This window comes from Panthera leo, chromosome A2 (assembly GCF_018350215.1).
Source record: "Panthera leo isolate Ple1 chromosome A2, P.leo_Ple1_pat1.1, whole genome shotgun sequence".
Lineage (NCBI taxonomy): Eukaryota > Metazoa > Chordata > Mammalia > Carnivora > Felidae > Panthera > Panthera leo.
In genome coordinates, this window is record NC_056680.1 from 26,151,549 (window position 1) to 26,282,412 (window position 130,864).

The 130,864-nt window shown below is 46.7% G+C and overlaps 3 protein-coding genes and 1 long non-coding RNA gene across 9 annotated transcripts; 2 read left to right on the plus strand and 2 right to left on the minus strand.

Moving 5' to 3' along the window:
* Window positions 1-4,772: 4,772 nt before the first annotated feature.
* LOC122213391 lies at window positions 4,773-13,629 on the plus strand. Its single transcript, XR_006199490.1, has 3 exons — window positions 4,773-5,081; window positions 10,277-10,420; window positions 13,346-13,629. It is a non-coding gene; the product is annotated as an uncharacterized LOC122213391 (long non-coding RNA).
* Window positions 13,630-16,014: 2,385 nt separating this feature from the next.
* On the plus strand, window positions 16,015-26,781 carry KCTD6 (potassium channel tetramerization domain containing 6). 4 transcript variants are annotated; one of them, XM_042929814.1, is made up of 3 exons: window positions 16,015-16,169; window positions 23,987-24,056; window positions 25,323-26,781. In XM_042929814.1, exons 2-3 carry the CDS (start codon window positions 24,030-24,032, stop codon window positions 26,007-26,009), a joined length of 714 nt encoding a protein of 237 aa, XP_042785748.1. In that variant the 5' UTR covers window positions 16,015-16,169; window positions 23,987-24,029; the 3' UTR covers window positions 26,010-26,781. The 4 variants fall into 4 exon arrangements, with proteins under 4 accessions (XP_042785748.1, XP_042785745.1, XP_042785749.1 ...); XM_042929811.1 differs by lacking the exon at window positions 16,015-16,169 and adding an exon at window positions 17,164-17,253; XM_042929815.1 differs by lacking the exon at window positions 16,015-16,169 and adding an exon at window positions 17,954-18,298.
* Window positions 26,782-29,101: 2,320 nt separating this feature from the next.
* On the minus strand, window positions 29,102-59,224 carry ACOX2 (acyl-CoA oxidase 2). The gene is made up of 15 exons (XM_042929816.1): window positions 59,200-59,224; window positions 56,633-56,815; window positions 56,072-56,234; window positions 55,706-55,857; window positions 55,184-55,291; window positions 53,032-53,151; window positions 52,603-52,718; window positions 51,761-51,933; window positions 49,369-49,531; window positions 48,022-48,212; window positions 46,403-46,582; window positions 44,813-44,918; window positions 40,012-40,229; window positions 32,475-32,607; window positions 29,102-29,311 (listed from the first exon to the last, which is right to left on the minus strand). The coding sequence occupies exons 2-15, from the start codon at window positions 56,790-56,792 to the stop codon at window positions 29,249-29,251; spliced, it is 2,046 nt and encodes a 681-aa protein (XP_042785750.1). The 5' UTR covers window positions 56,793-56,815; window positions 59,200-59,224; the 3' UTR covers window positions 29,102-29,248.
* Window positions 59,225-69,872: 10,648 nt separating this feature from the next.
* FAM107A (family with sequence similarity 107 member A) lies at window positions 69,873-91,658 on the minus strand. 3 transcript variants are annotated; one of them, XM_042929819.1, is made up of 4 exons: window positions 91,579-91,658; window positions 74,677-74,851; window positions 72,974-73,130; window positions 69,873-72,453 (listed from the first exon to the last, which is right to left on the minus strand). In XM_042929819.1, exons 1-4 carry the CDS (start codon window positions 91,655-91,657, stop codon window positions 72,346-72,348), a joined length of 519 nt encoding a protein of 172 aa, XP_042785753.1. In that variant the 5' UTR covers window position 91,658; the 3' UTR covers window positions 69,873-72,345. The 3 variants fall into 3 exon arrangements, with proteins under 3 accessions (XP_042785753.1, XP_042785752.1, XP_042785751.1); XM_042929818.1 differs by lacking the exon at window positions 91,579-91,658 and adding an exon at window positions 91,107-91,226; XM_042929817.1 differs by lacking the exon at window positions 91,579-91,658 and adding an exon at window positions 83,155-83,334.
* Between the last annotated feature and the right edge of the window lie 39,206 nt (window positions 91,659-130,864).

Sequence of the window (130,864 nt, forward strand, 5' to 3'; positions counted from 1 at the left end):
ATTTTATTTAATACGTTAGAACCTGTTTATAACGCTGGGGTTGGAAGATGTCTCTGAATTAATAACACCAGTCTTATTCTATGTGTAGTTGTTATATTTAGGTAGACAAGATTTCACATTTTCTCCGGATCTGTGTAAAAACGAGCTGTATTGTAATAGTGGGTGTATAGCTTTAAAAACGTATTTAAGTCGACACCAATGGATAAATGACTAGCTTAAGTTAGTCAGATAGAAATGTTTTATTATTAATGTTGAATATGTACAGCAACTTGAAGTAGACTAAAAACTTTTGCCATTAAGAATGTGTACATAAATATCTGTTTTCAGAAATGAGTCTCTTTGGAAAATTTATATTTTTCTTAAAATACAGACTAAATATAGCAATACAGCATAGTTGTTAGGAAAACCAGCTTTGCTACTTCAAAGAATTTGAGCTGCAAACATAGTCATAAAAGAAATGGGTGAAATGATTTATGTATAAGGTGATTTGTGGTAACTATTTATAATAATATTTATAATGACTATTGACAATAGCAAAAAATGGAAATAAATATTCAGGTTTTAGATGAAAAAATATGTGGCACAGACATGAAATGGAATATTATGAAGATACAAAAGGAGTAAAGAAGACTTTTGTATATGAGAGGCATATCCATCTTTCCACTTGACTAAAATTTCTTCAGAGTGGTGTTAAAGGGAAATTTGAGAAATCAGGTGATGTTTCAACCACAATTTTCTTTTCTTTTTTTGAACTTTCTATTTTGAAATAATTATATATCCCCAGAAAGTTGCAAAGATAGTACAGAGAGGTCCTTGTACCCTTCATCTAGTTTCCCCCAATGGTTATGGCTCAGGGAACATAATACAATATCAAAACCAGGAAATTAATATCACTACAATGTGCATGTATTTTATCTATTTTATGCTATTTTATCACCTAGGTAGTATTGACTAACCACCAGAACTGTTCTGTCACCGCAGAGATCTCCCTGGTGCTACCTTGTTAGTACCTACCCTTCCCTACCCCTGGTAACTACTAGTTAGGTTTCCATTTCTAAAATGTCATTTTGAGAACTTTATATAAATAGAATCACATAGCAGGAGATTGTGGGGTTTTTTTCCACTTAGCACAATGCCCTTGAGATCCATCCAAGTTGCTTCCTGTATCAGTGGTTTGTTCTTTTTATAGTTTAATATTATTCCATGTAGTATGAGTGTACCACGGTTTTGTTTAATCATTCACCTGTTGTAGGACATTTTGACTGTTTCCAGTTGGGGGTTATTACAAATAAAGCTACTGTGAACAATCATGTACAGGTTTTTGTGTGAACATAAGTTTTCACTCCTCTGGGATAAATGCCCAGGACTGCAACTGCTGGGTTGTAGGATAAGTGTATGCTTAGTTTTCTAGAAACTGCCAAATTATTTTCCAGAGTGCTGTACCATTTTACATTCCCAAACACAGTTTTCTTTTTATATAAAATGTTATTGACTACTGTTAGCACATGGCACTAGGCCAAAGGCACATGAGAATCGAAGATACTTTTAGTTTCTAGAAAAAATGAATTTTATATATATTAAGTGAAGAGAAAAATACAGGTCAAAAGTAATCTCTGCTGGGCCATAGTCCTATGTTTATTGTGTCAGGTTTTCAAAATGAGTCTTCCCTTACCATCAAGCTAAGCTTTTGTTGGAAAGCTACAACACTTTGCACAGGCCACCTGGGTTTTCCCCGGATCTCTGACCCTTGCTTATATTCTGCCCCAAGGCTCCCCATGAAGCTTAGGCTTATTCTGGAATGTTCTACCCCCAATAATAGTCATGTAGAGACCTTAGAGAGTCATTTCAGAACCATACCCTGTCAGAGACCTCTGTATCTATACAACCTATCTCCGGTTCCCCAGCACTAAACATCATTAAAACTCTATTGAATAGTCTGTCTACCCTCACCCCACCCTTTAAGCTTTAGTTGTTAGAATACACAGGTGAGGTCACATTCCTCTGTGTTAGGAGCGCAGGCTCCAGGGTCATGCTGCCCTTCCTGGTGTCCTTGGACAAGTAACAACTCCTGAGCCTGAATTTCCTCACCTTTACATTTGAGGGGATAAAAACGGTACCAGCTAACAGGGCCATTGTGTTATCTACAGATAGTCACAGAGTGTCTGCTATGGGCTGGGTGAGGATACAGTTAACAAAGGGAAGCCCTGACCTCAAGGATCATAACTAAAAGAGCAAATACAAGTACAGTGTTCAGGTATCAGTTAGGAAGGATGTTGGATGTCACTACCATGACTTCTAGTGCTTTGATTAAACCTCAGAGGTGAGGCTTTCTGGCCAAGTGTCTGCGATTTCATATTGTTAGAACATTCACTGTATCCCTGGGGGTTGCAGCTTTCTATATGTTTGGTATGGCCGAACCAAGAAAGAGGGCATATGCAGACTTCTACAGAAATTATGATTCCACAAAAGATTTTGAGGAGATGAAGAAGGCTGGTATCTTTCAGAGTGCAAGGTGATTTTTGGAATGTAAAGAATTTCTTTGGGTTGAGTTCCATGGAAGTTTGTTACTGACCTGTGTTCCTGAACTATGAAACATGAATACTGGGTTATGGAATAGTTTCTCTTGATTAATAAACAACTAATAAATACTGTGGACAGTAAAAAAAAAAAAGAAAGAAAGAAAAACTACAGTGTTCAGCCTGGCTTTTGGCCTGTTGTTGGCCTCTGAGAAATGTTAGTTGTTTTATTATCATAGCCAAACTTAACACTTATTTATGTATTAAATAAGTATTTAATGGACTTGAATGGAATATGAACCCAGTATTACACATTTGCTCTAGTATATTTGTATTCATTGTAGTCAGACATTAATCACCTTTAATTGTAGGAGCTGTGCTTGTCTCATGCCCTTGCTAACGTCAAATCAATTGCTGATCAAGGGACTCCATTTTGTGCTTAAAACTTAGGATTATTCTGAATTTAATACCTGGAATATCAGATTCAATAAGGGTCTCTTGCTGAGCACACAACTTTGAAGGAAGAGTCTTTTTTTTTTTTTTTTTTTTTTTAATTCAAGTTAGTTAACATGAAGGAAGAGTCTTTATACAAACTTGTAAAAAAGTCCCTTACAGTGTGTTTGGAAGGTTCATACACTATTAAAAGACTCCAACAACAATAAAGAACACTTTTATTGTTTATAAAAGGTGGCCCATTTCATAAATACTTAATCAGAAATACAAACTTTATGGAGTGCCTGGCTGGCTCAGCCGGTAGAGCATGTGACTCAATCTTGGGGTCGTGAGTTCAAGCCCCACATTGGGTGTAGAGCTCACACACACACACAAAATTTAGCAGAGGAAAAAGAAACACTTAGAGGAAATTTTCATTTTTAAATCTGTAAAAATGCCAAATAATGTGGCCAAAAAAACCTCCAAAAACATGGCAGCCAATTGAATGCAAAAATAGTCCAAAGAGCCTTGAATTTTAGGTAAACTGCATAATGCAAATTGGTAAATGAGTGAACTGGTCACCAGGTAAGTTTATCAATAAAACACATGGCTCTGCTCAGTCTGTTCCTAGGGCAGAACCAACATGGTGGCCACAGGCAGGTTGAACATTATGATGTGCTGGATGAGAGTGTCCTGTTGGCTGAGCTTAGGTTATATCCCTGCTTCCAGGAAGTGGAAAGAGGGATTTGGGGCCTCTCTGACTTATAGGGAAAGTTGAGGCCCTGTTCCCCACTGTGACCCACACAACCACAGCAGTCTCCAAATACAGTTGACCCTTGAACAACATGAGTATGAACTACACGCACAGGTTCCGTGTTGCTTATACACGGATTTTTTTTTATAAATGTGGTACAATGCTGTAAATGTAACTTCTTTTATAATTTTCTTAACATTTTCTTTTCTGTAGCTTACTTTATTATAAGAATACAGTTATATATATAAATATATTATAAAATATGTATTATATATTTATAATGTGTTGATTTACTTTATGTTACCAGTAATGCTTCTGTCAACAGTAGGCTATTGTAGTTAAATTTAGGGAGAGGCAAAAGTTATACTCAATTGTGCAGGAGTCAGCACCCCCAACCGCTGCATTGTTCAAGGGTCAAATATAGTAACCAATAGATGTTCATTATAGTGAATGAATAGTCAGGTAACATGAATTCCAGCCACAGTTCAATGACCATCCGGTAATGTGACTTTGCAAAAGTTCTGTAACCTCTCCTCAGCTTGAGTTTACTCATGCATAAAGTGCCAGAGTGAACTTAAGATGGTCACTACCGTCCTGTAAGCGCTAAGATTTCCTGAGATTTCCTGCTGTTAGAGCTCCCCTCATGTTGTGACCTTTCCAGTAGACTCGAGGCTAGGATGGAGATAAGGAGTACCATTTTTTGTTAGAGGCTTAAGACAGCCAAGACTTCCTATAGCAAAGGTTAATGTTCTGTCTCAAAGATCCATTTCCCCAGGCTCTCTGAATGTAAATGTCAAGGCAATGAAAACAGTGAAATCTAGGCTCTGGTTCCTGTAGAGTCAGAGGCACTCACCTCACACGGTGCAGCCCTAGAGCGAAGGGCTGCCTCTGTGGCCTAAAGCTTCGTAAACTCAGGTTTAGGCTGTCAGCCCTGATTTAGAGATTTGGTGGTTCAATTTGCTTCTGGGAGAGAACTGACATTCACAGCAGGGCTTGGGCAGGGGGCTAATAGTGAAACCTGAGCTGGCTTCTTCCCTCTCTGGAGGGGCGGGCAGAGTGAGTCACCTGTTTGCACAGAAGGCTGTGGTAATCAAATCCACAAATTCACAGGCCTTATGCCTTCACCACTTTAAACCATAAAGGTGTCGCAACATAACAGTTTTAATTGCTAAACCGTAGCTGCAAACCCAAATTTCTGGATTTAATCAGAGCTGGGTGTGAAAGGCTGTGTGAATGGTGCCGTTTTTCTGCCAGGTGCATTTATTTGTTCCTCCTCTCCTTTGCTTCCTTGTTTGTCCTCAAGCTCAGACCAAAGGCCTCTGGACATTTGCCATCAGCCTGCTTTCCAACAGATGACGGGCCTATAGTGGCGATGACAGGTTTGCCTTCTTTCTATTCCTTGCTGGAATCTGTGGACCTTGTATCTACCCCAACCTCCTGGGAACAAGCAACTCTGAATTCTTCTTGCCATAGCGGGTATGAATCTCAGTCTACAACTTGGGTGGAAAAGAAATAAGGCTTTCTTTCCTAGAACTCCATTCAATGCATGCCTTCCCCCTCCTTAGCTGGTATAAAACCTCTATCTGCAGTCTTTTCTAGGCGTATATTCCCCACTTCTCAGCAATACAACCATACTGAGCATCACACTGCGCTGAGGGTTTAAGGAAGGCCAAGATAAGGGAGAGGGATGACTCTGGCTCTGAGTCATCAGTCACATGGTTGATGGAGGGATCTGTTGGCCCTGCCCACGTGGTCCCTTTGGCAGGATCCTCTGCTCCTTTCTTGACATTATCAGTCTCCGGGAATCGTTCTGAGGTTGTCCCAGTGGCTGGCTGTACTACCTTCCACAGGCTTTCAGGTTCAGTCAGTATTCCTAGAATCCATTCCTTTCTTGAATAGGAGGAAGGGAGAAAGGAAAATATAGGAAGAACCAACAGTGTGGTTTAACACCCTCCTGCATAATCCAGGCTGGCAGCCAGCTCTCCCTTTGTTCCAGCTCTGTGTTTGTACATGGGGTTGTACAAAATATAGATAGTTTTTCAAAAGGATTAGTAAAATGATAAAAAGTTAATATTCTGTAACCTCAACTGAGTAAGTTCTGAACCCAGCACCATCTGATTTAATCAGCATACTTGCCTTTTGAACGAAGTACTATTATTATTTCCATTTGACAGATCAGAAAACTGAGGCTCAATGAGATAGGAAACTTGTTCAAGGTCACACAGCAAGTTATAGGAGAGCTGGCATTTGAATTTCAGTCTTTTGACACTAGAATCCAAATCCTTATTTATAAGCAGTGCATATTAGATGGGGTTATTTTTAATGTCTATTTTTGAGAGAGAGGGAGAGAGAGAGAGCAAACAGGGGAGGGCAGAGAGAGAGGGGGAGACAGAGGATCCATAGCCGGCTTCATGCTGACAGCAGACAGCAGACAGCAGACAGCCCTATGTGGGGCTCAAACTCACGAACCATGCGATTATGCCCTGAGCAGAAGTCAGATGCATAACCAACTGAGCCAGCCAGGTGCCCCATCTTAGATGCTTTAAAAGAAAATGTCAGACCTGTGACCCTAGTGTGGCATTAGAAAAATCTGTTTTCATGCAGTTTGTACCATAGTCCAGCCCTTCTCTCAGTGGGACTATAAAACAGTACCCAGCAGTTATTGTAGCTCAATAAATACTTGCTTGAATTGTATATCTCATAAGCATTTGCATTTTCAAATACTTTTGTGTTTGGTTCAGATGTGGCAAAAAAAATTGAGAGGTCACTGGCAGCATTGTCGTATCTAAAAAAATAAGAAAAACCCTTCTGGGGCAGGCATCTGGCTGGCTTGGTTGGTATAAAGCATGTGACTCTTGATCTTGGGGTGGTGAGTTCAAGCCCCATGTTAGGGGTAGAGTTTACTAATAAAAAAACAGAAAAGAAAAGAGAAAAAAAACCCTTCTAGTTCTGCTTAAATTTTTGTTTGCCTACTGAGACTTCTTCAACTCTTCCTTTGACTTCCCAGCTCCCATCCAAACTCACTGAGGGTAGGATGCCCTGTAGGGTTTTGGCATGTCTGACCTGGCTTTTAAATCCTGGCTCAGACACTTGCTGTTTGTGTGACCTGACCTGGTTTTCATGCCTCTCTGAGTCTCCACAAAATGTCCATAAAATGAGAGCAATAATATAAGTCTATGAAACAGTAGGCATTCAATGTCTACTTCCTATCTCTGTTAATTATATCAACCACATCAGAGTATTCTATCAATTTAAAGTTATACTTAAGGTCCTTCTGAAAACTCTTAAAGGATGCCATTCCTTTATTTATTATTTATTATTATTATTATTATTATTATCATTATTTATTTTAGAGAGTGTAAGCAGGGGAGAGGGACAGAGGCAAAGAGAGAGAGAATCCTAAGTGAGTTCTATGCTTAGTGTAGAGCCCAACATGGGGCTTGATCCTATGATCCTGGGATCATGACCTGAGCCAAAACTAAGAGTGGGATGCCCCATCAGACGCCCCTATCATTATTATTTTTTTTTTAATGTTTGTTTTTGAGAGAGAGAGAAAGAGACACAGAGCACGAGTGGGGGAGGGGCAGAGAGAAAGGGAGACAGAATCCAAAGAAGGCTTCAGGCTCTGAGCTGACAGCACAAAGCCCCATGCAGGGCTCAAACCCACCAACTGTGAGATCATGACCTGAGCTGAAGTCAGATGCTTAACTGATTGAGCCACCCAGGAGCCCACGATTTGTCTTAGTCTAGGTCACAATTTTACTGGCTTTAATCATCTGCATATACCTTTACAATTTTTGTGTTTTCTATTTAATATCTGTGTTCTTACTAGTATGGTTCCTTAAATTGATTAGTTTTTAACTCTGTTCTAGACCTAAGGAATAGTATCTGTGACATCAGTGGCTTGATGTGTTAGGTGTTTTCATATATCTTAGAAAAAATACATAATTAAGATATCAAATAGTTGTCTATGTGCCACCTAAAGTTATTTCATGGGGCACACTTAAGAAACACTAATTTTGTCATATTTACATCTATATTTTAGGATGAAAAACCAGTAATAACACACAAAAAAACTGTGATGGCATATTTACTATTGTATGCTTCTACTTATATGAACATTTAGGAAAGGCAAAACTCTAGAGACAGAAAGCAGATCAGTGGTTGCCTGGGGCTAGATATGGAAGTGGGGACTGACCTTGAACAGGAACCAGGGAAGTTTTCAGAGTGATGGAAGAATTCTAAGATGACGGTGGTGATGGTTGCACATCTGTATGAATTTAGACAAATTCATCAAGCTGTGTGTTTCAAATGAATACATCCTATGGTTTATAAATTATATCCCCAAGAAGAAAGAGAAAGAGAAAAAGAAAAGAAATGATCAACCAGAAGGGGGCCTGAGGAGGCTCCTGGAGTCCAGGTCATGTTTCGTTTCTTGATCTGGATATTAGTTACAAGAATATGTTCACTTTGTGAAAATTCATCAAGCCATTCATTTATACTTCGTGCACATTCCTACATGAACATTATATCCCAGTAACAGGATTTACTAAAAGAGAGAGAGAGAGAGAGAGAGAGAAGAAAAAATCAGCTAAGATGGGGGGGGGGGGGCGGGGGGCGTACCGTAACTTCCCAATAAAAAGTTGCTACTTTCTTATTATTTTTTGTAATGACATCATCCTGCCAACTTAGGTTTATGATGTGAAGGGTTTAGGTTTTATGTGTCTTAGTTCAGAAAGGGTTATGAAAAGATATATTTAGCTAATCACACCAGTGCTATAAGAATGTCAGCGGAATTCATTGTTTCTTAATTATTCATAGCAATTATCAATGTGGACAATATTCAACTTGCAACCAAAACAAATGGATGTTTGAAGAGGCCTTGGTGGAACAATCAAATCATCAGTCTCAAAATGTCCCCTCTCTCAGCCCAGTCCTGCTGCCTGCCAGTGTTTCAATTCTATATTTATCTTTTCAAATCAGCAGTGTAGCAATTAGTTATTATAATAGGAGCTACCAGTTTATTGTGTGCCAACTTCATGCCAGGCACTGCATTATCAGAGTTTTTCATACTTTAATTGCCTCATTTCACTGTCACAACAACCCTGCCAAGAAGTTTTTTTATACCATTTACAGATGAGGAAACTGAGGCTGGGGGCTCCTGAGTGGGTCCAAGCCCATATTGCTGGTGAGTGACAGAGCCAGAGGGCAAGCTGGAGTCCCACCCGTGTGCTTTGCTATGTCTTGGGACCTGACGTCAGTGACAGGAAATAAGTGACATGTGTAACAGAATTCTGAAGCCCGAATCATGGCTCTTCACGCGGTTACTATAGTTACTTCTCTACATGATGCTCTCGTTTTTGCTGGGATAACAATGGATCCACTGTTAGCCATTGAGGTGTTTGAACCCCTACCTTCATCATGAAACCCGAGGGACATTTTAATAGGTTTAAAATAGCATTCCTGCCTTTTAATCATACGCTTTTATTTCAGAAGCTCCTGGAACGTTAACAGATCTCGTACTATGGCAGCTTTACCAATATTATTTTTTTCCACTTTGTGTAAAACATAAGAGCTCTCTAAAGGTAATACAACCATATTTAGACAGAGACCTGAAAAACTCCATGACAAAAGTGATGCATTTGGCTGGGTGGGAGGTGCATGGATGCCCCCTCACTAGGTTGAGGGAGGGTGTGGGCATCTGGGCAGGAAGATGTATGGAAAGAGAGGCCTTGGATATGGTAGGAAGGAGAGGCCATAGGGCCTTGGGAGAGACAGCAGAAGAGGCAAGAGCTGTGTCTTACAAGTGGATATGGCTCTTGCTAAGCTAATAAACACATGCAGAGGAGGTGGTTTGGATTAGGAATGAGGTGGGGGGGGTGTTAGATGGGCTAAATGGGTGATAAACATTAAGGAGGGCACTTGTTGGGATGAGCACTGGGTGTTATATGTAAGTGATGAATCACTAAATTATTACACTATATCTTAACTAACTTGGATTTATTTTATTTTATTTATTTTTTAATGTTTATTTTTGAGAGAGAGACAGAGACAGAGAGACAGAGCATGAGTCGGGGAGAGGCAGAGAGACACAGAGACACAGAATCTGAAGCAGGCTCCAGGCTCTGAGCTGTCAGTACAGAGCCCAACGCAGGGCTTGAACCCATGAACTGTGAGATCATGACCTGAGCCAAAGTTGGACGCTTAACCAACTGAGCCACCCAGGTGCCCCTTAACTAACTTGGATTTAAGTTAAAAATAAAATAAAATAATCATAATATCTAAAAAAAAACAAAAAAGAATGAGGTGGGAAGACAACCAAGGCCTGAAATGTGTTATTGACAGGCATTCAGAGCACTGAGCTGTCAGGGAGAATGAGGACTCAGAATCTGGGGTTTTCTTGCCTCCTGCATGCCAGCTGCCCAGGCTATGGTCAGGCAGCTTTATTCCCTTTGGACTCGTAAGGCCCATGAAATTCTCAGATGTGGCACATTGAGACACTCATGGGACTAAAGACAAAAGCCAGAGCTTCTGATTCCTGGTCTAATGTCAGATCCATTCTCTCTAATTACAGAGTCATAATGGTGAAGAGGATGGGGACATCCAAGGACCACAGGGCCTCTCTCTCAACACTGGTGAGAACCAGTTTCCTTCCCCTGGTTCTGTAGCTCCTGGCAGAGTTCTGGAAGCTGATTAAAGAGAAGATCAGAAATAATAGGTAATTAGAAACCTTATAAAAAGGAAAAATGCTCTCATCAAACTTACCAAAGCGTCTCCATGGCTGGAAGTGGGGGAGGCATTGTAAAGTACTGGCTTCAAGGGTCACTTGTGCCAAAGGGGTGGCCTAGAGGCTGCGGCAAGTGTTCAGAGGGACTAGGGCTTGTCCCCAGGGGCTGAGTGGGGAGAAGGTTTAGAAATGTATTTCTCAACTGGCCAGCCAGTGAGTAAAAGGCTAAGGAATGCCTTTTAGCAGCCTCAAGAGAACCTCAGCCCAGTGAAACCAGTGGTACAAGGACCAGAGGGGACTGAGGGCAAGAAAGGGAGACACACACACACACACACACACACACACACACACACACACACACACACACACACGAGACTGGATTCTGTCAGCAAAACAGGCAGAAGGAGTGGACTTCTCCATTTGCCAGTTCCTCGGGTGTTCGGAATACTCTAGGAGGGGTAGTTGGAAGGAGCTCAGCAATGTTTAGGGTCCAGATGATCTATGCAATTAGCTGTGATAGGGTTCCTTACCTCTGGGGGTCCCTAGGGACCATCCCCAGCTTGGGAGGGGTGTGGGAGGTATACGGAATGCAACAGGTGGGCTGAGTGTAGGTTTGGCCCCCAGGTGGTCTGGTTGGACTTCAATAGCTCTCTGAGCAATGGAGCAGAACCCCTCAACTTTTGGGGGTAACTCTCTACCCAGGGGATCCTCACAGCCTCTTCCCAATTTAAGGTTGATGTATACACTCCCTCCTACCCCTTTTCCTATACCTTGCTGGCCCTCCCATTTGAAAGTTCAAGAGACTGTTTTGGAAAAACCCCTAAAGGGACACAGACTGTTTATTTTTGTATTTCTGCTCCCCCAATCCTAAGGCTCCCTTTAAAGCTGGGGGTGGGTGAGTAGGGGCTCTAAGTGACAGAGACAAGGCAGGGGTGGAGGAGGGGTGAGAAGACGAACTCCCCACTGTGGGTAATCATCCCAGAGATTCATCCTGCATTTTGGGCTCAGTTTCATTTGCTGGTTCCTTTTTTCCTCCCATCTTCTTTACCTTTATCTCCTCTGTGCCCTTTCATTTCTCCACTCAGTAAACCTTACTAGCCATTTCCTGTGGCAGGGCTGAAACTGAGAAAACTCACTTTGGATGAAGACTGAGACACAGTCTTCTCTGTCAAGGAGGTCACATTCGAAGTCAGTTTCAAAACAGAGTGAGCTTTATGCTTAGTGGGGGCAAACAGGAGGGTGGTTTGGGAGCCCAGTTTGTTGGGGGGTGAGCGGACCTGAGACGGTAGGGGTAGAGACCAGGGAGACCTCCCAGAGGAGGGTGGAACTGGTGCTGGTTCCTGCTGGGGCACTTGTATTTAATGCAATATTCACAACATACTTTTCCTAAAACAATTCTTTGTTATTTATCTGAGATCCAGATTTAACTGGGCATCCTGCATTTTCATTTGCTGAATCTGACAACCCTAGTTTCCTCATGAACATATAGGAGTTAGCTGAATAAATAGAGGGACAGGAGAGAAGGGCACTCCTGCAGAGGGAACGGCATGAGCAAAGACTTGGAGGTGAGGGACCCCATGCTTCATTGAAGGGACTGAACATTGTCCAGTGGCTGGCGTGCAAGGGGGAAGAGAGGGTGTGGAGGGAATGCACCAAACCAGCACATAGTTGTTGAGTGTGTGCTAAGTACCAGGTACGCATTGTACTCACAGGGTGCCCTTCTGAGCCAGATGGACACAGCTTCTGCTCTCAGGGAGCTCACGGTTCAGCTGAGAGGCAGTGAGGTGGGGAGAGAGGACAGGCACTGTGGAAGTTACAGCTGGGGGAAATCAGCTTGGCCAGGAGGTCAGAAAAGGCCTCTCTCAGGAGATGACAATATGCTGAAGGGTGAGGAGACAGGCATGCTGAGGGCTGGGGGAAAAATGTTCTGGTCTAAGGGAATAGCATAATGGAGGGCCCAAATTAAAAAAAAAAAAAAAAAAAAAAAAAAGCAAAAAAAAGCACAGTGGGGTCCTGGATACTCAAATGTGACCAGAGGGGCAGAGGAAGAGACTGGATAAGTGAGCAGGGGCCCGATCACACTGGAGGGAATTTGGGCTGGATCCTGAAAGCAATGGGAGCCACTGAAGGAGTTTAAGGCAGGCAGGGTGACATAACCAGCTTTGTGTTCTTAAAGGTGACTCATGCTGGAAAGAAGAGGACGGATGGGTAGTGTGGAGGCAGAGATGAGGGTGATGAGGGAGGGGGCTCCTGCAGATGTCCAGGGCAGACAAGTCAGTGGCTTGGCCCAGCGTGATCGTGGTGGCGATGAAGAAAGAGAGAAGGAGAGGTGGATCCAGGCTGCTCTGAGGAGGAAGACTTGGCAGGGCTGGGTTATCTGGCACTGGGAAGTGAGTGGGTGGGAGGAGCAGGCGTGACTCAAAGCTTCTGGTTTGGACAGATGGGAGGACGGTGGCACCACTTGCTTAGCAGAGCTGGGGACTTGAGAGGTTTGGGGGTGGCAAATTGACAGAGTTGGGGTTTTCACAAGGAGAAGGTGAAAAAACTGGTGGTGGGCCATCAGAGAAGGGTGTGCAGAAGGAGACAACCAGGGGGGAGCCAAGCAGAGTTGTGTTCAAATCTCTTCTCTCACACTCGGCTGTGTGGCCTTGATCAATGACTTTACCTCTCCTTGCCTTAGTTTTCTCATCTGTATGCCAGGATGATGCGGGTAGTCTGTCCTCAGAGTTGTGAGAGTGTGGTGAGCAGCCTTGGAGGGGGGGAACCCAATGATCCCCACCTCCTGGTACTCACATCCTTGTGTGGTACCCTCCCACACTGTCCTAGAGTTGGTCTGTGAGACCAAGGGACTACATGTATGTCATTTTCAAGGCTATATTATAAAAGGCTTTGTGGCTTCTGTCTTTCCTCTCTTAGATCACTCATGCTGGGGATACCCCAAGCTGCCATGTTGTCAGGAGAGGTTCAGGTGAGGAGGAACTAGTGCTTCCTGCTAAAAAGTACCTGAGTGATCTTGGAAGTGGACTCACCAGCCCTGGCCGAGCCTCCAGCTGACTGCAGCTCCAGCTGACATCTAGATTGTAAGAGGGCTATCTACCTAATCTGCTTCCAAATTCTTGACCCATAGAAACTCTGAGATAAGAAATGCTTATGGTTTGGGGCGCCTGGGTGGCTCAGTCAGCTGAGTGTCCAACTCTTGATTTCAGCTAAGGTCATGATCTCACAGTTCGTGGGTTTGAGGTCTGTGTTGGGCTCTATGCTGGTGGTGCAGAGCCTGCTTGGGATTCTCTCTCTCCCTTTGTCTCTGTTCCTCTTCCCCTCTCCCCTGCTCGTGTTCTCTCTCTCTCTCTCTCTCTCTCTCTCTCTCTCAAAATAAATAAATAAACATTAAAAAGAAAAAGAAATGTTTAAGTTTGGGGATGATTTATTATGTGGCAACAGAGAACTGACCTGGAGAGTAAAAACACTTAGCACTGTACCTGGCACACAGTAGGCCATAGAATATGCAGCATCTGTAGGTCAAGTTCAGGAGAGAGGCCTGGGCTGGATATATGGATCTGAGAATCTTTTGGCTTAGAGACAAGGCTTAGAGACAATAATGGAATCATTGGAGGTGGCTGAGCCAGTCTACACAGATGGGTAGACAGGAGAGGATGGCCTAAGCAAGACACCTGGGCAGAGAGGGGCCGTAAAGCAAGAGGAGGAGCATCTTCATGAGAGAAGGAGGATCTGCAGAGAAAGGAGGGAAACTAGAACAGGAAGTGGGAAGAGGCTGTCTCCTGACGGGGGTGGTCAACAGCATCACTACAGGGGTGCTGAGGGAGGGGGTGGGGGGCGGAGATCTGAGGAGGTTCTTTTGGATTCAGCAACAAAGAGATTCCTGCTGGTCCCACAAGAGCTATTTAGGTGGAGAGAGTGAGGCCAGATTGAATATTGTGGGTTGGGGTGTCAGTATAAACACTTTCCACCCCCAAGTCCCAAACCGAGATGGTTTACAGGAGAATCCTATAGAAAATCCAAACTACAGAAAATCCCAGTCTTATAGGAGCTGTAGAGTGAATAGGCACCCACTCCTTAATTTATTTTATGAACTCATGTAACTTTGATAACAAAACCAGACAAGGAGAGAATAAGGGAGGAAATTAATAGGCATATCTCATTCTTATGAGATACGGATGCAAAAACCCTAAATAAAACCCTAAACAAAAACCCTAAATAAAATATTAGCAAATGCAATCCAGCGCTATATTGAAAAAATCATCACAAAATCATCACACATCATCAAAGGTATGTTTATTCCAAGAATGTATGGACAGTTTAATATAATAAAATCCACGACTAGATTTGGGGGAAAAGGTCCCACCTTAGATAAGATTCAACAACCATTCATCATAAAGCAGAATAGTGCTTCCTTACCCTCATAAAAGGTATCTATCAAAAATCTACAACAATCACTATTTCGAAGGGTAATATATTAGAAACAGTCAACAACAAGATAGAAATGCCCACTGTCATCATTGCTATCCAACATTGTACTGAAGATTTTAGTGCAGTAATACAAGGAACAGGAAATAAAGACTGGATGGGGAGATACCAAATGTCATTACTTGCAGACTCTATGATTATTCAACAGAAAATTCAAGAGAGGCTATAAACTTATTAGAACTAAAAAAGAGTTCAAGTTTGCTGAATACAAGCTTATTATATAAAAATGAATCATATTTCAATAAATCACCAATATATTATAAAATACATATTTGAAAATGTAATTTATAATAGCAATAAAAATTTTAAGAGATAAATAGGAATGTTCTGAGAAAACATCTGACACAATTAGTTCCTCTGTTTTTAGTTGAGGAAATAGAAACCCTAAGAAGGGAAATGATTCCTCTAAGGATACCAGTAAGCCAGGGGCAGTTCTGGATTTTTAGCTGCATCGCATCCTAAAGAGCTGAGTGTTGGTTAATTTTGGCATTGTCTTTCTTTTTGTAAAAAAAATAAAATTCATTGTATTTTCTGATTATAAATTCAGTGTCTGTATATTCTAGAAAATACAGAAAATTCAGAAGTACATTAAGAAGTAATAAACCACTGGGGCAGCTGGGGGGCTCAGTCGGTTAAGTGTCCGACTTCTGCTCAGATCATGATCTTGGCATTCATGGATTGAGCCCTGCATTGAGCTCTGTGCTGACAGCTCAGAGCCTGAAACCTGCTTCAGATTCTGTCTCCCTCTCTCTCTGTTTCTACCCTGCTCATGCTCTCTCTCTCTCAAAAATAAACATAAAAAAAGAATAAACTACTAGCATTCCCATCTTACCACGGAGAGAACTATAATCAATGTATTTTCTTCAAAATTTTTGTCTATGTATCTTTGTGTTTTTAAACATAAAATTAGGATTATACCACGTATACCATTTTGTGCATGCCTTATTTCATACACATTTCCCTGTATCCTCATCTAGTCTTTTTGAATATAATATAGCACGGAATCATATTGATTAGGCATATGCCATTTATTTAACCTATCGATTTGAATTTTCAGAGAAAAATGAAATCATGAGATATGACTGTGATGATCATGCTGATAAAAGTTAAACCCTAGAGCCAACTCAGGCACATGCAGACATGAAAGCAGGTGCGTTTCTAAGGCCAGAGGTTATCCCGCTGGAGAAGAGGAAAGGACAAAACCAACATTTACCTGGCAGGGGACATCCTGCCTGGCAGGAGACAGAGATCTCTGGTAATTACGCAGGAAGAGAATGGGATTTGGAAGGAGTCTATCAATTAGCTCTGAGCCTTTAGGCAATTCCCTACCCTCAGAAGCCTTGACTTCCTTAGTGGTGAACTGAGGACAATATGGGTGCCAGGCTCACTTAGGGCCAGCTCCTTCGCGCCTCAGAGCCTTTGCACCAGTCATTTTCTTTGCTAAAGTCAGCTCTGTCCTTCTCCTCGTCTGACTGCCCATGTCGACCCTTGGGGCCTGGCTGCCCTTCTCCACTCTGCCCAGCAGGCCGGTTGGGTGAACTTATCATCAGGTGGTTTCTCCCTCCCCACCCCACCTCCATGGAGGGCAAGGCCAGAAGGTGCTCTGGCCTCAGGCCCAGCGTCCAGCCACTACGGAGTCTGAGGCAGAGACCCCCTTCCTTATTCTGCCATTCCTCTAATCCTATACCTCTTAACACTTAGACTCACAGCTTGTCATTTTTTTGTCTACTGGCTGTTTCCTTGGGTCTTGTCTGTTTTCTCCTCTCATTAGGACCCCCTTCTGTCTTGGTGGCCGCTGTACACGGTCCGGGCCCCATACACGTTCGTGAAACAAGAGAAACAGCTGTAGGGATCCTAGGTCGGAGGACACAGTGAAAACCGCCGGGGGCTGGGCTGATTCCAAACTGCGGGCGGAGGCGGGACGAAGAGGCGGGTTCTGGGCGGGGCCCAGGGTTTCAGAGGCGGAGCCTCGGGGGCGGGACTGAGGCTTCGGGGCGGGTTCTCGGGACTGCGGCGGAGCCAGCCTGACCGCGCGGCCCGGGCTGAGTTCCTCCGGCCTCTTGGTCCTCTGACCTCCCGCCCGCGCCGCCGGTAGGGGGCGCCCGCGCTCGTGGCGCCGCGGCTCTGCTGGGAAGGCGCCGCCCGCGCCGGGCGGCAGGAGCCGCAACTCCGGGCGCGGGCTCAGTCGTCCGCTCTGCCACCGCCGCCGCCACTGCCGCCGCCGCCGCCGCCGCCGCCGCCGCCGCCTCCGCCGCCGGGCGCAGGCTCGCTTGTCCTCAGGCTCCCGCTCTCCGGCCGCCGGCGTCTCCCGGCCCGGCCGCCGCCGCCGCTGCCGCGCAGTGAGTGGGGGCGGGCCCAGAGCTTGGGGGCCCGGGGCTCGGGAGGGCCAGGCACAAGGAGAAGCCGGCGCGGAGCGGCCGGGGGAGTGGGGTTGAGGAGAATCCGGGCGGTGGCGGGGAGCCGGGCCGGCGCGCTCCGGGGCTGGCACGAGCCCGCGGCGGGCTACCCGCGGCCGAGCGGCCGTGCTGGGCGCAGATTCCCGGGCCCGCCCCGCGGGGACGTGCGGCTTCAGCGGACCCGCGTTCGCGACCTCGGGGCGCGCCCCCCCCCGCCAGGGCCCCGAGCATTTTGTGTCCCACACCGGGTTGGGGTGGGGGGACTTTGCCTGTGGGGCAGCAGCGAAGCACGGCCCGGACGGGGACACCTCGAGTTTTGCGTGAAAATGATTGGTTTTTGGGGGGAGGGGGGTGGTGGCGCTTATTGGCCACCGTTTGCCCTAATTTAAAGGCTATGACAGGGCTTCTGAGCCCTGCCTTAGGGGGGTTTTCCGCCCCCAAAGACCCACTCTGCAGCTGAGTTCTTTATGCTCAGATTTGTGTGTCTTGGTATTTTTAATGCTTGATGTCAGAGGTGATAAATGACTCTGGTAATGGGGAGCCCCTGAAGCACCTGCTGGGCTGACGGTGGTGGAGGTTGTGTCTAAGGGTGGGACGGGAGAAACGAAACAGAGATCCTCTTTGGATATTCTGCTGAAGTTATCATGTTTCTGTTCAAGTATAGCTGTTCTAGAACAAGTTGATAAATCCAATTTTAGGACTTTGTGGTCGAAGAGGTTTGAGCGGCAAACAGACCCGGGGTGACCTGGCTTGGCCAGGAATGTTGGGGTAGCCCGACTATCTCCTCCCGTTTCCCCTTGGCTTGCTTATTTATTTATTTATTTATTTATTTATTTATTTATTTATTTACTGTCACAAATGCTCAAGTGTGATCACAGAATAGGAAAGAACCTAGGGGACAGCATTTAGCACAGGCCCGAGCCCAAGATTGATGTTTTCAAAGGAACAAATATGTAACGAGGAAAAGGAAAATCTTTTTATCTGCAAGGTTGGTAGTTTGAGACAACTTGCTCTCTGGTTGGGAACTACCAGCCCATACTAATAGTTCATTTTACGTAATGCCATAGATATTAAGGATTGAGTGGGGAGGACTGCCATATCTAAGATTTGTGTGATTGAAATTTTCACAAGTCATACTTTACCCATAGCATTACTAAATAAAGGAACCCTAGGGTGAATCCTTCTACAGATCCCTCAGTGTGTCTTGAATTTTGATATTGAGAGTCTGTTTAAAACGGAATGCACATATTTATTTGGTTTTGGCTCTATCTTGGAGATAATCCTGAGTCATGCTTTAGAGAAGTTCCTTCTGTGATCAACAGCTCGGATGTCTGGTGGTCTCTATAAAAGCCAGACGCTCCTCTTTACCTGTAATTTTGTCTTCTGGAGCTCCGGAGAAAGGAGGACCCGGGGAGGTGGGAAGCAGATTAAGAGGCCTTCTCTTCCATGTTTGCCTTGTTTCCACACCAGGGCTCTAAATTACTTGTGTTCACACACTCAAGTTTCTCAATTTACCACAGAAATCTTGTTTATGCTACTGCCACTAGTATTTTCACATTTGTTTAATACTTGCCAGTTTACAAATGGTGTTCTATTCATGCTCTTGCTTATTTTCTCCTTTTCTGCAAAGAAGCAGCTGGGTTTAAAGAGGGATTTATTCAGGGTCTCATAATTAGTAATGGAGCAGAAGTGGGATACATATCCTCTCTGGGGAGCAGTTCTCTTTCCTCTGCACTGGCCTGCGTGTGACTTCAGAACCCCTAGTCCTGATCTGTTACCCGGCAGGTCGGTTGTTGCCTTTGTGTTACGACTTGGTGGTAAAACTGTTTTGTGGAAGGCGGTATTATCCCATTTTATTTTGTAGAAACTGAGGGTAAGAGGTGTCTTCTGATTTTGTGACTATTTGTGATAGCTCTTTAGCTTTAAGGTCATGTTTTCAACGTAGAGCGCCTTTCCTGTAGACTGCATGGAGAGAGGAGAGAGAAGAAACAATTCGTTTTAGGAAAAAACCATCTATTTCTGTGTTGGTATGGTTAAGGATAACCTAACACCATAATCACATTCTCCTTGTGTGCCTGGCTACTTGTGTCAGCCTGTATGTGAACATCAACCCAAAAGACTCCTTTAGATGTTGCTGAACTAGTTACTATAAAAAGTATTTCACTTTCAAACACCCATGTTTCAAGAACAGAGGAATTCCGTACAAAGGTAATTTTGAAGGTATGTGTAGATGGAATTTATTGGGTCTTTTCTGAATGCCAGACACAGAGATTTCAGTAGAAAGGCATTTTATAAGGGCTACCTGGGAACTTTGGGTAGGCAGTAGTTATAGGTTTTTATTATTTATTCAAGTTTGGAGGTGTGTGTTCTGATGTGTAAGTTGTAATATAGGAGTAGGACTTTTGCCTGGGAGAATTCTTAGTTGTAGTCTGTAGCAGAAATGATAAACTCAGAATGTTTATGTAAATTTAGTTCATCATGACCAAAAGCTTGATTGGAATTCTGCAGTGAGGAGGAGAATGGCTTTCAGGAGTTCTTAGGTTATTCTTTAAGTTATTAACTTGTTGAATTGTGCATTTTTCAGATTTGCAACTTTAGAAAATTCTTAGCAATTTCTTTTAAGGCCTTTAAAAATTCTTCAGTATGTATTTTCCGTAGTTTAATTATCTGCTAGCATTACACCTTCAGAATTTACACATTAGTCATGATTAACCTTTGAAGCTTAAATGTGGGTGAATTTCCAGTACTGCTTCCCCCTCGCCCACTCACTCTCTCTCAAAATAAATAAATACACTTAAAAAAAAAAAAGTCCCTGAGGATAATCTTAAAAAAAAAAAAAAAAGAATTTTGTTTGCACCTACGGTCAGATATTTTCAGGTGGGACTGATTTTTAAGGGTCAGAAACCTTTTTTTGAACTTTACAATTGTTTGGGCTTGGTTGCATTCATTGTTGTTTAAAATGATCTTTAGTAAGGAGAGTCACTTTAAAGGAAAATTTTTTTCATTGTTACCCTCATAATCTCCATTCGTGGCAAGTATTCTGGAATATTAGATTTTTCTTTGTCTTCATCAAGTAAAACAGGCCCATTTGATGCCCATTTTAAGATCTTCCTTCTGCTGCCTGTCTTGTGGTCATTTAACTTCTCATTAAGCCCTCCACTGGAGATTGTGCCAGAAGGGGGAGAAGATGAAAAGCAAATGAATCATTTTCTAATAGTTAGCAGCTCTGAAAAAATGATTTAGTAGAAGGAATTGCCGCTATTCCAGAAATTCTTTCGGATTATGTTTTATTTCATTCATGTGTACTATATCTGAGATGTTCCTAATAGTCATCGATTTAGAGGCTGATTGTGCAGCTATTGGGTGACCAGGAATCTAACTGCTTGTTTTGGTTTGTTTCTTGCTGTATCTAAGCATCTCCACAGAGAATGTTTAGAAGTAAGGAGTAGGGATAAAATTTAAACTTTATCAATACTATTTTTTTTTTTTTCCCTTAGAGCTCTTTAGTGAACAGTGTGATTTTTTTGGACAGTTTAGTCATTGTTTTTGGAAGTGACTAATGATAACTTCATTTTATTTTGATGTATCTGCATCTTATACACAAATGTAGGGAGACTTTTGGGTGCTTTTTAAGAAACATGGGCTTATATAGGTTCCCATAATTGCTTTCTTGAATAATTAGGCTTGAGGTTTCATTACTTCTTTGTATTGGAACAGAACCTTGGCTTTTGCTGTGGAACAGATTCAAAGGCATCATCTAATTTTCTTTTTATGATTGCTAAAGAGTTACCTTGTTTTGGTTTAGCGGTAAAAAGGGGAAAGGGTTAGTAGTGGACAGACCTTGCACAACAGTTGTAACGTTGATGATATCTGATTTTTTCCTTTGTCTTTGGTCTCCCATTTCTCATTTAACCATTCGGATATTCCTGGTTTAAAGTTCTTTACTTCACTTAAGACAGAGGACACCAGTCTTCAGTCATGATAGTGAGTAGGTTCTTGTTATTTTTCCTCGGGAATTTTTACAAACCCATTGTGACTGCTCACTTAGACTCAGTTCCTATTAAATTTGTAAATAAAATCTACCTGTGAGGGTGTCTAAAATTAATCCTTTCAGCTTTTTGTTTCTTGGATTCAGTTCTTTCAAATTTCACCCAAAGAGGCGATTGATAGAAAGATCTAGACTAGGAGACAGAAAATCTAAGTTTTTAGTTACTTTCCAACTGTGGAAACTTGAGAAAGTCATTTAATCTGTTTCTCTATTTTGCATCTCTAAAATAGGTACAGTAATTCATGCACTACTTAATTGTATCAAGAATGTTGTGGGAGAAAAAGTTCTACCTCTTTTTATTTAAATTGTTTCTTCACATTGGAATCCCTTCTCTAAGGTTGTCCAAATATTCCTGCAGAGTTCTACTGAGTGAGCTCTTCCTGAAGTCCTCCCATTTGGAAGTGTTCTTGCTCTTTCTTCCCAAAGGCCTCTGCTAGTCCATCCATTATGTAGCACTTCTGAATTCTGTACAGTTGTTGCATGTTGCCTTTCTTCACAGATAGAAAGCTCCATGAAGGCAAGGATTGTATCTTCCCTATTTCTGTGTATCCGCATTGCACACTCCCTCCCCCCCCCCCCCCCCCCCCCCCCCCCGCCCCGCAGGGAACCTATAATAAATGTCTCAGTTGACTGAATTATTTTTTAAAATGTTTATTTATTTCGAGAGAGAGCAACAATAGAGGAGGGGCAGAGAGAGAGAGAGAGAGAGAGAGAGAGAGAGAGAGAGAATGAGAGAATATCCCAAGCAGGCTCTGTGCTGTCAGTGCAGTGCAGAGCCTTATGTGGGGCTCGAACCCACAAACTATGAGATCGTGACCTGAGTTGTATGCTTAACCAGCTGAGCCACCCAGGTGCTCTGACTCATCTATTTTTGAGGCTGTCAGGAATAAATACTCTGGGTGATGGGAAGATGCCAGAGATGAGCCTGTTATCAGAACTTTTGGATGACTGGCCTTTTAAATCACTTCATTACTGGAGGGCCTGGATGGCTTAGTCAGTTGAGTGTCTGGCTCAAGTCATGATATCATGGTTCCTGAGATCAAGCCCCGATTGGGCTCTGGGTTGCATAGTGCAGAGCCTGCTTGGGATTCTCTCTACCCCTAACTTACTACTCCTGCCTGCCCCCCCCCCCCCCCCCCCCCCGGACTCTTTCTCTCTCTCTCTCTCAAAATAAATAAACATTAAAAAAAAAATCAGTTATTGCTCTGTCCACTGTATCATGTACTGAATCGGATGCACATAATGTAAATTGGTAAAGCCTGTTTTCTTGTTTCTATTTACTTCAAGTGCTATGAAGCAAGTCAGAGGAATGAAAAGTTGTCACAACAGCCCTGAATTTGACATTTGTTCCATTTCTCACCCTGTAGCATGTGGAGGCCTATCTATATCCAACTGCTGAGTATGGAGAATAAAACCTGACTGCACGTTGTCTGGTCCACATTTTAGCTTGTTTTCTTTGAAGAATGTGCAAGGTGGAAAAATAGATGCTTCAGGCTCTGATTTCAGCCCATGCTGTGCTATGCAAATGTTCTCTACATGCCTGAGTGACCTTTTTGAGAAAGAGCCTTTGTGATCTTCTGCAGCCAGGGCCTGTTCTGGGAATAGTGTGCCAGATTTCTCTAAAAGTGGGAAAAGTGAATCTGTTCAAAGACCATATTAAAAAGCCAGTGCTTTTCCTGGATAAATAACCGATAAGTTCGTGTTTCTGACTGTGTCTTGCCAGAGCTTTTGAAATTTGCTCTGCAGTTTGTTTTGCTGGTTGATTTGGAGAATGATGTGTGTGAGAGGGGACTGACTGAACCAATTCCATAGCTGGGAAAGTGTTTAAGTGCTTTTGAATTGTAGATAAAAATAAATTCAAACAGGCATCATTAGTGTCTGGGTGTTTATCAATGTCTTCAGGCTGCCTCTCCGTAAGTGCCGGCTGAGTAACTCGCAACCAGATTTGTGAGGTTCTTTTTGTCCCAAATTGTGCTCTAATGATTTGGCATTTACATTGGCTTCTGTTTGTTTTATTATTGTACCGAATGAAATATATCATTATTAAAAGTATAATTAATTTTTTTAATGTTGTAAAAGAAATACCATTCTGATATATTTCTCTTGGAAAGCGATACTGGTGTCACTTGAAGTCTTGGAGGTTCATGACTTTTAATACTTTTACTGAGATGTTTACTTTGTATAGCTGGGTAGTTTGTATAGTTTGCCTAATGGATGAAAAAGAATTTTCTCTTTCTCCCTTTCTCTTAAACCAGCTTTTTGATAAGGATCATTATAGGTTTGCACCAGAATAAGGCTGTAGAGTTAATCGTAATATTCTCCTGTAGAAATTCTAAAAATTGAATTTTCAGAGAGCGTAGGTAGAATTTGAATGACTGGTTTACTAACTAGGCTCTTCCTCCTTCCCTAAGCATAGGATAATTTTTTTCTCTAAAGACGGTCAATCTCTTAGGTATGAGTAGAAGTTCCAAAGGAATGCTTTCTTCTCCAGATCTTTGCCCTATAGCTAGTTTTGGTTGAGCAAAGATGAATAGTTCTCTGGTGGTTGGCCTGCTCTGTTGGGTGGAAAAATCCTTCGCTGTTTTCATGGTTAAATGCTCTATCATATGTCTTTTTCTCTTCCCCAAGTTTCCCTGGAACCTGGGCTCCCTGAGACGCAGCGCTGGAGCAGATGGATAATGGAGACTGGGGCTATATGGTGAGAGGCTTTTGCAGATGCATTTTGAAGGCTGGCAAATAATTTTTGTGTATCTTTTCCTTCGTCTGTATTCTTAGGTATAACACATCTTATAAGAATGAAAATTGTAAATTAGTGCAACACCCCCTCCCCCCTTAATTAGTTTGGATTATTTTGGGGGTGTTTTTGTTTAGTGTGGTGTTTTTATGTAGGCAAAGTCAGTATGAACTCTCCAGGTCACTTTTTATAATCACTTGAGAAAGCTCATCATCATGAGCTTAGTTTAAGGACCTTTTGGTCTTTAAAGTGTGTTGTTCTTAAAACTCTTCCTTTGTAGAGTAGTGACTATTAAAATAGTCAAGTAGGTAATGGTGTAGAGGATATTTTCTTGTGTTAGGGAAGTTAAAGGTGGAGAATGTGCCACTTCTCCTATCTGTACTTTCTTGATGTGCATGTCTTCCAATTTTTGTTTTCCTTTGGTAAGAAATATTTCACTTGCCTGGTACCTGAAGTCTCTCTGTCTTTATTTTTATTTTATTTTTTTCTTAAATATAATTTCTAAAATGGAAGGTATGTATTATTTAGAAAAGCTGGTAAAGGTCAGATTGCAACGTTAATGTGCAAAAGTGAATATGCTATCAGGTTATAAAATTTGAAAGCTGCCTTTGAATATATGAGATTGTGTTGACTAAACTGTATTCTAATTTAGTATTTGGCACTGTTCTTTCCATGGCTAAATTATAAAGATTAGGACTGCACAAATTTTTATTTTTAAAATAAATGTTACAATTTCTTCTTTGAGTGGGAAAAACAAAGTAAATATTTAAAGTAGGTATCTTTATATTGTCAAATCATTTTTATTATGTGTTAAATTGAGTTAAAATAAAGAAAGTCTCTTTTTTTTTTAATCAGAAAAAAATGAGTATATTTCAGTTTGGCCTTTCTCTTCCCATAGTCTGGTTTGACCTAAAAACTTCTCTGTAGATACTGGGCCTAAAATTAAATGGCTTTGGAAGTCATTTTTAGGGTAAGGCTTCATTACCGTCCATTTTTAGGGTAAGGCTTTAATGAATTAGATTTAGCCTTTTCCTACTGAAAAAAAATGTTAGATCCCTTTATCTGGGTAGGTTTATCATTAACAGTAAAGCTGTTTTGCCTTATAGGATTGGTAAGTACATTATAGCCTGAAGGAATCTTTTGCTTTGCTTGTTACCATTAATTTTCTTAATTTGTCAAAGTTAAGATTTAAGAAATTTCAGATGACTGATCATTTTTTAAAAATTTCAGATGACTGACCCAGTCACGTTAAATGTAGGTGGACACTTGTATACAACGTCTCTCACTACATTGACGCGTTACCCGGATTCTATGCTTGGAGCTATGTTTGGGGGGGACTTCCCCACAGCTCGGGACCCTCAAGGCAATTACTTCATTGACCGAGACGGACCTCTTTTCCGATATGTCCTCAATTTCTTAAGAACTTCAGAGTTGACCTTACCCCTGGATTTTAAGGAATTTGATCTGCTTCGGAAAGAAGCAGATTTTTATCAGATTGAGCCCCTGATTCAGTGTCTCAATGACCCTAAGCCTTTGTATCCTATGGATACTTTTGAAGAAGTTGTGGAGTTATCTAGTACTCGGAAGCTTTCTAAGTACTCCAATCCAGTAGCTGTCATCATAACTCAATTAACCATCACCACCAAGGTCCATTCCTTACTAGAAGGTATCTCAAACTATTTTACGAAGTGGAATAAGCACATGATGGACACCAGAGATTGCCAGGTTTCCTTTACTTTTGGACCCTGTGATTATCACCAGGAAGTTTCTCTCCGGGTCCATCTGATGGAATACATCACAAAACAAGGTTTCACGATCCGCAACACCCGAGTGCATCACATGAGTGAGCGGGCCAATGAGAACACAGTGGAGCACAACTGGACTTTCTGTCGGCTGGCCCGGAAGACCGATGACTGATCTCTAAGCCTGGGAGAAGTTCCTGGAAACTGACTCTCCAGGACATGGAAGAGACTGATTTTTTTTTTTTTTTTTTTTTTAATCACAGTGTGGGAATTTTTTTTTAATATTTGTATTTATTTGAAGGCATTGAGGACCAGAAGGAAGTTTTGTGCTTTAGCAGACTCCTCTACGTTTTGTTCCCTTTACCTTGAGTATGCATGTGCCTGTTCAGAGCCTCCAGATACCTTTTTTATAAAAAGAAGTATGAAAATCATTATGGTATATAATCTACTCTTAACAGAGCTTTTTTTTTTATTACAGTGCTACAATGATTTCTGATTAAATGGTCCCTAACTTAACTAGAAGGCTAAAAATGCAGGCATGAAAGAATAAACAGAGTACTCATGATGCCTTTGAGAAAAATCAAAACATCATGTAGGGTGACCTAGTTTCCAAACCAATAAGCAGTATTGTAATATTAAAGGAAAACTGTTCCAATCATTTAAAAGTACTTGTTAAGTACTGCTTTTTACAGTTATGACAACTGTTTCTTTCTATGCATATAAATCAAGCAACCAAATATCTGTAGCCATGGAAATGTCTGACTAGAAATATTTATATTGGATTCTGAATACAAAATGTCCCTGTGGTAGAACTCTTAATTCTATGCCTGGTGCAGTATAATTCCCAAGTGTACTGTCTATACCAGGAAAAAAAAAAAAAAAAAAAAACCTAATAAAAAATGAAATATGAAAATTAGGTTTGTATTTGTTGATTATTGTTACTTAAGGGGGGAATATTATATTCCTTGTGTAAAGTACACATTATTTGGTTTATGTCCCAGTGTATATACTGCCTGTAGCACATTTGTATTTGACTCAAGAGGATTCTGTAGAACCTTAGGATGCAGTCTACAGAACCGTACTGTGTTACTGGAGCAGGAATGGATGGAATTAGTAGTTTTATCTAAAATAATGCATACTTGAACAGTGAGCATAATAGGTTGATAAATTTTCTCAAATAGGACTTAGGTTGAAGATTATAGATTTTTCTTCAGTAAGCCACCAATTGTCAGCACTGAATATGACCCTTATTCTAGCTTCGTACTGAGCACAGGGACAGATTGCCTCTTTAGCCACTTTATTCTCATAGCGTTATGGTGGCCCACAAATATATTTTATTATTACAGTTAAGTCCGTTTCTGAGGAGAAAAACTGCAGTGAGTGGAGACTCTGGAGCAGTTGGAGATATGTATGTACTTTTATTTATTTCACTGTAGTTTTATTTTGAATAGTTGATTTGATTGTCTTTCTTGGAGGTTACAGGAAGGATTAGTTTAGCTACAGTGTGACTTCCTAGTTTACCAGAACACCTTATAAGAGAAATCCTGTAATTTCTTTCCTGTTTTCCTTTTTTTTTTTTTTAATTTTTTAAATTATTATTTTAGAGAGAGAGGGAGAGCGTGAGCAGAGGAGGGAGGCAGAGGGGGGGAGAGAGAGAGAGAGAGAAATCTCAAGCAGGAATGTGGAGCCCAATGCGGGGCTTGATCCCACAACCACAGGATTGTGACCTGAGCTGAAATCAAGAGTCAGATGCTCAACTGACTGAGCCACCCAGGCACCCCTTTCCTATTTTCTAGGGGAAGTATGGAGTTCTGAGGCTGTGTGCCCTCGAGTAGGGTCCTCCTTATGTCCTCTTTATGAGAACATTCTGAGATTCTGTCCCTAAGAGGATGAGAATACTTACCTATATCCATTTTTGCCCGTGTCTCTCTGAAAATTTATTTTAAGATTTGACAAATGACCAACATCCAGAAACCTATAATTACCCCTTTTTCACCATCTTCAACTAAACTGTCTTCAGTCTGATATCTCTTCATGTTATTGGCAGGTTGCTGTGGTTCCAGTAAATGTGCTAGGATGAGGTTATCTTTTTAGAAAATTGTCTCATACTTCAAGCTGATTAGAGGTTACCTAAAAAAACATATTCAGCCACTTATGTGTTGTTGAGTTAGCTGAGGTAAATGCAAGACAATGATTTGAATTGAAAATAGATATAGAAATGGGAATAATATTAGTTGTTCCAGGATTTCAAAAGTTTAAAACTTACGAGGTTTCTTCCGTGACCATTTTACTGGGGAGAAGTTTGTTTTTGATAAAATTTCTCAGATTTGTTAATTATTAACAACTGAATGATTATTTTTATGAATAAATTAGAGAAAGTAGCCAGCTGAGATTTTTTGCAATTTTATGTGTCTGGTGGCATTTAATTTTGATTGTTTTATTTACTTGGGCAACATGAAAAATGTAGTTTGATTATATTTGGGTAATTTGAGACAATTATATCTTCTTTTGGGAAATTAAAAATTTTTTCTAATGTTTATTTTTGAGAGAGACAGAGTGTGAGTGGGGGAGGGGCAGAGAGAGAGGGAGACACAGAATCCTAAGCAGGCTCCAGGCTCAGCTGTCAGCACAGCCTGACATGGGGCTCGAACTCATGAACTGTGAGATCATGACCTGAGCCAAAGTCAGAAGCTTAACTGACTGAGCCACCCAGGCTCCCCTGAGGAAAATTTAAGTTGTTTTCACTGTGAAAGAGTTGATTTTCAAAAACTGATATTTAGTTGTATTCTCAGGACTCTACATTTTATTTAGAGTATTAGGCACTTTCGGAGGATTGTGTGTGCACACATTGTGTATGTGCTTTTAAGCCTCAGATAAATGTGTGCTATAGACGTGATAACTAATAAGTTCATTGAGTTTTTTTAAAGACCTAAAACGCTGGTGTTTAACAAAATAGAAGCTACCAATGGATAGCGCTACTATTTTTTATTTCAAACATATTCAGAAGTAAAGAGAATAGTGCAAACATTCATGTACCCATTGATCATCTTCAACTATTTGCTCTTTTTTCCCCTCCCATGGATTATCTTAAAGTAAATCACAGATGTTTCATTCATTTCAGACTATGTCTCTAAAAGATAATGATTCTCTTTAAAAAAATACATACTTTATTGGGCGCCTAGCTGGCTGAGACGGCAGACTCTTGATCTTGGGGTCGTGATTTCAAGCCCTGTGTTGGGCGTAGAGCTTACTTGAAAAAATCAAAAAGATATGAATGTATATATACTTGAAAATATATAAAGTGTATATGAAGTGTACTTTAAAATTTAATGCTATATATGCCATTAATGCTATATATGCCATTAAATAGTGCCGTTATCACATGGTGGTGCCTCTTGAATGCTGCTGATTATTTCACAGCTTGGCTCTCGAACTTTGTAATAGTGGTCTTAAATACTTCTCATAGGCAGGGTTCCCCTGTTTGTAGAAAAAAGTGCATTGTTAGGATATATCTGTCAGGATTAATGACTTTTACCTTCAAATTAAGTTTTTCATTTCAAAAAAGTATCATTACATAAGATGCTTAATTTTAAAAATTATTTTTTAAACCTATTTTGTGTGAACATATGGGGAACATTTTTTCCAAAGGGCATCCTTCCTTTTCTCATGCAGATTTTAAATTGTATGCAGGTGGCCAATTAAGAAACAGCTTATCATTTGCTTTTGGAATTTAATACAAATAAAATGCTTGACTTTTTGAGGTTCTTTGAAATTGAACATTTACCCACAAAGCAAGGGGCCAGAAGGCGGAGCCAGGTGGGCAAGGTACTCTCAGATCACATTATCGCCCATTGTCCTCTAATGTATGTCTTGATTCTTTCCTGCCCAGCTCTAGCTTCATCTTTTATATTGTTTATTTACTTTTTTGCTTGTCTAGGCTAAAAACTTTAAGCTCCTCATTGAAGACGGTGTTTGTGACTTTTTTGGCTCCCCTGTAGCCTTAGTACCAAGAATAGTTTCTGTCATGTGGCATATGCTCAACAAATATTTGTTGAATGACTGAATGAATGAATTGGTAAGTATGTTTAATGCATCTAGCAATTACTTGGACACATTTTTACAATAGAATAATTGGGGGAAATAGGATTCTTGTTTTGAAAATATCCCCAGTGATTCCTGCACTGTTTGTATCTATAGGGAATCACTTAAATACGAGTTCATGTACGGAGCAGGAACAACCTTTTGTAGCTCACTTTGGAGAACCTGGCTTGAAATAGCGTCCAGATTAGGGGGGGAAAAAAAAGCCAAAGAACACACCATGGCTAGAGTGAACCATGAGAGAGCGCATCATTCTGTCTAGGGATAAAGCTCAACACTCAACCTGCCCCAGCTAGAAGAGAGACTGTCTTATGGTTCTAAGACATTTAACTTAGCATAGCACTTTTCTTTTGGTAGAAAATATCAGTGAAATATAGTCCTGTTTGTACTTTTGTGTCTCCAAGGCAGGTTCAACGTAGTTGTTGTTTTAATGTATTTGAAATACCTGCAGTGTGCCATTTTCTACTAGTGCAGATGAGGAAAAATGTCTCTTACTGCAGCTTCAAAATTATAGCAGATTAGAAAAATATACCTTAAAGTGCTATTTTGGTGGACTCTTGAGGAGCCAGTAACATAAGATTTTATATATATATATATATATATATATATATATATATTAGCAGTCAACTGACTGTCATTTTAAATAACTGGAGACATTTCCCCAAGGTCATTTGTAATCTCACATTCCTAAATTGCTGTGCATGGAAGAGCCATGTTGCTGTACCTGTCACCTTTGTAGCAAGGTGATGTAAGCCAAGATGGTCAGAGTCTGCAGCAATGTGTGTGCAGCAGGTTCCTTCATCTTACTGTGTGGGTCATAAAACTATGTTCATTTATTCCATAATTGCAAAGTGTCTACTCTGAGCTAGATCCTGGAGTTAGGGAGAGGAAGAGTCCATTCTGTTCACAGTCCAGTAGCAGGAGGTAGGGAAAAGAGAAAAGTGAATGGGATGAAGTGCATAATGTTTTATCTGTTGGTGCTGTGGGCCAGTCATGCCCCTCATTTACTTAAGCCTGCCCTCATATAGTATCCAGATTAAATGCTTTTAAAATAAAGGTTAGAAAGGAAGTAAAACAAATAAGAACGCTCCCTATGTTCTTTAGTGAAGATGAGGAATCAGAAGAAGTGGCATATTTCCTTGTGTTGCTAGTTAAGCAGGTTTGAGCTAGATACGTCAGCATTTGCTGACAAGTGTTACAGCAGTCAGTTTTTCTCCGGAGCACCAAAGAGCATACACTTATCCTTAGACCACAGGAGCTAATCTGGAGTAGGAGGACTGCTGTCATTTTATGACAGGATTTAAATATTAGAAAGTAGGGAGATGTAATTATTAGAAAAAGTAACACAGCACAAGTAGATTAACTGTATTAAGAAGTAAATGTATCATACGTTCTTTAGGTAAGTTCTTTATATTGTTGAGTTAAAAGGATGCCTTTTTGGAGACAGGGAATGACCAAAATGGATTGATTGGCCTTCTATCTGACAAGCCTCTTGGAGGTAACCAGTTCTGTTATAACTTTAGATAATTGTGTTAAATTAAGCCATGAGGTATGACAGGATGCAAAATGCAAAGAGCAAGTCTAACACCATGCTAAGTGTGAATGAAAGCCTGAGAGTTGCCAATTTTATAAGGTGTTAAGTAAGACACCTTTTCTGAAATTTGACCTAAGGGGTAAAAAAGTAAGCCTCACTATCTGAAAACATATTTGCACCATAGAGCTTAAAATAATCTGTTGTGTACCTATAGACTATTGTTTTGATCATCTGTATCAAATCTATTAAGTATTAGTTACTGAATTCTGAATATAGGGTTGATTTCTTTACTCTGCTTATTGTAGTCATTGACATTCATAACCTTTCCCAGTGAGGCTTACAGCAGAGAGTCTGGGACGCAGGCCCCAGACTGTTAGGATTTTATGAGTCCTCCCCTTCTGTTAATGACCTAGAGTTCTGGTATTCTCTCTTAGACAGCTGGGGATCTTCTTGCCATAACCCTTGTAATTGTTTATATGGCTTTCCTGGGCTGCTGATGGCAGTACAGCAGCCTTCTTTGTTCCTGGGATTGTGTTCCTCAGAATGGATAGGAAGGAGGCATCTCTAGCAGACAGATGTGAGAGTGATCTCCCCACCCCAAGTTTCCTATCACCCATTTTTATCACCACAAAACAGAGTTAAAGGCTGAAAATAAGACGGCTAAATCACTGCAATGATTTTTCTTATTTTTGTGACTTAAAAGCTAGTTTGCCACTATGTGTATATGCTCTTGAGTATGTCAAGCCACGATTTAGATCTTGGGCCTTCCTCCTAATTCCCTTTACCAAATTCTGAGCAATGCATTTTGCTGATTGCAGTCCAGACTCAGAGTTCCTGCCAGACCACATCCCTACTCCTGGTTTCTTTTATGTATTCTCTTTTAAACATGTGCTATGCCAAGCAATTTCCAACCTAATGGGAATCAATTAAAATGAGAAAACATGGAAGTGTATTCACTGCTTGTTCTCCGCTCTCTTACATAATTTATAATGTGTTCTACTCAACTACCTGAGTATTGGTCGGTGACCTCTGAGCCCATTCGAATAGACGTTCATAGACATTGCCATCGTAACAGCCAAGTGCTGAGTTTAAGCTCTGATCCGTGAAGTCAAAAGCATCAGTTAACAAGATGGCATCCTTCCTGTGAGAGAAAACAAGAGTTTGTGAGTATTTTAGATTGCTCTTATGAATCTAATTAATCAGGGATGGTGAATAACAACACCTAATTAGAGGTTGCATCATTATTCACTTTTGAACAACTCAGCTTTAATTTTTTAAACGTTTTAATTTTTGATCAGTTATATATACCATAGTATAAAGAGTCTAGTAGTCTTCAAGGCTTGTTAGTTAAAATCAGTATATCCCTGTCCCACCTCTACTTCCTCCACCCTGCAATCAGTCTTGGTCTTTTAGCGGCTATTTTTGGTATTTACTTGAATATCTCTAAATGTCTTGTTTGGATTGCTACTTCTTGATTGTTCAGTTTTAGATATTGTCTGTTGAGTCTGCATTACAAAAGATGTTTTTAGTCCCCTCCCTTCACCCCTATCTCATCCCCGCTCTCTCCTGCTTCTTCCCCTTGGCCTTCCCGCTCCCAATATATAGTTTAAATACTGGTCAGACTTGCATTTGGTACTTACATGGTTATGACTATATGTCTGCATATTATTGTGACTTTATGTATCCTGCTCACAGTTGAGCTGTGTCCCCACCATGTCTCCTATTAAGAGGGATCTACTTCCTGGCCTGCTATTTCTCTCTCCAACACACATCATCCTTAGTGATTTCATTGTCTACCTGAATGTTCCTCTAAAACGTGGCTTCTCAGTTCATGGATCTTCTCCTTTGACCTTGTTCTACAGCCCCGCCTTGTGATTCTCCACCAGGATCCCACCCCAAGACTTGACGGCAACATCTGTACTTTCTCCGCGATGCAGATGGCATTCCTTTCACCATCCCTGCTCTTTTAGCTTACTCCCTCTAGTCTTTTGACTCTGATAACCCTTTTTTTAATTTTCTGGGTTTTTTAAAGGTTTTATTATTTATTTATTTATTCATTCATTTATTTATTTATTTATTTATTTTTGAGAGAGAGAGAGAGAGTGAGAGTGAGCAGGGGAGGGGCAGAGGAGAGGGCGAGAAGATCCCACGCAACTCTACACTCAGCTTGGAGCCCCATTTGGGGCTTGATCTCACCACTGTGGGATGATGACCTGAGCCGAATTCAAGAGTCAGATGCTTAACTGACTTAACTGACTGAGTCTTCCAGGCAACCCCCTTTTTTTTCTTTTTTCAAGCAACAAAATGTGCTTTATTTTAGCCTATTGAATGAAATATTTTTTAACCTTTTTTTTTTTTTTTAAGTTTATTTACTTATTTTTTAGAGAGCATGCACGCGTGCAGGGGAGGGGCAGAGAGAAGGAGAGAGGGAATCCCAAGCAGGCTCCGCCCCGGCAGCGCTGAGGCCAATACAGGGCTCCATCTCACCCATGGTGAGATCACGGCCTGAGCTGAAATCAAGAGTCCAGTTGCCCAACGGATTGAGCCACCCAGGTGCCCCTGAATGAAATATTTTAAAAAATTGTTCACATACTTCTCTTTCTTTTTTAACAAAGGGTAGAAAGCATAACATGCGATTTTTTATACTCTTCCCTAGCCCTCCTTTTGCAAGGCATTTGAGATGACTGGGATACTGTACCTACCTATTTTAATCCTCTCTGGATGACCCTCCATCATCGCTGTGAGGTGATTTTCATTTAGGGCTGTTTATACTTCCTTGACCTTCCTGGCACCTGCCACTTACGTAATGTCCCTCATCCTCCTGGTGGTCTCCCTTCCTTTCTTATTCAGCTGAAATTCCATGGTCTTTTATATTCACTTCCTCAAAAATATATTCCACATTTTTCACTGACTGTGTGACATCACCTTTGTGGCTCTATATGGCCGACCGGAAACCAGTACCGAGCGGTGTAACAGGCTCAAGTGGGCCCTTCCGGCTGCCTAGCAATCCTATGACATTGCTCTCATTCCTGTACTCTTTTATTCTCTTCGGGGATTATTTCACACCTTCTCTCTAATCCTTAAATCCATGCCACCTGCCTCCCTATCTCTCTCTCTTCGATGACTCTTCGTCCCATTTCACTGATAAAATGGAAGCAGTAAGAGCACATCCACAAGTTCTCACCTGTGCACCTATAGGTATGGTGCTTTCTCTATTTTTAGCACAGGTATGCAGTTCTGGCTCCCAGCTCTCGCCAGTCCCTCTCTGTCCAGTAGATGCCTTCTGCTCTTGCCTACCAGAAAACGATGTTCTAGAAATTCTCTTGCCTTTGCCTTACAATGTCAAAGTCCCCATCTCTACTGAATCGTTTTCGCACGTGAACATGGTGTGCTATCCCCCATCTTAACAATAAGCTTTGAGTCTGTTTCCTTCTCCATCATCTATTCCAGATCTTGACTCCCCTTTATGATAAAGCTCCTTAAAAGTGTTGTACTTGTTTATGCTTTGCTATTTCTTCTTCTCCACCTGTTCTTGTAGACTGGATCTGTTCAGGTTTTAACTTCTGCCACTCCACTGAAATAGTTCTTGTCAAGGCCTCCTCTTCTTCATCTTTGGAGGGTCCCAAGACTCAGTATTCCAGCCTCTTCTCTTTATCCAGTCACTCCATGGGATATCCTCATGGCTTTAAATACCAGCCATATGCTAATGACTTCCAAATTGATCTCTCCAGTCTCACTTAACCTGCATTTTAACATCTTCCTTAATTTCTAACAGGCTCTTCAAACTTAACATGTTCAAAACCAAGCCCCTGGGGCACCTGGCTGTCTCAGTCAATAGAGTGTGTGATTCTTGATCTCAGCGTTGTGAGTTTGAACCCCATGTTTGGTGTAAAGATTATTTAAATAAATAAAACTTAAAAAAATAAAGTGCCAAACTCCTGATCTTCTACAGCTTTTCCTGTGCATCCTGCCCAAGCCTGGCACATTTATAGTAAATAGCTACTCTGGCCAAAAACCTGAGCTCCTCTCTGTCACATACATCCTGTACCTAATCTGTCAGCAAATCCTATTCTATCTTCCAAATATATCCAAACTTTAGTCACCTCCCACCACCTCCAGTGCTGGCACCCAGTCTAACCCATCGTCATCTTTCACTTGGATTATTGAGGTAGCCTCCTAGCTGGGCTCCCTGCTTTTTATTTGTCCCCTGCCCAGTTCCTTACTGTCGCAACTGGAGTGATCCTTTAGAAAAATACATCAGATGACTTCAGACTGTGTCTTATGCTATGTTGAAAACCGTCCCCTTCTCACACAAAGTAAAAGCCAAAGTCTTAAGTCTTTGTGATGATCCCTACCCCCATCGTACCTCCCACCCCCCGCCCCAGTATACCCTTACCTCTCTGCCCTCTGCCCTCACTCTCCACCTAGTCACATGGCTGTAGCCTCTGTGGCCTCTTCTGTGTTCTCTGGATGGATGTGCCAGGCATGCTCTGGCCTTCAACATTTGTACTTCTCTGCCTGGAGTGTTTCCTCCCTGCCCGCCCCCAGCCCATGGCTCCTCTCACCTCCCCTCCACTTGAGATCTTTCCTCCAACATCACCCTCTCTGGGAGGCCTTCTCTGACTTACTTAAAACCACTGTCCCTCCCACTGCACCCCCAGCATTCCTGATCCCCTTCCCTGCTTTCCTTTTCTTAGCAGTACCATTTTGCATACTGTTTGACTTATTTTTTCTGTCTGTGTTTGTCTCCTCTAGTCTGCAAGCATTTGTGGCCTTTTCAGTCTGAAACTTCATTTGAAGAGTATTTTCTTGAATTATTTAATCAATGGCTTGTTCCCTTCTGTTTTCTCTGTCTGCTCTTTCTAGATCTGTTTTTTAGATGATGGACAGTTAGGATCAGTCTTCTTACTACTTTAATGTTTTTTCTTAATTTCTATCTTTTTGTCTTTTTGCTTTCTTTTCTGTGCAATTTATGCAACTTTATCTTCCAATCCTTCAATTGATTTTTTTCATTTCCACTATCATTTAAAATTTTGTGTGTGTGTGTTTTATATATTTTTGATAGAGAGAGAGAGACAGAGTGTGAGCGGGGCTGGGGCAGAGAGAGAGGGAGACGCAGAATCTGAAGCAGGCTCCAGGCTCTGAGCTGTCAGCACAGAGCCCAACGTGGGGCTCAAACTCACAAACCGTGAGATCATGACTTGAGCCAAAGTCAGACAGTCAACCGACTGAACCACCCAGGCGCCCCCCTGAATATTACTTTTTAAGAAATGACATTCTTGGCTTGTGGTTGGAATATTCCCTCTTAACTCTTTGAGGATATTACTTATCTTTTAAAAAAGAGTCCTTCTCCCAGAAGATTCTCTTCTACCCTCCAAGTTATTTCGTTCTTGCTTGTTTGGGCTCTGTTTTATGTCAGGGGCTTCCTGCAGGTGTCTGGTGATCCCTGAGTGTCTGACCATAGCTAAGAGTGGGGCATTAGCTAGCTGCTTAGAAGTCGGTGTGCTTGTACATATGTGGGATTCACTATGGGGTGAATTGGGGGACCGTGGGGTCAGTGTCTTTGGCTCTCTCTCCTTTGGGCTTGTCAGATTCTCCAGAGAAGGAGTGTGCTATCATCTTCCTGTAGGCCACAAGCCTGGCTGCCAGCTTTCTGGGAACCAGGGAAAAGAGGGCTGGGGGAGGGGGCTGTTAGCACGGGGCCTACAAACATTTGTTCAGGCTGCTGTTTTCTGAAGGGTGGTCTCATTCTCACCTATGCCTAATGTTCCCTGGCCCACAGACCCTCTATGTACCCTTCTGCCAGGGTGAGGTCAAGGAAAAGGCTCAAATCACTCACAGAGGAGGGGAACTGAGGGTTCAGATCCTTCTGAAACAGACTTCCAGCCCATCCTGTGGGTCTTACCTTCATCCCCATTGCCAGAGGTACACAGCACTACTAGTTCTTGGGGTTCTTTGGTATAACTTGTTTCCCACTTCTGATTTATGATCCAGTTTCCCCAGGTCTGCTAAATCACTGTCCATTTACTTTCTTATATTTAGGTTTCCTTTCCTGTTTTCTTTCTTTTTGTGGGTCTATACCTTTTTAAAAGTTTTAATCCCTTTGCTGGTGTTTTGTTGGGTTTCAGGAGAACAAAAGTAAATGCATATGTTCAACGTGCCATCTTCACCTGAACGTCCCCCAACTGAGATTTTACGACCTTACGACCCCTTAAACAACTATAAACTGGGTCAGCTAAGTACCATTGCACACAGAGCTGGTTCTTAGCATCACATGGAATAGCGTGCCATCCTTTATTTGTCATCTCAGAAATCAGGTTGATACCAAGTAATCAGGCAGAGAATTGTGACACAGAACTTTTGTAAGCATGGAGTCTGTAACATACCTGACAACCTTGCAATAATAGGAAGATTACTTAAGTACATATGTGAGTAAGTCAGTTTGTGGGTTCAGTGCATGTGTAAGTTGCCTATTTGTGTCAGTGCTGCTGGTCTTGTCCTAAGTTGTAAGTCTTTGGCACCAAGGCAAGCACTTAGAAATGCCGTTGCAGGTTAAGAACAATCATGCTTATGAAGTGTTAAGGTGATCTTTTGTGTTTCATCATCACTGCCAATCAGGGCTAGAATATTATTGTCTTCATGTACTTTAAATGCTGAGCATTTCCAGGGCTCCTGGGCGGTTCAGTTGTTTTAGCATCCAACTCTCGATTTTGGCTCAGGCCATGATCTCATGGTTGGGTTCTAGCCCCTCGTCGGGCTCTGAGCTGAGTGTGGAGTCTGCTTGGGATTCTCTCTTTTCCTCTCTCTCTGCCCCTGCCCCACTCATGCTTTCTCTCACAAAATAAGTAAACTATTAAAAAAAATGCCAAGCATTTCCAGATTAGATACACTTGGGCTGAACTGTGCAATACTCAGTTCTGCTATTAGTGGTTCCCACCACTGGAGTCTGTACATTAGGGAAAGCTTAATACCTGGGGCATAATTCTATAAAATGTATTTTTGACAGTTTTGATGATTTAATTGAGCATTTACCGACTGCCAAGTATCTGTTAGGTGCTTATGTGAAGCCATAAATGGTTTATAACATGTTGCATGTTGTTAGAAATAAAACTAATTTGATCTAGTCTTTTTTTTTTTTAAACTTTGTCATGAGTAGCTTTTTTTTTTTTTTTTTTAATTTTTTTTTTTCAACGTTTTTTTAAATTTATTTTTGGGACAGAGAGAGACAGAGCATGAACAGGGGAGGGGCAGAGAGAGAGGGAGACACAGAATCGGAAACAGGCTCCAGGCTCTGAGCCATCAGCCCAGAGCCTGACGCAGGGCTCGAACTCACGGACCACGAGATCGTGACCTGGCTGAAGTCGGACGCTTAACCGACTGTGCCACCCAGGCGCCCCGAGTAGCTTATTTTTTAAATTTCAAATCTTTTTCCTTTTTATTATCTTAGTCTTGTAGATTATGTGAGCTATTGGAGGTCGTAGGGTAAGACACACACACACACACACACACACACACACACACACACACCATACCACCCCATATAAAACGGCATCATATTTCCTCAGAAAAGGTTGCGTTCTCAAGGCAGCCCATTTTTCACTTATGGACAGTGGTGACTGCTCTGTATTATTTTAATTTCTTTCTTCCAGTGCTCTGTTCAGGTTGGGGCTTTGGTTTCAATGTGTTTAAAGTGATCATTTACATTATATATAATGTAACAGAATGAAAGTATTGCATTAATATGTCATGACCCTAAACTACACTGCATTATGTTGCATTTAAGAACTATTTGTATTATTGTTTTATGAATCAGTGTATGAATTGCTGAGTTAAAAAAAAAAAAAATCTCACCTTGGAGATGAGGAAGGATTAAAATAAGTTTAGTCAACTTAGTAGGAACTCACTTAAACACATTCAACAAAGACTAGGATGCGTTTGAAATAAACAGTAGCCCCACCTTAACTTTCATACAGTTGAAAGCGCATACTCTGGGGTCAGACAGGCCCCAGATTGTATCTGGCTCCTCCCTGGCTGACTGTGAGACCCTGGGCAAGTTACCTAACTCCCCTCAGCCTGAATTTCCTCCCCAGTGAAATGGGGAGATTAACAGTATTTGTTTCAAAAGGCTATAAGGACTAAATGAGATGAGGTATGTGAAAGCTTTTGGCATAATGCCTGGCACACATAAATGTTCCTTAAATGTTAGTCATGATTCAGACTCATTAAAGTTTACATATTATGAATATGTGGTATGCTTCCTTTAGGTACTATTCCTATTTCCTTTACAATGTTGAAGAGTTCAATTGAGATAGTGAGATAATTTGTTTTTAAGCATTTTTATTCCTAATTTTTTTTCTTTCACTAATCCATAATGCCTTATGTTGATGTAATCATGCTAGAGTGTAAACCTCTCCAGAGTGGTTTGCTGCTTTTGCCAGACCCTACTTAGCAAGATTTTGGAGCTGAAGGTTTTGGAGTTTGAAGTGAACAAAGGGTCTAGGGCTAGTCTCTGAAGATCACCATGGTTTGAGGGCCAGCCACTTACCGGATGAGGGGGAGCAGATCCAGGTAGGCTGTTCTCACCGCATCCACTTGGGCCCCAGATAGGAAGCCATCGTGAAGAAAGTCACCCGAGTTTGTCAGGATGCCATGTAAAGCATAGAGGTCACAGAGGCGTTTGAGCACCTGCTGAATTGCTGGTTCATTTTCTAGTTTGTCCAGAGTTTCTGTAAAATTCTTTACACTGACATAATGGCAGTGTGCCTAAAAGACACAAAGATACATTAGCTTCTGATTTCTGACCTCAGAAGTCCTGGAAGCTTAGGAAGACTGCTGGAATAAGCCCCCTGTGGCCATGTGTTTCCCAGTGGGCTGGCAGCTGCCTTTTCTCCTGGCTGTGGGTCTGACTGAGCCTTTTTGATGGTGTGTGTGTGTGTGTGTGTGCGCGCACGCAGGCGTGTGCTTATGTTGGGGGCTTGTGGGCTCTGGAGCTTGGCCCTTAGCTTCCTTATTTTATTTGGGGGAAATTTCAAATAGATTTGAAAAGTAGAAAGAATACAGGGGTATTGGAGGCTGGCCTGGAGACAGTGGAGGACAGTACCACTCTTCTTAAGAAAACAGCTATTTATTGTTTGCCATGTTCAAGGCAGTGGTGTGTGTGTGTGTATATATGTGCTTGTGTACGTTGTGGAGGAGAGAAAGTAGAGGCTCAAGATAGACACAAAATTTATCCCAGCTAGAGAGTAAACTCTGTGAGGTAAGCAGGGCTGTTATTTAGCCCATATCCAACAATCTTGCTTTGTCACTGGTTAAAATAAAACTTTCAGGCTCCTGGCTGGCTCAGTCGGTGGAGCATATGACTCTTGATCTCAGGGTCATAGTTTCAAGCCCCACATTGGGCACAGAGCTTACATAAAAAGCATAAAACTTTTGGTACAAGTTGGTAAGTGACCACTGCCCTCAACCCTGTGAGAGCCCCTTGGGTCAGCCAGGATCCTTCCCTGGGACTTCCTCCTCCCCACAGCTCAGCAAATAAAGGATGAATGCCTGACCCAGCAGGAGACTTTCAGGCCTCTGCCTCCATTAGGCCTGAAGTGCTTTCTGACTGGCCCTTGCCCCTGCCCTACCAGTTGTTAGGTATTTTGAATATTCCACTTCTCTCCAAGACAAATCACACTATAGTTATCAGGTAAGGTATATGAATTCCATGGGGGCAGGTGGGTAGGGAGGAAAGGAGAGCATATTAAATTCTTCTCAAATCTTTATGTATAGACAGATTAGCTGGTGATCTTGTCAAAATGCAGATATCCGGATAGCTTCCCAGTAAGGCCTTAAGTAGCTAGGCTTAGACTGTCTTGAGGGTTCAAAGAAATTTACTCAGGGGGACGAAGAATGGGAAAGGCCATTTGAGGCAGGGGGGATTTCCTGTGCACATGGCTGTACTTGCAGGAGGCTGCAAGCAGTCTACTGAGGGGAGGACAGACTGTACACATTAGGGCAGGTGGGCCACCCGGGACCTGGGTCAGTAAAGGGCTGTGAATGACATGGTTGGTGATGTGGAGAACAAATGCAAAAGAAATGTAGATGAAATTAAATTTCCTTATAAGTTGCAGCCCATTGACAAGTACTTGAGACAGGCCGAATGTGACATTCCTCCAGGAACTTCCAACTGCCTTAATGTTAATACCTTACTAGAGGAAAAAGCCTTAGCTTGACAACAGCCGGGTCTTCAGGATCCTGTAACTTACGAAAATCCTTTCGGAAACTTCCTTTGTGTCTACCCCTCCCAGTTTAAAAGTATATAATCACTCGCTCCTTACAACCCCCACGGCAGCTCTTTCAACACGTGGGTCCTGTCCCCGTGCTTTAATAAAACTACCTTTTTTTGCATCGAAAACGTCTCAAGAAAGAATTCCTTCTTGACCGTTTGCTCTTTAAGCCTGCTTCAAATCACATCAGTCAGGGTTTCATTTTGTGGGGGTCAGAGAACCACCAAAGTCTTCCACAGGGAAGTGACCCCATCAGGTTTCTCACTTTGGGAGGGATCTGGCTTTCCCACGGAGCCTCTGCACGCGTGTGAACACCACCACTTTGCCACCTGGACCTGGTGTCGTCACAGGCACGCAGAGTTTGCAATATTTGGAGGTAGAAGAGGGACAGATGTGCTCTGCTGCCTCTGTGGAGTCAGACAGCCCTCCGTGCTCAAACTGGATAGACCCTGCTCCCCTGTTCTAAGCTGAGGGCCACATCCTTAATTTCTCAGGACCATGGGTTGTGGAGTGCAGTGATCAAAAAAGAACTGCCTGAGGGCCCTGGCCTCTGCTTCTGTGACAGGGTGAACCCCACTTTGGCACCATGCTCTGAACACAGTGAACTTTATTTACTTTTTGTATATGTTGGTTTAAATCTTGCATCGTGCCTAATTTGGGTGAGGGGGTGGGATGTGTTGCATTGCCAGGTGCATCTTTAATTTTACATGTATTAACTCATTTAATCTTCATAATCATCATAAAAGGTAGGTACTGTTATGAGCTCCATTTTGCAGATGAGGAGACTGAGGCACTGAAAGATTAAATTCCTTGCCCAAGGTCACATGGCTAGTAAGTGGTAGCAACGAGATCCATATCAGAATAGTCCACCTCCCGGTTAAGAGTCTGTGCTCTTAACTACTACGCTGTGTTGCCAAAGCCATTAGAGACCGAGGCTGGATTATAGTGGGTACCAGCATTTGCTCCAGTGGTGCTAGGGACTGACATCTCTCCGAGGCAGGGTCTCAGATTATAGGGTGAGAGCCCATCCATCAGAGCTTAAAGTTCCTGTCGATGCCCCTTTGTTTTACATACTGGGAAGTTACAGGCCAGAAAAGGAAGGACAACCAGGGGTCAGTCACATAGAGAGGAAAGTCATACAGAACTTAGGCCAGGGCTTGTTCCTTGTCCACCACTCTGCCACTGTCCCCAGTCCCCTTGTGTTGTTGTCACTCTCTACCTGCATATTTCTGGTTTCTAGATGGGACCCGGTGGGTGCTTAATGTTCCTGCAGAGTACGTGGTTCTTCCAAAGCACGAAGCTCAGACATTGCAGATTTCTCTGCCCATTATGACTTTGGAGACTTATCTTGGGCACCATCTCCCCAGGAAGCCACTTTTCTTCAGCTTACAATGGCTGGGGGAGAAGGGACTTGCTCTTCTCCTCTAGACTGGCTGAGCTTGGTGCCCCTAGAACTTGGGGATCACCTCCCTCCCTCACACACAGTGGCTCTCTGGGGACACGGCTTGCATCCATGAGGGAAAAGAAAGCAAAGCAAAGCGTCATAACTATTTCCTACCTCTGGGACTTCATTCCTTTTAGTTCTGTTTCCTCATCCTTAAAATGGAGATTATGCTACTCTCACCCCCAGGGTTGTATGTGTTAAATGAGGTAACCCTGGCACGCATTGTCTGGTTCTTTGGAAGGCAGGGCATAGGTTTGGAAAATGGATGAATAATGGGTAGCTGTGGTTCCTTTTTTGGTAGTCTGATGAGAGCACAGCCTCGGCTCACCCTCCTCTGTGTTAATAGGACATTTAGCATAGCAGGGAGTGCCCCTGCGGTGGACACAGCCCAGTGGATGGTGGCAGAGTTAATACCAGCACCAGCTGATGTGGGAGGGGTGGTGGGTCACCAGGTGGCGCTCATGCCCAGCCTGCCGAGTGAGGGCTGCTACCAAACACTTCTTTGGGCTTTCCTGCCATTTCCTGGGCCTGATGCCTGAGGATTGAAGTGTTCACCATGGGTTTTCCAGCTGTAGGTAGGGTCAGAGTGCCAGCTGCCTAAGCTCGAGCTCTTTCTCACCCCGTTACTCTCTGAGACTTGTTCCTTACTTCTGCGCTCTTAATATGTCTGCATCCACTCACTTTTCTCCATGCCCTCTGCCAGGTTCATGGTTGGGACCACCCTCAGTCCTTGCCCAGACTGCTGCTGCCTGCTCCTGACTGGCCCCCATTGCTCCCTAGGCAGCCTGCATGTCTCTTCTACAATGAAACTCTCATCACCTCACTCCCCTGATACAAAGTCTGCAAAGATGTCCCATTGCAATGAAAACAAAACCAAACTTCTCGCAGTGATGCAGAAGGTCCCAGGCCTAGCCTATCTTTTCTCCTCCCCAACCTGCCTTCCTCTTCTGCTTTCAGGCTTCCTCCTGTAGCTCCTCCTTGAGGATCTGTATTTTCTCAAGCACCATGCCTTTTCTTGCCTCTTCCTTCTTCACCTGCTGTTCCCTTTGCCAGGAAATCTTCGTTTCCAAAACCACAGCCTCTACCCTTTGGCTGGCTAATTTCAGCTCATCCTGGAAGTCTTGGCCTACATGCCACTTCTGGGAAGACTTTGTGGTCCTCAAGCTGGGTAGAGACGTACATCTCTGGGATCCTGTGGCAGCCTGTGTCTCACAGTGCCCAGCCCGATGCCTGGTGTTGAGGGGGTGGTCAAATATTTGCTGACTGAATGTGAATTATGCACAAACACAAAACATAGTAGAAATTGAAACAGACATCTAGGGATTGCCTGTGGGGCTAAGGGGAGACTTAACCTGCTTTTCTATCTGGGAGGAAATATTTGAACAACCTGAAGCAAATCCAATAACACTGCCTCATTACATTTTTTTTTTCCCTAAGAGCTGTCAGCAAGATTGCTTTGGAGTTAAGTCCTTTAATTAAAATACCCTGCACAAAAGCCTTGGAAGTGAAATGAGGGCAGCCACTGAGCAGGGCTGGGGAATAATGGCAGAGCTCAGATTTTCTCAGCATGGTGGCCTGCTGGGGAAACCAAATAGGCCCCTTTCAGTTGGAGCTTCAGCTGATGGGCAGCTCACCTTAGCAGCCTGGACGTACATGACAGTGGTCTGGTTCCATGCCTCATACCTGTCAGCCCCGGACTGCATCAGAGTCTGCAAGTGATGCACTGAGTCCTTTATGAGCCTGAAGGCCAAAGAAAAAAAGGTTCAGCTTCCTGACTGAGTGGGAAAGGGACTGGTGGAGTTTGGTCTCAGGCTGCCTGGGGTCCCTCAGAAATAGAAATACAGTAATTCCCATTTATTGACTATTTGTGTTATAAGGCTAAATGCTACACATTATCTCTTTAACTCTTAAAAATTTTTTTTGAATATTTATTTGGAGAGAGAGAGCTTGAGCAGGGGAGGGGCAGAGAAAGGAAGAGAGAGAGAATCCCAAATAGGCTCCAGCTCGTGAATCATGAGATAATGACCCGAGCCTGAGCTGAAACCGAGAGACGCTTAGCCAACTGAGCCATCCAGGTGCCCCTTTCTTGAACCCTTTTAAGGGTAGGCATTCCCAATTTACAATGGGGAAAACTGAGTCCCAAACTGGTTAACTAACTGGTCCAGGGTCACATAACTAGTAACTAACTGGTCCAGAGTCACATAACTAGCAGCTTAACCTCTGACCTGTAAAGCCTGAGCACTCTAGGGCAGGCACTGACCCTCCTTTCTAATGCAGACACCATCCTGATACCAGTAACTTCTGTGGCTGAGCAAAGACAGTGGTTTTCCTGTAAAGGCTATTGAGGCCTGTCAGTCACCCAGTCTGTTTCAGGTTCTTCCTAAGGAAACTTAAAAGGCAAGAAAAGAAAACCAAACAAACCCTTGTTCTCCAAACCACTAAATTGGTCATTTGCCATTTACTTAACCTTTTCCTTTTATTTTCTATTTCCTGACCATCCGCTCATGATCCTTGGAATTTGTATGCAAAGCAAACTGTTTATTAAGCGATATTTATTTTTTTTCTTGTCAGGGAATAGATAAACAGATGTCACATTGAGGTCCAAGCAAAAGTCAGTATAATGGCATTTTAATTACCCTGAACAGCCTTATTTTGCACTCTCTACCTCCCCTAACTAAAATATTAGATCTGTGAGGCTTAGGCTTTTCTTGACTGGTTTACTAATAGATCTGTAGTACCTAGAATAGTGCCTAGCACATTGTAGGAATTTAATATTTGTGGAATAAATAAATGAATGTCCAGAGTTGCTCATGATTTTGAAACAATTATTAACTATCCTGGGAACCACAGGTTGGGGTATTAGGGCCTCTATGAATATTGGTGTTTACTTTTATTTATTTGTTGGTATTTACATACTGATGTGGTACTTACACATGGTACATTCGTTGCATTGTAAATCACAGTAAAAACCTATAGATATAAAAAGTTCCTTGCACTGGCCAGAGGGGTGATCTCCCACTAGCTCAACGAGGATGGGGAAGTGATGGTGGCTGATGGATGTGACTTCCCCTTCTCTGCCCACGGTGACAGGAACTGAGAGGACTGAGGTTGGGGAAGGGGGTGCTTTTTAGAGGAGTATGCATGAATGCTCACCCATCCCATCCCAAAGGCCCTAGTGTAGGAAGGAGCCCGTCCCCAAGTGGAATGGCCAATTTCTTGCTCACCTGGCTGCCACGTGTGCCCAGGCCGTGGTGTAGAGTTGTGGGTGGAGGAAGTCAGCTGCTTTCTGGGCTGGGCACCTGGCCAGGTCAGGTGCAGTCAGGTACGCAACAGACTGAGGGAGAGACCTCTGCGATGTGGAGTCTTGGGATGCCTGAGCTAGCAGGTAGTTTTTCTCCAGAAACCTGGGGGTGGGGGGTGGGGGTGGGAGCCAGTGAGCAGCGGGAGCCCTGTGGGATAGACCAGCGCCCCTATCTCCAAAAACACACACTCTTAGACTCCCTATAGGAGAACCAGGACCATGCAGTTTCTTGCCTGGTCCCTCCTGATGGTTATCCTCACCCCAAAGCCCTCCCCCCCCCACCTCCCCAGCTGTGAGGCCCTCAGGGCCATGCACCCTGAGACTGTGGTTTCTTCCACAGTGAAAGGAGGCTGGAACTGCAGAGCTGGGTAGACACTCAGATCCTGAACCGAAACCTTTCTGGTATCTGAGCAAACAGAATTTATTCTTCTGGTTAGGATCTTGTGATTTGGGGATTTATGCTGAATTGTACAGTGGCAGCAGAGATTAAATTTTCTTACTTGAGAAAGGATAGGTGTAAGAAGGCTAACACGAGTGGGAGAATTACAGGTGACTCTCGGCTTCTTTCCTGTGATGATCCAGTGCTTATAGGCTCTGGGCTCAGCCAATCCTGGATTCCCAGGCAGCTCTGTTGAGACCTCTGTGATGCTTGTGGAAGTTACTTCACCTCCCTTGGCCTCAGTGTCTCCATATTTAGATGGGGATAATAATACTCACCTGATAGAAGGTTTGTGAAAACTGAGAAAATATTTGTATTGCTTTTATAATGTGGGACACAGAATTTCTAATACATGATACTGTATCCCCCTTATAATTAAAAAAAAAAAGCACCATAATACTACATATTATAAATTTTTTCAAGAATATTATATAGCCTGTTTGCTAGCAAGCCCTTTCTCCTTGCATGGGGAAACATGTGCCCTGTTGAGTCACCCGAGGATAGATAAATGTGAAAGGCCTGGTCAGTCCGAGCCCCCACAGACAGAAGAGAATGAACAGAAGCCACCACTTGTCGGTCGTGAATCCTGGGTCCCTTCCTGCCTCTCAGGTGGGAGCTTCCGTGAGCAGGCCCTGTGCTAATCCTGAGGACAGTTGGTGGGCAAGGCCCCAGGAGATCTGGCTCACCGAGAAGAGACACTCGGATGGTGTTGAGTGGGAGGGCCAGGGTGGGCATCTAAGCAGCGCCCCGCAGAATGAGCCGCTTACAGCAGCAGGCCCAGCAGGCCAGGCCAGAGTATTCGGGGGAGGGAAGGGAGCCTTCGTGAAGCCCGTGCTGGGAAAGAGGAAACTTGGCCAGCTGGGGAAGGGAGGTGGGGGGAGTGGGGATGGGGGCGGGCAGTGTAGCATTTTCCCACTAGCAGTGGGGAGCCACCGAAGAATGTGAAGCAAGGGAAAGCTGCACTCTTCTCCAGCCTTCCTAAAGCTCAGGATGGGCGGGATCCAGACTGTGTGGGTTGGTTGGGTGGTCTCCGCATGGCCCTGCCCAGCATCCGTTCCCACCATGGACATCGGCTGCCGCTTCAACCCACGCAGGGGCCTTACCTGGCCATCTGCAGGTAGAGCACAGTGTTGTCACCCTCATAGGTGCAGGCGGCTGTCACTCTGGCGACCAGTGAGGGCAGGCCACTCAGCTTCGAGTAGCCATGGCCACCGCAGGCTTTGCGGCACAGCTCAGTCCCCCAGCTGCACAAGTCTGACACCATGGCCTTGATTCCTGAGCTCAGTGCATGAAGCTGTGAGAACAGGGGGTCAGGGCAAGTAAGGGGGCCCTCCGGTAACAACCATGCTTACCGCTCATACAACCTGCTATATGTCCATGACAACCCCGTGACATAAGATTGTTTCCTCAGCTCTCAACTTTATGACTGAGAAGGCTGAGACTCAGAGATGTTATGTGACTTGCCCAAGATCACACAATGACGCAATGTAGCTGTAGTAAAGACAAAGGAAAACTGTCCAGGCCAGTGTCTCCAGGATCCCTGGAAGAGGGTGCTTCCAGGACTGGGCTCACCATCATCCAGGAGTTGCAGATTTTGCTGGTCAAGTGGGGTTGTTGGAGAGCTGTCCTGTGAGAGTGGAGGTCCACCACCAGCCCACTGGCCTGGGTTGTACGAGGAGCTTCCAGGCTGCAGACCTGGTTTGAGCTTTTGGTTCTTGAAAGCCTTTAACCTATCTTTCAGACTTTTAAGTCCTTGGGAGGAAGGTTATGTTCCTTAACCTCTCTGTGCTTCACTTTCCTAATCTGTAAAATGGGAATATAAAATGCTGCCTGCTCTACAATTGAGAATTAATGAAGCTATGCTTATGAAGCCCAGGGTCTGGTGGACTAAATGTTACAGTATATCTAAGTCCTTGGTCCTTTATCTGAGACCCTTGGGGCCGGATGTATTTTGGAATCAATGTTTTTTGAATTTTAGAAAGCTAAAGCAGGGCATTTAAGGTAGATTATATATAATACTCAGAAGAGTCTGGGGCAGCCTTAGTGATCAAACTCATTAATATTTCTGCTGCAAAATGTATATACGTCCAGTGGGATAAATCAGATCAATTCAGGTCAAATTGTGCCACCAAATGTGTTCTCAATGACTGTAATTTTGGGGGGCTTTTTAGATTTCAAATACACACCAGGGATTGTGCTCCTGTGTTGTATGTATTATGTGTGATTATTCCCTCTAACATTTTTGGAGCTTTCTGGAGGCCAGATGTAGGTGGATTTATATGTCAAGGTACAGTTCACCCTGGGTGCCCTGGGATGTTGGAAGGCTGAGAGGAGATAGTAGAAGGAGCCTGTGGGAACAGGGCTGTGGCTGCATCCCAGTGATGAGAACAATTTCAGCCATTTCCCAGCTCCTGCACCCCACCCCTCCACCCCCAGCAGACAGCAGGTACCTCAGGCAGGACGCTGAAGTCTCTGTTCAGAATGGCATCATAGGAGCTGTGGAAGAATTCCAAGAGGTTTTTTGTCAGGAAATGGAATGCATAGACTGTGGCCAGCTGAGGAAAGAGTTTCTGCTGCTGTGTCTGGTGGTCCAGGACTTTTGCCTCTGGGTCACTGAGTGGAAGAAAAGAAGAAGGTTTAGAAGATTGCTACATGCCACCTCCCCACTTCCCATATCCCCAGTCCCATAAAATACTTAAAAACTGATAGCTTTTGTGGGGGGGCACCTGTTGGTTAAACATCTGATTCTTGATTTCAGCTCAGGTCATGATCTCATGGTTCAAGCCCCACATGTGGCTGACAGTGCAGAGCCTGCTTGAGGTTTTCTCTCTCCTACTCCCTCCCTGCCTCTCTCCCTCGCTCGCTTTTGCTCTCTCAAATAAATTTTAAAAACCTGATAGTTTTTTATAACTCACTGCAAAACTTGACCTGAACTAACATGAAGTTATTAATGATCTTAAAATTCTATCTAACATGAATATCCACAAAATTCTCTGCAGAAATATTGACATGTTTGCTTATGGATGTTGCCCCTTATGGGGGAAGTTTACAAAATTACAGCATATGCACCATATTATCCTGCTAAAATCTGAAAGTTATGAATTCCAACATATTTGGTCCCAAGGATTTCAAGTAAAGCGTTGTGGTCTTGTACCCCTGATGATTTGAAACTTGACCTTTCAAAGTCCAGGTACACATTGTATGTGCTGGGAGGTACATCGAGCCTAATCAGTAACTCTGAGGATGTGAACTTGGGTCTGATGGAATCCTAAGGTAGGGACTGTATTTGCCTTGTCTGTTGCTGTGTCTTCAGTGCCCAAGACTGTATCCAGCATGAAGGGGCCTGGAATAACTATTTTGTGGATTAAAAGAAAGCATGAATGTGAGGAGCCTCCCATGGCTCTCTGGGAGGAACCCAGGTCAGCAACCCCTCACTTAGACACATACTATTATAACCATACTTGGGACACTTCTGCAACCCAGAAAACTGAAGTCTGGATGGGACGGCAGCAGCACCTTTCCCTGGCACCCCTGTCCTCCAGAGAAGACTCCCTAACCCCAGGAATCTGAAGCCCGGGCCAGCACAGGGACCCTGGGTTTGCCAGAGGAAAGGGTCCTGGGCTACAGGCCTGGCATGCTTTGTTGCTTTTTACTCTTAGCACTGCCCTGAAAGATTGCTCTTGTCACCCTGTGTCGTAGGTGAGGAAGTTGAGGGACAAAGAGGTGGGGTGACTAGCATAAGCTCCCACAGCTGGCAAGTGGCCTAGCTGTGGTCCACCCAGGTCTGCCTGGCATCTGACCTGCAGTGCATTTTGCTTAGACTGCTGGATCCTTCAGTCCATGGCATGAAACATCGCCAGGTTCTTGGGCTGGAAGTTCTCTCATCTTCACATTACAGGTGAAAAAAATGAGGCCCAGAGAGGGCAAAGGACTTGCCCAGGGTCACTTGGCAGAGTTGGGACAAGAACTGGCAGGTTGAAGCCCATCCCTCAGCACCACTAGTTGAATCAGTTATGGCTGTACCTCCCCTGCCATGCTCACTGGGGCACCATATGCTCAGCTCCATGTTGCCACATCCTGGGTGCATGTCCCCATGTGGGACATAGTGGTTGTATATTATTTTCTGTTTACAGCAAAATTATTTGCCGTTTACAGGCAGTCCTGTATTTTCTTTTGCTGAATCTGGCAATTGTGTGCATTTCCACAGGCATGCATATGCATGGGTACACATACACATGTTAAAAAACAGAGAGTAGTTGGCTATTTGGTCCCATAGGGCAGAGGGAGGATTAGCTTGACACAGTCACATACAACAAAATGGATCCAGACTTGGACATACCACAGGATGCTGACAGTTCCAGCCAGACAGAACCGACTTCAGCCGTATACTGTCTGGTATGACAGTTGGGCTTTTCCAGACACAATCACTCACATCCTGACAGAACAAACTCAGGAGCCACAGTCACCTGCAGTTTGGCAAGCGGCTGACCCAGACACATTCAGCTGGTCATAGCCGGGTAGGACCCAGTTGGACTTGGACAGACAGACTGAGTTAGATCTGATGGTCCAGGCCAAAGACAAATGATCTCACAGAAACCCCATGGGGTCAGACACTGACAGACACAGGATGGGCAGCCAATCAGCCAGGGGTTAGAGGGAGCCAACAGAGACCCTACAGACATGGCCAGATGGGCTAGGTCTGGGCAGGTGTTGCGTGTGTGTTACGGGGGTGATGTGTATTCCCAGCACCCCACTCTGGCAGAGGGGTGGCAGCAGGGGGCAGGTGCTGTGGGAATCAGAGCTAGTTCTGTCTGTAGTGGTCAGCCTGTGGGTGCATCTTGCCTGGGCCGGAGGCGGGACTGCCGGCGGATGACCGAGTAGCGAATGGCGATGACACAGGCCTTCTGCAGAATGGGTAGTACCTCGCCCCAGAGCAGATTCACCCGTGTTATCACCATGGAAAGGTAGTTGATCTGCAATTTTCCGAGCTTGAGGTAGGTGCCATCTGGCAAGACCTGGTGGGCCAAAGGCAGGTGTTGAGTCTGAGCCAAGACTCCCCAGACTGTCCTATACCCATAACTATGGGCTTCATGCCCTGCAGGCACCACAGTCCTCAAACCGCTCACCTGGGACAGATGGCCGACTACCAGCCAGAGCGTGCTGGTGTGGCCACGCTGATTGTTAAACACACCCGTGCTTTTTGCGAAACAGCCACTGCCCTAAGTGCCTTGGTTCACAGCTCCTCACCTTGGACACCTAGGACCTCCCCCACATCCACAGCTTAAAGGTAATGCCTGGCAAGATGGGGACATCCAGAACTTCCTCTAACACCTGGCCAGTGTCCGGTCTGTGATTGGCTGTGTCTAGGCCTCACTGCAGGTAAATACGCTTTCACTCTCAGCCCTTCCCTCTTCTCACATTGCTTTGCCACCCTACCCCATGACTGCTCTACCTTCCCATTTACCCGTGGTAACTCTGAGGCTCAGGTAGGCCAAGTGACTTGCCCAATATCACACTGCTTCTAAACTGGGTTTTTACACAGATCTGTGGGATACCAGAGCCTCTCTGAGGTGGGGTCTGCTTCTCTGCCCTATGGGGGAGGACCCAGAGACAGCAGCAATCTGCAGGGGGCCACCATCCCCTCTCCAGGCAGCATAAGTTTGCAGCATCTCCAGGACCCCCACCTGTGTAAAGCGACTCAGCATGTTGTCTCTGGGGATCCGCACATGGTCCAGTCGCAAGAAGCCATGGTCTGTATAGTCAAAGCCCATCTTGGGCCCGATGTCTCCAACAGTGATTCCTAGAAGGAGATGGAGACGGGAACATCTATCAGCCAAGTACTTTGTGTGGGGTACCACACACACGTTCCAGTTCCTCTGAGCCTCACGGCAGCCTGTGACATTGGGGTTTTATACCTGTTTTGCAGGGGACCAGGCTGAGGTCAGATTGGGTGCTGATTCTTGCTTAAGTTCACCCAGCCAGTTAGCATGAGGGCTGTCCAACCGGACTCCTCCCTGACCAAGGGAGACATGTTCTAGCTTCTCCCATGACCTCTGGGGCCTTAGGACAGGGAGGCCGTCCTGGCAGGGGTCCTGGGAGTCACATGGGCTTACCTGGCAGTGGGGTGTGGTCCTCAAGGCTCCGGATGGGCACAATAAAGGCGTGCATTCCCTGCCGGGCTCCTGAGCAGATCAGCTGGGCCTGGACCAAGGCGTGGGTGGCTGACCGTCCCACTGAGGGCAGAAACACGAGAGGCCCAGCATGATCTCTGGTGTAGGAGGACTTGGTGTACAGAGCAGGCAGGCTGACTCTCCTCATCAGGAGCCTGGATGTGGGTCCAGTCTGTAATGGGTTAGGAGGACCAGTGTGGTGGCATGGGGCAGGGCAGGGCACTCTATGAGGCCAGGATAGGGTTTGTTTGATCTGCCTTCACAAATGGTGTGGGTCAGAGGAGGATGCACAAGGAGCCTGAAGGGTAAGGGGTATTTTCCAGGGGAGGAGGGCACACAGGGCAGGGAGGGCAAGGCAAAGGGAGCGGTGTGCTCAGAAGCTTGAGGGCTGGCTTGGCTTTGTGGGGCCAGGAAGAGGAAGAGATAGCATCTAGGGTAGCAAAGCAATGCTTTTTCAGGATATCCCTTGACTCACCCTGACTCCTCCTTGGAAGTGACTGGAACAGTCCAGAGCACTTTAATGGGATTGTCTGGCTCTAGAGTGCACTGGGTTGGAGGGCTTTATGACAGCCATTCGGTGGCTGGAGGTTCAGGGGTTCTAAGTGTCAGGTTTGTGGAGCAACCACCCCACAGTACACAGGCACAGTACACAGGGTCGGGAGGCTCAAGGAGGCTGCTGGAGATATTGAGTCATTTTCTTGGGAATCTGGGAGATAGGGTCTATACATCAGAGCTGCAGGAGTGCGCATGTCAGGATCCGTGGTGAGAAAACTGGTCCCTTACCACAGGGAGAGGTGTGCTCTGTTTCCCTCTCCCCATCCCAGCCGATGGGCGCCTTTGTGGCCTCAAAAAGTCACTGATCCCAGAGAGGGGGAACTGCCCCCCAAAGAGCCAGATAAATCCAGCAGTGTTTTGCAAAAGGCACTGTGGAATGAGCAAGCTGTTTGTTTTTTCTGTCCTCAAAAGTCTATAAATGAATCTATCATCCACCTAATAATAATGAATACAGATAATTGCCATTTCTCAATATCCAGGTGGTGCCGGACCCTGTGCTGATGCTTTCCAGTTCTTGCAGGGCAGGTATTACCGATGAGCCCCATTTTCCAGGTCAGGAAACTGAAGCTCAGAGAGGAGAGTGATGTGCTCAAGGTCACTGGCCAGGAGGGGGCAGAATTGGGATTTCAACCTAGCCTGATTGCAAATGTGGTTTCTTTTTTTCTGTGGCTCTGACATCAGACATCTGACATCCATTCCCTCCCTCTCTCTCATTGCGCTCTCCTGTAGCTCCCTTATTTCTCGGAATTCTCTCTGTCTCAATCTTTCTCCCTCTCTGCTGATCTCTCGCCTGTCTCTTTGTGTTTAGTTGTATTCCTCATATTCATTGTGTTTTCTTCCCCATGTAAGTGTTCATCAAATGGGTCTGGAAGTGCCATCGGAGGTGTGTTGTCACATCTGGGGAAGAGGGCTTTGGTGGTGCCCCCTCTCAGGAAATCAGAGCTTCAGGGAAGCAAGGTGTGGTCGCCACCTGGTGGCCACCGGGGGCAGTGTGGTGCCAGTGACCCGGCTCTGAGCCTGCCTTCCTCCGTGTCTGGAGCAGCGGCAGGGAGCGATGTTTTTCTAACTGTGTGATCGAATGGAAGCCTAATCATTAACCTGGGCGATGAGAGGACCTGGGGTTGTGGAGAGTGCCTGGGACTAGGCTGTGGTTCTGTGATGTGTGTGTGTATGTGTGTGTGTGTGTGTGTGTGTGTGTGTGTGTGTGTGTGCGTGCGCATGCGTGGCGTCTGTGTGGGGGCAGCATGCTTGTGAGAGAGGCCTTGGCCCTCATTCCCCACAGTTGAGTTGGTTTCCTCAGCTACTTCAAAGTTCCCTTGGAGGCCTCTCAGCTGCTCGCTGATGAAATTATTCACATCCCACCTGTTTAAAGTGAGACCCTGAAGTTCAAGAAAGTGAATTGATTTGCTCAAGGTCACTAGTCTAGACCAGGGCGTCAATCCAAGGTGCACTGGAATCAGAGCCAGTGCTATTCTGCTGTCCAACTTTGTTCTCACTGGGGACAGATAGGGCTGGCGGGGGGGGGGCGATGGATACTCACGGTCCCCAGGCCACCATTTGGTGGCAGTCATCGTGGGGCTGTGTATCACAAACTCCTGGGTGGCTGCATCATAGGTGGCTTCAGTCTCCAGGCCCTGAAGATATGTCCCTTGGAATCAAGGAGGGGAGTTAGACATGGGGCCAGGGTAGGCATCTCACCTGGGGAGGAGTGTCCTGGTGGGCCTGGAACTGCCAGGCACCCGCCTAGTCTGGGGTGGGGGGAGCTTCCTGCTGTACCCTCAGGCATCTCTCCTCTTTCACCTGTGGGCTGTGAGGGGGACACAAGGCCAGCCCATGACAAGGGATGGTCGCTGACATTTCCAGAAGGAATGACTTGCCCATTGCTAGCTCATACAACCTGTTTGTGTAAATTAGAAAAAGGTACCTCCTCCTTCAAGACCCTTGCCTGCCACCCGCTGGAATGTTTTCACATGAAATCTGTACAATGTCTGACCACTGAGATGTGAATGGGCTCTCCGGAACCTTGCACAACCTGTACACAGCGTCAGGAGCCCTGGCTCACCGTGTCCCAGTTCTGTCTGGGCGTATGTTGTGATAATCTGTAAATTATTGCAGAGTGGGGCCCATTTGGCAATCTGCTCCTCTGAGCCCAGGCTCCTGAGGGCTTTCAGGAAAAGGCTGTGTATATTTAAGGCCACTTCTCCAGAAACGGCTCTGTTGGGGAGAGATGCAGTGGTTGAGTAGTGCCTTGGAGACAGGGACCCGGTACCATCAGCCTGGCAGCATGCAGGAGGGAAGGGGCACCTGCCATCCTGCTTTCCCGACAGCCACTGCCTTTAAAGTAGGGGAAAATCACTCATGGGGTTAAGGGCTTCCAGGTGATCCCAGGTAGATTCCTCTCTGGTGGGGCTACCCTGGGAGTGAGTACCTGTAAACGTAAAATAATTCAGGACTGTTTTCCGACCAGCCCAGGCACTTTGCTATTGTCTGGATGTGGAATTTCCTCTGAACGGCGGCCTCATAACATTCATTCTGGGTCATGAAATAATTATCCTTCAGGCTGCATTTTGGATCACTGTGGATGATGCTCTCTTCCAAAAAACAAAGAACAGAAGGCTTAGAGATCTGGGTGAGGTTCCTGGCACCTTCAGATCTTCCCACCCGCTTGCCTCATGGACGTGGAAAGGAAGTCAGACATTACTATCATTTTACAGACACAATGACCAAGCACCCGAGGAGGGAAAGTGACTTGCCCAAGATTACAAAGCTATGCAGTGGCAGAATAAGGACCAGCACCCAGGTCTTCTGCTGCCTAGGACTCTTCTATCCTTCAGGTGGGCTCAGGGAATACGAACAGGTTTAAGACGTCTTTAGAGCCCAAAGGAATGAATCTCTAACGGTGAGATTTTGAGATCAAATTTGTTATTTGAAGTTGGGACTGCTAGCGAAGGGCTCTTCTTCCAAGAAAAGCATCCCAGCCTCTTCTTACCAACTTTCCTCCGGAGTGCAGTGTTCTCGGCTCCGCCATCAAGGATGTTGGTGAGCCGTTCCACGTTGAAAGACTGTATGTTCCTCTCACACTCTATGTCGGGGTGCACTTGCCTGCTCCAGGTATCCCCCAGGGACACTCGATGCACTGGGCTGCCCATCCTAGCTGGGATCTGCTTGGTGCCTGAGGAGAGATACTTCTGGCCTCGCTGCTCTGAGCCTTGGTGGTTGTGGAGGCCGTGGGGGGTGGGGGGGTTGCTAAGAATGTGTGCAGGGTTTGCTGCGAAGAATACAGGTTCAGCCTGGCTGTGGGGGATGCACAGGGGTCCCAGGGGGAACACAGGAAGTGTCCAGAGCTTAGTGTCCGTCAGGGGCTGCTCAGCATAGGGAACTAACCCCCCTTAAGTATTTGAGTGCCACCGTACCCTACCGTGCTGCCTGCGAGCACTTGGCTGGAATTGCATGCAATAATTGCTCAGTAAATGGTAGTTCAGTACCTGTTTGTCGAGATTTGGGCAAGATCTGATCACAGAGCTCATGCTCTATCCACTGCAATGTGTGTTCACAAGAATTGCCTGGGGGAGTTCTCACAAAAAGTCAGTTAACTTCACACACGTAAAAAATATTTTGGTGAGCTTGAGCGTGTGGCCTCTAGCCACACAGTGGGAGGTGGCCAAGAGTTGGACAGGGTCTGACCACAGAGCACATGCTCTATCTGTGCTATGGCCCTGCCAAGGGGACTCACTGTAGGGAGGGACCTGTGGTCGTATAAGTCTTGGGCTCATTTGGCCCATTTCTGTGAGCTTTGAGGGGAGGAAGCTTGCCTCTGACCTGGGAAGTGTTCCCCCTGGGACCCTGTGCGTCCCCCACAGCCAGGCTGAACCTGTATTCTTTGCAGCAAACCCTCAGACTCTCAGAAGCTCCTCTCACCCCACTGTAAGACAACCACCGGATATGGTCCATTCTGCTTCTTAGGTATCTCAAATCCATTTGTTCCATCCCCATGTCTATCCCCCAGGCCGCTATCACCTCTCACCTGGCCTCAGTGTCTTGACTGTCTGTTCTCCTGGCTGCCAGGCTGAGCTCTTAAACTGTAGTCACGTTGTTTCCCTCTGCTGCTTGGAATTTGTCCCTTAGTGTCCACTGCTTGTAGAAGAGAGTCCATGCTCCCTGCACTGCCCTTTGTCCTGTTTCAGCTTACCTCCACACCTGGGTGGGGACTACCCCTCTCCTCCTGCCCTGTGCCTCTGCTATTTCCCCCAGTGTTTTTTTTTTTTTAAAGGACTATTTTGTTTTTTAAATAATTTTTAATGTTTATTTAGTTTTGAGAGAGAGACAGAGTGTGAACAGGGGAGGGCAGAGAGAGAGCGAGATAAAGAATCTGAATCAGGCTCCAGGCTCTGAGCTGTGAGCACAGAGCCCAATGGGGGCCTCAAACTCACAAACTGAACCCTGAGATCATGACCTGAGCCAAAGTTGGTGGCTTAACGGACTGAGCCACCCAGGCATCCTCCCCCTGGTGTTCCTGGTGAGACCCAGCCTCTAAGGACCCTTCCTCTAAGAAGTCTTCCTGGTGACAGCAGCACCCCTGGAAGAACTGAGTGCCCCTTTGCTGTCCCCTGGGGGCTATTAGAGTAGACAATATGGCTTATTTACTCGAATGTCCCCCTTCCAAGGCAGGGAGTGCCTGGGTGACCACTTCTGCTTTTCCTTGGATCCCATGAGCTTAGCTCTCATGTGACTTGCTGTAACTCTTTCCTGCAGGCAGCCACTATTTTGATTCCCTTTCTTCTTCACCACAACCCTACAGATAAGGTATTGTTTTTACCATTTTACAGAGAGGTCAGGAAGGGAAGGAAGGAGACCCTGTAAGGTCACGCAGCACATACGGCAAATGGGATTCGTATGCAGGCTTCCAAATCAAAACTCCTGAGTAGATGGCAGGGCCATGGGGGGTCTGACAGGGGGCCTGGAGGGTTCAAGGAGCCCCTATCATCTGCCCCCACAGAACCCCTGCAAGGTTGCCTCAATGGTCTCCTGTCTTCCTGCTCTACACTCTAACGGCTGCTGTCTCTTCGCTGTGCTTGAACAGCCCAGGCCTCCCCAAAACCAGCCTCTGCCAGGCTGTATCCTCTGCCTGGAACTCTTCTTCTGGAACACTCTTTCCACAAATGTCCTCTTGGCTCTCTCATTACATCCTTCAAGTCTTTGCTCAATATCACCTTCTCAGTGGGGCCCACCTGACTGCCCTCTTTAAAATCCCATGCCTCCTCTCCCTGCTCTACTTTTTCTTCTAACATACAAGGTAATTTACTCACTTATGTTCTTGTTTATTGCTGCCTTCCCTATTATAGGGTCAAGTCCAAGGGGGCAGGGGCCATTGTCGCATTACCCTAGCATCCTAGGGCCTGGCCTACAGGCAGGGTCTAGGAAATAGGGGTAGAAATGAAATGAAAGCAGTGCTCAGAGTCATTAGGAGTGCGGGAAGGGTCATTACTCAGGTGGGACAGTCCTTAGTCCCCAGTACTCAGGCTCCCAGTCCCTCCCCTGTCTCTCGGCCCAGCTCACCTGTGTCCTGTGTCTGTCCTTCAGGCTTGACCTGGCCTCTCTAGCGAAAGGCCTAGGTTTCCTATGGGTGGCCCAGCCCCTTTCTCCTCCCCTAGGATGAGCTGGAACAGGAAACACTGAAGGCAACACTTGGCAGAATGTCCACTCTCAGTTGCCCCTGGTTCACTGTTGCCAAGCTCAAGTTTTTCCCCTGCCCCTCTGTCTTCAAGTGGGTGTGACCATGCTGTGCCAGAGCCAGAGCTGTCCAGGAGGATTTCTCCATGGAGCATCAGCCGCTGAGCCTCATCTTCCTCTTCCTCTCTCCACCTGCCTGGCCCTATGTCTCAGAGCCAGTTCCCAGGAACATGCAGAGATTTGCATTCTGTGCAAGGAAACACCACCGCCCTCCGCTGGAGTCCAGAGGCCTGGGTTCAAATCCTGAAGATTTGACTCTGAGTTACTTCACCTCTCTGAGCTTCCCTTCCCTCGTCTATAATTCACGGGGTATAAAGGAAAGCTCTTGGTAAACTGTGAAGCACCAGGATTTGTAACTTGAGACTATTACTGTTTTCTTGGTTCCCCAGGAGAGAATTTCTTAATTTCCAGGAGTGATGTTGAATGGTGGAACTTCTGATTCGCTGGCAGTCTGCTGGTGAGATATTCCATGGGCAGGCGTGTGAGCGCTTGGGTTGTACCAGAAGCATTGAGTTGATTTGTTATCTATACATCTTTTTAAGTGCCCACAGTGATCTAAGCACTGGAGCACGGCAGGAAGCAAAAACAAAACAAAACAAACCTGTACCCGTCCCCTGACCTTGTGAAAATTTGGGACTAGGGGGCTGTTGGGGAGACAGTAATCACAGTAGGAATGAGCAGGAAAACCTACATGGGATGCACACAGTCACTTCTAATGAGTTTATAACTTTTTTGAACTTAAAGCTTTATCGCCCTCTCCTCCTGCTCCCGCTGTTCCCCAGGCCTCTCCAGCACTACCTGTCTGGCTCCTCTTTATCTTTTCATCTCACCACACTGTTTTAGGAAGTCACCCTGGTCTGGATTAGAAGTTCCTGGACCTGCTTTCTTAGCTCCAAGTTTTGGGTCTTTGTGATATATGTATATATTCGGTCTTTGTCCCCAGTTCCTGGCACAGAGCCCCCCAAACCCTTGCAGTCTCCTGAGTGATAAGGACTGTCTTTTGTGTCTATGGATGGGGGCCCATAGGCAGCTTCAGGGTGGGGCCTGGTTGCTGGAAAGAGCAAATCTTAAAATTACAGCATTGGAATTTTTAGTCCTCCCCAGCACACCCTCCCCACCCAAACTCCAGGGAGGGGAGAGGATGCAGATTGAGCTAATCGCCAGTGGCCAATGACCCAATCGATTATGCCTGTGTAATGAAACCTTGGTAAAAATCCCTAAGCAACATGGTTTGGGGAGAGTTGGTGGACACGGAGGTGTTGGGAGGTGGCCCAGAAAGCTCTGTGCTGCCTCCCTTCCAAGACCTCGTCCTCTGCATCCCTTCCAATAGGCTGTTCCCAAGTTGCATCCTTTATAACCAACCAATAACCATAAGTAAAGTGCTTCCCTGAGTTCTGTGAGTCATTCTAGCAAATTACTGAACCCGGGGTGGGGGGTTGTGGGAACCCCTGAATTTATAGCCAGCAGGTCAAAAGTACAGGTGGCCCCTGGGATTTGCACTTGTTGTCTGACATGGGAGCAGTCTTGTGGGACTGATCCTTAAACCTGTGGGGCCTACACTAACCCCAGGAGTTGGTGTCAGAATTGAACTGAATTGTCGAACACACAATTGTGTTGGAGGATTGGTTGTTGGTGTGGAAAAACCACATGTTGGTGTTAGAAAAAGACACCACACCCTTGGTACACCCACTACAGTGGTGGGTATTTTGTCTTTAGCTATTGGTTTTTGTGTAAATCACTAATGAAAGCAAGCACTGTGTTGTTCTTGGTCACCAATACAGTCCCAGCCCCAGGGACCCAGACCAGGTCTAGCCCAGGGTAGGTGCTCAACAAATATTTGGTAGGTGAATGAATGAACAAAAGTTGACAGAAGCCATCCAGATTCTCTACCCCAAAGGCACAGCCAAACTTAGTGAAGGACTTTGGAGCTTTGACGTTTTTGGTTTTTTTTAAGGTGGAAATGGGTGTGTGTGTGTGTGTGTGTGTGTCCACCCTATTTGTACACAGTTGTACACTTTGACCTGAGATCCAGCCCTGCAACCTCAAAGCTGGGGATTCTTCTGGGACTACTTATACCAAAAAATCTGTGTACCCAGCTGGGTTCCCAAGGTGATCCTGGTCTTTCTGCAGCCTTTCCTGATCTTTCCTGATGGACCTTTATCCTATGTGCTTCAGGAGCATAGTTGTTAATATCCAAGGAGCTCCCCACAGGTGGTCCTTATGTGAAAGGGTAGCTCTGCAAGGTGAATGATTTTTCTCTTTCCCTACGTTTCTGCCCTAAAATTTGGCTTCTCTTATGCTTAGCATTAATATTAGTATTCATTAGTATTCATACACCTCTGACCATCATTCCCTGAACGAATATTTTTGGAGCATGGGGCACTGCTTGTGGTGGGACCCAGAGTGGAGCCAGGTCTCTGTGAGTGGGGTGGGATGTTTACAGGTTCCCTCACTTCCACTGCATAGACAACCCTGGAAAGTGAGATGACTCTTTTCATTTTGCAGAAGTGGAGACAAGCCCAGAGAGGTGTTGTCATTTGACCAGGTTTGCATAGTAAGTAGGATGCAGAACTGGAATTTGGACCAGCTTTGCTGGCTCTTTATATTTTCACAAGGTTGGGAAAGAAGTCAAGAGACCCAAGTACCTGTTCTGGCAGGACTTCTGAGGTGTAGTGACTCTGGACAGGTGCCCTCTTCTTCTGGATCTTGGCTTCCCCCCCTGTGGTGTGCGGTATCTTCTCTTTGAGGGGTCTCATCCCTCCCCACCATGTACTCGAGGTAGTGTCAAGCTTGTGTCTTGAGGAAGAGACTGACCCCAAGCTTTGAGATGTTACTCAGCAGATCCTGCTGGGACTGGGAGGCCTGGACGCTGGATTCCCTGTTGCTGTTAGCAGTGGCTTTACACAAGGTAGTGGCTCCAGGGAAGGTGGCCTTGACCCTACTATTTGGAGGTGAAAGTTCTGGGTCCCAAACTGGCCTCTGCCAAGAACTTGTGCTGGCTCTTTTTTTTTTTTTTTTTTTAATGTTGATTTATTTATTTTTGAGAGTGGGGAGGGGCAGAAAGAGGGAGAGAGAGAATCTCAAGCAGGCTCTGTGCCGACACAAACAGTGAGATCATGACCCGAAATCAAGAGGTGGATGCTTAACTGACTTAAGCCACCCAGGTGCCCCTGGGCTGCCTCTTATGATGGGCAGTTACTTATTTTTTCTTGGCCATAGTTTCCACATCTTGATTGTTTTGAGATTAAACTCAATGTTCTTTTAAGATTTGATAAATTCCATGTTTAAAAAGTTTCTTCATCAACCTTGGAGCTGACCCTGCTCTAAATGTTTTGGATGTGATTATTTTATTTTATTTTTTAAAGTTTTAAAATTTATTTTGACAAAGAGAGAGAGAGCACACGCACAGCAAGCTGGAGAGGGGCAGCGAGAGAGAGAGAGAGAGAGAGAGAGAGAGAGAGAGAGATCGGAATCCCAAGCAGGCTCTGTGCTGTCAGCATAGATGGGCCCAACTTGGGCCTTGAAGCAGTGCTCTAGGGAGGACTTGAACTCACAAACTGTGAGATCATAACCTGAGCTGAAATCAAGAGTCTGACACTTAATTGACTAAGCCACCCAGGTGCCCCATGATGTGATTATTTTAATTTGTTGCACCAAACTATTCAATTCTCTAGCTAAAATTTTTTTATTTTGAAAAATTTCAAACCCATATAAAACAATATAACGAATCCATATGTACTTAACACCCAGCTTTAACAATTATCATCTCATCTTTCCCTATTCTTTGTGTTTTAACTTTTATTTTGAAATAACTTTAAGCGTGCCTGGGTGGCTCAATTGGTTAAGCATCCAACACTTGATATCAGCTCAGGTCATGATCTCATGGTTGGTGAGTTTAAGCCCTGCATCAGGCTCTGTGCTGAAAGTGTGGAGTCTGCTTGGGATTCTGTCTTTTCCCTCTCAAAATAAATAAACTTACTTTTTTTTTTTTAAAAAGAAATAACTTTAGACTTTCAGAAAGTTGCAAAAAAATAGTAGTTTCCATATAACTTCCCTCAGCCTCCTCCAGTGTTAAATCTTACATAACCATAGTGTAGTTATTGAACCCAATAAATTAACACTGATCCAATACTATTAACTAATCTTCAAAAGTTATTTGAGTGTATTGGAGGGTCCCCAAGATCAATCTCAGGTTCAATGCTTTGCAAGAAGGACTCTCAGAACTCAGGAAAACTTTTATACTCGTGGTTATGGCTTAGTACAGCAAAATGATACAGATTAAAATCAGCAAAGGAAAAAAAATATGTAAGGTAGAGTCCAGGAGGGACCAGACATGAGGTCCCAGTTATCCTCTCCCAGTGGTGTTGTAGGGATAGTTTTTAATTCTCCCTCCATGAGAGCACACATGAAATGCTGATAACCAGGGAAGCTCATGCCAGACTCAATGTCCATGGTTATGGGCATCGGTCACAGAGGAATGGAATGCTGGTTACTCAGTCACTTAGTTACTTAGTACCTCAGTTACTCAACCCCTAGCCCTCCAGAGGTCAGACTGACATAGCGTGGCCCCATGAATCACATTGTTAGTGTAAACTGCCTGGCAAGGCCCAAGGCCCTGGGTAGACAGAGACACTGTTCAGACAGGCCATTCCAAGAGCATAGAGCTTATCTCACGGGGGCTGTGAAGGGTCAGTCCCTTCTTTGGAATGTGCGGGGTTTGAAGTCCTGCTGAGCTAGCCATTTACTGTACATTGAGTTTTGCCACTTTTGCCACTAATGTCCTTTTTCTGGTTCAGGATCCAGTCCAAGATCTTTCATTGCCTTTAATTGTCTTATCTTCTCCAACTTGTACAGCTCCTCAATCTTTGTCTTTTATGACCTTGACATTTGATGAGTACTGGTCAGGTCTTTTCTTAGAATGTCCCTCAATTTGGACTGGGGTGTGAGAAGGTATGGGGTGACACCTCCCCAAAAAGGGGGGTACTGGGAGAAGCAATGGCACTTTGGTTAGCCAGCCACGAGGGAGGGATGGATGCTAGACACGCTTAGGGACTAAGAGAAATGAATGAGTGGAGACATGGCTCGAAGATCAGTGACAGATATGACCAAGTAAGCTAGCAGGGAAATGGAAGATGAAAATGAACTTTTATTTTTCATTTTATTTTATTTTATTTCATTTTATTTTATTTTATTTTATTTTATTTTTACCAATGGAATTTATTGTTATTTTTGTTATTTTCAGCAATATAAGTAGCTTTGATATTTTCTGACAAACAGATCACACTTCAAGTGTCTCCTTTTGATAAAGCTCTTCTGTATCTTTCTTTTTTTTTCTTTTTAATATAACTTATGGTCAAATTGGTTTACATACAACACCCAGTGCTCATCCCAACAAGTGCCCTCCTCCATGCCCATCACCCATTTTCCCCTCTCCCCCACCCTCTCATCAACCCTCAGTTTGTTCTCTGTATTTAAGAGTCTCCTATGGTTTGCCTCCTTCTCTGTTTGTAACTATTTATTTCCCTTCCCTTCCCCCGTGGTCTTCTGAAGTTTCTCAAGATCCACATATGAGTGAAAACATATGGTATCTGTCTTTCTCTGACTGTCTTATTTCACTTAGCATGATACCCTCCAGTTCCATCCATGAATACCTTCCAGTATTCCATTGTATATATAAACCACATCTTCTTTATCCATTCATCAGTTGATGGACAGAAAATGAACTTTTATTGAGTGCTGGCCATGTGCCTGCACTTGCCAAACATTTTTAAAAATTTTTATTTATTTGTTTACTCATTCATACAGTCATTCATTCATTCATTTAGTAATCTCCGCACTCAATGTGGGGCTCAAACTCATGACTGTAAGATCAAGAGTCACATGCTCTATCGACTGAGGCAGCCAGGTGCCCCGTCAGACATCTTATATTTGTTAACCCAGTCCTGTCAGCGACCCAGGAGGCTGGCACTATTGGAACCCTTGTTTAACAGACAAGAAACTCAGAGATGTTAAATAACTTGTCCAAGGTCACCCATCTGGCAAGTGGCAGACATGGATCCCCCACGTGCCAATTTGAAGTCTGACTTTGTAGCTTGGACTCTTAACCAGTCATGCTGTGCCACCTGTCAAGATATCCTTAACGGGGAGAGTGAGAGAGAGGAAGAAGGAACTTCCATCCCTTGACATGAGCCAGGCCCTGGGCTAGGCACTTTGTGTCTGGTCTCTCACATTTTAGGACCTGTCGGGCATACGGTCAATGCTCAATGCGTGTTTCTCTCTTTCCTGCTCCTTCACTGAACTTCTTGGGCCAAAGGCAGGCATGTGAGCCCCTGTATCCCATTGGCCACTGTCTTTTCTCTGAGCTGTGAGTGGGGTAGGCCTGGATTCTTGTTCCTGGGGCCCTGTCTGCCAGATTGGTGCGGGCTGGGCTACCTGCTGTCAGGGAAGGAGAAGGAGGAAGGCCACAGGGCCTCAGCATGCTTGCAGAATGTTTCTAGCGACAGATGGGAAAACTTGAACGTGGGTGCTTTGCAAAACATCCTCTGCAGCCTCCACCAGCAAATGCTGCCAAGATAAATGTGCAGACTCTGGTCAGGCAGACGTGGGTTCACATCTCGCTTCCACCACCCGCTGATTGTGCGCCTTTGGGAGGTGGTTTTGCCTCTCTAAATTGTGGGATTCTTCACCTGTAAAATGGAGTAATGACAGTCCTGGGGGATTAAATGAGAGAATTTATATGAAGTACTTATCCTACTCCCTGGCACAGACACTGAGTATTCAAGAAGTGTAGATACCATTACCTTTGTCACAGATGTGGAAAATGTGGTCCAGCAAGTTGTCCAGGCTTGTGACAAGTAGGGATTGTCACAGCTGGGGCTTGAATATGGGTCTGGGCACAGGATTAACCTTTTTTTTTTTTTTTTTTTAATTTTTTTTAGTGTTTATTTTTGAAACAGAGAGACAGAGCATGTGTGGGGAAGGGCAGAGAGAGAGGGAGACACAGGATCTGAAGCAGGCTCCAGGCTCTGAGCTGTCAGCAGAGAGCCCGATGCGGGGCTTAAACCCACAGATCATGAGATCATCAGCTGAGCCAAAGTTGGACGCTTAACTGACTGAGCCACCCAGGTGCCCCAGGATTAACCTTCTTTACAGGGCAAGCCTGGGTCCATCCTGGGAGGGGGAGCCCTAGCTCGCTTGACTGTTGCTAGGCAGCCCAGGAGAGTTATCAGGGTCCTTCATTAGGAAATCCTGCTCATCTCTCTATGAGTCCTTTCTGAGAAGCAGGTGGGCACTCAGTGACCTTTCTGGGTAAATGCCCCCTAATCGTCAACTCAGATCATCATTTGACAGCTGAGATGAGGGCAAGTAGCCATTGGGAGGTACAGGCTTCTGTTCTTACAATGCCAGCAAAAGGGGCACTGTGAGGCAAGGTCCAGGTGGGAGCAGGGCAGCTGGGGGTTAATGGGTCTGGGGTCCGGTCAGGGACACTGAAATTGGCTACTCCTCAACCATTGGTCCGGTCCTGCAAGGGGGCAGGACTCCCATCACAATGGTAGGTTCTAGCATGTTGGTTGGCCACTGAGACCGGTTGGCTTTGGAGGTGGGGGCATGACATGTAGGCATTCCTCACCTCAGAACTCACATCAGTCTATGTTAGCCTGAGTCTGTTTTTATTTTATTTATTTTTGAGAGAGTGCAAGTTGGGGGGTGCACAGAGAGCGGGACAGAGGATCCAAAGTGGGCTCTGCTCTGATAGCAGAGAGCCCGATGTGGGGCTTGAACTCACGAACAGTGAGATCATAACCTGAGCTGAAGTCGGATGCTCAAGCGACTGAACCACCCAGGGTCTGTTTTTATAGGTGGAGATCAGATCCCTCAAGTTCAGACAGAAAGTCTGAAAGTGAAGGTGAAAATAGGTCCTTGTATCTCATGGCAAAATGTCAGAATGGCATAGGGGCTCTTTCTAAGAGCAAAGTCTAGCTATATTGGAGAAAAGGCAGACTTTGCTGACAGACAGCTCTGTGGGAATCTCATCTTTCCCCAGGTATTGTTTTGTGACTTCTGGCAAGTCTTTTAATTTACCCTTTTAATTTACCTAAACCTTGGTTCGTTAGTCTGCAAAATAGAATGATACTGAATTGTCATGGGCGGTAACACTGCTGGCCTTCCATAAATGCAGATATCGTAACTGACACCCATTCACAACTTTTTTGTTCTAAGTTTATTTTTGAGAGAGAGAGAGAGAGAGCGTGTGTGTGGATGTGTGCATACCAGCAAGGAAGGGGCAGAGAGAGAGGGAGAGAGAGAGAATCCCAAGCAGGCTCTGCACTGTCAGCGCAGAGTTCGACATGGGGCTCAATCTCATGAACCGTGAGATCATGACCTGAGCCAAAGTCAAGAGTCGGACACTTAGCTGACTGAGCCACCCAGGCGTCCCAGCATTCACAATTTGGTTGGTACTGTACTGTAAAGGTACTGTAAAGGTAAGCACAGACAGGGTCCTGCCCTCATGGAGCTTAGAGTGAATATAATCTCAAGTGTGGTGAGGCTGCCCAGTGAAAACTCCTGGGTTCTTAGTGCTCCCCTGGAGTACATAATCAGGGAAGAATCAGGGAAGGAGAATCAGGGAAGGAGGGTCCCTTCACCTCCTGAGGTCTTCTGTCTGTCCCCCAGGTTCTGTATTTAGCACTGGTCTGCCACTGCAGAGGGCTCTTTCCAAACCCAGACTGGGACTTGTGATCTGGCGGGCGTGGGAGAGGGCGGCCTCCTGTGAGAATGGGTTTGCTGCTCTTGGCTCTCCATTTAGGGCAGGGTCTGATGTCAGAGCTACTGCAGCAGTGCTTTCCTTCTCCAGGGTCCCCAGGACTGGGTGATGGCCTGATCTCGGCCTTCAGGGATGATCTAACCCTCTGGAAGTCCAGTGGAAGTCCAGAAAGTCGTGTGTCCGGGCCACACAGCTCCAGTGTTGGTCTTGTAGGCACAAAGGCGAGTAAGGCCCAGGAGTACTGTCAAAAGCCCCAGAGGCCAAAGGAAAGCTTCTGGACTGAACTGACATCTCTGGGCCAGGGTCAAAACTGTGGAGGAAGGCGGCAGGCAGGTGATGGGGGGTGGGGTGCTGAACCTGGGAGGAGGCTGGATGTATCGCTGTGGGAGAAGGGGTTTCCCACTTATTCATTCATTCAACAAACCTTTATTGAGCACCTACTCTGTGCCCTATGCTCCATGCCCTATTTTTTAAAAAAATGTTTATTTATTCTGAGAGAGGGAACACGAGCATGAGCAGGAGAGGGAGAGAGAGAATCTCAAGCAGGCTGTGCACAGTCAGTGCAGAGCCTGATGCGGGGCTTGAACTTAGGAACCGTGAGATCATGACCTGAGCTGAAATCAAGAGTCGGATGCTTAATCCACTGAGCCACCCAGGAGCCCCACCCCATACCCTATTTGGCCACGGCCTTTTCTCAAAGCCATAAGTGGGATGGGGCTGGATTCTTGTCTGTGGGGCCCGTTCTGCCAGATTGTCACAGGCCGGGCCACCTTCTGTCAGGGAGAGAGGAGGAAGGATGGCCATTTGGGATGCAGCAGTAAACAAGACAGAAAAAATCTGTGTCCTCATGGAGCTGACGTTATTGCTAGGAGAGACACATAAGCTAAACAAGTAAAATATGTGTTTGATGGTGACAAATGGTGAGGAGGAAAACTCAGGCAGGGAAGGAAGGGATAGGAGGGGTGTAGGAGATGTTGAAATTCAAATGGGTTGACCAAGGAGGACCTCATTTAGAAAGAGCATTAAAAAAAAAAAAAAAAAAAAAAAAAAAAAAAAGACCTGAAGACAGGGAGAAGACTGTATGACTCTCTGAGGAAAGAACACTCCTGGCTGGGGAACAGGAGGTGAAAAGGCACTGTGGTGGGGTGTGTGTGGTGGGTGTGAGGAGGCCAGGCAGGCCGGGGCAACATGAGTGAGGTGGAGGGCAGAGGGAAGTAGGTCAGAGGTCACAAGGAGCTGGACAGGCAGGGCCTTCTAGATGGCAGGAGGAACTCTACTGAGGGCCAAGGGAGGGCTCTGTGCAGAGGCGTGGTAAGACCTGCCTTAGATTTTAGCAGGATCATTTTGGCTGCTCTCTCGAGACTAGGCTGTAGGGGAAGGGCAGAAGCAGGGAGACCAGTAAGGAGGAGGCCACTGCAGTAATCCAAACGTTTTGTTTCCCACCGTGCTCCTGGCACACAGCATACTTCCTGGCACAGAGCAGGCACTCAGCAAATCCTTACTGAATGATGTGTGAATTAATGATGCCCAAATGGTGCGTGGGCTATGTGGAGAAGATATAGAAAAACAGATCTCAGGCATTGATTGCTGCTGGAGATCCTAATCTAATTGGTTTCTAATGGGAAAGAGGAATCTGGATTTTCAGTACAGTCTGTTGGTAATGCTGGGCATCGGGGCTGGCCTTCTGTGTCAGGAATATTCTAGCTGCAAGTAACAGAGACTGACCAACAATGGCTCAAACCAAGAGTTTTCTTTTTATTTACAGTTATATTCTGGAGGAGGATGGCTGCTGGCATCGGCTTGGTCAAATGATAGGGTCAGTGTCTCTGACATTGTCTTGGCTTTTCTCTCATTGTAGCAAGATGGCTGTTGTGGCTCCAGGCATCACATCCTCAATCAAGGCAGGAAGAATGGAGGGGCGGGGAGGTGTTACCCATGTCTGCCTCTTTTATCAGAGAAACATAAGCTTTCCCAGAAGCTCCTGTAGACTTCCTCTTAAATTTCACTGGCGCACCTGGTCACATGTCACCCCCAGCTGCAAAGGAGGCTGGAACAGTGGGAATTGGGATTTACAACCTCTACAGTGGGAGGAAGCTAGGGAGAAGGGGTTGGGACTGACCACTGGGGAGTGGACGAGGGTGTCTGCCATGGCTCCGCCGGATGACGTGGTGCTCGAGGTCCTTCTACTTCCGGGACTTTGTCTCCATGCAGCACCTCTGGGGACCAGTGAGTGGTCTCTCAGTGGACCACTGAGAGAATCCAAGCATTATCCCCAGAGGGGCCTACTCCATCCTAGATGCTCTGTCTTTTCTTCATATGTCTGAACGGCACATAGACCACTGGTGGAGACTTCTTTGGGGAAAATGGTGGTCTTTATTTGGGGGTTTTGCTTTAGCATAGCTCTCACCTGGCAGGCATCTAAAATAGCATCACCATGTTCTCACTAAGACACTCACATTCAAGACCCTTTTAGAGCCCAGCTTACACACACGCAGACAGCATGTCTGTATTTACACTGGCCCTGGCACCCCACCCAGGAAGAAGGCTGCATCTTTGGTCATCCTTAAACTACTCAGGTAGGAGTAAGACCAGGATGACCCCTTTCCCCCCAAATGTCCCACTTTTGGTCCAAGAATGAAATAGCATTCCTGTGGCAGCTTTTTCTGGCAGTTTTGGGGGGGGGGGAGGTGAAAGGAAATGCTTTTTTAGCACTGCCCTAGCACCTTAAATGATAGGTCTGCAAAGCCAGAGGCAGGGAAAAGCAGGGCTGGTTTATTCTATAAATCTTTCAGAATGGGATAGAGGCAAAAGGTTAAAACATTTGGTCTCGTGTGGGGAGGGATTTTTAGGAAGAACGGGTGAGTTCACTGAGGGTGGTTTGGGTGGTAGAGACCACGTAGAGAGTGGGTGCAGAGGCTGGAAATGGGGACTCAAAGGAGCCAGTCTGTAAGGGTAGCAGTGGGGTCTTCAAACCACGGTTTGTATTTCCAGAAGCCCACTGGAAATCACTGTATATTTGCTCTCCATAGGCTTCAGGAAAAGGTAAAACAGAAACAATCTTTTTTTTTTTTTTTTTTTTTGGCCAGAATTACATCAAAACAATGTGGTAAGAAAATGCAGATTGGCAATTATATACATCTCCAGTGACGACAGTTATACCGACACAATTTGCTAGGCAAATGTCTTCCCAGGCCTGGGGTCCCTGGAATGGGGTGGGCAATAAGGAGCCCTTGGGGCTCCACAGTCAGGGTAGGGAACCCCCAGGGCAAAGGTTCATGGCAATTGGGGGGGCAGAGGTGGCTTCAGGGATGATGTTTCCAGTATTTACCAGCCCCTGGCTGCTCGAGCCTGCAGCCTAGGGGTCAGACCAGCAGCCTCGGAGCTTGTGAGACATGCAGAGTCCCAGCCCCCACCCCAGATCTACTGAGTCGGAAGCCGTATTGTAACAAGATCCCCAGTGATTTGTAGGCACAATAAAGTTTGAGAAGCACTGTTCTAGACTTCTGGGAGCAGGAAGGCTGCAGCCCTGGTTAGATGTGGTTACAAGGCCCAGGCAGGGAGGCTGCGGAGAGGAGAAAACAAAAGCATGGGTGTGGGGGAAGCTGGCAGACTCTAAGAAGCTGTCCTGGTTAGTACTCTTGCAACCTGGCATCACATGACCCCCAAGGCCACCTTGTGGGTTACCCTGCCCTTCATCACCGAGGACAGCTACCCTTGAACCATATTCCCCTCAGCTGGCTTTCAAGGCAGGTGTTCTGAGATGCTCTACTTAGCTGCCCCACACCTGGCTAGGACGTTTTCTGAGACCTGGGAGCTGGGCTGCCCAGAGAAGCAGGGCCCCATGGGGCCTGGGCAAAATGGAGGGATGGTCAGGCCAAAGAGGTGCCTGTCTCTCCTTATTCAATTCTGCCAGAAAGATCTCCCTAGAGCTCAGAAGCCCCTTCAAGGAGAAGTGCCTTGGGAAAGTTTCCCCCGCAGTAGCTTCCTCTTGGAGCAGAAGCAGTGAGTGCTGAGAAGGAAAAGCCTGGGTCCCAGCTTTTGGTGGGCGGGAAGGAGGGCCCAGGCTCTCTGGGGCATTTTTACAAGAGCAAGCATGAACATCGCAGAAGTCCCCAGGCTTGGGGCCAGGAATGCTAGATACAGAAGGGCTGGAGGAGGGTGTGGGGGCCAGGGGTGGGCGGCGCGGGCTGGAGTTTCAACAGCCTGCTCTACAGCGCTCTCTCTTCACTGGTCAGCGTGGCGATTCTCCGCAGGTTTTCCCTGACTTTGATAAATTCGGGGGCGTGTTCCTCTTCCTTTTCCGGTGGTTTTTCCAGCTGAAGGAGAGAAGAAGCAGACGTGTGAAGTGAGTGGGGCTAGGGGAATTTCTGTTCCCCAAAACCAGTGTTTGGGCCAAGGATCCTCTCTGGGGAAACAGAACCCGGGGATCAGTCTTGCCACCAGCCTAGTAGCTGGAGCGACAGAGCCTGAGACTGCATTCTCCCTGTGAAGCCCAGTGCAAACTATTTGCCTCACCTGGGCCTCAGGATGCTCATCTCTAAAATGGGAATGCTACCTGGCTCACAGGCCGGTATGAGAGTGAAATCAGGATCCGGCATGCACTAGATTGGGCTGATCAAGAAACTGAGGTTCAGAGAAGGGAAGCCACTGGCTCAAAGCCACACAGCAAAGTGCATGGCAGAGTGAGGACTCAGGCCAGCGGTGGACTGCTGGTTTAGTCCTCATTTTGTTTCATCTCCTCTCTCTCGCCAGCGGTGGCCACATGCAGACGTCCTCCCTGGGCCAGGAGACAGTCTTGTAGGAGGCTTGGGCCAGGGCTGGGTGCTCCCCACCCACCTGGTTCAGCCTCTGCTGCCGTCTCAGCAACTCCTGCTCAAAGGGGCACTGCAGCCGCTTGGCTTCTAGCTCTTCCTTCTTCTTCTTGATGAGCTGGTTCCGCCTGCGGTGCTCCAGGACTCGCTGCAGCTCCGGCTTGCTGTCCACGCCCAGGCCCCTGGTGCGGAGCAGGGGACCTGTCAGGAGACCTCAACTCCACACGCCCCCTGCCCCCAACCAGTCTCAGGGTTGCACCCGCTAATGACACCAACCTATACCCTCCTGGCAGCCTGGGAGGTGGAACCATTCCTGGCCCATTATACAGAGATGGGAAATGAGGCTCCTAGAACTTAAGACACCTGTCCAAGTCACAGCCACAAAGGGGCACCCAGGCCTGTCTGACTGCAGAGACCAAGTTTTATATTATTTCTGGTTATGTTCTCAGGATAAGTGTTCTAGAGGTGGAATTGCTGGGTCAGACCCTTTTAAAAGATTTTTAAATCTTTTCCATCTGCCCGTTAGGAAAGGTTATTCAATTTGTACTCTGTCATCAGTGTCCGAGAGCATCTATCTCTCCCCACCATCACTATCCAGTCTTTTTGTATTTGAGAATCTGGTAGGCAAGAAATAATATCTGGTTTTCATTTGTGTGTCTCTGATTATTAGTTCTTTTGTGAACTAACTATACCTATATTTTGTTCATTTTACCCTTATGGATTTTTAAGTAATATGTACATATTAATTTTTTATCTGTATTTATATTGCAGGTGTTTCCTTGATCTGTCTTTAGGCTTTTAAAAAATTGTGGTGGTGTTTGTTGACATTAAAAGGGATGACTCTAAGAAAAACATCTGGAGAAAATGCACAAGATATACTAAGGAGGAAAAAAAGAATCCACGGAGGATACACACAGCTGTAAATAGAATGAAAATCATAGCCCTAGCCAATCCCATAACAGGCCAGTAGAGGGAGCTGCAGAGACGCCGCTGCCTTCCTCCTGGTGCTAGTGAGCTGGGAGGTATTTCCCAGGCCGCCTCCGCGTTCCCTCAGTTACTGAGTCCTGGCCCTGCCACCTCGAGCCTGTCTGTTTCATTGCATCCCTGGCCTCCCTGCTCCACTCATGCCCCCTCTGTGGTTGTGACACCCCTGCTTGAGACCCTTTCCAGGTCAACACATCTCCTCTGACCAACCTCAAAATCTATGCTCCAAACACCCTGAGCTACTTGTGTTTCCTGTCTATTTGCACATGCCCTTCCCTTTCCTAGGAACAGACTTCCTTCCACTAGCAGATTCCCACCTCCTAGTCTGGCTGACTCCTGCCCACCCTTCAGGCTTTAGCTGAGGCATCCTCTCCTCTCTGGGGCCACCCTGGACCTCTCCTAGTTGCCTCCTCTGAGGTTCCGGGCCCATTTATGCCCCCCTCATACCACCTGGTTATGCATAAGGGCAGGACTGGGCTCTGGATGCAGTGTCTGGCACATAGTAGGTGCTCAGTAAATATAGGTGGAGGGCAGGCATGAAGTGGGTAGCTGGGAGGGAAAGCAGGGCTTTTGGGGATTACTGGGGACTAGAACTTCACGGTTTCTGCAGTGACTGTGGGGTACCCTCTGCCCTCCTCAGCCTCCAGGAGACCCAGCACTACCATTAGCCATGCCTTCCACAAGGGGCACCTCCTCAAGCCGCAGCAGGCCCACTGGGCTGAGGCAGCCGAGCTCCGTTCCTACCTTCTGTGGTTCATGAGCAGCTCTCGGTGCAGCTCCTGGTGGCTCCGGGATGCCTTCACAGGGTTCAGCAGCTTCTTGGGCTTGATGAGCTCTGGGTTCCACTCTCTGTACTCGGGCCGGGCCATCAGGCCCCCGATGTCTGCCCGCTCCCTCTGGATCTCCGAGTACATTGACGCTGTAGAGACAGGCAAGGGGGCTGGTCAGAAGGGGGTCCCCAGTCTCACGCATCCCCGTGGGGCACAGTTGGAGGGCAAAGGTTTCCATGTTAGATGGACTTCAGTCATCTGCTGCTATACCGTCACGGGCAGACTACCTGACCTTCTGAGCCTTGGTGTCCTCATTTTCAAGATGGAAATAATTGAACCTAGGCACAGGGTTGTTGGAAGGATTGGAGGTGATGTTTGCAAAGCGGGCTGTAGGGGTAAAATGATACTGGGTTACAAAATACAGGTTGACACATGCATATGTTTTTAGCCTGACTTTGGAGAAAACAATATCCTATAAAAAGAATTAGGAGTTTCTGTTTTTCAGGGAGCTTTTATCAGAAAAAGAAAAAATATTTAAAAAGAGCAGTATATATTTGTTAAATTTCGATAAAGGGTAGTGATCAAAAGAACACATCGCCCCTTATTGTCCAGTTTCCCTATTCCTACTTCCAAATTCTCTGTGGAAGTGTCCATCTGTGCACGTTCTCCAGATCAAAGAGGAGAGTATGAAATCCCAGGATGGCTGTGTCTCTAATTACAAAGTGATGGTTGTCACCTTCAATGCAGGTATCTGGTTTCTTGATGGCCTTACTTCTACCACAGCAGCTTAAAATTTGTCAGTTTACCTGAAATTCAGGCAGAGGGGCTCCCTCCTCTACAAGCTGGCTCTGTATCCTTGAAATGCCCAAAACCAAGCAAGCATGTGTGCATGTGTGTGCGTGTGTGTGCATGTGAGGGGGGGGGGGACAGAGACAGAGACAGAGAGACAGAGAAATACTTCATAAGGAAAAGTCTCAACAGGGGGCACCTGGGTGGCTCAGTTGGTTAAGCGACCAACTCTTGGTTTCAGCTCAGGTCATTCATTACCTCACAGTTCATGAGTTTGAGCCTCTCATCGGGCTCTGTGCTGTTAGCACAGATCCCGCTTGGGATTCTCTCTCTCTTTCTCTCTCTGCCCCTCCCCGGCTTGTTATCCCCTCCACCACCAAATAAATAAACTTTAAAAAGCTTAAAAAAATGTCTCAATGGGATGACACATCCTGGCATGGACATCAGCTTCTTGTAGTAATTAAAGTGAAAATTGAGGCATTGGCTCTGCTCCCTTCATGAATCCTGCTTTCCTGAGGTTGGGCCTCTACTATATGCCAAGCCCTAGTAGTGTCTGGTCTGGTACGTACTAGGTACTCAGTAAATATGTTGGTAATTGACAATTAAACTTTTGAGATTGTACAGATGAGGAAACTGAGTCTCAGAGACATTGGTCCTGGGGACCCAGTGCCTTAAGTCATGTGGTTTTCATGTGGCAATTAAGGGGAGTGTGTTCCCTCTTCACGCACAAGGCTCAGTCCCCTCTCTTGAGGACCACCATGTTGCTTAGGGATAGACCCTCAGTTCTCTCTCACTGTCCCTCCCACTGGGAAGTGGATGAAAGCCATTCTCTGGTGAGTGGGGTTTTATGGACAAACAGGAGTTCTCCAAGTGAATTAGATAGCAATGGTGGTTTGTGCATATTACCTACCTGGAAGTAGGTAATAGCTCAGTGGGGTTGGAAAATACAGGAGGAGGGGGTTTTATAGGGTGCAAATTGCAAGGCGACATGTCTGGGAACATAGGCATCAAAGGGGAAATTATGTTTTGCGAATGGTGGCTCGCCAGACACATGTTTGGCATTTCTATTATTACCCATTTCAGGGTGCTATTCAGAGGATTAAGTGAGACCACGTTTGTTAAGGTGCCGTGTAAACTGGAAAAAGTGTTAATTGTTACAAGATATTTTGGAAGTAGCCAGATGAAGTGTCAGAGCATAAAAACATATCTGCTAATTTTTTTTCTTGGATTCACATTCTCAGAACTGTTTCTAAAATGAGAATGCTAATTAATTCCCCTTCTTCTCTTTTTTTCATAAGGCTGTTTGTTTTCAGGTTATATCCTTCCCAACTCTTTGGTTTTTGAAAGTTGTGGTAGTATTGAAAGTTAGTTAAAAATAGATACTTGACAAAATAAACAGTTGGCTGTATTAACTCCCTCATCTTTTAAAAATGTGGATGTTTTCCTTTTTTTTTTTTAAGTAAACTCTGTGCCCAATGTGGGGCTTGAGCTCACGACCCCAAGATCAAGAATCGTATGCTGTACAGACTGAGCCAGCCAGACACCCCTAAAAGACGTGGATATTTTCTCAGTCTGTGAGTTTCAGTTGTCTGGGAGCTGATGCTTTAGAACACCTTGCTCCAGATTGCAATTTGAGGAATTTTTTCCCCTTCTGCTGCCACTCCTGTTCCCAAGTCCCACCAATCCTTTATCTGAGCGGTTTTCAGCTTTACTCTTTACTTCCTGTGTCCTCAGCTCTCAGCCTATACAGTAGGCTGTTATCACACCACACTGCTGTAGGTCCTTGACTATTCATCCTGCCTCTGTCCCTTTGTGTGCCAAGCCTTCCAGAACTCCACAATTTTCATCAGTCACACCATCTCTAAAATAACGAACTCTATTGTCTGTTACCAAAGCCATAAAGCAGGAAACAAATAAGTTGTATAACTTTAGGAAAGGAGAGGGCAAATTAATTTGCTTAAGATATCACTATTGACCCGGAATTCCCAAGTGGATTAACAGAAAAGCATTTGGAACCAATGAGAGCATTCAATAATGTGGCCAGATACAAAGTAAGTACACAAAACCAAGAGCTCCTGCATAACAGGAATGACCAGGGAGAAAGGACACAATAAAAGCATTCATTTATTCTACAATATATTTTGAGTTCCTACAATTTTCCAGGTATGGTGATAGACACTGGACACACAGAGGTGAACTAAGCAAACACCAGTTCCTGCTTTCCCAGAGTGGACATTCTATTAGGGAGGCACACAGTAAACACATACACAAACCAGTAAAAATAAATGATTGCAAATTGCCAGGAGCCCACTGAAGGAACCAGGGGGCCTGGATAGAGACGTACAGGAAAACCCATCTTCAGTCAGGTGCACAGGGAGGGTCTCTCTGAGGAGGTGACATTTAAGATCTGAGGGTTGAGAAGAAGGAGGGGGGCTGTTTGGGGCAGAGGGAACAGCATGTGTGACTCATGTACCTTGAACAAGCTTGGTCTGTTCGGGGAACAAAAAAGCATAGTGTGTATGGAGTGGTGTGAGTGAGCGACAGGGAGAGTGTTTGGTGTGAGGGTGGACGGGTGGGTTCAAGTCAGGGAAAGATCGCATCTCATTCGATTTTTGAAAAGGTCATTCTCTCTGGTGTCGGGGCGGGGGGAAACTGTCAGCAGGTTTTGGGAAATTTTTGTACGACTTTGGTTTATTTCACTTCCAACAGGCACTCTCTGCCTTTCCCTCCTGTTAAATTCCAGAGGAAAAACATCTTATTAGCTAGGCTGAGAATCTTCACCCCATAGGTCATCAGCCAGCCAATGGGCTGGCTGCCCCCGGCTAGGCCCTACCGCAACAGCAAGGCTCTTTTAGGTTGAGTCTTGCTTAGAAGAGGGGGTCCTGCATATTTTTATAGCCAGTCTTGCACCCAGGTCCAACCAGTGACCAGCCCTGGCTCCAGGCTTTTTTTTTTTTTTTTTTTTTTTTAAGTGAAATAAGCATTTAGCTGTGGGGGATGGTGTCTTCCTGAGGCTAGAGTAGTGTGGTGGTTCAGGCAGGGGATCCTGAAGGATGTGGCTGGTTCTTCAGACGGGAATGCAGGCTGGGAAAACAGCTGCCTTTTCCAGTTAGTGTGCCCAGCTCCAGAAATGACACGTGTGAGATCTGTGGACACACGTGTGGGGGCCCTCCAGGGCTTAGAGAGCTGCTGGGATAGCCTGCCTGCCTTTTAGTTTAATTAAAAGAGGTACCCCGTGCAGAAGAGCTTCACATAGGTGCTGGAACAACAGAGGCTGCTTGACAAAGCCCAGATGCTAGGCCAAGAAAGTACTGGCCGCCCTGGGGGTCAGGTGGGCCTCCGGAGCAGAGGTGGGGGTCCAATCCCACGGCTGCTCTGGCCAGGTCTCTCAGGTAGCTGGGATCCTGAGAGATCAGAGACTTTCAGGGAAGTGGCCATGATGGGGCAGAGTGTTAGGTGGTCTCTGAAAAGACAGAGATGAATGCCCAAAGGAAGAGGAACAGGCTAATGGAGAAGAAAGTTAAATGGCTAGTGAATATCTTTCAGTGGTTGTCAAAGAAATGCAGAATGAAGCTTAGGTGTATGGACACTGAAGCGTTGTGGACCTGGATTTGGATGTTGGCTCTACCTCTTCTTAGCCTTGGACGAGTTTACCTCTCCTCTGCAGCAGGAGTCCACAAACTAAGCGTTTGGACCAAATTCAACCGCTGGAACACAGCCATGCCCACTCGATACTTACTGTCTATATGGCTGCTTTCTGCGACAAGAGCAGAGTCCAGAAGGTGCAACAGCTGCTCTTGTTTAGCACCCTTCTTCATGACGTTGTTGCAAGATAAATGAGGGGACACATGCATGGTGCTTGGCGAGTGCCTAGCACAGAGTTGAAGACTCAGTACGTGCTGCTTATCTGGGCAGCCAAATACAGCAAGGCAGGTTGTGCACTGTGCGACTCTAGGGCCTCACTCCTGTAAATTAAACTAGGAATGGAGCCCCCAGAATTGCACAGGGTGGCCATCCCATTAGTTGTTATCAACGATTACTACTAATAAATCCCAGTCCAAGTCTTGGATGGAGCTTTCTCATCCTCTTTAAAATCTGTACTGATTCAATCAGTGGCTCTTACCCCTGGCTGCATATGGGCATCACTAGAGGAAGTTATATATATAGTGATGAAGTTTATATATATATATATATATATATATATATATATATATATATATATATATAAACAATAAACTTAAGTATATATATTTATTTTGTTTTATTTATTATATTATAATATATATAATATAAAAAATATTATATTTTTGTATTTATTATAAGTTTATTTATTTTGAAACAGAGAGAAGGGGGAGAGAGAATTCCAAGCAGGCCCCACGCTGTCAGTGCAGAGCCTGATGCAGGGCTCATCTCACAAACCGTGAGATCATGATCTGAGCCAAAAATCAAGAGTTGGACGCTTAACCAACTGAGCCACCCAGGCACCCTCATCAGGGGAAGTTTTAAAGATACCAATGCCTGGGGGCACCTGGGTGGCTTAGTTGGGTTAAACATCTGACTTCGGCTCAGGTCATGATCTCACAGTTTGTGAGTTCAAGCCCCGCATCGGGCTCTGTGCTATCATTTCAGAGCCTGGAGCCAGCTTCAGATTCTGTGTCTCCTTCTCTCTCTTCCCCTTCCCCACTCATGCTCTGTCTCTCTCTGTCTCCCCAAAAATGAATAAATGTTAAAAAAAAAAAGATACCAATGCGTGAGTTGCACCCCAGGGATTCCAATTTAATTGGCCTGGGAGGCAGCTTGGCCTGTGGTATTATAAAAAGCTCCCCAAGTGATTCCAGTAGTCAACCATCTTTGTAAACTGTGGAGTTAAAAAAAAAAAAAAAATCAATGTTTGCTTTGGAGTGAATGATTTCAGCTGACTGACTGACCTGGTTATCAAGGGTAGGTCTGGTTAAGGTCATAGTTCTTAGCAGCTGTGTGACCTTGGATGGGTCTTTAAACTCGAGGACCCTCCTCCTCTGTAAAATCATGATGCTGTGAAGACTGGCTGAGCTGGGCAGGGGCAGATGCACCCAGTAGGTGACAGTTAAATTGAGTGTCTTGCATGACCACAAGATGGGCAAGTAATTCTTGCTTACTCCTCAGACTATGGGACTGACTTCATCCCTGGGGGCAGGGTGGAGCGGGTAGTAATAGGTCAGGGGAGAGATGGGGAGCTTCTCCCTGGTTCTTCCCTGGTTCTGCTGATAACCCAAGAGGTCCCACAGCTTTCCCCCAGGGGCTCTGTGGACACCAGCCCCACACCAGGCAAGGCTCAACTGGCATCACTCACTACTCCCAGGGTGAGCTCAGCAACCGCTGGGGCGTGCCTGGCTAATGTTAGCGTGGTGGCTTTGAAATCAAGCAATGGTGCCCACCCTGACCACGGAAGAGCAATGAGGAGAGACTGAAGGGAAGTGACAGCGATGGAGACTCAGTTCCTAGGTCATCCTGAGACCTGCAGCACACTAAACTGTTGAAGGCTTTAATGTCCTCTTCTTCTGCCTCTCTGCCCTGGTGGCTCTGGTTCTGTCTCTGATGGCATCAGTTATAACAAATGACATGTGAGCCACTAAAGCAGCATGGTTAAGGCAATGTTTTGGTGGAGACAGACTGGGTTTGAATCACGGAGGCTCCCCTTACTTGCTGTGTGACCTTGGGAAAATACCTTAACCTCTCTGAGCCTCTGTTCAGTGGGGGAGAATGGCAATACCTACTCGTGGGGCTGTTTGGAGGGTGAAGTGATGTCATGTGCATGATGTGGTTGGCCCACGTCTGGCAGAGGGATGCTCACAGAAGGCAAACTGTGGCTCTCCTTTCCTGAGGGGAGCTGTGATCAGCAAACATTTGGTGAGGGCTCATTCATCTGCATCTGGACCACATCATTGCCCCGGGAGGCAGTCAGCGGTACTGTGCTATTGTTCCCATTTTGTAGATAGGAAAACTGAGGCTGAAAGAGGCCAAGCTACTTGTCTCAAGATACACAGAATAAATGGCAAAGATGGGACCTTTAGACTCCAAATTCAGTGCTTTTTCTCCCATGCTCTTGTGTTGTCATCCAGGTACAAAGTGTCTTTCAGTTAACAAAGCAGGTTTACATCCCTTTTCCCTTTCTGGATACTCAAGAAACCCAATGAAGAGGCAGTGTGAGCCCACTTTATAGATGAGAAAATGGAGGCCTGCTAACTGGAGAACTCCTAGCCCAAATGGAATACAAACTTACTGGGGGAGCCCCAGCCCAGTCCTAGCAGCTTTGAGCTGGAGCCAGAATGCACAGGTCTGTCTGCCCAGGGGCTGGTCTTTGTTTAGGAGGGGACTAGGGGTGTTGGTCAGTCTTCACTCCTCCACCCGCCCTCCCCGCACTCTGGTTCCTCATTACCATTCAGAACACACCTGGGGCCTTCTTGGTTCAACATTTCAAGAGGTTTGAAGGACAGAGGAGAACTTTTTAAATAACCACTGGCAAAGGAGAAAGAGGCATTCAGTGAGAATGATAAGCCTGGCCACTAGATTTCCCAGCCCTTCTTGCTCTTTTCCCTCCCAAGAGGGAAAGTGCCCATTTGTATTTCACCAGTCAGCGACCAAAGAACAGTGTTTATGGGAGCCACCTCCAGATCCACCAGAAGCCTGTGGCCGATGCCTAGAATCAGAGCTACTTGTCCATTCGGATGCAATCTCCCCACCCCACGGAAAAATGGCTCAAAAGTCCTAAACATTTTGCCTTGGGTCCACTGTGACCTCCTAGTTTGCGAGAAGATCTGGGTGGGCATTCAGGGTTTTGAGTCAATTCCATAGTGGAGTCTAGAGCTGGCCATGGGAGGTCCTTAGCAAGGTTGGTGCAGTGTGTTATGCAAGGAAAAAGTATCAGCAGACCAGATATTCCTGCTAGCCCATCAGTGCACGACACCAGCCATTCCACTTGGAATACGCCTCCAGGGGGACGATCCGGCAGGTACTTACCATCAGCGGAGCTAAGAGTCACTCAGGATCCAAGCCACTGAAGACACAGGTACCCCGTGCTGCCTCACAGCAGCCGTGTGGGGCGGGGGGACCAGCCGGGTTTGGCAGCATTTCCAAAAACTGATACACTGTAGCCCCTGATTTCCAGCAATCTCAGACTTGCCTCTTTTGCAAAGTGCTAAAGCCAAGTTCCCCGGAAAGGCAGGCAGTTCACATGTTAACGTGCACCATGTGTCACATACCCTGCTAAGCCCCTCACAGCCATATCTCATAACATTCTCACCACAGACTGAGGAGGTGGGTACTATTGTTACCCCTTTTCATAGATGAAGAAATTGAGGCTGGGAGGGGCCATCTAATTTCCCCAAATCACACAGCCAGTAAACGAAGGAGCTAGAATCTAAGCCTAGAGTGTCTGATGCCAAGACGTGTCTTCTCTCACTTGTGCCCTGCAGCACTCTGGCCTTTTGTCTTTCAGTAATGAGGAGGATTAAAACCGCTCTACCAAGTGGTAGTGGACTTGGGTGGGGGACACAGGCCGGGACCCAAGCTCAGACAGCTCAGCTCCCCTGACAGGCTGCTCCACAGCTCTCCTTCCCTTGCACCTCCTCCCACAACTGCACCCAGCTCGACAGCCCGTGAAACAGAAGAGAGATGGTCTTACTTCTCAGTTGCGTCTTCAGGAAGGGACCTCGGGAGCAGTGTGGCTGGGTCCCTCGCTCCACTGGGAAGTCCCAGGCTAGCACGGAGGGCCGCCTCTGAAGGGCGGTTCTTAAACCCCTGGGGATCGCAGGCGACTGCAACGTGCCAACGAGAGTGAGGCAGCTTTGCATTCCTGTTTATTCTGGTATCAATAAAAAGGAACTGTTACTATAGTAACAGATATTTCACTTGGTGCGTGGCCACTTCCACAATGCGGAACACCGTGGCCAAGCCACACGCTCCGGAGGCACAAATAAATACCTATTTTGTCAGACTGCTGAGGAGTAAGGGACATGCCAAGCTTTGTCTGAGCTAGGCGGCTCTCAGAGAGGCATTTCCCTTGTTCCTGATGGGAGGGTCAGCAAGAATGCATTCCAGCACTTGGCCCCGGGAGGGAGGGAGGGAGGGCCAAGCTTCCTGCTGCAGTGGCCAGAGAGCACAGGCTCTGAGGTGTGAAGGGAGGGGGAGACTACACTGGGTCAGCTCGGGGTCTTTCACTGATGGGTCAGAATCTCCAGACGCGTCCTGTACTCCTTACTCTGAGCTCCATCTGAGCCTCAGAGAGGAGCAACAGGGCCACCGTGCACAGTTGCGAGTGTGTGGATAACGGACGTTGATGGGCTCTGGGCCGGAGCAGCCCCTTCTGTCAGCCCCGCTGGGCTCAGGCACCAGCCCTGTCGGCAGCCACTCAGTGGACCTCATTCATTTCTGTGTTTGTCAGATGTGGAGAATAGCCTGGTGGTTGGGAGATAAGGTAGTGAAATAACATTAGTGAAACCATGTAGTCAGCGCTCAGGAGACAGGACTTTTCCTGCAGAGATGGCTGGGCCCTATGTGACCCGAGGCCAGGGCCCCAGCATGTGGCATCATGCCTGGCCGAAGCTGTGCTCCGTAGATCCTGGCTCAGTGTGTGAACGTGGGAATGTTCTGCCCACCTAGAACACACGGAAATGCTGAAGGCTGCCCCGGGTGCATACAGATAATGGAAACATTCTCCTGATTTCAGAACTGGTGTTCACTTGAACATTTGGAAGTGTTTTCTAGTTTTATCATCATCCTTAGTCCCCTAGTGAGGAAGCTGGCACGTGCCAGTTAAACTCGGCTCTCTTCCCACATTTACCTCCTCGGGAAGGGTCTTGGTTGGCTGGAAGGCCATAAGGCCCAGGACGTACATCAACCACGGACAGGAACATTCAGAAGACAACCTGTGTCTTTTTTGGCCTATGTTAGTAATTTAACCAACATTTATTGAGTGCCTACTGTGTTCCTGGCAGTGTTCCAAGTGCTGGAGCTATGGTGTGAATGATATCCTAGGGCTTAGGTAACCTGCATTCACGGGTGTGGGGAGCCAGACAAAAAATAAGGAGACAAACAAGAAACCTTGACCTGTAATGAATGCCAGGCTGAAAGTAAGACTGGGTGAAGTGAAAGGGAGGGGCTGAGCTGGGGAAGGGTGGACACTGAGGAGGTGACCTTTTAGGGAGGCTGGGTGATGAGAAGGAGTCAGCAACATGATGTCTGTTCCCATACAAGAGCATTCCAGGGAGTGGGAAGAGCCAGTGGAAAGGCCCCAGGGTGGGAATGAACCCGATATGGTGGAGGAAGGCCGTTGGGGATGGAGTGTTGGCATGAGGGGGGACATGGGGCTGGACAGGGAGGCAGGGGGTGGGCCGTGCCTGGCCTGGGAGCCTTGAGCAAGCCGGCCATCCTGGAGCCTCTTCAACTTGGAGGGTCACCAATTCTTGGGTGTAAAACAATTTTCTAGAAACAACATGTGTTCCTTTTTGTTCCTTCTTCCTAAATTCTGCTTCTCTTGAAGTACTTTGAATGGTAGCCTCCCCCAGCTTCCCATCCTGCCTCGGCTTAATTTCACTAAATTCTGATGGGTGAAAGACTACCACTAAATTCTTGCCAAACCACTCTTGGCTGCCACATGGTGTTCTGCTGTGCAAAAGACTCTTCTGGGCATTTCCCAGGGCCCACAGTGGATTATTTGAACCAATCTCAGTGCCCTCTGACAGTGGGGAAATAGGAGGGATCCTGGGGAGCTGACAGCTTCTGTTTACCCCTTGGAGAAGACAGAACCCCCTCATCCAGCTTACTCCAGAGGAGCAGACTCTGAGAGTCCCCGTGCCAGTAATGACCTTCATCTCCACTTTCTTTCCCCTTTATTGGAAGACTCTGATGGCAGCCCCAGAGCAATGGAAAGCCAAGGAGAGCTGGGCAGGCATTGGCTGAGGTTGGGCACTATTTTCCCCAGGCCACTTTCCGCCATTCTTATACATCTTCCAGTAAAGCTCTTCTCACAATCCAGCCTGTGTAAAAACCCATCAGGCTCACCCACCAGACTGCCAGGCTGATGGCTGAGGCCTCACCTTATCCTTCTTAGTATTCCTGTCTTAGTACCAAGGTGCTCAATAACTATTGTTGACTTATAGATACCAAAGACATTGATACTTCTGAGTTTGTTGTAGTACGATCTTGATGTGTGTGTGTGTGTGTGTGTGTGTGTGTGTGTTACTGTTTATGAGATCAACAGCTACCATTTCCCAAGCCACACCCATCCGTAAGAAATGATGCTATACTGCATAACAGGATGCAGTCAATAGCATGTCTATTTATTGACTTAAAAAGATGTCTGGTACATGTTTGGCGAAAAATCAAACTTCAAAATCACATATAGAATGATTCTTCCCCTCCCTTTTTTTTTTTTCAAGATAAAAAAGTTAGTATAGTACCTTTTAGTAGAGGACCAATCTGGAGGCATATATCCTGAACTGTTAAAAGTGGTCAGTTCTAGGGGCGCCAGGGTGGCTCAGTCGGTTAAGCGGCCGACTTTGGCTCAGGTCATGATCTCGCAGTCCGTGAGTTCGAGCCCCACGTCGGGCTCTGTGCTGACCACTCAGAGCCTGGAGCCTGTTTCAGATTCTGTGTCTCCCTCTCTCTGACCCTCCCCTGTTCATGCTCTGTCTCTTTCTGTCTCAAAAATAAATAAACGTTAAAAAAAAATTAAAAAAAAAAGTGGTCAGTTCTAGATCAATGTATCTCAAATGTCATTACTAGCCATTATTTGTCAAATGAGTGTTAAAATGGAATCAAAATGGGCCACACTCCTGGATTGATGTATTAGAACCTATGAGAGAGGGGCCCACTAAAATCTGGATTTTTAACATGTCCCCCTGGGGATTTGTTTATAGCTGGGAGTTTGAGAACCATTATCCTACAGCATAATATTACAGGCCCTTCTCCTTTAGTCACAATATTTCTGTGATGTTTGTGGCTTAAAAACAAAACTAAACTTGGGGTGCCTGAGTGGCTCAGTCGGTTAAGCGCCTGCCTCTTGGCTGTGGCTCAGGTCATGATCTCACGGTTTGACAGCCGCACTAACAGCATGGAGCCTACTTGAGATTCTCTCTCTCTCGCCCTCTCTCTCTGCCCCTCCCCCTCTTGCTCTCTATCTCTCTCTCAAAATAAATAAAAATGAACTTAAAAATAAAAACAAAAACAAAGCAGGCATTGCATTTGCTATCAGAAAACAATAAAGATTAAAAATTTGAGAAAGAGCAACCTTTGCCAACCAACTATAGTTACGGTTCCCATCTGGTTCAATCATGTCCATTGCGCATATTGGAAAACAGAGGCCTTCTGGGCAAATGAGCCTTTTAGGAGTTTACTCCAGGTAATGCCCAAATTCAGTCCCACTTGCTGCCTCCTGCCTTGGTTGGTGGAGCTTTCCCTGGGGACCTTCCCATTCTCCCAAAAGGATGGACTCTGGAACGCCAGGGGCCTGGAGGTCAGAGTTCTTGCTTGGCCCCACTAGAGCTGAAGGGGGATCCCAGAGGTTGAACACACCCCTCCCACACTCCCTTCTTGTCCCTTTGAAGTTTGTCTTCTTGGGAACTTAGAGGAGCCAAAAGGAAGGGAGATGGTGAAGACCTGGAGAGGCAGTCAGGAGTGGGAGCTGGGGAATGTTCCTGCATCCATAGTGGGCTACGGCTGCAGCTTGCATTAAAAAAAAAAGAAGAAGAAGCCGCCTCCAAAAACATCTTTCATTTCATTTTTTCTCCCCTTTCTCCAAGCTCACAGGCGCCTGGAGCAGCTTATCTGGGCGCACAAACATCAGACAAGAAGTTCCCATGGCAACTCAAAACTTCCTCCTCGGCCCTGTATTCAGTCTAAATCTCCAGGGTCCCTTTTCAAGGCCTCAATGAGGTTTCTGAGAAGCCACCCACAAAACAACCTTAGGATCCAACCTCTTCCCCACCCCAACGCTCGGCTGAAAGGACACAGAGTGGGGGGAGAGACTGTATTGGCAGAAAAACTTGTCATGGGATCCACGGAGAGATTATAAAAGGAATGAGAGTTGCCTTTACAACAAGTTTAAACCAGGAAGAATTTACCCGGTGGAGGGATTTCAAGTGTGCAAACAGGAAAGCACCAGGGAGTGGGGAAAAACTAAGTTTTGTTTCAAAAAGCTGGCTCTCCACTCAGCTGCGGTTAGGCATGGCGAATCTGGTCTCTTAGCTGCAGAGGGGTCCTGGGGTGCCCCCCATCTCCATTTTCACTCACTTGTAGCCAGATAAAAGAAGGACAGCATATCTAGGGATGGGGAGAGGAGAGTGTGTGTGTGTGTGTGTGTGTGTGTGTGTGTGTGTGTGGAGAGAGAGGTCCTTGGGCAGACGATAGCTTGTCAAGCCAAGCAAACTTCTATGACTGCTGGTTTGGGGTTCCCAGATGTAGCAAATAAAAATGCAGTATGCTCAGTGAGATTTGAATTTCAGATAAGCAACGAATAAGGTTTTGTATAAGCATATCCATACAATCGTTGGATTATATTTACACTAAAATATTATTCATTGGGTATGTGAGGTTTAAATGTAACTGGGAATCCTGTATTTTAGTTTGCAACCCTGCCTGGCAGGCAGGGACGGAGGCTATGGCTGCCCTCTCTGGCTGCAGGGAAGAAGCACAGTGGCTGATGTCCATAGGCACCTGGAGTAGTGTCCCTCTGTCCCTGCTGCAGAGAGATGCCTCCCTTCCTGCTAGGAACCTGGCCTGAGCTCCAGGTAGGATGTAGGTAATGAACCTCAAGTGGGCCTTTACTACAGCACTGCGCAGCTTACCAGGTATGGCCAAGCGTGAGTTATTCCCCAAAGGTGACTCTTCCAGCTCAGTGGTTAAGAGCATGGGCTGTGGTGTCGATACAGACACTGTTCCTCGCTCTACTGTTGGGACAGCTAGGTGATCTTCAGCTTCTTGTTTCCTCATCTCTGATATGGGGCAGACAGTCTTGTGAGGAATAAAGGAGCTACAACATGGGAAGCCCTTCACACTGACTGTCACAGAGTCTGGGCTCCAAAGTGATAGCTGTTACTTTGATAATCCATTTAGAAGCAAAAAGATTTTGGGTGCCTGGGTGGCTCAGTCGGTTAAGTGTAGACTCTTGATTTTGGCTCAGGTCCTGATCTCATGGTTCAGTTCATGAGATGGAGTCCCACAATGGGTTTGCATGGACGGCGCAGAGCCTCCTTGGGATTCTCTCTCTCTCCCTCTCTCTCTGCTCCTCCCCCCCACCCCCAAATAAATAAACATTAAAAAATAAAAACAAAAGGATTTTAATCCACGTGAAAAAAGTGGGATTGAAGACTAGAGTTGGCAGGGGTGCCTGGGTGGCTCAGTTGGTTAAGCGACCAATTTCAGTCATGATCTCATGGTTTGTGAGTTCGAGTCCCGCATCGGGCTCTGTGCTGACAGCTCAGAGCCTGGAGCCTGCTTCGGATTCTGTGTCTCCCTCTTTCTCCGCCCCTCCCCCACTCACTCTCTGTCTCTCTCTCTCTAAAAATAAATAACCATCAAAAAATAAGAAAAAAAAAAGACTATAGTTGGTACAACCTCAGTGATGTAAAACAATGTAAGACAGGCACAAACTATACATAGCAAAGATAGGAAGGAGACATCTCCAAATGTTATCAGTAGCTGCTTATGGTTAGTGGGATTGTGGATAAAACTTCCCCTTTGTTATTCTCAATTTCTCAAAATATTAATGGTGAACATGTATTACTTTACCATTAAAAATTATTTTAAATAATTTGTGATGAAAAATTTTCTAAAAGCGTTATATTACTTGGTGCATAGGACTTGAGGCTACTGTAAACAAAGATGGCTACCATCTTGGGTTTGACTCTATGATCCCATCCGTGGGGACGTCTAAAGGAGGGGAGCTCTTCTTGCCTATCACTAAATGCTCCAGTTAGATCCTCACCCCAACTCTTACTTCTTACTTTTCCTTGTATGAGACAACCAGAGTAGTGCTTCTACAGGCACATGGCCCTGGGGTTGAATCTCAGCTCCACCCCTGATTGGCTGTGTGACTTCAGACAAGTCATGATATCTTCTGAGCCTAAGTTTCCTCACGTTTAAAACAGGAGTTAATACTATGTACCTCCCTGAGAGGAGGGACATATCTGTTGCATTTATGAGTACATCCCTGTGCCTTGCATAGGGCTGGTGCGTAATAGTGGTCAGTAAATATTGGTTGGAGGAATAAATGAATCAAGTTGACGAGATGACAGATATACAGCATTTGGCAAAGAGAGTGGCAATAACAAGTGGCCAACATCATTTGCTATCATTGTTACTAGTCTCAGGAGGTGTGCAAACTGTGGCATAGATGGGACTAGGTTCGCATGTGTTTTCTACCCCGTAGTGGGACGGAAAAGTTCTCTTAGGACCGTGGGCAAGCTGCTTAACCTCTTTGAGGCTCAGTCTCCTCATCTGTTAAGTGGGGATGACAATCAGCAGTGACCTTATAGGGTTTATTAAGACGGAATGAGCCAGCAGTGTTTAGCACAAAATAAATGCTCCCTCCATGAGGCCCCAGTCCAAGGCCTTGCTCCCTCCCTGGCTTGTAGCTGTGTGTGGCTTGGGCAAGCATGTGGCCCCTGAAATGACTCTGATATGCCTGCTATTCTGAATAGGTTGCAGGTGAAAGATGCTGCTTTTGGAATGAGGCTAATGGCTGCTGCTCCAGGTTAGAGGGAACACAGGGTCTTCAGATTAGACAGCCCCTCCTCATCTTTGTGAGAAGACAGGAACTGGCTGGGAACACTTAGGAGGAGTGCTCTGATTTGCAATCAGATTGATCTCTTCACAGAGCTCCTCCCTTTCCGCCTGCCCCAGCTCAGCCAGATTTAAGACGCTCCCCCCAGGAAGGCGCCGCTAGTCCTGAAGTCTTGGCCAGTTCTTGCTTTTGGACTTAAGAGAACCGTCGTTTCAGTGTCCCCAGCAGTAGCTCCTCAGTGGGGAACTCCCGGGGGCGGAGCCAGGCTGAGTAAGAAAGGCAGTCAGTCCCAGAACGGACGTCGGGCTGGGGCAGAAGCTCCCGCCAACGGCTCGCCTCGCACCTTCGGCTCCAGGGGTCTGCGGGCAGGACTGCTGGGTGGGGGCGTGCTCCTTGCCCATGGCCCATCGTGGCTGTCCCGTGGGCCCGAGTCCCTTGACACTTTCTATTCCCGTACCCCCAGCTGGCAGGGACCACGTTCGGGCCCGATTTTCACCTTCCCTAAAACTCTTTCCAAGCACAAATCTGGAAGGAAACGCTCCGAACGCTCACTGCAGGCATTGCTTTTCTTTTTTCTACATCTGTGGTTTTCCAAATTATTTTTACAATGACCGTATACCACGTTTGTTTCATTTTCCTAAATAACAAAAATCTCTTATCGTCCTGGGCAGGAAAGTAGTATGTGCTTATTGCAAATAAGTAAACAAAAAGACAAATAGGAGAAAGAGGAAAAAAAACCCAAAACAACCCAAAGCCTTGTCATCCAACGTTTATCCTTGAAAATAACCACCCGTGTGTTTCCTTCTACATGTTTTTCTCTTTATGCGCATATATAGAGAAAACCGCTTTCTCACCTTCCCCTCCCTTGGCTCTCTCCTGCCCTTCGCCCGCCAGCGGGATACCTCGCTGGACGTCACCAGCGGCTATGCCTCTGTGCTTCTTCATGCGGGGCGGCGGGCCACCCGGGTCTCACTCATTTTCCACTCTCCCACGCCTCCACACCCTTCGCGCGCTTAAGAGACCCGCCAGGGGGTGGAACGTTGCGGGACTTAAACAGTTGGGAAAACGAGTGAGTGTGTATGGGCGGGCGCGCGCGCGTGCTCACACATAGGAATGAATCTACGCGTAGGTCCCCAAAGGGAAGAATGTGGGAGGGAATGAAGGACTGAAAGGAAAACAAAAGTAATTTAAACGAATGAAACAAGGGAGGAAGGCAGAGAAGTGAAGAAGGACGGAGGTGCCCGGCGGCGGGATGGCCAGGCTGGGCGCCCGACTGTCCTCGCTGAGTGCACGAGGTGGGGGCCGGGTGGCCTTGCCCTCACTTACCCGACCTGAGCAGCACGGCCCGGTAGAGCCCGGTGGCCTCGGCGGGGCCCCGTGCCCGCTCGCCCAGCCTCTGCGCCATGCGCCCGACTGCGGTGCCGGCACTGCGCGGCCGCAGCGCAGCGGCGGATACTACTCCGGGGGCCGGAGTGTCTCCGCGCCGGTGACGCGAACCGAGGCCCAAACCCAGCCGCGGATCGAGTTACCACGGCGGCCGCAGCGTCCGGCGAGGAGGCGCCGCCGAGGGAGGGACAGGGCTCTGGGGCAAGGGCAGGTATCCCGCGCGCGCAGTGGGCAGGGCGCGGGTCAGGGTCTGGGGCCCAAGGAGAGCCTATATCCTGATTTCTAGCCTTGGTCTCCCACTCAGGCTTCTCCATTTCCCTGGCCGCTGGCCTCCTGGAACACTACAAGCAGGTGTGCGTTTCTGAAGTGGCACCCTGGGATCACGTCCTAGCGCCACCAGTTTATAACTGTGTGACCCCACCATTTAATTACCTACCCTCGCAGAGCCACAGTTTTCTCACCTGTAAAATGGGAATAGCCACAGTACTTATCTCACAACGTTGTGAGATATGAGATTATACATCTACAGTATATGATTATATGTATTATATATAATCTTAGAACAGTGGCTGGCAAAGAAAAACACTATATATATATATATATATATATATATATATATATATATATATATACTTTTAAAATATATATACTGGCACTGGTGAGTGGCACTGAGAAGCAGGGGCCTTTACTGTAGGAGGAAGGTTGTGGTAGGGCTCCACAAGATTGATTTTCCCCAATTTGTACAATCCCTTTAACAGCCAGAGATGGGAGGACCAACCAAAGGAGTCCAAAAGTGGAGATTTGGAAGATATAAGAAACTGACAATTTTAATTATCTACTCTGTCTGGTGCTGTGCTAAGTTCCTTCTAAAATAAAAACTGTTTATTGTGTGCTTCATGTCCTCTTTCATTCTATCCTCACAACCCTGTGAATTAGGGTCTATTAGCCTTCCAAGTTTACAGATGAGGATACTGAGGCTCAGAGAGGTTAAGCAATTTATCTGGGATCACACAGTGTGGAGCTGGAACACAGACTCAGGTATTTTGACCCCAGACATGGGCCACCCTGCTCTACTACCCCTCTGTTATCTCATTTACTCTTCACAAAAGTACTGAAAGGTAGGTATTATCTCCAGTTTGGAGATGAAGACATTGGGGCTCTGGAAGGTGAGGTGGCTTGCTCGTGCTCACACAGCTAGTTGGAGGAACCAAGACTCAATCCAGTTCTCCACCTGCAAAACCAGTGCCCCTGAAATCTACAGACCCCTGGAGCTGTCCAGAGTACCAGATGGCCTCTGTTCAAAGCTGTGCCTGTGTGGGCCAGGGAATCTTGAGCTGGCTGTCGGAGCCTCTATCACATGGTACCGTCTCCCTGTGCCCCTGTGTCCTCTCTAGCCTTGGTGCCCCCTAGACCAGCTGCCAGCCAAGTGCTCTCTGGCCGGTCCTTTGCCACTTCCCAAGCCCAGCTTCTGTTGGGACTTGGAGATTTCTGTACTTCTCTGCTCCTTTGTCACCACATGGGGTCCCAAGGATCCAAGTGACGCACTTTGATCTTTGGGGACGTCACTGATTGGTCAGATTGGTCATATGCCTCATCCACAACCAACCACCATGAGTGCCAGACACGATTACAGATATTTACTATTGACTATTCCATATCCATTCTTTAGAGGATGAAATTATATACAAGTTATTATTCATCTCCTTTAATCCACTCTTTGATCAAGTATGGTTATGCTCCTTTTAGAGATAAGAAAAATAAGTCTCAAGTGACTTGCCCACAATCACATAACTAGTTAGTAATGGAGCTGGAATTGGAACCCAGGGGATGACAAAACTTTGCTGTGGAGGGGAAGCAAAGACAGCCGTTGAATAAGGTGAGGATTCAGGAAAATTGTGATGAAGTAATGTGATTTTAAAGAGCAGAAAGAAGGATTAATTTTGGTTGTGCCCCTGAGGAATTCTAGGTGGGTCTGACTTACCTTGGCCATTTAGTCTCTGCTTCTCATTTTCATGATGAAATATGGCCTGAGGAGAGTATTCTTTCTGTGAACAGAAAGAAAGTAGGTAGAGGTGAGGACCCTCTCTTCCCTGGCAGGGGAGGAATGAAGTGATATTCACAGGGTTGCTGAGTTCCCACAGGAGGGACTGATCAAGGTTGAAGTCCTCTCCAGAGAAACAAATTACTATAGTCCTTGGAGTGTGTGTGTGCGTGTGCGTGTGCGAATGTGTGTGTGTCCACACACATGTTGAGGGACATTTATAAGACATGCTCTTTTAAAAAAGTTAACTTTTTGAAGAACAGCTATAGATTTAGGGAAAAACTGAGAAGATAGTATAGAGAGTTCCTTACATCATGCATCCAATCATTCTGTTAACATCTTATATGTATGTCGATGTACATGTATGTAGGGTGGCAGGTGTGTTACAATTATTGAGCTAATATCAATATATTATTATCAACTGAAGTCCATACATTATTCAGATTTCCTTAGTTTTTACCTAATGTCCTTTTTCTGTTCCAGGATCCTATCCAAGAAACCACGTTATATTGAGTTGTCATGTCTCCTTAGGCTCCTCTTGGCTCTAATAGCTTTTCAGACTTTCTTTGTTTTTGATGACCTTGACAGTTCTGAAGAGTACTGAGATCCATATTCTTTTATGTTGAAGTCTTATCCATGATGTTGCCTCTACCTGAACTACCTTCTCCCTACCTTCCTGGCAAACACCTCTTCCTTCAAGGGCCAATTAAGACTTCAGGGTTTGGTCCTCAAGGTCAGTTCTTAGACATCTTCTCTTCTCTCTCTAAACTCTCATGACTTTTTTTTTTAATGTTTATTTATTTTTGAGAGAGAGAGAGACAAAGCATGAGTGGGAGAGGGGCAGAGAGAGAGGGAGACAGAATTCGAAGCAGGCTACAGGCTCTGAGCTGTCAGCACAGAGCCCGACATGGGGCTGGAACTCACAAACTGCGAGATCATGACCTGAGTCGAAGTCAGATGCTCAACCGACTGAGCCACCCAGGTGCCCTTAAACTCTCATGACTTTAAGAACAACTCTAAGCTGAAGATCCCCACATGCATATTTCCAAACCAGACTTTCACTCTGAGCTTAAACTTTGGCTAACACGCTGCTTAACGTATCCACTTGAAAGTCTAATAGGCCCTACTCACCATGGCCCAAACAGAACTGTTGATCACTCCAACTTCCAACATGTTCCTCCCCTGTCCCCCCTCTTGTCAAGTGACTCCACTCTGGCTCTGTGGCTCAGGCAGGATCCTGGGGGGTCCACTTTGCCCTGTCTTCCTACAAGTGCACAGTCCTCAGATCACCAAGGCATGATGAATCCACCTGCTGACATCTCTTCAATCCATCCAGTTCCAATGCCCCAATCCTACCCCAGGCACCACTGCCCTGAATGCCTACAGTAGCTTCTCTTCTTTCAAGCTGTTCACCACACAGATTCCAGGGCAAGCTTTTAAAATGTAACTCAGACTCCACTCCTGCCCTACTGAAAACCCTTTGGTGCCTTCCCTTTGCATTTCGGGACACACCTTCTTCTAGCCTATAAGGCCTTCTCAACCCAGACCCTCCCTGCCACCCTTTCAAATCCCAACAATCTGTTCCTTCAAAGGTTCAAGGGCTTGTGATGGTTCAGGTCCTGACACACAAAGGTCCTGACCTTGTGAAGCTGGCATTCTAGTGGGGGAGCTAGACAATAAGCATAATGAATAAGTAAAGTAGATAGTATGTTCCAAGGTGACGGATACTGTGGAAAAGAGAAATGAGAATAGGCGGGGAGAAGGTTAGTGGTAAGTGGGGGAGTAGGGGTAATAGGTGGCTGCCCAGAGGGTCTCATTGAGAAGGGGAGGTGTGAACACAAACTTGAAGGAAGTGGGGGAGTTAGCCAGACAGATATTTTGGGCAAGAGAGTTGCAGACGGAGGGAACAGCTGGAGCTAGGGTCCTGAGGCTGGAGTGTGCCAGAAGGTTCAGGGAAGAGCAGGGTGCCAGGGTGGCTGGAGTGGAGGGATGCAGGAGTGGTCACATGAGAGAAAGTCAGCGGAGAACGGGGGCCACCTTCCTCCACACCTCACACTCCAGCCACTGAGAATTCTGCTTGGGTTCCTGAAAGCCCTGCTGTTTCTCACCTCCTGCTTCTGCATAAGCCATTGCCTCCACCTGTGCACATTCCCCAGCTCTGCCCAGTTCCTCCTGCTTATCCATTAAATCTCAGCTGAAATGCCATTTCCCCAAGGAGGCCCCCTTCGATCATGTGCTCCAGTACCCCAGACTTCACTTATATGACTCCTCACCACTGAGTTATGATTGTTCGAGCCCCACTTCCTCCACCAGACTATACAAGACTTAAGGGGGAAGACCAGGTTCACAGCTGTCTCCCCAGGGCCTACTCCAGAGCTGGGCTTGGCTTGGATGTGGGATAATGATTTGTTGAAAGAATGAATGAAGTGAATGAATGAATGAATGAATGAGTGAGTGCATCCACACAGGGAGCTCTGGTCTGTATGGAGAAAGTGGGCAATTCCAGAGAGTAAGCCAGGACCAGAACCCAGGGAAGTCCTCTGCTGTCTGCTCAAGGATTATTCAGGGTGCACAGAAGGGGCTGGGGTCCTGATATTTCCCCAGTGTGCTCCCATTTTGAACTCTGCCACCCAGGAGGACATAAAAAAGGGAGGGTGTCTGGGATTTGGCCAAGCTTCTTTCGTGGTTTTTAACAAAGGGATTAAGAAAACAAGTAACTTCATCCATGGAAGAAAACTCCAGAGGGCTTGAAGGGGATCTGAGCTTCTTCCCACATCTTCCTACAGACCTGGGAAGTGGGGCTGGGGCCCAAGGGCAACCTTAGACTTACACAGCCAGGATTTTATCAGCAGAAGCTCTAAGACCTGGAGTTCAAAGAGTTGTCCCTTGCACACTCTCCAACCTCCCTTGCATGAAAGACTTGTTGGAAAATCAGGCCATCACGTGTCCAGTAACACGTGATGTGATCCAGGCAGATTCCTCTCTCCGTTCAATGACTAGAGTTCAGTGAGCAAGAAAACACTCCACTTGCATGCAACCCCTTGCAAAGGCAAAGCTGAATCGAAAAGCTGCTTGGATCTTTTGCTGATGCATTACTGGTAACTAAGAGTCTTTCCCAAGGACTGTGCTCATAAATACAGCCAGTTCTCATTTGCTCACACAATTTAGGGACTGGAAGATGCTGGCTTAGTTATAATTTTGGTTAGTGAACATCAACATACATGATTGCCAGAGGAAATACTATTGTGTATGGAATAACATACCCAACTGTGGCTGGGCAAACTCAGTGTGTTTGCATTTGTACTTCTCCTGACTTCTCCGTTATCCCCACCTGCTTCTTTTTCATGTCTCAATTGTTGAGAGAGTTTTTTGGGGTTGGTCCCTGGGGACGTTCAATGAGCCTATCCTCCAAAGTTTCCTCTTCTCCACTTTGCTCTGCTACTTTCCCTGAAGGCTGATTCCTCTATTTGAGAAGTGCCAAGGAGACTATGGACCCATCACACATCCTGCTTAGTGTTCCCCATAGGATACATGCACCAGGTAACACTTAAGTGACCTTGCTTTGTTTGTTAAAAATCGAAGTGTAGGGACTCCTGGATGGCCCCGTCGGTTAAGTGTCTGACTCTTGGTATTGGCTCAGGTTGTGATCTCGTAGTTCGTGGGTTCCAGCCCTGCACTGGGCTTTGCCAGCACAGAGACTGCTTGGGATTCTCTCTCCCTTCCCCTCTCTCTGCCCCATCCCTGATTTCTGTCTCAAAATAAATAAACAAACATTTTTAAATAAATTGAAGTATAGCACACATACATAAAATGCACTAATTTCAATTGTGTGGCTCAACAAAGTGTTACATATGTGTTCACCCACAGAGCCACTCCAAGATTGAGATATGAAACATTCCCTGCACTGTAGAAGACTCCCTTGTTCCCCTTCTCAGTCAATGCCCACCTTTTCCCAGAGTAAGCACTAATTCTGACCAATATCACCGTAGATTTCTCTTATTCTAGAACTTCATATGAATGGAACCATAAAATTTAGTCTTTGGGACCTGGCTTCTTTCACTTACCAGCATGCTTGAGATTCACTAATGTTGTTGCCTGTATCAACATCTCATCTGTGATGGACATTTGGGTGGTTTTCAGTTTAGGCTATGACTAATAAAGCTGCTCTGAACAACTTTCTATGACTTTTTGGGTAAACACAGTGCTTGTTTCTGTTGGGGAAATACCCAGCAGTGGAATGGCAGGTCATAAGATGGGTGAATGTTTACCTCTTGTAGATGCTGTCAACCGTGATTGTATCAGTTTCTGTGTTGTGCTTTTGACATCTTCACGACATAGATTTTTTTTTTTTTAAACACCTTGAGATCACTTCTGTGCACAATCTTTGGGATCGATGGGGGAGCGGAAGGAGGTATCAACAAAATTGCATCTTAGATGAACATAGATGGACCTAAATTTTGCCTTTGGAAGAGATGAGGGTAGGACCTCAGAGTATTTGTCCTTGTAACCTGGAGTGTATCAGGTGTGTGTGTGTGTGTGTGTGTGTGTGTGTGCCTGTGGGCATCCTTTTTCATCCCCCCACTCCACACCATTAAACTCTAAACACCCTGAGAAACAGGAATGTGACTTATTCAGGAATATGTCTTCAGTGTCTAGCATACCCTGGCACATAGATAGGTGCTTAGTTAAAAAAAACAGTTTAATAATTGTTGCAAATATTTATTGAGCATGTCCTAGAGCTGAATGCTGTGATAAGACTTTACCAATATGGCTTCACTTAAGCCTCATAATAGTCCTCTGAGATTCGGTAAGAGTGGGGCTCTTGTTTTATGGATGAGGAAGGAAGCTGGGGCCTTTAGCAGCTAGGATACAAAGCTGGCAAGTGGCAGTTCTGCAGTTAGCCTGGAGGCAGTGTGAGTCTGTGGTCTTTGCCACATTCACAAACTGAATGTGTGTGTGCTTGCGTGTGTGTAATGGCAAGAGCCTGCACCTCATTGTGCAGAAGAGGAAACTGAGGTTCAGAGAGGTTAAGGAACCCTTCTGCATGGAGTCAGCTGGGCCTGCCTCCCTGCCACGCTTTTTTAAAAATATGTTTTTTAATGTTTAGTTATTTATTTTGAGAAAGAGAGAGTGCAAGCTGGGGAGGGGCAGAGAGAGAGAGGGAGAAAGAGAGAATCCCAAGCAGGCTCCACACTGTCAGTGCAGAGCCTGGTGTGGGCTCAAACTCACGAACCCTGAGATCATGACCTGAGCCAAAATCAAGAGTCGGATGCTTAACCGACTGAGCCACCCAGGCACCCCTGCCATGCTAACTCTTAAAGGTGGAATTTTTTTTAATGTTTATTTATTTTTGAGAGAGAGAGAGAGAGAGAGAGAGAGAGAGAGAATGAATGAGCAGGGAAGGGACAGAGAGAGAGGGAGACAGAATCTGAAGCAGGTTCCAGGCTCTGAGCTGTCAACACAGAGCCTGACGCAGGGCTCGAACTCACAAACCGCGAGATCATGACCTGAGCTGAAGTTGGAAGCTTAACCGACTGAGCCACCCAGGCGCCCCAAAGGTGGAATGTTCTTAACATGGACCTTTGGCTTCTGCCCCCGACTCCCATTCCCCACTCCTGAGCTCATGGCCACTGGTTGTCACAGGACCCTCTGTGAGCCTCTGCCTTAGTGCCTCACTCTCACAAAGTCACTGTGCTATGTGAGGCAACACTGGCCTCCTCCTTGTCCTTCATCCCCAGGGACCAAGAGAATCAAACCTGGCAATCCTTCCTTTAAAGTGCTGGGCACTGCTTGGAGAGGGCCAAACCCTGGGACTCGCTCCTTTCCAGGGGTCCACTTACATCACACTGGTGTTGGGTTCTCAGCTGAGTGCGGTAACCAGGGCACTGTCTTCCATCAAAGGAAGCCTCCGTGGTTCCGGTCTCCAGGGTCTTCTCACTGCTCCATTCATTTCAACCCCTCAGGCCTCGGAGGCCTGGAACTCTGCCGCTCCCGGAACCCAAGCTAAGGCATTGGGCCAGGAGCACCCCCTCCCCAGCCGCCAGAAGAGCCTTCCTCTCCTGGCCTGAACTTGGTGGCTGGGCTGCTTAATTATCATTGAAAGCTCTTAATGTATTTAAACATTTGGAATAACCTAATTGCACATGAGTTTAAAAGTAGCATTTCTCCTTACTCCCCCTTCTCAAGCCCCATCTCACCCCTTCCCCAGAGTTATTACTGGTTTTGTTTTTTTTTTTTTTTTGATGCTGTGTGTGTCTGTTTTGGTCATTTTCCTGCAGATTGCTTTTTAAACTCTATCATATGTCTTCTAGATATTTCTATGTCAATACACATAGATCCTCTCGACTATTTTGATCCACTGCGGTGTATAATACAGGGTGATGCCTACAGTTGTTTGTTTGTTTGCTTGTTTTTCCCCAACAAATCCCTTTAGTTGGACATGTAAGTTGTTTCTAATTTATCACCATTACAAACAATTCTGCTCCAAACATCCATGTGTTTACCGCTCCATGCAGGGATGTGGGCGTTTCTCTAGGGCAGACACTGAAGTGTAAATGCCAGGCCAATGCTAAATTTTAGCAGGTGCTACCAAATCACCCTCCAGAATGGCTGTACCATTTCACACGCCCACCGTCAGTGTCTCAGATTACTGGGTTGTCTACACCCTCACTAAGTCTGGGTGTTATGAATCTTTAAGTTTGTCTACTGAAAATGAGTCTATGATATTAGTGGTTACTGTTGTGGGAGGAGATAGTGGTTGAGAAGGGGCACGAGGGGGCTTTTGGGGTGCTATTGATGTTCTGTTTCTCAATCTCAGTAGCAGCTACACAGATATTTTAAATTTCTCAAAATTCATTGAGTGGTACACCTATGATGGGTTCACTTTTCTGTATGTATGTTATTCTTCAATAAAATGCTCAAACTGTTTCCTCCCTCCCCCAGTCTGATTGGTGACAAACAGCATCCCACAATCATTTTTTTGGAGGTTGTACCTTCTTTTGTTGGTACATGGGCCTTCTGGATCCCTTCTGGAATATTTTAGTTCTGGGTCTTAGAGAATGGTTTTTCTGACAGAAGAAAACCCCTTTAAGAAAGGGGAAAAGATACTTGACCCTCCCTGAGCACCAACCATATGTTTTAATACTCACAGCAGACTTTCAGGATAGATGCCATATACCCCAGGAGGCTGGGGCTCAGAGCAGTGAGGTGACATGCCCAAGGTCATGAAATTGTCTGACTGCAGAGTCCTACCCTCCTTGTTACCCTTTAAACTGCCTAGGTGACAGGCATTGGGCTAACCATACAACAGGCATGATCGCAAGTAATCCCTGCAACAGCCCAGTGAGGTATCTATATTGTCATCCCATTTTACAGATGAGAACACAGAGGCTCAGAAAGGTTAAATAACTTGCTCAGTTCATCCTGTTAGTAAGTGGAGGAGCGGGGTGAGCCCAGGTCTGCCTGGCTCTAATGCTGTGATAAGGAAGTTCTATCCAATAGAATGTTCTGAAATGATGGAAATGTTTGATATCTGTGCTGATGATATGGTATCCATGAACCACAACTGGCTATTTAGCACTTGAAATGTGGTTCATGCTTCTGTGGAATCGAAATTTTAGTCTTATTTAAATGTCATTAATTTAAGTAGCCTGTGTTGGACAGTGCAACTTTAGAGTCAGGTCAGGAGAAGGAGAAAAACTGTAGGGTGTAAGTGCAGATGACCAAGCAGCTGCCCTTGTGGGAAGCCAGCCAGCCCACCGGGAGGGACCCCCTCCTAGTGGTCCTCACAAAGCCCACACACAGCTACTTCTCTTTTCAGGCACCAGAATCATGCTCTGCAGCAAGGGCCAAAGCTTTGTAATCAGAAGTGGCTGTAACACAATGGAAAACAATGAAATCTTGCCATTTGCAACTACATGGATGGAACTGGAGGGTATTACGCTAAGTGAAATTAGTCAGAGAAAGACAAATATCATATGACTTCACTCATATGAGGACTTTAAGATACAAAACAGATGAACATAAGGGAAGCAAAAGTAATATAAAAACAGGAACGGGGACAAAACATAAGGGACTCTTAAATATAGAGAACAAACAGAGGATTGCTAGAGAGGTTGTGGGAAGGGGGATGGGCTAAATTGGTAAGGGGCTTAAAGAATCTACTCCTGAAATCATTGTTGCACCATGTGCTAACTAACTTGGATGTAAGTTATAAAAAAATAAATAAATTATAGAAAAAAAACCAGAAGTGGCCATAACAAACCTCTCAACCTAAGACTCCATTTCCTCATGTATTAGATGGCTATCAGAATAGGGCTAGTTTTAAGATTAAATGAGAGAATACATAGTGCCTGGTACATATGTGACATTCAATAAGCTATTTAACAGTTATGCTATTATCATAATTATTGATCACAGGCTCACTTGTAAGGTTTTTCATTATATAATGGTAAAGCATGGGGCGCCTGGGTGGCTCAGTCGGTTAAGCGTCTGACTTTGGCTCAGGTCATAATCTCATGGTTTTTGAGTTCCAGCCCCGCGTTGGGCTCTGTGCTGACAGCTCAGAACCTGGAGCCTGTTTCAGATTCTGTGTCTCCCCCTCTCTCTGCCCCTTCCCTGCTCATGTTCTGTCTCTCTGTCTCTCAATAATAGATAAACGATAAAAAAAATTAAAAAATAATGGTAAAGCATATTCATGCTAATAATTTAAATAATGCAGATGGGTATAAAGTGGGACCTAAAAATCCCCAAATACTTTAACCCCAAATCCCCCTCCCAGATGAAACCACTGTAAGCAGTTTCTTACGTGCCCATCCAGGAATTATTTCCACTTTCATAAACATCTAGAATAATTCTGATCTATCCTTTTGAAAAGTACAAAAGGGATTACATGAAATGCACTATTCCATTACTTGCTTTTTTTTATCACTTTATGATATCTCAAGGGCGTTTTTCCACACGTGTAATTCAGATTCACAGCATTATTTCACTGTCTGCACAATGTTTCCTGGTAAATGTCGTTCGTAACTTATTTTGCAGGTCCTTACTGATGGACATTTAGGCTGTTAGCATTTATTTTGCTATTGTGAGCAATATTTCAATAAGTACTTTACACATGTCTTTCTGTATATGGGTAAGTGCACCCACCAGAGGGAAAATTCTTACCAGTGGTATCCCTGGGTCAATGGTTGGGATATTTTCAACTATGATAGATCTTGGCATATGTAAAATCTCTTTTTAAACCTCTCAGGAGCACTGGTATTTAAAAGGAATGTTCTAGTAGTTTCTTCTGAAAAGATTCCTTAAGCCATGCTAATAATCACCCCTGGAATGTATTTGCTGGGTGGGTTTTGAATTTTGGAGAAATGTTTTCTTTAAGTAGATCTAGTTTGTATGGTCTCTGTGATGTAGGATCATGGACAAGGCAGGAGAGGGGACTTGGCCAGGGGGCACCGGGGAGGCAGGGAACTGGATCCCCACTAATCCCACCCCCATCCTCTGGCTGGCTGCTGGAGCCTGAGGGCAAAAACTCTGCCTTCCTGTGAGACCAATCCTATAGGAAGCAGGGCTTTGCTGCTTCTGAACTGACACTCTAGGGGAGCCACTGAGCCTGTGGGTCTGGTGGGGCAGGGGGAGGAGAGGAGACACCTGAAGGGCCTTGCCAAAGATTGGACAATGGTGATTCTCAGCAGGTGAAATCCAAACAGCCCACAAGTGTAAGAAAAGATACTTGGCCTCCCCAGAAACCAAAGAAATGCACACTTGGGGCAACAATGCAGTATTTTTCACCTATCAGATTGGCAAAAATTAAAAAAAAAAATGATACCTAGTATTGGAGACTGTTGGGATACCTAGTGTGGGGAAACGGACACTGCTGCACTCCTGGAGGGAGTGTTGGTAGTACAGTCTTCCTGCAGGGAAATGTGCACATCCCAATATCTATACTTTTCCATTTCTAGAGATTTGTTTTCAGGAAGTAACTGAACATATGCACAAGGATATGTGCTCAAGGATTTACTTTAACCAGCATTATTTATTCATAATAGCATTTGGCAATGGCAATAGGGTGACTGTCTAGAGATAGGGGATTGATTAAACAGTGTTATCTCCATAAAAAGTAAAACAATCTTTGGCCAGAACTGATGCTGCAGACTTGTGTTTACTAACATGGAAGATGCCCACTACCTCTATATGAAAATCAAGTGGAAAAAAAACAGGTTACAAAATAGTATTTGTAATTCCATTTTTCCTGGTAACAAAATTGGTTATATGTATATTATTACATATGCAGTATTATGCTATGGAGATAGCATATTAGATATACACATATGTTACACATATCAATTATATATATATGTTTACATGTATAGATATGTGTGTAAATGTGTCTACATATGTACATTATGTGAATTTATGTAGGAAATGTTTAGAAGGATATGAATGAAAATGTCCCCAGTGATCATACTGAAAGGGTGGGAAATTTTATTCATTCATTCATTCACTCATTTTTGTCATTCTCTGCATTTCCTGAGGGGTTTATTCATTTTTTGGCAATGAGCTTGTATTGTTTTTATAATAGGAAAAATTATATGTTAATATTAACTTATTAATATTAATTAATCAGCAAAGTAAGATGATAAATTTGTCTCAACTGTGTTAGCCAGTCTAAGTGCAACTATCCTCTCATACCAAGACAGTCCACAACTCTTCTCCACTTTAGAATCCCTCTCTGATCCCAGGACTGTCTTTAATTACAATAATAATAATGAGGAAGAGGAGGATCATGATGTCCATTTATTGGGCACACACTGCATGCCAGACATTGGCTGGTACTTCACATGTATTCTTTCATTAGAGATATAGATACTCTCATGTCTTTGGATTTCCTAGGAGAGCCTGAAATGGGGACTTTGTGCAAGTGATTTATTGAGGGAGGGCTCTCCTAGGAGGTCTCCGTGAAGGAGTAAGGGAGGGAAGAGGATGGGGCAGGGTAAGTTCGGCAAAGATGGGGGTTCAGCTGAAGTCTAGTCTCAGTCTGACCCCATGAGGAGGTCTGGACTATATGTGGTACTACGTTGTCCTGCTTTGAGGCAAGAGGACTGGCCTTTTATCCCTCTACATTAGTTGGTCATTGGTTGTAGGGCAATGGGAAGGGATAACCAGGCAGAAGGGCTCAAGTTCCCAAATACCTCAGGGAGAGGCACCTTCCATCAGCCAATCGTTCTAAGAGTGCAGCTGTTAGCTGCCAACGCTCACAGTACCTGGCGGCTGGGTGTGCTGGACTACTACAGGGCACCTGGGTAGAGCACTGACCTACATATTATTATCCCCATTTTACAGATGGGGAAACAGACTCAGAGAGGTTGAATGACTTGCCCAAGGTTATTCAGTTGGTAAGAGATGGAGCCTGGTTTTGAACTCCGGTCCAAAGCTCTTGCTCTGAGCCCTGAAGCCAGACTGCTGGTAATTTCACTACCCCACCATGGGCCCCCTCCACTGGCTCTCCGTGCCTCACATTAGCGTCTCTGCCGATAAGCAGTTCCAACCTGGGCTTTTGAAGGAGGGAGCCACAAAAAGCCTTTGTGTTTCTGCAGAGGTCCTTGAAGGTTGTATGTTGGTGGAGCTGGTTGCTAGGAGACATTTCTCAGGAAAGTTTCCTTTGGAAAATGAGCTCAGGCTTTGCCCATAGCCTCACACTGTTATATCTGGGAGAGAGACATCTCAGCCTGTGTTTCCTCTATGGTATTAGCTGTGGATCCGATTCCTTCTCCAACTGGTTTTTCCAGGCCCCAGCTCAGAGTGTATCCTGGCTGAAAACGGCTCCTTGGCCAGACAAACTCAGAATCATGGAGAGAAAGAGCCCTTTGAGATGACCTGCCTGCCCTCCCCATTATGCAAATGGAGAAACTGAGGCACAGGGAGTTGAGGAGCTCACCTTGTGAGCTAGTGGCAGGGTCATGATTTGTGTCTGATTATGGCACGAGGCAGCCCCCCCGGTGTCTGAACCCTGTATGGTGAAGACAGCAGGAACTCTGTATGTGAGGACAGGGTGCATTTCTCTTCATTAATCCTTGGGTTTCAAAGCCTTCTGTGGACAAATGATTACTTTGCTCAAATGGAGATGAGCAGCTGGCATTAACTGGGCATCTACTCTGTGCCAAAGCCTAGAGTAAGTAAGTGCTTTAAGGTCTTTATCTGCTAAATCTGACCTCTAGACCACCTTGGGGTTCATTTCTACTGGCTGTTTTTTCCTTGACTAGAGATCATGTTTTCCTGTTTCTTTGCATGTCTAGAAAATTTTGATGGTATGCTGGATATTGTGTGTGTGTGTGTGATGTGTTATAGAGACTCTTGATTCTGTTTCCTATTGAAGTGTTAAGTTTTGTTTAAGTAGACAACACAATCACTAGCTGATCCTTTTGAAATCCCATGCCCTTCATTTTATACTTTATTAAGGGAGATTCATGCAAAGCTCGAGCTGTTTCCCAAGCCTCCCTAACTTGGCAGGACTCACCTTTAAACTCTGGCCTCTGAGGATATTGAAGGATTTGGCTTTAGCTTTTGTTAGGGCAGGTCTAGAGGGGTCCTTACACTAGAGCATGGTCCTCACTGCGAGGGCACAGCCTTTCCGGTGTCTCAGCTCAAAGCCTGCAGTGAAGGTCTCTCCAATGTCTGCCAGCACTGCTTGACCGGCAGGATCTGTTTGCTCTCCACTCCCGTAACAGCTGGTCTCTGCTAAACCTTGGATGGTTTCATGCTGTGCACGCACAGCCCAGCCTTTGGGCAAGGACTTGTGGGGTGTGGGGGACCCCCACATAGACTTCTGGGGCCCTGCAGCTATGCAGCTCCTTCCTCTCCAGTCCTATGATTCCTTTTTTTTTTTTTGTCTCAGTTGCCCAAACTCGAATCCCTGCCTCCTGAGCTCAGAGGGACTGTTGCATTCTGTTTAAGCTCCACTGCCCTGTGCCATGCCTGGGAGATTGTCCTAGGATGAGAGCCCAGGTGATGAGGGGCTCACCTTGTAAACCCCACTCCCTCAGAATCACAGTGTCTATCGTCCACTGCCTGCTCTCTGAAGACAACTGCCTCTGATTTTGAAGTGTTGTTTTTGGTGGGAGGGCTGGTCTGGCACCGGGTCCTTCATTATGGCTGGAAAAGGAAGTCTACCTCATAGCTGGACACTCTCTCTCTACATTTGTCTTGGAATGTTTACTAGGAGCCTGAGAAAAAGGGCTAATTAGCATCATTTAATAAGCAAGGAAATTGAGATTCAGAAGGGTGCAGTAACTTACCCCAATAGCAAAACAGGACAAGTTACTGAAAAGAGTTTGCTAGGGGCACCTGGGTGGCTCAGTCTGTTAAGCAGCCGACTCTTGGTTTCGGCTCAGGCCATGATCTCAGTTTCGTGAGTTTGAGCCCCACATCAGGCTCTGTGCTGACAGTGCAGAGCCTGCTTTGTATTCTCTCTGTCTCCCTCTTTCTCTCTCTGCCCCTCCCCTACCCATGGTATCTCTGCTTCTCTCAAAATAAATAAATAAGCCTAAAAAAAAAAGAGTTGGCTAGATTTCAGAGCCCATATTTTGTCCTTGTACTTTCAGTGGAAAAGATAAAATAAAAACTAAATTTCACAATTACCATCACCAAAACAGCAGCGCTTTCTGAGCCAGTTCACCTATTTTCCTATATCCCATCTCTCACCATGTACCTTTATTCCTGTTTCTGCCACTGGCCCCTGTTCTGGCTGTTGTCCCCTTTCACAGGGAGGATTCTAGTTGTCTCCTACGGGGCTTCCATTGTATTCTTCCTAGAACACTTTTGCTGTCTTACTCTCTTGCTCCACTGACTTCAGTGGCTCCCTATGACTCATGGCCCTTCCCAAAGTGTAGAATTGGGACCTGCACCTTAGGGAATGCTACACCTCACAGCTCTCCTCTTGGAGATTCATGGCTGGAAGTGTGAACATGAAGAGGCTCTGTAGGAAAGAAACCTGTTTAATTGGGCTTCACCCAGTCTGTTGATCCTGAAACCTTTAGCTCATCTAACCCCTATTAAAATCTTGTGGAACATATTAGAAAACTTTGGACCACAGAGTAAAGGCTAGTATTTTCTGTCTGCATTCCAGTCCTACATTTCAACCTACTCTTTCAATTTCATTTTCCGTGACTTCTTGTCACAAGTCACCCTCCCCCCGTACCTATTTCCCCCTCCAGTCTTCATACCCCTCTAGCTGTAAGAATGATATAAGCCTGCAGCTGCTGGGAGTTTCCCTGGAGGAGGACTGGTCCAGCAATGAGGTCAACCAGAGGAAAGTGGAACCATGAGGAAGAGAGGGACCAGGTCCATTTAAGACCCTGGATGCAGCCTTGCCTGAAGCCATTTCTCCTAGACTTTCAGTTATAAGAACTGATGAATTATTTTTCTTTCCCTCTTGACTCCAGACTCCTGCAACCAAAAGAGCAAACAACAGCCTGAGAATCTTATGCAGGGCTCTTTCCAGAACAGCTCCTTCCTCATGCCTTAAATAACAACAACTAACCTAAGAGCCAGGCACCTCACCTGTACCAAACCTGCAAGGTGATAAAAATATCCCCAATTTACAGATGAAGAAATTGGGGCTCAGGGAGGTTGAGCCACTTGCCCAAAGTCCCACAGCTGGCAGGTGGGAGAGCTGAGATTTGCTTCCTGCATCTGGAATGAACCACCTAGTCCACAGCATGCAAACCTGGCCTGGATTCTACCTCCCCAGACTCTCACGGAAGTGGCATGGGAGACACCTGGGCTTTCTGGAACGGGGCAAAGGCAAGGAAATCAGCAGTGAGACCTGGCCTCAGATCCCATTACGCCAGGGGAGATCACGTTTCCCCTGTTCTGGCGCCATGAGCAGGGCAGAGAAGCGGGCAGGCAGCCACTTCCCTGGTTATTCAAGTAGAAAATTACAGGTGCCCAAAATAGCCTGGGCATTCTTTTATTTATGAATAAGCAGCAACTCTGTGAAGCTGGAATGGGGGCTTATATGTATTTCTTTCCTTTGACCACCTTCCTGAGATCTGCAGAGATCCCTAGTTCTTTCGGGGGGCTCACTCAGGAGTTGGGGGAGCTGGCAGGATTGGGGTGGAGGTGTTTTCAGGGTACGGTGATGAAAAAAGGAGAAATGAAGCCTCACCGTGCAGGGGCTGGGGATGCCCCAGTCCTGAGGCTTGAGTTCCCAGAGGGTGCAGGGGATGGGATAGCAGACCTAGGTCTGTCCCAGCTATCTTCATCTTGCTGTGTGGCCTTAGGCAAATGGCTTATCCCCTCTGGGCCTCTATATCTTCTTCTGTAAAATTGAATGAGTCCTAAATGCACAGAAAAGTGTATTTTCTTTTGAGCATAAAATTAATACTTGCTCATTGTAGACAATGTAGAAAGTGCAAAAAAAAAAAAAAACACCAAAAAACAAAAAAAACCCAAACCAACACAACCCCACACAAAAATGACCATTATATCCCCCATTGTCTCTCCCTAATTAAGATAATCAGGATTAACCTTTGGTATATATCCTTCCAGCCTTTCTTTCCATGCATGCATTTAAAAAATGGTTGGTAGAGCACAATACCTGAGCCACTGTGCTCTGAAAATGGAACCCTCACTTATATTACAGTCAACAAATATTAGTCAACAGACATTGTTGAGCACCGTCCTTGGCCCTGGGTGGCTTGGAGACAGTTTTACTCCAACATCCCCTACATCCTCTTTCTGTTTGTCCAGCCCTCTGGCAACAACCCCAACCCTGGGTCCTCACTCAGAAGCACCTGAGGGGTTGGTGAGGCGGGAAAGTCATTTTGCAGGTCTCAGACGTGGATGTGGGACCCAAGCTGGGGCCTACAACCTGCTGGTGCGGACATCTGTGACCTTGCCCTCCGGCAGGCCTGTGCACAGAAGGACTGGCCTGGCCATGGCGTCTGGACCTCTGACTGTCCTCCCTGCTGCCCTCTCCCGGGGCTGTGTGTTGACTAGTTGATATGTAAAGGGTGCCTGGCACATAGTGTACAATCAGTAAGTCTCAGCTGCTGATAGGACTGTTACATCATTACTATTCCTAGTGGGGTCTAGGCAGCCTGAGGCCATTCCCTCTCAGAGACTCTGGTTGGTAATGAATCTGAGGAGACAGCTGAGTCACTTGCAGGATGGAAATAACAAGAGCATTAATGACGACCGCTTCCATTTATCGGGGCAGCACCTCGCTGAATCATTCCATTTGCTGCTTACAGCCACCCGAGTAAATGAGTGTCATCAGTGCCCACGCACAGGTGAGGAAACCGAGGCTCAGAGATTTCAGTTAACTCTCCCAAGGCCACACAGCTGGCAGGTGGCAAACAGGGACTTTATGCTAGATTTGTCCTGTGCAGGATCCCTGGTCCCTGAGGCTCAGCCTGTCGGGATGAGGAAAGCCTGGTCTCTGCCCCTGGGGCTCTCACCTGCTGGTGGCAGACGCCCTGATTTGGAACTTTAAGTTCCCTGTGTTTGCTGAGGGGTAGAGGGAGCTCCGGGGTCAGAGGGAGCTCTGGAGCCCAGCTCTGGCTGGGGGCTCCGGGGCCAGACGGCCTTCGTATAGATTCCTACTCTGACACCTTTGAGCTTTGTCACCTGCCTAACTTCTCCCCACCTCAGTTTCTCACCTGGAAAGTGTGGATAATCAAAGCATTGGCAGAGGCTGGAGCTGGATGACATGAACCTCTTAGCACAGGTGTGGGGCGTAGTAAGTGCTCAATAAATACAGCTGTTAATCACTTTCTCACTGATGTTATTCCCAGGGGACTTACTGAATTTCCAAAGGCCACCTTCCTTTGCACCAGAGTGGTGGGCAGGGCTGTGGCTGGTGTAGTTCAAGGAAACCCCAGCCTCCCGCCGGCACTTGGGGTTGGCTTCTTTGTGCCAGATGCTGCCCTCGGGCTGGGCTACTGCAGACACGAGCCCCAGTGTGAGAGGAGGTGGCAGGAAAGAGGGGTTCCTGCCCAAAGGCTCCCCTTCACTCACTCTACTTCCCCCTCCCAATCTGGAATCAGCAGAATTTTGACAGCCAGCTTTGCCCTCCAGAGATGGTGCTGTTCTGAGCTACGGCGCTCTAGCAGGGCCAGCCACGATCGTGATGTTTGCCCACCCTGGATGGCTCCTTCAGCCCACAGGCACTCTTGATTTTCTGCAGTGTGTGTTTATAGGTGGGACCCTGACACGGGCTCAGCCCAGAGAGCCTTGACAACCTGACAGAGAAAAGCGGGGGAACTGCCGCTTCCGGGCTTGATTCCCGGGCTCTGGGTGACCCACGCATGGCCCTGGGTGGTGATGTTCGGGCAAGTGTGTGGTTCAGACGGTGGGCTCTGAGGCGGCCTCCTGGGTCCGATCCCTAGGTTCACCACTGACCTACTGCGTGGCTTGGAAAGGCCCCTGACCTCTTTGAGCTGTTTCCTGTCTGTAAAATGGGGGTAACTGCAGCACCAACTTAATGGGGTTGTTGTGAGATGGTGCTGTGTAAAGTACTCGGATGGTGCCTGCCACGTGATGATTAACTAAATGGGAAATGATTATTTCCTTGAAATGAAGTTGTTGGAAACCCTGTGGTCCGAGGTGCCAAACTGCTCTGCGTGAGAATGAAGAAATCCAGGAGACAAGTCACACTGTGTGGGTTGTGTTTCCTGCAGCAGTGATTCTCGACTCTGGAAACAACCTCCCATAAGGGTCTGATGGCCACGTTCCCCCTCGCTGGAAAGTCTGTCTGTCCTCACGTACACACAGCGTTTTCCACCCAACTTCATACAAACCCACCCAGGAGCCTAAATGTGGAATTCATCCCAGGGAAAGGACATAGGATGTCTATCAGGGCGTGGAAGAATAAAAGAATAACTTAAATTCTCTCAAATCAAAGATTGTTCAAGCAGATCGTGGCATGTCTGTATCAGGGGAATACTATGTACCCACGAAGAAGGGATTGACATGAAAGGATGCCCTCCACCCCAGGGTTGAGTGCCCCAGGGCCATTACCTCCCTGTGAATGGGGGGAGGGAGGAAACTGGGAGGAGGCCCTGCTCTCTGGAGACCATCTCTATCCAGCCCTCCCAAGGAGCTCAGCCTCCCATGACTGTCGAATCCTCGCTCTGGGGTTGTGGAGCCTTTGCTGGGCAGGTGGCAAAGGCAGGAAAGTTTAGCTCTTACAGCCGGTCTGAGGTCTACATGTCACGCCTGCCGCACACAGCTTGCTGGCTCGGCTCCTGCTGCGCTATGGCCCAGGGAGGCAGCCCGGAGGCTCCTGGCTGCAGCACATCAGGCTGGGGGCAGGCAGAGGGGTGCCCGCAGACCACGGTGCCAGTGGGCAGGACTGGACCCATGAAGTCACCCCAGGATGTCTCTCCCTATCTCCACTGTTAACCTGGCTGAGACTGATGAGACATCCTTGGAAAAACTGCCACTGGAACTTTCCACTAACCTGGCTCTGGAATGACAGGAGTTGGAGGAGAGGGAAGCCCATGGCCATTTCATGGCCAACTTCTTAGCTGACTGTCTGTGAGTCAGACGACACTCACAGAGAGATGTTTGTAGTGCACAGGTTAAAAATAATTCCAGTGCCTCCAGGCTGTGGGATCTGGGAGTCCTGCTTAGAATTTTTTTGCACCGATATTTATGAGTGGATTGGACTGTGATTTTCTTTTCTTTAAGTGTCCTTGTTTAATTTTGATATCACAGTTATTTTATCATAGGGGCACCTGGCTGGCTTTCAGTAGAGCATGTGACTCTCAGTCTTGGGGTTGTGAGTTTGAGCCCCACGTTGGGTGTAGAGATTACTTAAAAATAAAATCTTTGAAAATAAAATGCAAAAAGTTATTTTATCATAAAAAAGGTGGAAAGTGTTCTCTCATTTTCTGCTGTTTAGAAGACAGAGTATAAAAGCGAACTGATGAATTACTTTAAAGCTTAATAGAACACACCTATAAAAATGATGATCTGATGGTTTCTTTATGGGGAGATTAACCCATAGCTCAATTTCTTAAAGTGTTACTAACTACTCAGTTTGCTTATTTCTCCTTAAGCCAGTTGTTCAGCAATGTTTTCTAGATGTTTCTAGAGAGTTTAAAATTTTATAGGCGTAAAGTCAGCTGTATCATTTTCTGCCATCTTCTTCAAAGAACCAACTTTGAGCCATACTGATCTTTGTTATCACATATTTGTTTTCCAGTTCTTTCATTTCTGCTCTAATTTTTATTTTCCAGTTACTTCTGGAAACTACTAGAACTACTTCCTGTTACTAGTTTTTTAGATTGGTCTGCTGTTCTTTTACCAACTGCTTAACTTTGACATTTGGCTCATTAAATCTCAGCCTTCTTTTCTATCTGCTTTTAAGGTTATAAACTTCTCCTTAAATACTGGGTTATCTGTGTTTTGATATACAGTATCTTTATGACCACTGAGGTCTGAAGATTTTCTTGATCTCTTCGTTGATCAATCTAGAAGTGTTTCCTATCTTCCAAATATATTTTAGTTTCTTTTTTGTTTATTATTGTCCTTTAATTATGTTGTTGACCTATACCATGATGGGTAGGATACAGATGCTTTGGTATCCGGATTTGTTTTGTAACCTAGAATGTGGTCAACATTTGTAAATGCTCCATGAGTGCTTGAAAACGTTTGGTAGGTTTCTAAATATATCTTTTAAATCAAATCTGCTTTATAAAAAAAAAAAAAGAAAGCAAAATCGTAATGAGACACTAGTATCTATCCATCAGGGTCACAAAAAATTAAAAAGCGTGAAAAGTAGAAAACATTGGCAAAGATGTGGGGTAGTTGAACACTGATACACTGCCTGTGGGCATGTAGTTTGCTGTAACCGGTCTGCTTTATCTAGAAAAGGTGTGAAGGGCGGCAGCATAGGTGACCCCAAACTATGCCACTTTGGCATAAGGATTATTTTGAGCTAGAGACACTTGAAAAACAGCGGGTACAAGAAGGGTACTCTGCCCCCACCTCGTCTTCATGAAAGCAGGAGATAAGACTCCGGTGTCAAAGATGCCTTCCCTACACCAGGAGGAAAGAAACATTTTTATCACCAGAGACGGGATGGAGCTGAGAGAAATCTATACAAACAGATCTTGTTAAGATAACCCTTGTCTTCCTTTAATCTCTCCATATGTTTCAGTCACTTTCCCACAATTGCTATTTTTTGTTCAACTTGGTGTAGAAGCACTTGGGTCTGTGTGCTTCTGGGGGCTTTGTTTTCCAATGGGGACTCTCATGAACCTGTGAAAATCTCTAAGCTTTTCTCCTATTAACCTGTCTTAGGTTGATTTAATTCTCAGTCCTAGCCAGATGCCCTAAGAGGGTAGAGGTAAAATTTGCTCCCTCGGACTTAGTGATCCCACTTCTGGGTCCACAGCTGAGGGACACATGGGTCCCCTGAGACAGAGAGAGAGAAAATTCACAGCAACATTAGCGTAATAGCACTTGATCGCTTTGTGGAATACCAATGCCAGTTCAAGTCCTGAACCTGTGGTTGGCAGAAACATCTCTATCGTTTTGAGATCTTGTTTTTTCTTCCTCGGCTCTGGGGCTGTTGGGGGTAGAGGGCTTCAGGGGTAGAGGATATTAGGACATCAGGAAGGGGGCTGTTGGTCTGTGGGGACATTTCCATGCTGGCATCTCAGTGTAGTCATTTGTAGATAGCATAATTTGAATTTCTGATTTGCTGGCAGCTAATGGTGAAGCCCTGTGAGGAAGGATGCCTCTTCCTAATTCCTGTCAGTCAGTCACTGTGGCATGTACTCTCTGTCTCCCTGAGCACACTGTGACTGCCTCAGGCCTGACGCAGCATCTGGCTCGGAGCGGATGCTCAGGAAATATTTATGGAATGAAGGAGTGAGTTCCCTCTATGACAGCTATGGATTCATTCATTTATTCACTCATTCACTCATACCTATCGTATGTCCGACCTGCACTAGGTAGTGAGCGTCCAGAATGAGTGACAGGTAAGGTCCCTGCCCTCAGAAAGCTGACAGGCTGGTTGGGAAAGCCAGGTATGAAACAGTTAAAGAAATAACCAATGAAGGTGATTTCAGATGGTGGTAAGTTCTGCGGAGCTCCTACAAGACTGGAGACAAAGATGGGGGTACTTAGCTAGGACGGGGGGTGGGGGGCTGGGGAAGGCCTCTCTGAGCTGAGCCCTGCACAGGCCAGCCCTGGGGAGAGCCAGGGAAGAGTGCACCAGGAAGGAGGAACAGCAGAGGCAATGGCTCTGAGGTGGGGAAGAGCTTGGTGGGTCGGAGAAACACACAGAGTCAGTGTGGCTGGATTAGATTGAGTGAGAGCCAGTGTCACAGGAGGCCACAGAGGGGGCCACATGGGGGTCACAGAGGGCCTGGTGGTTGTGGATTTCCATGTATCTGCTCTCCAAGGATTTTACCCAGGAGAAGGGAGGACTAGGCCTGGAATCAAAATGACATGTGGGAAGTCACCCCACTGGACAGGAGCTAAAGGGAACTGAGGCCCCAGGAGAGCTGCTGGCAGAGGATGGATGGGTTCCAGCTATGCTAGTGTATATAACTTTAGATGCGTAAGAAGAGTAGAGGTCCAGTGGGGTGAGGGTCACAGTTATGGGTTGAATTGTGTCCCCCCAAAGAGATATGTTGGAATCCTAGCCCCTGTACCTGTGGAGGTCACCTTAGTTAGAAGTAGGGTCTTTGAAGACGAAATCAAGTTAAAACGAGGTCATTAGGGTGGGCACTAAGCGAGTATGACCGGTGTCCTTATAAGTAGAGGAGACGAGACACAGACAGACAGGAGAATGCCACGTAATAGTGGCAGTGGCAGAGACTGGAGTGATGTATTTACAAGCCACAGAGCAACAAGGGTGGCTCGCAGCACCAGAACTAAGAGAAAGGCAAACAACAGATTCTCCCCTAGAGGCTTATGGGATCACAGTCCCTCCAACAGCTTGACTTCAGGCTTCTAGGCTCTGGAACAAATTTCTGTTGTTTTCAGCCACCTAATTTATGGCAGGTAGGTGGTCGGGGCGGCCCTAGGAAACAAGTATGTCCCTCCACGGTCCCCGGTTGTGACCACAGCGTCACCATGGGCCCTTCACAAACTGACTGCTTTGGGGCCTGCTGATGGCAGGATTCTCCATGAACATCTGCCACATCGTATACCCCAATATGACCCCGAAGTGTTCCCAAGAGTTCAGGTGCATAAGGAAAAACTCTTGGGTGGGTCCCCCACACAGCATCTCCATCTGGTTTCTGGCCGAGTTCTGTAGGTTCTGGGTATGACATCCCTTGTGGGATACCCCATGCCCTATCTGAAGCTTCCATGGGAGCAAGATGTCGCTAAGACCAAGCCAGGCTCTCCCGGCTTCCCTGGGGCACCTTGCTGTTTTCTTTGGTCTTGTCTTAGATTTTAGATGACAGAAGGAAAGTTCCAGCTCCTTGCCCTTTCCCTACCCCCCAGGCCCTGAGATCTGATCGCTCACTTAAACAAAGCCCCTCGTTCATGTCAGCTTAGGAGACACAATGTTCTGAAAGCAGATCCCTGGGGCCCAGGGAGGGAGCTGCCTTTTTGGATTCCTGCCTTCTCAAAAGCCGGCTTTTGATTTGGCCCCTCCTGCCCCACCTCCAAGCCCTTTCATGAAGGAAATTAAATTCTTCTGAACTTTAAGGTCGCTCTTCAACCCAGCTCCCAGTGGGACTGGAGCCACCACCAGCTAGTAACTTTACCCAGCAAGGTGAAGATTTACTCTGGCTTGAGCGTCACGGTTTCATCCAGATACTTGAAAAACAAGTCAATGAGCTGTGGAGCCAGAGGCATCTGGGTTCAAGGCCTGGTTCTGGCCGTTAATGGCTGTGTGATCTTGAGCAGTGAGCTCAACCTCTCTGAGTCTGGGTTTTTACCTTGGTGAAGTGGGGACATACATATGTATGTGGCCGGGTTTGCAGTGAGGATTCTGTGGGAGTTCAATGACTGGAAAGCATTCATATTTTTACCTTCAAGAGATGCCCATTTTACAGATGAGAAGGAAGGAGGTCTGAGAGGCCTGGTGACCCCTGAGACTGCTGAAGCATGTGGAGTGGATTCAGTTCAGCTTATGGGTGTAGGCCAGGGTTGGCTGTGCTGTTCAAGGTCTCTGCAAACCTTTGGCTTCTGGAGCGTGTGGGAGGAGCCTAAGGCCATCTTGCATTACGATGACTTCCTCTGACCCCTTCAGGGCTGTGAAATGGGGGAGACAACCCAGGCCGGCCTGCAGAGAGGGGCTATTGCCATCGTGTACGTGGGGTCCTGGCACTGCATCCTTTGGGAGATGCATGTTCTCACCTCCTCGCTTCTCCCTGCCTCATTTTGCCCCCTAAAGCAGTGAGTTGCACAGCTACCAACCCTGCAGTGACAAGGGAGGAGTGTGGAAGCCCAGAAAGGGAGACCATCTCGCCCAGGGTGGCTCAGGGCCTTGAGGTGAAGGTTTTTGCTTGCTGGTGGATGAAAATTGGATTAAGAGGATGTGAGTGATGTAGGGAAGGAATGAAAATAATGTCCTGCCCTCTACTGTCCTGGAAGGATTTGCCCCTCATGATCTGAGCATGAGGTGAAGCCTGCCATCTTGGGTCCTTCTCCCCTTTTCCTGTCTGGAGGCATGAAAACACATGGGAGTGGAAAAGAGGCCCAGAGGGGCACTCAGAGGGTGTGGGGAGCAGAAGGGCAGAGGTTGGGGAGAACAGGCTTGGGGTCTGCTCATTCGGCTCCCAGCAGAGTTTCTCTTGGTGATTTTCATCACTTGTGTCTTTGTCTCTCTTTCTCCCTCTCTATCTCTCTTTCTCTTGCTTTGTTCTCAGCTGTTTTGAATACTTGAGCAAAATAAAGGAGAGAAAAAAAGAATATTCTGCTTGATCAAAGAGGCTGAGGAAGATCCATAGTTGGTTTTTGGGGGGAGGGTGTTACTATAAGGAAGTAGAGGGGTAGGTGGGGCAGTGGTGAGTTAGGGCCTCACTTGACCCAGGCCCATGGCAGGTCCCAACCCCAGAATCAGGGGTCAGGACACTGTGCTAGGCTCAGGAAGAGTGGCTGCAAACCAGAAGATTCTTTCAGTTCCTGGATGCACCATGCCGCTTATACCTCTAGGCCTTGGCAGGTCCTACTGTGTCCCTGGACGTCTCTCCTGGCTCCCAGACCTGCTTATCCCTTCTTCATTCTTTGGATCACAGCTTGGGCCTCTGGGAGCTTCCCTGGCCTCTTCTTGCTTTGTGGACCTCCTTCTGTGCCCCAGCTCCTCTGTGTTTCCCTTATCAGGGCACCTAGTACCTGCTCTGTCATCACCACTGACTTATTTCTCTCTTGCTGGGCTGTGCAGGGACGGGGCCAGAGTCTTGTTCACTGGTCTGTCTCTGGCGCCTGGGATCCTGGTACCCAGTGGTGCCCAGTCAGTGCTTGTTGGATGAATGGTGAAAAAAATGGTTGGATGAATGGTGAAAAAGCCCAATGAGGGATTTTGCATTAGGCCAGGAAGTTGTGCAGGTGGAAAATCTGTGTGTGTGTGTGTGTGGGGGGGGGCAGCTGGAGGCAAGGTGGTGAATGTGGGAATTTGGGTCAGAGTCTTAAAGCTCTTGGAAGGTAAGAAGGGGATGTGTGGGAGAAATTGAGGGACTCAGTCTATGTCCTTCCTCCCAGCCTGAGTTCTGTGTGGATCCTTCCATGAATTTGGCCTTCAGCCCCACCATGGAGTTACCCCCATGGAGACCCAGCTACCATCTCTCTCTCTCTCTCTCTCTCTCTCTGTCTCCCTTCCTCAATCTGTTGGGTACTTATTATCTGCTAGGTGCTGGGGACACAACTGTGAGCCACAAAGTCAAACACAGTCTCCCTCCTTGGGGAAATCACAGAACTAAATCCGAGATTACAGCCTCGATCAGTGTGGTGGGGAGAGCGTGGGGAGCATAATGGGATTTGCCCTAGTCTGGGGAACTCAGGGGGAGTGGTGGTGCCATGGGGTGTCTGAGGGAGCTTTACCCCCTTCTAATCTCTCTGGCCCCTTCCCAGCACCGCTGGTGATCCTCCAGGCTTAGCGAAACCTGCAGCCTGTTCCTGAGGATATGGCTCTGAGACAGGCTTGCCAGCCATCCTCGTCTTAGCCTCTAGCCCTGCATAGACATTAGAGATCCACTTGGGCCAGGCTTCCGAGGAGAAGTGTCAGCTGAGCTGGCATCTTCCTTTCTTTCTCCTTTAATGTCTTTCCCCCATAAGCTGGGCTTCCTGCCATAAGGATGGACAGGAGAAGTTTTAGTCTTGGAAGAGGTGATTGCAGGACTGTAGGTGATGGCACTGTGCAATCACAAAGCAGCATTCCTTCCTCTGGGCAGACCTAGTCAACACCTGGGTACCAGGATCTGCTGATAGAGAGTGGGCTGGATTCCACCCCTGCTCACCCATCCACTCATTGCTTTTGTGCATTGCCCAGCCTGTGCATCTGTTCGAGGCAGCCCAGGGCATTCAGCTTCTGAATTCCATCTTGGCTTGGGGAAGCCAGGGGCAGAGGAGGAGGAAAGCCCCATAGGGAGGCCTCAGGGAACAGGAAAACTGCCCTTTCCCTGCCTCCAAAGGTCACTGTGCCTACTTTCAAATGTCCCTTTCAGTTGCTGCCAGTACATAGCCCTACAGCTCCCAGACCTGGCCCTCTGTCCTTGGGCTTTCCCAGGGAAGAAATTTTAGCTCCAACTTTTTCAAGCGTGCCAGGCGAGGCTATTCTGAGAGTAAAGGATGAGGTGGAGAGGACAGTTCACAGTGGAGGGGAGCACGGGGTGTTTACCGGTTTGCTCAGGCTGGGAAGGAAAACATTCAGGGGCTTTCAGATCCAGGGGGTGAACAGATGGAGTAAAAGGGGGAGCCTGGACCTGAATGACAAAGTCCAGGGTTTGGCAAGCTGCTCACAATGGCAGCATTTGTGCTAGTGCCTAATCCCAGAGCCCCCGGGAGTGTGCCCTGCATGCCCAGATGAAGCCCCAGCTCCCGTCAGGGAAGCGGTCAGAGGCGGTGGGCAGGGGTGGGGGGGGGCGCATGGCATGGCACGGGCAGCGGGCAGTGAGAGCCTTCTAACGAGGTCCTCCGGCCCCACTGAGCGGCGCCGGGGAGAGGAGCCATCCATCATCGGTGGGGATAATTGTTCAGGGAGCCAGTGGGGCCCGGCCAGATGTGCACCTTTCGGACTCCATAAGAACGAACACTCCCTTTCAGGCCATTTATCAAATTTAGCTGGATCTCTCCTCTTTTATTCCTTTTGTTTCAGTCAAGGAAACTTCCTTCTAATGAAGACGAATACAAAGCGACGAGTGACTTGGCAAATATCAACAGAGTCAGAATGTAGGATTCGTTCAGTGAAAAACCTGGGTGGTGCTGAGTTTGGAGACAGGTCTTGCAGCATGCTGAGTGTTGAGGGCTTCAAGGGGTTCCACTGTGGGTCTGGGGGCACAGCCAGCCCCCTCTCTGCTGAAGCTCCACCTTCAGCTTCCAGAGCAAGGGTACCATTGTGTGCCACCGTTTCTGACACCGACTCTGTGCCAGGCACCTCTGCTCATCCTAGTGTGGAAGGGGAAATCATGATCCCATTTAGCAGATGAGGAGACTGAGGCTCGGAGAGGTTAAGCAGGTGGCCCTGACAGGGGTCCCAGGTGGGATTCGAACCCTGTTCTTCCTGCTCCAGAGCCCACCTTCACACACGCCAGCAGTGGGGTTCAGTGGTCAAGGTTCCTTAGACCGCCTGCTTCAAATCTCGACTCCACTGCTTACTGGCTGGGTGACCTCGAGCCTCTCATTTAATCTCTCTGTGCCTCTGATTGTTTGGGTAATGAACGTATCCACCTCAAAGAGCTGTGGGCATACTGAATGAGAGAATCTTTGCTGAAGCGCAATGCACATGGGCTGTTATGAGTAACGTTTTCTTTTTAGTATCAGGGTATCATTTAGTATCTGTATTTAGCATTGGGCGCTTTAAGGGTAGAAGTAGGATCATGCCTGGGGTGGTAGACTTGTGTGGGGACTGCCTGTAAGAGCCTGTGGGCCTGTGCCCTTCCTTGGGGGAGGGGCACTGGCTCCTGAGTGGAGGCTGAGGACAGAGTGCCCAGACCCCGGTCGTCTGGTGTCCGAGGGCCGTGAGAGTTGCTGTGAGGGCACGTATGCCTTTCCCTCCTTGGCCCAGCTCCCGGCACAGGTGCCCAGTTGATGGGTGTTTATGGGAAGCTGGGCTGGGAGCCAATGAAGATGTGACAGACAGTTATATACCAGGAGAGAGTGCACTAAGTGGGCAGGGGTCGTCTCCAAGGGGCGGCTTGGTCCTGCCCTGCATGGTGCTGGGGAAGGAGACCCGCTGCCTTCCTGTGTGCTTCTGGGGCTGGGCCTGGAGCTGCCAGGCCTTGTGGAAACGGTCTGACCCTGGCTGCATGGCCCTGGCAAGTCCTCCCGCTCTCTCAGCCTCAGTCTTCTAGCTGTACAATGGGGAGAGGATTGGAGCACATCACCAGGGGTTTTCCAGAGCTGTTATTTTATAACTGTGAGTAAGCCACCAGCGTGGGAGGGGTCTGAGAAGCCCCCAGGGACAGCAGGGTGACCTTTATAGGACAGGCCAGTGGGTGCTGGACATCATGTTCTGCATGGCTGGGCCTGTCATAGACATCCCACAGAGGCAGCTGGGCTGTTTGCCTCCAGAAATGGAGACAGAAGTAGGCATATGGGGGGTTTGGTGGGGTGATCTATGGTTGGGGGAGCCCCACAAAGTGCCTGGCCTGGGCATGCTCATAACCTATGCTCCAGGTCGGCTCTACCACTGACCAGCTGGGGGAAGTTATGTTTGCTCATGACTCAGTTTTTTCATCTGCTGTTGGGTGTGATATTAATGCCCTCATTGGCTCAAAGGGAGGACACAGGTGTGAGAGGATCAAACGCAGAGAAGAGAGAACGTTGACTGAGCACCTATTTTGTCCCAGGCATGATATCATTTAGGTTTTATGACAATGTGAGAAGGATTATTATCTTTAGTTTATCGAGGCAGAATCTAAGGCTCAGAGAAGTGTATTGTCTTGTCCAAGGTCATAAAGCACGTGGAGGAACTGACTGAGGTCTGTCCGACCCCAAAGCCCATGTTCCCAATCACTATGCTCTTGCTGCCTTCTCCCCGGGAGGCCTTTCCCTGCAGGGCCGGAGAAGGAGCTGGGCTCAGGGTAGGCATGGCTTTCAATGTGGGGGCTAGTCCTGGCTGACTGGTGGGGGAGTCCTGGGATGCTGTGCTGAGGGGGATTTTGAGGCCATCTACACTTAGTGGGAAAGGGTACTGGGATCTGTTGGTGATGTCTGTCACAGGTGGGGGAAGAGAGGATGACAATATGTGAGCTGTATTTGCCGTTGCTGCACGAGACCTTGTCGGGGTCTTTTCTAGGCCTGGAAAGCTATTCTCCAAGGTGACTCTCAGCACAGGTAAGATCTAGAGGCTGAGCTCATTCCCCCTTGGGAAAGGAGAGGAGCTGGAAGACTGTTCCTGAAAGAGGGGATGGGTGGAGCCAGGGCGCAAAGCGTGGCTGGGACGGCCGCTCTGGGCTGCTCAGATAATCTACCTGTCCTAACTGCGGGCTGGCTCGAGGGAACACTGCGGGAGGGAGAAGGGACAGCCACAGGACATCAACCTTGTAGGATAATGCTGCTGCGGTTGCTGAGGGGCGGCAGAAGCTCCCAGGTCTGACTGCTTCTGAAGTGAAGGAGGTGGGAAGCAGAGGCTGGCACTAGGAGGCCCCAGGGGGTTATCTAACCCAACACTCATTTTCCTGATGGGGAAGCTGAGGTCCAGAAAGACTTCCTCCATCAGGTTCATGATGTGTTTTAAGTTTGAAAAATGTGGCATGGGCTGGGTTGGCAGAAAATTTGGAGCCAAGCACAACCATGAGCTGTTTGAGGATTAGAGCCCCTGTTTACTGGGCCCTCTGGGTGTTAGGCAGTGTGCTAAGCACTTTATAGGTATCAGGTCATGGAACCTCCCAGGAAGTGGGGACTGGCCCTACTTTACAGGTGAGGAGCTGAGATCCAGAGGGGTTCAGCTCCTTGGCGCAGTGGGTAGATGGGGGAGCTGGGACTGGGCTGCCTGACCACACCATTGGGATCACTGTCCTGGACAACCTGGGCTGAAAGCATGCAGGAGAATCCCCAGGGAGCCCTGCCTCCCCTTCTCCTCCATCCAGGAGGTCTGGGCCGGCTCCAAGAAGGCTTGTGGAACAAGCCCCCTCACATGCCCCATCTCTAATGCAGACACAGGGGGTGTATCGACCACATTTTCAGAAACACACATAGGCTTTGCTGTCTACAGATCCCCTACTGGGAGCTCAGATGTAGAAGGTGATGCATAATAATATGAAGAGAATTCTATAATAATATATAATAATAATAATATATAATACAATATAATAAATATATATGTATATATGTATAATTCATTTAATTCATTTAATATTTCACTGAGGTAGTGACTATTGTCCCCATGGGGAAGTGAGTTACAGAAAGCTTTGATACCTTGCCCACAGACACTCCCCTGGTGCATGCGGAGGGGTGGCCACAGAGCCTGTATGTAGGAAAGCAGAGAGGCATATGTATAAGACCAGAGAGCCCGTGAGATTGGGCAGCCCCAGGTCTGTTCCAGAGATGGAGAGATCAGATGGCTTTGTCTTAAGCCCCAGCCAGGTTTCTAGATGCAAATCTTGGCTGTGAGCTCAGGGAGGGATGCCGGGGGGCAGTGGCTGGGTGAGGCCCCCCAGAGCCGGTGGGTAGGTCGGTGAGGGCTCCCACTTGGTAAATGCAGTCTCCCTCCCCACGTTCAGGGACCCAACAGGACCCTTGGGGGCTCTTACCTTCTTCCCCTGGACTGTTCCCATGGCACAAAGTAGGCACCAGGCCTGGGTGGGCCTCGGGGGCCAGGCTGGGGGTCCTCCCTGCTGATGTTGATCTCAGGAGCCGGGGCCCAAGGGGTTCCCCGGGCCAGGGCCCCCTGTCCTCTCGCGGCTCATTCTCCTCAGGCACAAAGGAGGCTTTCACAGCTGTTCCTAAGCCCAGAGCTCCTCAGGCAGGCTTAGAGTGATTGATCCTGTCAGAGGCGCACGGTGTCCGCATGTGGCCCACACGTCCTGTGGTCCCTGTAGCTCCTCACTTCCTGCACCCCTGCCTCTCTCAGAAAGGGAAACTGAGGCATCCAGGGTTGGGGGGAGAAGCAAAGCAGTCCTCTCACCATGCAGCCGGCAGCTTGGGTGCGGCGGGTGACCTCTGGCTGGCCTAGCAGGCAGGACTTGGCCTTCTTGCCAGGCCGGGCACCAATCCGCAGACAGGGCCCAGACAGTGGAGACTGTGTAGGACAGCTGGGGCATGGGGCTCAGGGCAGGCTTGTGTGGGCACATAAACCTCGGGCTGGACAGCCCCATTAATAAGACACTTGGGGGCAAGGGCTGTCCCAGAGCAGAGACTCTGAGAGCAGAGCACTTCATTCAACAGGACAGTTACCCAGGCGGGGAGGGTAGGGGGGAGGGCTGGTCTGGGCTCAGGCCAGGAAAATATCTGGAGGCTGGATTCCAGGCCCAAGGCCAAGTTCTCCAAGTTACCCCAGCAGTCACCCTCCTTCTCACTTGCTACCACCTTCCTTTTTATCACCAGCATGGGGTGAGGTTAAGGCCAGAATCACTTTGGGCTTCCGTCCTAGCTCGCTCTTCACAGTTGTGTGACCCAAGGGGGCATGATTTGACCTCTGGGAACCTCAGTTTCTTCATCTGTGTGTGTGTGTGTGTGTGTGTTCCTATAATCACACTGCACAGTGTTGCTCTGAGGGCCAAAAGAGGTAGGTGTGTACAGCCAAAGCCATTGTTCTGTTAAAACAAATCAGATGATGTCATTCCCTGTTTTATCGTCTCCCACTTGACAGAAGAGGGATATCAACTGCCCCACCCCATGGGGCAGTAAGGATGAAATCTGGTGACTTGTGTAAAGCTCCGAGCAGAGGATGTGGACAATAACAATTCTCCAGAGAAGTTTGGTGCTGCTGTTATAATGCTGTTAATAACACTGATGATAAAATCACTGCCTATTGGCAAGTCCCAGGTAACCAGTTTGATTAAGCCTAACACCCTTTCTTAAGAGGTGGCTGGGCAGGGAAAATCTTGCCACCCTCACTTGGCTCTAGTATGGTGCCTCACTGGGAAGTGGTGATGATTTATGACACAGATGATTTATGAAATGGTAGTTGGCAGTGAAGGCTCAAGGATTAGGCATTCTAGACCCAGCTTTGCCCACAGAATGAAATTCCTCGTGGCCTAAAGTTCTGATCTATCAAGTTTTTCTTGCTTCTTGGAGATCATTTCCCATTCCCTTTTCTCCTTGACAATTCCTGGATCATACCACCTTTCTCCTCACCCCAGGACCTTTGCACTGGTTGTTCTCTCTGCCTGGAATGTTTCCCATCTCTCTCCCTCAACTCCATTTTTTAATCCTGCATAATTCTTTTCTTTTTATTCAACAGACTCAATTATCTCCTCCTCAGATAAGCCTTCCCTGACCCTCAATGCAAACTAGCTTCCTGGGTTCTCTGTTTATTATTTTTTCATTGTTCAGCTCCTGCACCTGAATGGCAGTTCCACAAAGCCTGGGACCTGGTCTGTCTTGTTTATTAGTTCACCTCCTGGGTCTAAAATAGAGCTTGGCACATTGAAGTCACTCAATAAATATTGGAGGAGTGGGTGAATAAATGATGGAGGATGAAATGAAATAGTCTAAGTACGTAGAGTGCCCAACACAGCCCTGACTCATTGTAAGAGTATTAGTACTGTCCCCTCTAGGCAAGCAAAAATGTGGCTTCTTCCTTTGCTCCTTCTTCTGGTCCAGCCCCTGCCTCAGCTGCCCCCCGTTCCTTTTCTCCCTGATTCAGTCATGGCTGGCATACCGCTTCTGATTTCCTGCAGTACAGAGAGCATTCACGACATTGTAAAGGGCAGCGACTAAACTGGCCGTCAGCCAGAGCAGTAAAAATGCCGTAAGTCAGCCCTGAAGATCAAACTCCTTTGGCAGCCATCCCATAATTATCTACCAGCTTGGCTCTTGGTGGGATGGGAGGAGAGAAAAGGAATTTTACCCGCTTATTAATTTTTCCCCATCTGCTTGGAGTCCTGCTGAAATATGACTTATGAGCTGCACTAAAAGCTTGGTTGCCTGGAGGTCTTGATTGGCTGAAGGTCCGAAGCCTGGCTTCTGGCAAGATGAGGGTCTGAAATGCAACATTTGGACCTCATGCCATGGGCAGGAATGGGGGTGGTGGACCCAGAACCTAGCACAGGTCTTGGCACCAAGGAGTGCTTGGAATGCAGACACAGATGATTTATGAAAAGACGGCTGGTGTTGCAGGGTCAAGGACAGGGTCTAGATCTGGCTTTGCCTTGTCTCACTGTGTGGCCTGGGCACAGCTCGTAGCCTCTCTTTCTCCATGTGCAAAATAGGCTGCAAACATCTGTTCCTTCCTGACTCACAATCTTGTAGAGGGGAGCAAGGCTTACAAAATGTGGGACGGTTTTGAAAAGAGGAGTTGCATATCACTCAGACCGACTCCCTCATCGTCTCTCAAAGCAATGATGGTGGATTTTGAGAACGTTGACTCAGAGGTTCTGGGCAATTTTCAAAAGTCTTCAGAGGCATTCAGGAGGAGGAGGAGGAGGAAGGGGAAAAGGAGAAGGAGGAGGGGAGGGAGGAGGGAGAGAAAAACATTGTTCATCCCTGAGGAGTTTTAGGGCAAGTATTTCTGAAGGATTTGTTTCCTGTAGTGACGTAGATGGACTGGGATTCCAATCCTTAATCGGAAGCTTTTTAGGCGTGTGACTTTGGACAAGTCCCTTGGCCTCTCTGAGCCTCATTTTCCTCATGTGTAAAAGGAGGTAACAATGGTCCCCACCACATAGGGCTGTGAGGATGAAATGAGGTAATTCATAGAAACCTTTCCACAGAGCCTACAGCAGCAATTCCTAAAGGGGTTGGGTGCTGCTCTTATGCTGCTATTAGTGTAATAGTAAATTCACTGCCCATTGGTAAATCCCAGGCATCCTGTCTATTAAGCAGAGCGCCTTTCGCCAAACTGGGTGGGCAGAGGTAACCTTGCTACTCTTCCCCTTTCTGTCTTGGTCTGCCACCTGCTGGTGAGGACCAGAATTACAGCTGCTGGAAAGCCCTCCCCCTTACCTCCCCTTACTTCCCCCCTCCTCAGTCTTGGGAGAGAGGAGTGGCGTCTAGGTGGGGAGAGGGTAAGGAGATATGAGCCCCAAATTCTGAGGCCACGAGAAGCTTGCAGAGATTCCTAAAGGCTTGTCCACCGCAATGATGAGAAAAATCAGTTCTCATATCTTATCCGTTTTACTTCCCGAATAACTGCTACTGGTCCCCTTTGTTCCATCCCTGTGCATCTCCTGGTCCAGGCCATCTCTTGGGATGATACAGCAGCCTCTTCACCCTGGCCTCGCTTTCTCCACTGCCTTCTCCTTACGGCAGCCAGGAGGAATTCTCAAAAACTGCAGATCTGGTCGTGTCATTCCCCAGCTTCACTCTCTCAGTGTGTCTGCACAGCCCCTGGACAAAGTCCTAGCCCCGTCCCCCAGCCCACAAGGCCCTTAAGGCTGTCACCCCTACCCTTGTTATTCATCTCTTCCCCTCCCAGGCCTCTCCAGCTTGCAGGCCTTGTTCATGCTGCTCCCTGGCCTGGCCTCCTTCCCCTCTTTGCCTGGGGAACTCCTGCAAACTCCCAAGGCTCAGTGTGGATGCTGCTTCCTCCAGGATACCTTCCTTGATCCCACAGTCTTTCCCAGCACAGCCCTTATCAAGTCATATTGCCTTTTTATCTGGGTTCCCCATGAGGACTCTGAGCAGGGACTGTGCCTGGTCTTCTTCACTGTGGTATCCCCTGTGCCTACCCAGTCCTTGATGCATAGTGGGTGAGTAATGACTGACTCAACTCTCTCCAGCCATTTTCTTGGACTCTCTGTCTTGCCCCAATCCTGAGCTGACCTGGAGGTCCCTGTAGTGGCCACAATGCCCTGGCAATGATGTTAAGAACCTCATGGGTGTTTGGCATTTTGTGATGCCCACCCCAGGGGACCCTAGGGGGGCTGGTTCTAGAATGCCATCTCCTTGGTGGGTTTTGGTGGTACGCCTGATGGTCATCTGGGCTCCCTTTCATCATCTGGAGGATGTGCCAGCAGAGACCTGCCCCTGGTTGAGGAGGAGGGGAGGCAGGAGGGGGCATGTCCCGTAGTCTCAGCCTCATATTCTCCAGTATGCAACAGCACATGCCCTTTATTCATGGAGACCTGACCCTGTGGGTGACAATTCCTACATGCTGGGTGTCTTGTCTCCTAGCCCAGGCCCAGGCTCAGTCCCATCCAGTTGGCCTTGGCCGCTGCCTCTCTTGGGATGGTTCCCCCAGAAGCCGACTTTGGGGTGAGGATTCTCATGCAGGTGATTTAAAATTTTTTTTAATGTTGATTTATTTTTGAGAGAGAGAGAGAGAGATAGAGAGACAGAGAGAGGCAGAGAGTGAGCAGGGAGAGGGCAGATAGAGAGGGAGACACAGAATCTGAAGCAGACTCCAGGCTCTGAGCTGTCAGCACAGAGCCTGATACGGGGCTCGAACTCAGGAGCATGAGATCATGACCTGAGCCAAAGTCGAATGCTTAACTGACTGAGCCACCCAGGCACCCTGCAGGTAATTTATTAAGGATGGGCTCCCGGGGGACACACGTAGGGGAGTGGAGGAGCAGGACAGGAAAGGGGAAACAACCAAGCAAAGGGACACTTTCAGGCCAAGTTCCAGCTCTGGTTCGATCCCATGGGGAGCCCTGGAGTGTAAATTGCACCTCATTGCTGTCCTGCTGCAAGACAGGGAGCTGGGCTTTCTGGTTCCCAGCCAGGCGGTCAGGAGCTGTGGACCATCCTGTAGTGATGTGAACTCCCACACTTGCTGGCCTCTCTTTTCTGCCCCAGTGAGCAGAGGAGGTATGAATAGCCTGAGGGCAGTTCTCCAAGAGGAGTGCAGACTGGTCGAGGGGACCTGGGTGGGGCACCAGCCATTCCAGTGTGCTGCCTTTCCAAGCTCCCCCTCTCCAGGAGACGCTGTCCCCAGTTCTCTGATTCATCTCATTGACGTTTTCTCAATCTTCTTTAAAGTGCTGTGCGAGACAGCTTTTAGAAGAGTACCACGAATCTTCTCTCACAACCAGGTGGCCATCCCATGTCCTTTTATTTTTTTATTTTTATTTTTTAAAGTTTATTTATTTTGAGAGAGAGAGAGAGAGAGAGGGAGAGAGAGAGAACACAAGCCAGAGAGGAACAGATTGAGAGGCAGAGAGAGAGAGGATCCCAAGCAGGCTCTGAGCTGCCAGCACAGAGCCTGATGCAGGGTCTGAACCCACGAACTGTGAGATTGTGACCTGAGCTGAAGTCAAGACTCGGCCCCTTAACCAACTGAACCACCCACGCACCTCCCATATCCTTTTAAAATAGGGACCACTGCCAAGAGCTCTGCCTAGCCCTGTTTCTGGCCATAGACTTACTTTAGAAGTCCTGGGGTGCCGGGGTGGCTCAGTCGGTTAAGCGTCCGACTTCGGCTCAGGTCATGATCTGGCGGTACATCAGTTCGAGCTCCATGTCGGGCTCTGTGCTGACAGCTCAGAGCCTGGAGCCTGTTTCAGATTCTGTGTCTCCCTCTCTCTGACCCTCCCCCATTCATGCTCTGTCTCTCTCTGTCTCAAAAATAAATAAACGTTAAAAAATTTTTTTTCAAAAAGTCCTTATTGTTTTTTTTAAATAAAAAAATTTTTTTTAATGTTTTTATTTATTTTTGAGACAGAGAGAGACAGAACATGAGCAGGGGAGGGGTAGAGAGAGAGGGAGACACAGAATCTGAAGCAGTTCCAGGCTCTGAGCTGTCAGCACAGAGCCCGATGCGGGGCTCGAACTCATGGACCGTGAGATCATGACCTGAGCCGAAGTCAGATGCTTAACCAACTAAGCCACCCAGGTGCCCCTGGTTTTTTAAATTTTGTAAAGTATTCTGTGAAGTGAGTCAGCTAAGCGAAGAGGAGTGGTGCGGTCAGGGTCCAGGGCCTGCAGAAAACCCGCATTCAGCTGGCCTCAGTCAGTCCTGGGGATGCGGAAGGAAGGGCGACTGGGTTCAGCGGGAGCCCTTTGTTAGCACTGTCAGGTGTGAACAGAAGGCCCTGCCACGTGGAACAAAATGGGAGGAGTTGGAGCACATCCAAGCTGCCAGGCATTCTCCACCAGAAGAGTCAGTTGGTGGCGGTGGGGGGGGGGGGCACCTGGGTCGCTCAGTTGGCTGTGCATCTGGCTCTTGACTGTGGCTCAGGTCACGATCTCCAGGTTTGTGAGTTTGAGCCCTGCCTTGGGCTCTGTGCCGACAGCACAGAGCCTGCTTGGGATTCTCTCTCTCTGCCCCTCCACTGCTCATGCTCCCTCTCTCAACTAAACTTAGAAGAAAAAAAAGAGTTAGGTGGGGCCACCAGCAAACTCCCGCTTTAATCCCTGAAGAGTGATCTGCACTGGGAAAAATGGGGGAATGGGATTGTGTGGTGGGGGTGGGGGGAGCGGTGCCTGGCTGGGTCCCCTCTTCTGACTTCCTCAGCCAAGCCTGCTCAAAGTTGTCCTCTCAGGCTTTGAGCTCCGATCTTCACCCTACTGGGACTGCAGCCCAAGTCCCAGCTGCCATGGCTCCTGGCCGAAGGTTCCCACACTCTGTCCCCTCCACCCCAGGCTCTCTTGGCTCATTTGAAGCCCTGCTAACCCCAGGGCCCCCACCACTGGTTTACACAGGACTTGAGCTGCTGCTGGTCTGCTGCATAGGGTGTTCGCACCTCTCCGTAGGTTTTGCAGCCTCTGCAGTTCACGCTCCGGGAGCCAGGGTACCAGTGCTTTCTGCTCCCATGACCCCCGCCCAGGATCTGGTCTAGGCACTCCCTGCTTGGCCCTTCTCAGAGACCGAAGGCAGGGTCTTTGTACATGTCCCTTGGGCCTTACCACCTCAGGGGGCTCCAGTGGCTGGGATCAATGCCTCTGGGCTAAGGACTCTCTGCAGAGCCACAGATGACCACTCTGTCCTCTGTAGGGCGGACAAAAAGTGCT

What these genes read in the sequence shown, in the direction of transcription:
- KCTD6 (XM_042929814.1), top strand. Translation starts at nt 24,030, where the DNA reads ATGGATAATGGAGACTGGGGCTATATG. An exon ending in ATGGAGACTGGGGCTATATG is followed by an intron (nt 24,057 to 25,322) that starts GTGAGAGGCTTT and finishes TAAAAATTTCAG; the next exon opens with ATGACTGACCCAGTCACGTT.
- ACOX2 (XM_042929816.1), bottom strand. Translation starts at nt 56,792, where the DNA reads ATGGGCAGCCCAGTGCATCGAGTGTCCCTGGGGGATACCTGGAGCAGG. An exon ending in CCAGACAGAACTGGGACACG is followed by an intron (nt 55,292 to 55,705) that starts GTGAGCCAGGGC and finishes CTTGATTCCAAG; the next exon opens with GGACATATCTTCAGGGCCTG. An exon ending in GGTCACCGACCAATACTCAG is followed by an intron (nt 29,312 to 32,474) that starts GTAGTTGAGTAG and finishes TTCTACAAACAG; the next exon opens with GGGAACCCTGCCTATGAGAA.
- FAM107A (XM_042929817.1), bottom strand. Translation starts at nt 83,323, where the DNA reads ATGCAAAGCTGCCTCACTCTCGTTGGCACGTTGCAGTCGCCTGCGATC. An exon ending in CCTGAAGACGCAACTGAGAA is followed by an intron (nt 74,852 to 83,154) that starts GTAAGACCATCT and finishes CTGTCTCTACAG; the next exon opens with CGTCAATGTACTCGGAGATC. An exon ending in CTGCTCATGAACCACAGAAG is followed by an intron (nt 73,131 to 74,676) that starts GTAGGAACGGAG and finishes GCTCCGCACCAG; the next exon opens with GGGCCTGGGCGTGGACAGCA.